The sequence below is a fragment of the Equus caballus genome, chromosome 1 (assembly GCF_041296265.1).
Source record: "Equus caballus isolate H_3958 breed thoroughbred chromosome 1, TB-T2T, whole genome shotgun sequence".
In the NCBI taxonomy this organism is placed as follows: domain Eukaryota; kingdom Metazoa; phylum Chordata; class Mammalia; order Perissodactyla; family Equidae; genus Equus; species Equus caballus.
This window is the reverse complement of record NC_091684.1, coordinates 105,888,916-106,031,469: the sequence shown is the minus strand read 5'-3', so window position 1 is coordinate 106,031,469 and position 142,554 is coordinate 105,888,916. Positions and strand designations below refer to the sequence as shown.

Sequence of the window (142,554 nt, the reverse complement as noted above, 5' to 3'; positions counted from 1 at the left end):
TAGCTGGAATCTAGGTGTGTTGGCAACTCATCTCAGACCAAGGTGAGGAGGACAACAACCTCGAGATGGCATAACGACAAAATGTCAGGCTGGGTCCTGTCACCATAAAGCTTCCAGACCAGCCTGCCTCGCTTATTCCCAGATGGTCATGTTGAGGGAAAACTAAATTCTCATCTTATTTCAGTCACTGCTCCTCGGGAGTTTGTTACTTCTGCCTTACAAATATGAGGACCTAAAAAGAGGCAGGGGCATGGGGCACTGAGGGGAAAAGATGGGTTTGAGCTGAGTTCCAAGGAGATTTGTGAGGACGTGGTCAGCCACTGGTGGGAAGGGAGATTTTAGCACGGCTCTTAGATGTGTCTCTTGGATGCTGGAGTGAAGAGTAAGTAAGATAATTAATCAAATTGGGGACACAGAAAAGACGTAGGTTTGGGAGAAAATATAAATTCAGATTTGGACATATTGGGTTTGAGTTGCCTGTGATACAGCCTGTGGAGATGTGGATACACAGGTGCAGGGCATGGGAAAGGTGGGGACTGGGTCTAAATTGGGATATCTGGATACACAGGCTGGATGTGAAGCCACAAGAATACCTTTAAAAGTCTGTTGACTAAGAAATAGGCCAAGGATGGAAACCTGAGTATATCAGAGTGTATTCAGCTGCAGGCAACAGAAAATCTGACTTTCACTGGCTTAAACAAATAGGCAGTTATTTTTCTTACATAATAAGAAGTTTGGAGGCGTTGGGTGCTGAGGGTTAGTTAAGTGGCTCAGTGACGTCAGGGCCAGCAAGGATCTCTGTAATCCTTTTGGCTTTCCCTTGTGCTTGTTTCTTCATGGTCACAAGGTAGCTGCTGTAGCTCCAGATATCATAACCATGTTCAAGGTAAGAAGAAGGAAGGAAAGGGTGACGCCTGGAAAACAGAAGACTTCCCAGGATCCTCCAGCCGATTTCTGCATATGTCTCATTGGCCAGAAGTGTGTCACATGGTCACCTTTAATTGCCTCTGCAGTGGAAGCAGCTTGAAAGAAGTGATTGGGGACGTCTGTTGGATTAGCCGGTGAACAGCGTCTGGGGAACACATTTAGGGGATATTGGAGGTGGAGATGCTGCCAAAGGCTCTGTTCGGGCCTCGTTCTTGCCATGCTTCCTCCCACCTCGGGGCCTTTTTGCTCTGCTTGTGAGTTCTTCTCTCTCCTCCTCATGCAGTTAACCCCTACTCATCCATGCTCCAGCCTCCAGCAAACCTTCAGGAGAACAGGCCTTGACCCTCTCCCTGGCCGGGTCAGACCCCATAACATGGGCTCTCGGGGCGCTGGGTACTCCACTCAGTAGCACGTGTTATAGTTGCAGTTTCACTGTTTCTTTTAACGATCCATTTGACTCACAACTGTCTTCCCCATTAAACTGTAAACCCTATGAGGACCAGGGCTAGATCTGTGTTTGACCACCCTTGTCCCCAGTCTTGGGCATGTCAGTAAATATCTGTTGGATGGATGGATGGATGGAATTTTTCAATTAAGACATTTGTGCCAATTTTGATAAATTTCTAAAAAAATAATTTGAAAGAAAGTTCTTTCTCAGTGAACATGAATATATTTTTCATGGAACATCAATTTGCTGAAAGCTAAGCGTCCTGGGGTGATTCAAGCTTCTTATGAATATATTCTTTTACTTATAATCATGAAGAGTGTATTATTGAAGATACTTATTAATACATTCATAAGAACTATATATTCCTCGAAAACATTGAAGAAATTTTTCTTTTAAGCGGGCAAATCAGAATATTCGGTACATTTAGCAAATTGGCTTTAGGTGACTTTTTTCTGCTTCCAGCATCAAGAGCGCTTTGAAGAATTTTGATGTGAAGGGATGGAGAGACGGGGTGGGCGCCTGAGGAAGAAGCAGGGCTGAGGGAAACTGGGGGTAGCTGGGACATGAGTGGTTTGTTGGCTACAAGGCGTGATTCAGTGACAAGGGAGTGATGGCTGAGGGGAGAGAGGCCACTGGGTGAGCAAGGTTTCGGAGGAGGCTGGAAGGGAGGGTGTCAAGAACATATACGGTGAACGGTAGGAAAAATAAATAGGGTTGATTGTCACTTGGTGGCTCCCACTGAATCACGCCTCCAGTATTCATGCCTGTGTGTATTTCCCCGACACTGACTCTGGGCTTGGCCGGGTGACACGCTTTGGCCAATGGGGCATTAGCAAGAAGATGCCAGCAGAGGCTTGAAAAGCACTTGCACACTGGGCCTGTCCTCGCAGAACCCAGCTGTCATGCTGCAGAAGTCCAACTTAGCTCCATGAGGAGGCCACAAGGAGGAGGCCCCCTGGCTCACAGCCCCCACTGAGCCCCCAGACAAGAGCCAGCATCAATTTCCAGCCAAGTGAGTATGCCATCCTAGAATTACATCCTCCAGCCTCAGTTGAGGGGCCCCAGATGGTGTGATGGAGACAGAGATGAGCGGTCCCTGCCAACCCCTGCCCACAATGCAGAATCATGAACGAATGTGGTTTTATGCTTTTTTTTTTGCAGAGAAAGATTTGCCCTGAGCTAATATCTGTTGCCCATCTTCCTGTTTGTTTTTTTCCTCTCCAAAGCCCCAGGGCATGGTTGTATATCCTAGTATCCTAGTCGTAAGTTCTAATCCTTCTAGATGAGCCGCCCCCACAGCATGGCTACTGACAGATGGGTGGTGTGGTTCTGAGCCTGGGAAGTAAACCCAGGCTGCTGAACTGGTGAGTGCCAAACTTTAACCACTAGGCCATCTGGGCTGGCTCTGAGTTTTGTGGCTTTAAGCCACTAAGTTTTGGGGTGGTTTGCAATGGAATAGAAAAGATTGCTTTTCTTCTGAGTTTCGGCTTGACTTCTGTTTATCATAATTTATTTGTTATATACTTATGATAATTCTGTCTTGGCCCATTAGCATTTACACACCTAAGGCCGCTGAGACATCAAGACTCCTGGAAACTTCCTTGATGGGTGCATCTACTGAAGTGACTTTTAGAGCACCAGTTACAAGCCAGACGGCCTGAGTCTGACCCTGGCCTTGGCCGTCCGCTGGCTGTGAGAACTGGCTCAAGCCTGCACCTCTCTGAACTGGCTCAAGCCTGCGCCTCTCTGTCAAGGCTTCTGGGTGGACGTTTTGGGAAGTCACCAAGGAGAGAGTCGAAGCAAGTGAGGGGCAGAGTTGGGGCAAGGCCCAGTGCCCTGTTAGGGGAGCAGCTGTGTCCTTGACCTCCTCTGCTGACCAAGCATGACCCTCTGCCTTCATCAGCAGGCCCGCCTCTCCCAGGGCCCACCCCTGAGGGGCCGAGAGGCATCAATGAGGGGTGGCAGCAGTAAGATGGCCACGGAATTAGGAGCCTTAGACTTGGAAGGGCACAAGCGTCTTCCCCTCCCTGGAATCAGAAGCAGAGCTGGGGTCTAACAGCGGAGCAGGGGGCCCTGGAGAGGGTGGAGGCCACAGGTCCCCTGGGGTGTTTGGGGCTAGGGGTGCTCCTCATCATCTTTGTCATCACCATCATCCACATCACTGGCATCCACTGAGCCATCACTATGTGCTGGTGCTGGTCCAAGCCCTTGACATGTGTGAACTCATTTGCACAGCCACTTTAGGAGGATTATTATCATCTCCACGTTGCAGGTGTGGAATCCGTGGGACAGAGGGTTTTGTAATTTGCTGAAGGACGTGCAGCTGGTAAGTCGCACAGCTGGGATTTGAACCCTGGCAGTCTGGCTCCCAGACCTGCTCAGCACCACAAGGCGGTGCCCTCCAAGACTTGGACCACCTTCTCCATAACCCTATGGTCTTGCTTGTACTCTGCTCCCCACACATCTTTTCACCAGGTCAGCGCTTTAGCTTAAAAATTGAAAAGCTGCTGCTTTGGAAGCAAATGCAGATAAACTCAGGATGCAATGCCCCCCTCCTTCCCCGGCATCCCAACCTGGCCACTCCTGCATCGCTGCCTCCTATCACATCTAAATCCTTACACCGAATGCCACCTCCTCCATGAAGACTTCCCAGTTACTCCCCTCCTGGAAATATATTCCTTCTTTCTTAATTTTCCCAGAGTCATTGGTTTCCCCCACTCTTATTCCAGGGCTTGCCATGATCTGCTTTTATGCCTGTGCTGACCAGTGGGACGAGGCCCCAGGCTCTTCCCAGCACTATCAGGGTGGCCAGGAAAGGGTGAGTGATACGGCCGTCGAGAGGACAGACAGCAGTAGGACATGGAGTCCCCAGAAGATGACAGTGCAGCCCACCCTGCCCCAGCTCTTCCTGGCCCCCTAAACCAGGTGTGTTCCTACTGGCAGAAGAGCTGGGGTCACAGGCAATCTACAAGGTTGGAATAAATATTTTGGTGTATTCATCTATGAGTTTTTCCCCTCCTCCTTTTCCATCCCTCCAAATGTACACGTAGTGGTTCCTTGTCTCCGGGCAGGGCTGTGGCAGGGCAGAAAACAAAAGTCGCCCACTAAATACCAGCTTCCTTCCTGGACTGTCTCCATTGGTCTGGTCTTAGGTCCTGAGGTAGACAGGATTTCCTGGAGAAGACAAAATGTCTAGGAGAAAGGTGAAGGGAGCTGGACATCCCCTCTTCTCAGACGCTGGGCCTGGGAGGAGGGAGAGGTCATGGGTCCCAGGAGTAGCACAGACCTGGCCTGGCTCCCTGACAAACCCCAGAAGCCACACGCTCAACCCCAGGCAAGGACGGCGGGAGAGTATGTCTAGGTGGGGGGCTAGTTTAGACGAAATTTGCAGAGTTTTGGGGGCAGGGGGCAGGGATTATGGACATCGCAGCAGTAACCAAGTGGACACTTGTCCAACAAGATGGCATGGCGCAGCCTAAGATTCGGGGACTGGAGCACCACCATGGGGTGGAGTGGGGCAGTAGGGAGCTCATCTGTAAGAAGAAAGTGGGGTTAAGTTCCCCCCAGTTTAGCAGAGTAGTTGATTTACGAGAACCAAAGTCAAATCTCACATGCACCTGAGTTTGTGGCCTGAGATTTCTCCCCAGCGCACCTGTTCTCACGCTGTGAGTCCCGGGGAGCTGATCTGTTCCCGTTCCCAGTAAGCTCACCAGGTTCCATCTGCTGGGGTAGGAGGTGGGGAGGAGGGGGCTGGTTTCCACTCAGACAGCAGATGACAGTTCCCCGGGGAGCTAACGCTGCCACCTGCCCGGTCCCCTCATCCCTGAGGGAGGGCGGCGAGGGCGGCAAGTAACCCCCATGAGTCAGAGAGCCCGGGAAGAGTGTGCTCCAGGGCCTGGAGAAGACTGAGAGCAAGGAGGCTGGGGGAAGGCTGTCACAGCAGGGCCTTCAGTCCCCTTCAGAATTACCTACTGAGCATCTACTGGGCGTCAGGCTGTGGGCTGGGCGCTGGGCGATAAGTCAAAGAAAGAAAGCACTGGCGCATAGTAGGTGCTTCACAAATGCTATATGCCTCATACTCTTCCTGGAAGGATACAGAGATAAAGGAAGCACAGTTTCTCCCTGAAGGATCTTAAGATCCTGCACAAGGTCAGGACCCCCGTGCACGGTTCTCTGTAACCCAGGCAAGGGAGGTGAGCGCTGGCCCAAAGATTCGGGCTTCAAGAGAGGGAGAGAGAAGATCTCTTTGCGGCTTCACAGAAGAGGTACCATGGGAGGGCTGAGTGTGTGTGTAAGGGAGGTGGGGGTGAGGAGGGGGACAGGGGCCAGGACTCAGGGGAAGCTGTGGGAAGACGGAGCTACAAGGCACGCACTCTGGCAGTCCCCAAGCTGCCAGGGAAGTTCCTGTGCGGCTCAGTGGTCTGGAATTTGGAATGCATCTTTCGCTGGGAGCAATACCGTACATGGAGGCCGGGTTCTTAGGCCCCAGGACGGAAGCTGGTTTTCCCGACAGTGTTATTTAAGCAGATGACTCATAGCTGTTTCCTAGATCAAGGTTCAGAAGGGCAGTGGCCCTGGGGCACAACTCCCTTCCGGGGGCTGGGCCTGCCACAGGCCACGGTCTTCTTGCCTGGGGCTTGGTATGACTTAGGAAGGGATCCAACTTCAGAAGTCCTAAGGCTCGTTTTAGTTGTTTCCCATAACAAAGCCATCAGCTGACATACATTTATAATTCAGTAGTAAAGGGACAGTCAGTTTGCAGAAGGTGGAGGTGAAGTAAGTTCTAAATTACTATCAAGTCAGTAGCCAGACTAGGCTCAGAATTTCATACTGGCCAAAGCAGTTCTGTTGGGTGTAAATGCCTCCTAACCTTAATTCTGTATGACCAGTGTCCTCATAAAAAGGAGGAATTCGGACACAGACACACACACAAAGAGAACGCAATGTGAAGATGACACCAACAATCATGGTGATGTTTCTATAACCCAAGGAACGCTAAAGATTGCCAACTAACCACCAAGATGGGAAAGGCACGGACGAGATTCTCCCTCACGGCCCTCCGAAGGAACCAATCCTGCCAACACGTCGGTCTCAGACTTCTAGCCCCCAGACCTGTAAAGCAATACATTTCTGTTAAGTTTGTGGTGCTCTGTCACGGCAGCCAAGAAAATTAATACAGCCATGATAGTAGTAATAGATAATGACATAACACATAACCCCGCCACCTTGGTTACAGCTGACTGGCCAGGGGTCTCTCACAAAGGCAGCCACCTGCAGGCTGACCCGCGCCCTCTGACATGGCCTGGCGCTAAAGCTATCGCCTTGGAGCAAGAGCACCCCCACTGCCTTTGGAGAGTGAGAAGATGCTCACCCCACTGCTCCGAGGGGGCCGCCACTGCTACCATTCTCCCGGAGAATGTGCCAGGCTCCCAGGTGGCTGACGTCCTCACCGCCCCCGTGGAGCCTTTAAAATAACCTCACCCCTGCCAGGTGAGACCCCTGAGCTGGTCTCTACCCCCACCCCTGCAACCTGAGAGAGCCTAACACACTACGACACAAGCAGCACAGGATCCCTGTAGGACATTTAGGAGATATAGACAAAGCGCAAGAAGAAAATAAAGGTCACCGATAACCCCACCACTCAGAAATAACCACTGTTAATATTTCAGGGTTACCATTTCTCTAAGTCTGCTATTCTATGCACATACAAAATAGGGTGATAGACTGCTTTATAACATGGTTTTTCTCTAAATAGCTTCTAATAAACATCTTTCAGACCAATCTAAATTTGTCATTATTTGTAGGGACTGTTCCATTGTGTGGGATGTGCACGAATCAATCTCCCATTGTTGGAAATTTAGTTTGTTCCCAGTTTTCCTGTGCCCACTCTTTGATCTAACAATTCGACTTTTCAGGAATATAACCCACAAAGGTAAAGCACTGGTTTCTAAAAATATGTTTACAGAGATGTTCACAGCATTGTTATTGATAATAGCAAAAATCACTGGAACAACCTGAATGGCCATCAATAGGGGCGTGGTTGAATAATTTATGGCACGTTTGTACTATGAAATTTCGGACTGCTATTAGGAGTGAGATGGATCAATATTATTTGTAAAACGATCATGATATATTAAGTGAAAAAGGAGGTCACAAACTAATTGTATAATGCGATTCTTCATTTGATGAAAATTTGGTACCTGGAGGTGGGGAATCCTTATATGTCATTTTACAAATTTGCGTCTGTTTGTACCTCCATAGGGAATGTAATAGAAAAAAACTCACAAAACTGTTAATATTGCTCACCTCAGGAGGTAGTGTTGCAGATACGTGGCTAGTCACAAGAAATACATATTGATTTTGCAACTTGAATAGTTCAGTAGAAGACATTTTAAGAAGTAACAGAAAAAAGAACACCCTGCCTAGTGCAGGGATTAGAATGTTTGACCCCTTCAGAGACGCTTGCACGACAGTGCAATGAAAAAAATCAGATCCAGCAACGCTACTCATTAATGCGTGACCTTGAGCAAATCATTAACCTCCCTGTGACTCAGTTTCCTTGTCTGTAAAATGGGGATGGTAACAATCTCTACCTGTCAAGGTCGAGGCAAGGGCAGCGCCAGGAAAGATCGTGAGTAGGCATTAACGTTTTTCCACACCGTTAATCCAGCTTAATCTATAATTGGTACGATTTCAAATAATGTTCAGTGAAAAGGGACCTGTTCAACCCCCTCGGGAAGCCTGTGAGCTTGGTTGGAGAGGCCGCCCCCAGGTTAGCGCCTCTAAGCTTCTCAAAATAATCCCCCTCCTTGGTCTCTAAGTTCCTTTGGTGCTTGGCGGGGTGGTAGGGTGTCTGGGGACGGGAGAAGGGGAGGTTACATGGGGACCACTGGGAAGCTGGGGGCTTCATTCCTTGGGAGCTCCAAGGATAGATTTTTTTCCATTAGCAAACAGTTGAGAGTTCCCTGGGGAGCTTCTGTGAGGAAAATGCCATTTTTGGTAAGAAAATAAACAGAATCTCTGATGTAGCTGTGGCCAAGGGATCAGGGAGGGGCTGTCTGATGCGTCAGCCTCCTCAGAGGTTGGCCCCTGGGCGGTGCTCAGTGATCCCTGCTGCCATGCCCACCCCGGCCTCAGGGTGGCACTGCTCCCTCTTCAACGGCGGCCATTGATTGCCCCTGTGCCGCTAAGCTGTTACAGCAGCCAGAACCTTCCAACAGTTCTGTCCTAAAAGCTGAGGAATAACAAAAAGAAGATAGACTTGGAGGGCACCATAAAGTAAAACTCCCTCTGAAACCTGTCTGGGAGACTCCTTCCTTGCCTCTGCCTGGTTTCTGGTGATTTGCCGGCCATCACCGGTATTCCTTGCCTTGTAGCGGCAGCACGTCAGCCTCTGTTTCTGTCTTTCCATGGCATTCTCCCCTCGCGTGTCTGTGTCTCATGTTAACTAATTACATCTACAACAACCCTATTTCCAAATGAAGTCGCATTCTGAAGTACTGCGGGTTAGGATGTCAGCATATCTTTTGGAGGGGACACAATTCAACCCACAACGGGGTGGGTGTATGCGCTCTTTCCCCTGTGGGTAGGCACACAGCTTGAGGAAGGGCAGAGCAGGGCCTTCTCCTGTTCTTAGCCAGGGTGGTCCTGGGAAAGGGGGCAGGACAGATGACATCCTTAACCCCCCCACCACACAGGCGTGCCCCTAGACATCTGGACTTCTGGAAATCTGGATTGTGAGAGTCCCAGTCCCCTCTTGGCTCCTCTTGTCTGCCGTGGAGCCCCCTTGTGTCCAATAGTTGGTAGCAGGAAAGATTCACCCTGCAGGCAAGATCACAGTAGCTGTCCCCAAAGCCTTCCTCTCTGAGTCATCAATGATATCTCAATAAAAACAGCAGCGCAACGTTCCTGTGTACGTTATAACGAGGCCCGCAGTAATGAGGGACGGCATAGGCTGAACCTTCAAGAGCACAGAGTGCCCTTCCTCTCTTGAAAGACAGCTAATTCCTGCCTCGATGCAACACTTCGTCTGCCCAGTCTCCAGCTGCCGGGAAAGCAGGCTCCAAAGCAGCCCCAGGGAGAGATAAGGGCTCTTTGCCTGAAATGAAAAATTCATGAAGAAAGACTAGGGATCTGGCGCTTGAATAGCCTCCAAGTTGCTGTGCTCTGGGGACATGCAAGGAGCTGGCAAAGCCAAATGGAAATTTTCTGTTTCCTCCAGGGCCTCCCATCATGCTCCCATTCCTTGTTCCAGGGGGCTCCCTTCTCTGCTTTACTTGGTCACACCTCTTCAGGCTCATTGGAGCCCCTGGACCAGAACCACCAATGCCCACATTCAGGAAGAAGGTTATCTCTCCTTACCCAGACCGGGCACCCACAAGCAACCTCACCAAGACATGCGTTGTTGCTAGAGCAAGTTGGCATCATCCTGACCACCTGCCACCCCCAATCCTGGAGGAACTGCAAACTGGCTGGTATTTGTCCCCAGGAGGACTCCCTACAGATTACTTCCTGTTCCGGTTCCCTGACCCTCAAAACTCATATGGTTGGTCAGATGCTCATAACTCACAACTTAGGGAGGGAGCCTTGGATCTATTGTCACCATGCCAGGCAGACAGTGGTTTGGACACAGCTAAAGGGCAAAAACCCTCGAACCGTATGAGTTGGAGAATTTGACTCTAATGTAGGGATGGGCTTGAGAAGTGTGGTTGGCTAGCCTGTGATATGCAAGATGGCACAATAGTCACAGATGCCAGTCAGAGACAGTGAGCACTGGGGCAGTGGCTGATCCTCAGAAATCAGGTAGGAGGGCAGGCTGCCATCGCAGAGGAACCTGCCGCAAAGGAAGTCCACAGATTCCTCTCTCACTGAGAAATGAGGAACCTGAGGGTCCCACTGCAGGGCTGTGGCACCTCCTCCCGGCCACAGGTGCCGCTGGTCTGGGGCTGTAGGAAAAGCTCACCTCACTGTCCCCTGCCCAGGCCACCAGGGGCCCTCGATCTTCTTCCATGAGCTTGGGGCCCCTCTCAGGCTCCCAGCACCTTGGCTCTTGGTTCCCAGTTCTCTAGGCTAAGTTCACTCAGCTTTTCCATTCAAACAGGTGCCTGGGCTGAAGCAGCTACCTTTCACTGAAAATGTTAACTTGAAAAGCCTCAAAACGAGTTTATTGGAGAATAGCCAAAAGAATTGCAATTCAGGATGTGCGTGCTTTGGCAAACCACAGACAAATCCAACAAACAAAGATGGGGAGCTGTCTTTATGGAGAAAAAGGGGGACTATGGGGAGGTTGTTCTAAAGGAAAGTCCATTGGGGGAAAGTAAGAGTTCAAGGCAGCAATGGCTTCTCATTGGTTGAGCTGTTGCTGGGCAGCAAGAGAAATCTGCCTCTAGTAGCAAATAGTTTTACTTCCTGTGGAAGATGCAAGCCTGTGTCACTTCCGGTTTGATGTAATTGACCATGTGTGATGGACATGAGAGCATCCCCCACCACAGGCCTTCCAAACTCCAATTTAGTTAAGGTTCTTTTTATTAATTTCCACAAAAACAACCCTTGTCCCTCCTCTTTCCTGTCATTGAGAACCACCCCAAGGCCTGTTTTTCAACACCAGCTCCCCCAAAACAGGGTTTTTTTCAGCCGTTTCCTCCATATTCGAGCTCCATTGAGAAAAGCGGAGATCTCAAAAACCTATAAGTTATCTGCCTGCCATGCCACCCCACCCAACCCCAACACGGACAGGAACCTCTCACGCAACATCAGCAGAAGACAAAACAGAAATGAAGTTCTCAATGGCCTACGTGGAAGCCTGGCAGTTCAGACTAGAACACCAAGTCCAGGTGTAATTTAATTATTTCTTCTTCTACATGGGAGAAGTCTTCTGGAGTTTCCCCCTCCAGATAATAAAAGTGATTTGTATTCACATGGAACCTTGGAAAAATGTAAGTATAAAGACAAACAGGGAAAAAAGCTATCTACAATCTCACTATCCAGAGGCAAATTATTAATATTTTGACATATTTCTTTCCTATTTTCATTCTATGCCTTTTTTTATTTCACTTCAAATCGTACCAAACACATAATTTTGATCAAGAGTATTTTTCTATGGCGTTATTAATACTTCACAAACATAAACATGGCTGCATAACAGCCCATAATATGTGTGTTCCGTAATATGCTCTTGGACATCTAGATTGCTTCTGTTGTCTGGCTAATTTAAATTATTATGTGATTCATATTTCTGCATAAGTCCTTGTCCATCAGTTTAGAGTAGTATTTCCTTAGGATAGAGTCCTAGAAATGGAATGATAAGGTCAGAGTCTCAAAGGCTATGAGCATTTTCAGGCCCTTCTTTCATATTGCCAAGTGGCTTTTCTGGAAGGTTGTACACACCAGCAGTGTATGAAAGGGCCATCTCTGCAAGACTTAATCCTAAAACCCACTGGGTCATCAGGCCAAAGCTACGCCAGTAAGGAGTGCCGGGGACACAACCTAGCTTGGGGGGAGGGCCCAGCAGGCCCAGCATAAGGAACTGAAGCAGGCAGAGCTAGCAAAGTCGAGGCTCACAGAGACCACCAAGGCCTGAGGACACTGAAGCCCTGAATTCTGGAGGATACAGCCACACGTGGAAAGAGAGAAGGCTGTTGGATCCCAGGGCTGAAAGGAAAGATGTCTGTATCCTTCTTGGGCAAGGCAGGAATGCTACCCTCTGCTCAGACAAATAAACACGGGGTGCCAGAGGCTTTCCTGGGCCAAATCCACAACAGGAGAGCTGGATACAAACACGCACTGAGCAAGATACCTTTTCAGTGAACGGGACCCCTTGGTTGCAGGACAAGAGAGCCGGCAGGACAGCACAAGTCGAGCAGACCTGGCGAAGCGTCTCCCTGCGGTGTCCACAGCTGACCTCCTGAGCAAACAGCAACACCGCCCAGGTGCATTAGTCATCCTTCTGCCGGATCCTGTGCCCTTTGGAAACTGGCTGTATGCTTGTGAGGCCACCTGGCTTAGGGAGTTTGCGCTCTGGATAAAGAAAGAGGCAAAACGTCTTGATTCGGGCCTCTTCCCACTCCGGTTTCTGTAGGGTCAAGAAAGGAGGTTTGAACTGACTGAAGGGCCACAGATGCTTTTCTAGACACCTGGCTGGATTTCCTCAGCCCCCTGTGCCTCCTCTCCTCTCTACCTGTCCATCTTCCCTCGCTTGGCTCTGAGGGAGGGACGGACCGTGAGTTACGAGGCTGTACACTCACAGCCGGGAGCTCAGGAGGTGATCAGCGATGGGCTGATGAATGGAGTAATTGGTAAATGAGTGAACGAGTGAGTAAAAGAGTGACAGATCAGCGGAACTCTCTGGACACAAATCCTGAATACTCTCTCTCTTCCTGTACCATGGAATAAGGGGGAATTTCTTTCTCAAAGACCCTGGCCCTAGATTTCACGGTCTTTTTCTGTTTTCTTCCCCTGCAGGCCCCCTGCAGGGCATTCTGTGGGCAGCCTACCCTCTAACAGACACACGCTCGCTTTAAAAGAGCCCAGGGGAGAGACTTTTATACAGTAGATAACTGAAATAGCTTTTAAAATGTGGAGGTTTTTTTTTTAACTGTTTCAGTTATTTGCTGCTACATAACAAACTGCCCCAAAACTTAATGGCATACGTAAAAAAAGACACAACCGTCCCATTCGCAGCCACATGGATGGACCTTGAGGGCATCGTGTTAAGCAAAATAAGCCAGAAGACAGAGAAAGACAAACACCGTATGATTTCACTCATATGTGGAATATAAACAAACTTACGGACAAAGAGAACAATTTAGCAGTTACCAGGGGGAAGAGGGGGACAGAGTGGGCACAAGGGGTGCAGGGGCACATTTATATGGTGTTTGACAAATATTGATGTACAACTGAAATTCGACAATGTTATAAACTAGACCACAATTAAGAAATTTTTTCAAAAACCAACTTAATGGCATAAAACAACTATTTTACCATATTTACAGACTCTGTGGGTAAGGAACTGAGACGAGGCCTAGTGGGGTGGCTTGTCTCTGCTCCTTGATGTCTGGGGTCTCAGCTGGAAAGACTCGAAGGCCGAGGGTGTCTTGGTGGTTGGGGGCTGGAGTCATTGGAGGTGTCTTCACTCACATGTCTGGCCATTTGATGCCGGCTGCTGGCTGGAACCTCAGCTGGCTGTCAGCCTGAACACCTCCACATGGCTTCTCCATGTGGTCTCTCCACAGGGCCTGGTTTGGGCTTCCTCAAACTAGCTAGTGGCTGGGATGCAAGAGAAGGTGTCCAAGAATCCAAAGCACAAGTGTATGGCATTTTTATGATCCAGCCTGGGCAAGCACAGAGCATCCCTTCTGTCATACTATATTGATGGAGGCAGTCACACCGCTGCCCAGGTTCAAGGCGTGGGGGAGCGGCAAGTTTCTAGAAGAACGTGTAGACAGGAGTTATGATGTCCATCTTTGGAAAACACAATCTGCCATGCTGTTTCTTTCTTTTCCTTTAAATTGTATAATCCACACACCAAAGAGTAAATATAACATACCAAGAGTTTAGAACTCTCTACTCATGTCTGTTTCCCTTACTCTCAATCAAAGGTAACCACTTTCCTTTTTTTTGTGTCAAGCATGCTCTAGTTTTCCTTATAATTTTGCCACCCCAGGTTTATTCCTAAATAATATACTATTTAGCTTTGCCTGTTTGCAAATTTTACAAAAATAGAATCATACAGAGGTATTCTTATGTGATCTTATTCGTTTACTCTTGTATCTTGGCTTGGTTATGCTGTGGTAACCAAAATCTCAGTGGCTTATAATATAAGCATTTATTTCTCACTCATACTACGTATATGCTGCAGGTTGGGTGCAACTCTGCTCTGGGATCCAGGCTGAAGGAGTAACCTTTATCTGGACTATTGCTAGCCTCACAGCAGAAGGAAAAGAGAAGATGGTGGGCCATGTGCTCACTCTTCAAACTCTTGCTCAGAAGTGACCTGTGTCAGTTCTACTCACATTCTATTGGCCAAAGCCAGTCATATGGCTCAGCCTAGGGTCAATGGGATTGCAAATGTAACCCTCAAGTAGATAGGGACCCCAAAGGGAGTACCCTATAGGAGCAACAAATATTTTGGATAATAACACAATCTACCCCAATATTTCCCCTTGGTCATAAAAAACTGTTTCCCTCTTTCCTGAAAACTAAACTCACCCCTCTCACAGGAAACAACCCGAATTCCCATCCAACCATGGCACCAGACTTTAACATCAGGATTTTGTGATAGTTCCTACATCAGATCTGGATGTGATTCCTCTTGATCTTGAGATCTAGAACTAAAAAGACAAGTTATCAGCTCTCTCCCTACCCAATGGCCGAATGAAGAACGGGGATGGGGCAATCCTGATAAACACTCCATTTAGAAGGGAAAGAACGGGAGACATGGTAGCCACTGGTCTACAGAAATCTTGGAATTCCACAGGGCTGACACTGACCCTGGGGAATGCTTCTTGATTAGGTCTTAGTCCTGCTCCCGGGGAGCGAGGGGATTCCTCAGGCCATCGTCCTTCACGGTTCTTGGCTCTGCCATCTTGAAGGTCCTGCCCGTTCTATTTTGTTCCTAGAGAGGGCATAAGCCCTCCTGGGGGCTGTGAGGTTTTTCTATTTGCTTTCCGTGGTAGATTGTATTAGTATGCAGAATATTAATTGCCCCTCTCTATGGATGCCTCACTACTGAAGACTGATAGGTGCTCACTCCATTGATGACAATCTTGGTCATGTGACTTTGGGCCAGTGGAATGCAAGACAAGTGACATGTGCCACTTCCAAGGAGAAGCTTTATTAGGGTGACTAACTATCTTGATTTGTCTAGGACCATTCTGGTTTTAGCACTAAAGTCTTATGTCTCAGGAAATCCCCAGTCCTGGGCAAAATGGAACATTTTGCCACCCTAGTTTTAAGAATCAGTATGTAATCAATCACGCTCTTTTTGTCCTTGTCCATGAGACCAGGAATGTCCTAGTTAGAAGCCTCCCATAAGCTTTGGTCAGAGAATAAAGAGGAGATGCAGATGCAGCTGACCTCCATGGACACATGATGCAAAGAGGAAATAAACCTTTCTGGTTGTGAGCCACTGAGATGTGCGAGTTGCTTCTTACGGCAGCCATAGGCATAACTTAGCCTGAAAACGGTGCTTTTGACGTTCAGCCATTCATTCATCCACTCCTTGTTGACGTCCTGGCAAGCTCGCTTTTTCCTTCCCTCCCTAAGTTTATGCCAAATTTCCTTTTGAAACTCTGGTACTGGTGTGAGTAGGGTTGCCAGATAAAATACAGAATGCCCAGTTCAATTTGAATTTCAGGTAAACCATGAGTAATTTTTTTGCAATTTTTCCTAAATTTAAATTGATCAAATTTACTAAATTTAAATTTTTTACTAGTAAATGTATTAAATTAACTATTTAAAATAATTTTAATAAGTATATCCCATGCAATATTTGGGACATACTTATACTAAAAATTTATTTACTGTTTATCTGAAATTCAAATTGAACTGGGAATTCGATATTTTCTTTAACTAAATCTGTTGCAACCCTATTCGTGAGGAAAACACCTTCTGAGGTGCCAAGGAGTATACTGAAGGACAAGGAGTATACTCAGAAAATTCCTCTTCTACAGAGAGGCAGGATTGTGGAGTAGTCTCTATGTTTAAGTAATCATCAGATTTATAGGGAGCTTTGAAAAAGGGACCGAGGTGTGACCTCAGACCTAATGAGTTAGATACTTGGGTGGTACTTAGGGAATTCGTACTTAAAAAAGAAAAAAATTTTAATTAAAAATTTAAAAAATTCAAATTGAACTTTAATGCACGTGCAAAGCACCTCGGGATCTTGCCTAACACAGATTCTGATTCAAGGGGTCTGAGGTGAAGCGTAGGGGCCTGCATTTCCAACATGTTCCACATCTGTGGATCACACCTTGAGTAGCCAGGCTTCAGGGCAGTGGTTCTCAAACCTCAGTGTGCGTCAGAGCTACTGGGGGGCTTGTTAAACCAGATTGCTGGGCCCACCTCAGTGTTTCTGATTTAGTGGGTTAACAAGTAAGTGGGGCCTCCACTTGCTACAAGAGTTGCAGGGACCATACCATGAGAACGATCGCTCTAGAGGAATCTTGGAATCAAGCTGACCGGAGTTAAATTCCATCCCAGTAAGTGGGCCACCTGTGACCAATTCCTTACTTTGGTGCCACGCTGACTGCACATCAGAATCACCTGAAGAACTTAAAAAATTCCAGTGCCAGCGTCCTATCCCAGAGCAAATTAAGCCAGAAAAGCTGGGAGTCCTAGAACCATGTTTCTCAAAAGTTCCTCAAGGGGTTCGAACGTGGAGCCAGAGTGGAGAGTCACTGAAAGGTCTGAGGCCATCTCGTCATCTGAAAATGAAGATTGTGCGAGGATGAAGTCGGTTACGGATGTCCAGGACCTGAGAGGAGGCCGGCACTCCATGTGGCTGCTATTACCACTCCCTTTCCATCGCTGCTTCCTTCCTTCCCGTCTACCTTAGAAGGAAAGTTGGCTCCAGGCGAGTCCAAGGCCCATCTGGTCCTCCTCCCCCGCTCCCTCCCCAAAACCCCAGTCATCTTTGTCATTTTGCTTCTGGATCTTGTCTCCTCTCACCAGTAGCTTAAGTCTATTTTCCACTGGCTCCTCCCTACACCTTTTAAAATACTCCAAACACCCTCCTCCCTCAGTCTTGCTGCCACCCTGTTTCCTGCCTCTTCTCATAGATCCATTTCTCACCACTGGGCCAAGTCCTAGGTTCTCCTCAGCCCCCAGAGGAAGAGGGCTTGTTCTCTCCATCCTTGACCCTAAACTTTACCACATGGCCACCCAAAGATTATCAAGAGCGTCTGAGTCATCAAATCCAAAGGCTTTTTCTCAGTAATTATTCTCCTTCAATTCAATTGCACAAACATATTTTAGTGTCCGATATCACTGGGGTACGAGGATGAATAAACCGCCACCTTTGGCTTCAAAGGTGGGGCGTGGGAGCAGCTATTGTGTGAATAAGTCAAACTATTGAGATAAGAGCTATGATGGAAAGTTTGAACTATATGGGGTTTTGACCTCAGTACCCAGCCTTAGCACAGGGCCTTCACATAAATATTTTTTGAATGAGTTAATGAGTGATTGAATGGATAAATGAATTCCACAGGAAGATGAAGAAGGCTTCTCAGAGGAAGTGACCATGCAGCAGTGTCCTGAAGGATGAGTAGGGTTTTCCAGGTGGGGAAGTGTGTAGGTAGGTATTCCAGATGGGGTCAAAGGTATGGGAGCAAGATACAGCTTGGCACATTCCAGAAATGCTGATGATGTAACTGGCTGACGTGGAAGGTATAAAGGGGAATGCGAGGAGGGAAGGGTGGAGATGGAAGGTGGAAAGGAGGTAGAGGTGTAAAAAAGATGCTGAAGGACCGACTGTGCCTCCAATAAGAGCTTGAACGTTATCACAATCACAGCTTGAACGAAGCCATTCCTGCGTTTCAACAAGGGAATCAGTTGATCAGAATTGCGCTCAGAATGACAGCCTGGCAGCAAAATAAACCACTAGGAGAGCCACTTGGGAAGAGCATATGGGGAGAAAAGCAGAGGGCTGAGGACAGAACCCACAGCTGATGAGGGAGACACAGGAGGAAGAGTCTACAGCGTAGACCAACAGATGGAGGCAGGGCAATGCGGGTGCTGACGAGCAGCATCTCAGGCTACCAAGGAGTCAAGTGAGGGGTTTGAAAGCCCGCTGCTAGGTGTGGCACTGAGTGGGGTCTTGGTGACCTTTGCCAGAACCGTTCCAGAGGAGCAGTGGGGGCAGAGAGAGAGCTACAGCAACGGGCACTGCAGGGCCCTTCCCTCCTCCCTTGCTCCCTGTGACCATGTGCTTGCTCTCTCCTCCATCTCTCCCAAAGGAAAGGCAAACTTAAAAGTATGAAGCCATGGGAATCAGTTCCTTTCCCAGCACACTGAATGTTAGCTTTCTTCTTCTTTTGAACAAACTTATTTAAAAAAATGTTGCAACCTATACGCAAGTAGAGAGACTAATACAATGAAATCCAGGTGGCCCTTCCACCTTCAACAACGGTCAACTCATGGCCAATCTTGCTTCATCTCTACACTCACACCTATGTTATTTTGAAACAAATCCCAAACATCACACCATTTCGTTGATAAACATGTCAGTGTATATCTCTGAAATATACAGACCTTGAAAAAATAATCACAGTACAATTAATCCACCTAAAATGAAGAATTCTTTAATATCACCCAAAATGCAATGTGTTCAAAGTCCCCGATTCTTTCATTATTTTTATTTTTTTACACTTCGCTTGTTTGAACAAGGATGCTAATAAGACCTATACATTGCATTTAGTCAGTCTCTTAAATTTCTTTTAAACATAATTTTATAGGATCCTCTCCATATTTTTCTTTGCATTTTATTTCTTGAGGAAGAGAGAGGACGTTTGCTATCTTGACAGCTCAGTGGTGAAAAGGAGGTGTCCTCAAATCGTGTGGCCTAGTTCTATTTCGCTTTATTTTCTTTTAGTGAACCTTCTGTTGAAATATTGCCTATATGCAGAAAAGCACACGAATCATAAGTGTGCAGCTTGATGACTCTTCGTAAATGAACACACTCATGTAATGACCACCCAGTCAGGAAACAGAACCTTGTCGAGCCCTCCTCCTGCCCTCTCCTGGTCTCTACTGCCCCACAGACGTGACCTGACTTATTCATACCACAGATTCATTTGCCTCTTTTTGAAGTTTATGTAGATAGAGCCACACAACATTCTCTTTTGTGATTGGTGGTCTTTTGCTCAATATTATGTCCATGTTGTTGCTTATGGCAATGGTTTGTTCCTTCTCAATGCTCTATAATATTCCACTGAATATGAATATACCACAATTTGTTTATCCATTCTAGTGCTGATGGAACATTTGGGCTGTTTACAGTCTTGGGCTGTTACAAATAATGCTACCGCAAACGTTGTAGTGTGTGTGTTTCTTTGGGTACACACTTGGGAATGAATGTTACAACTGCTCGTGACCGTCTAGGTTTTTACTGTGGTTCTGCCTAACACGTGTGTGACCTTGAGCACATTATTTCCCCTCTCCGGCCTCAATTTCTTGATCTGTAAAATGGGAATAATAATACCCCACCATGGAGTTACTGTGAGGATTAAATACAAGAAAGCATGTAAAGGTCTTAAAACAGTGCTCGGCTCTTACTGACAGTTTGATAACTGTTAGCTCTCATTATTCCTACTTTTCTTGCGGTAACTTCTGAATCTCTTTCACTGTTTTCTTCCTCCCGCCTCCTGAATCTTCCATTCTCCCAAGCTCAAGGTGACCTGGTTTGCTTTTCTCTCTCTCTGAAACGTGTCTATGCCCTGACTCCCTCTGTCTTGTGTGTGGCAACCTTGCAGTGTTACGTAAAAGGCATGATTCCAAAAAGCCTTGTCTAGAAAACTCAGCCTCTCCCCTCCTCTCCAGTCCTGCCTCTGCAGTCACAACGTGTTTGCTCTTTCCCTTTGATATATCTGTTACCACAGTCTCCGCAGATCTGAGTCGGACTCACCCTTCCTCTTCCATGAAAGAACCACCTTGGGATCCTCTCCGATTCCTCCCTCTCCCTTGGACCCCAAATTCAACCTGCAGGGAAGTCCTGCTGAATCTCTCTGTGTTCGCACAACTCTTTCCTTTCTTTCCCTTTTTATTCCCTCTTCAAGCTCAGACCTTTATCACTTTACACCTAAACGAATGCCTGCTCTTTTCTACCTGGCTCCAGTCTCTCCTGCTTCTAAGTTATCCTGACTGCAACCTCCAGACTGACTTGACTCAAACTCTGCATCACAATGGAGCATGTGACTTCTGGAATGGTGGCCCGAGGAGTTCTTCTGAACTCTCTTCCCAGTGCAACAACCAGAACTGGTGAAAATTATTTGAAACATCAAAACCTAAAAACACGACAATTTACAATCTCTGAAAATTGTCCTCAGAGCACACAGCAAAGTAAGAAATTTTTATTCAAGAAAATCTAAATCTCCATAAGAGCAGTGAGAGTCAGCGACATTGGAGCGTCAGACCTCTCCCTCCCCCTCCTCCCAGCCCAGCCTGATGGAAGCTCCCCTCCAGGCAGGTGAAGCCAAGAACACGTGGATCCCTCTTCCCTCAGCTGCCGGTAGCATTTCCGAGGGTGGGGTAGGGGGGTGGACCTCCAGCATTTCTCATCCCCTCCAGCTTCACATTGTAAAAGCTCTATTCCAAGCAAGGTGGGCTGAGAGGTCTGGGCTCACTTCCTACACCCAGCTCCACTCACAGGGCATGAGTTCCACCCCAGGCATGGCAGGCTGAGAATACTGGGGCCCCATTCACCCTCGCTCCACCTTGCTCACAGGGCAGAGATTCTATGCTGGGAGAGGTAAGCGAGGAGACCAGAGGCTACTGCCCTTGTCTAGCACCTTGGTCATAAAGCCTTGTTGTCACTCTAAGATAAGAAGGCCATTCTAGAGCAGTAGCATGGAGGTTTTTTCAAGGAGGAGAAGCAGGCCATGAGAACAGAGAGCTCCAAAGCTCTCCCCAAGAGAACTGACTTTATCTGGAATACAGTGTGGGGAAGGTCTGGTGTAAATGTGCTTATGAGAGCAAGAAGGTAAACTGTAGACCAGCTAGAAGTGTACCAGAGAGAACCAGGGAAAGAGACAGCTAAGAAGAGCCCTCTTGGTTGGAATAAGCCTCAAAGAATACTCCTGCAAAGAGGCTCAAATTTAAGTGGACGAGATTGTGGAGGGATTTATGCCCCAAGCATTGTCAAACAGAGCAACCGGCCAGCTGGTGGAGGCAGGCAGCTGGGGAGGATACCACAGCGGGCAGTCAGGGTAATAGAGAAATCAGGTAACGAGACAGAGCGAGCCCTGTGAAGACCAACGTCATCCCAGGGTGACCGTGCACATACCCAAGGCTGCACCCTCTGAGGAATGACATCAGAGCCTGCACGCTGTGGCAGGAACTGACTTCGCTAGAATAGCCCAGCCAAGTCACTAAACAATAAACAAGCAAACAATGATAACAACAAACCCCAGAGGAGAGAGCAATCTATATCCAAAGTTACTCCAATAGTTTGCCTGACATATCTAGTTTTCAACAAAAACTTATAATACGTGCAAAGAAACAGGAATGTATGACCTATACACAAGAAAAAAAATCAGGCATCGGACTGCCTTTGAGAGGGCCCAGATGTCAGACTTAGCAGACAAAGACTTCAGAGCAATTGTCATAAATATGGTCAAAGAACTCAAGGAAACCAAGCTTAGAGAAGTAAAGGAAGGTCTGAGGGCAATGTCTCGGTACATAGACAATCTCAGTAAAGAGACAGAAATCATAAAAAAGAACAATGGGAATTCTGGAGTCAAAAAGTTCAACAACTGAAATGAAAAATTCATTAGAGGACCCAGAATAGCCAAAACAACCTTGAAAAAGGCAAACAGAGTTGAAGGACTCGCAATCACCAATTTCAAAACTTATTACAAAATTACGGTAATCAAGACAGGGTAATAACAGCATGAGGATAGACACACAGATCAATGGTATAGAATTGAGAGTCCAGAAAAAAACCCATACAGCTCTGTTCAGCTGATTTTTGACAAAGGTGACATTCAACGGAAAAAGAATAGTTTTTACAACAAATGGTGCTAAGACAACTGGATATTCACATGCAAAAGAATGAAGTTGGGCATCTTCCTCACATCAAACACAAAAATTAACTCAAAATAGATCATAGACCTAAATGTAAGAGCTAAAACCATAAAACTCTTAGAAGTAAATCTTCATGGATCTTGGGTGAGGCAAAGCCTTCTTAAATATGATACCAAAAGAACAAGCAAAAATACATAAATTGGACCTTATCCAAATTAAAAACTTATGTGCGTCAAAGGACACTATCAAGAATATGAAAAGACAACTAACAAAATGGGAGAAAATATTTGCAAATCATATTTCTGATAAGGGACTTGTATCTAGAATATACAAAGAACTCTTACAACTCAATAATAAAAAGGAAGTACTGACATGCTACCATACGGATGAACATTGAAAACGTTATGTTAAGTGAAAGAAGACAGTCACGGAAGACCACATATTGTGTGATTCCATTTATACAACGTGTCCAGAATAGGCAAATCTATAGAGACAGAAAGCAGATTAGTGGTTGCATAGAGCCGGTGGGGGGAGTATCTGGGGAAAATGGGGAGTAACTCCTAATGGGTTCCTTTTTGGGGTGATAAAAATGTAAAATTGACTGCGGCCATGGTTGTGTATATATGTGAATACACTAAAAGCCATTGAATTATACACGTTAAATGGGTGAATTGTATGATATGTGAATTATATCTCAATAAAGCTGTTAAAAAAATAATCATAGTAATAACAATTGCTGTCTCTTATAGAACACTTACTATATGTTGGGAACAGTATTTATTTCACACACTCATTTTTCAACATTATGAGATGGGTATTATTTTCTCTATATTATAGAGGAATAAACCAACACTCATAAAGTTTTAGTTCACTTGCCCAAGAAAACACAATAAATAAATGCCACAGCCTAGATTTGAATTCAGATCTTTCTGCTTCCAAGGCACATGCTCCTGGGTTGCTTCTTATGGCTTAGAAGATGATAAATCTAATTCCTTTCAATTTTATTCAACAAACATTACTGACCACCTACTCTCAGCTGGGCCTCCTGTTTTCCACAGCCGATTGAGATGTACCACAGGTGATCCGGAGAAAAAATTTAACTTTTTTTCATTGTGGTAAAATACACGTAACATAAAGTTTACCCTCTCGACCATTTTTAAATGTGCAGTTCAGTGGTTTCACATTGTAGCACCACCACCACCCCCATCCAACTCCAGAACTTTTTATCTTGCAAGACAGAAACTCTGTACCCTTTATCTATAACTGTCCATTCCTCCTCCCTCCAGCCCCTGGCAACCACTGTTCTGCTTTCCGTCCATGAATTTGACTACTGTAGGTTCCTCATATAAACAAAATCATACAACATTTGTCCTTTAGTGACGGGCTTATTCACTTAGCATAATGTCTTCAAGCTTCATCCTTATTGTAGCCTGTGTCAGAATTTCTTTCCTTTTTAAGGTTGAATAATATTCCATAGCATGTATATACCACATTTTGTTTATCCATTCATTCAGTGGTGGATATTTGGGTTGTTTCCACCTTTTGGCCATTGTGAATAATGCTGCTATGAACATGGATGAATAAATATCTGTTTGAATCAGGCAGCACATGGAAGAACCATTAAAGACTTAATAGTTACAAAATGATTTTAATGTAGAGTAGAATAAATATAACCAGCACATCAAGCCTGTAATATCATAGATATTATTGCTTAGGTCCACAGCGTTTCTCAGCTTCAAGACTACTGATGTTCTGGGCCAAATAATTCTTTGTTGTGGGGTGCTTTTCTGTTTAGCAGCATCGCTGGCCTCCACCCACTAGATGCTACCAGCACTGTCTTCAGTTATGACAACCAAAACCCATCTCCAAACATTGCCAAATGTCCCCAAAATTACCCCCCATTGAGAGCCACTGATTTATGAGGCTGAAGAAGGTATTTAATTTTAAAGAAACTATTAAGTATATAATAAGCAGGTAGTAAAGAGATAAGGCCAAAGTTCTGAAGATGATATGCAGATAGCTGAAGTCCTGGATGCCTGGAGCATGCCATCCACTGCGCTAGGATACCCAAATATGCAGGCAGCCAAGATGAAGCCATTGACTCAGATGAAGGCATTAACTGGCTTCTTCCACTGGCCCTATCTACCTCTTCATCTTCTCTCCTGGTGATTCTCCACTTGGAGTCCGCTCTAGACAACACAGTTTGTATCCTTCCACTTAGAGGCCTCTATTCCTTTTGTCTTCACTCACCTGGAATGCCACGTCACCATCACCTCCACCTCAACTTCAGCCCCATGGACCTTCAAGGACCGCTTCAAATTTCCAAGACTCTAAATCAGAAGAAATTGTTCCCTCCTCTCAATAATTGTCCATGATACTGATTACACTCTATTGCTTACTGCTCAGTCCTTTTAGTAATCTCTTCAAGTACTTCTCTGTGCTGTATATAGGGAGACGACTTTGCTTTATGGTCCTATCTCTCTGACATTATATGTCTTGCTCGATAAAAATATCTGTATCTTATTAATCAATTCAAATATATGGTAAAACAATATAAGGTTCTCTGGTAGGATGTAAACAGCTTTCAAATAGCTCAACAACACGAAATTATGCAGGAAAGGGTGTTTGATGCACTTTTTTAATGTGCAAGTTTTATTGACTCCTTTTGAGTTAATAGCACGAAGAACTCAATTTTTATTACTGTAATTAAGGATGACGTCAAGAAAAGGAATGCATGGTGACTAAGAAATCATCTTTAGCCAACCACCTGACACTCTGTATCTGAGTATAAGGCTGGAACAGCTTTTCTCTTGTGTGTGTGTGTGTGTGTGTGTGTGTTTCATGAGCATTTTCAGTGCTGGGTCCTGTGTATGTAAATATAAGTATTACCGTATAATTTATTAACCACACCGAAAACATTTGAGAATGAAAGGGGGGCACTATTAAAAATTCACCAGGACAACAGGCATAAACCAAGACTGTCCTTGGCATAAAACCACCCTATGATTTTATTATAGACAATTTCACATGTGGGCTTAAGCAAGCAGCCCGAATCACAGACAAGGTTATTGTTCATCACTGTTTTGAATGGCCACCAGCAAGCTTTTTCCAATAACAAAAGAGCCAACCCCTTGCATTTCATCATAGTTTATCCTGATGGAACTAGTACACGCTGAGACTTAGAACTTCCACGCAAACTTCATCTCCATTATCACTAAGAAGCTGGCCCAGAGGCCCGGCCATGGGGGTCCTGAATTCTGCCTAGACTTTACACACAGGCAGCACTGGCAGTGACAAGCAAGTGACAATTTTGGATTTCTCAGAGCCTGTGCCTTCTCGGGCCTTCAGGGGAATTTCACAAACACCCAGGCTGCAGCTTCTAGTACTATTCTCTCAGCCACATCCTTTCCCACTGTCCTCACAGTGCGTGTGCTGACGAGGTCTAGTCTCAAAAACCTTAAGTTGTCCTCTGGACCCTCTTTTGGCAAGGATATACCAAAGGAAAAATTTCATCCACCAGGTGGAAGATACTGCCAGTAAAAAAATCCTGCATGTGTTGGGGGATGGGTAAATAGGAACTTTCTGTACTCTCTGCCCAATTTTGCTGTGAATCTAAAACTATTTTAAAATGTGAAGTTTATATAGAAACAAATCCTGAATCCTGTGATCACTACTTCTAAGAGACACAACTTAAGAAAATGAGTTAGCACCTCAAAGAAATGTTCTTAAATGGTCCTATAATAACTATGGCCAACACTTATTAAGAGCTGATGTGTGCCAGGCACTGTTGGATACATTTTACATCCATTAACTCACTTGCTCCTCACAGCACCCCACGAGGGAAGCACATTTACTGTCACCTGAATTTTACAGAAGAAAGTCGGGCACAGAGAGGTGAGGTACTCCCCAAGGTCTCAAGGCTAGGAAGGGCTGAGCCAGGAATCAAGGCCCAGCAGCAGAGGCTCCAAAGCCGCTTGCTCTCAACCATCCCGTAAAGGCTCAGAGTAATAAAAATGACAAACTAAGTGAGTCACCCGCTTTGCAAGAAGAGAACAAAGAGAGCACACAATCTGCTTGGATCACTGCCGCCTGCTGTCTTCCAGAGGTCCCCCGAGGACTTTTGCAGAATTAGGACACCCAGCTGAGAGGCCCCAGGTGAGTTTAGAACCAGTCCTGCTTTGGCAAAGTCCTGGAGCTTTGGCCATTCCACAACGTGAGTGGGGTGCACGCCCTCTCCCTCGTTCTGTTTATGACAAGGCACTGTCCTGCTTTCAGAAATGTACTTCATAGCCACATCCTAACCACCGGACATCCCAGGCCAAGCCTCACCAAATCCTCAGTCCCGGCAGGCTAGTACGCTTGAAGGCAAAAACGAGTCCATCCTGTCTCCTAAACGGCCTCGCACAGAAACGCTTTACAGAATAAAATAATACGATTCCACAGAAGATGGCAAGAGCCAAAGCAGACAGAAGGAAGGAAACAGAAACCAGAGACGACTAAGGAAACAGCTCTCTGTGCTGCAAATGGTGATGGATCATTATTCAGCCAGCCAGCCCCGCAAAGGAGAAGATGCCCTGGGCCTTTCCCTCTTCCTCCTCTGCCTGGGAGCTTTCTGGGCTTCATTTTGAGCCTCTGTGACACAGTTGTGTTTTCAAATTCCGGAGTGGGATGGACATCCCATTCTGGAACTCTTGGCTGAAGCTATGATCCTGACATGGGGGGAAAATCCTTTTGCCCAATAGTAAGTCCATCTGCAATCTACTCGTCACAGCTGCTTTTTGTGGCTCTGAATCAAGCTGGAGAAATCTCCCCAGATCTCAGGAGCCACTTGGCGCCTTTCAGGGCCTCATGAGACACCTCAGTCTCCTGGAGCAAACACAGGCAGGAGCAAACCTGTGTTGGGCCAGTCCTGTTTCCCAAGCACACGTGCAGATGTGTAAGTCCACCAAGCAGGGCTGTTTAAAGACACAAGAACTGGAAAACTGTGGAGCAGAACCAAGGGTGTGAGTGTGTGTGCACACGTGTGTGCAGACACACACAGACACACACACACACCCAACTGATGCGGGGACGGCGAGCCGAAGAGTCGAAAGAAAGATTTCTTGGACTCTCAAGATCTGGCAAGTAGTGCTCTTTTATTTAGAGAATTGTATGGAATAGCATGGGGACAGGACCCATGGGCAGTAAAGAGCTGCTGCTGCTGCTGCTGCGTGGGGACAGAACCCACGGGCAGTCAGCTGCTGCTGCAACGTGTTGAGGGTTAGGGCTAAATTTATAAGGCATGGGTATGTGACTTATTTTCACTGGAAAAAGAAAAGATGATGGAAAAAGTCATTAAATGGTTTCAGTGCAGATGGGGTCTGGTTATTGTGTGGTCGTATAACTTTAGATATGAATCTGGTCACATAGATAAGCGTGTAGGCGAGGATGCCCTGGGCTTCTCTCCCTGGGGCAGCCTTAACCCACACCATAAAATCCATCGGGTCATATAGATTGGCATGTAGGCCAGGTCACCTTGGGCTTCTGTACCTGGGGCAGCCTTGATCCACATGAACAACCGGCAACAGATCTAAAGCTCTTTTCTGAAAGCTCAAACTGTCTTAACACGAAGAGTCAGAACGAAGCGGGTCCCTCACTAAAATCCTCTCCTACACAGTCTGGGTTTTTCTTTCCCGAGATGGAAGAGGATATAGGGGAATAAATAAATGCTGAGGTAATCCTTTTTTTTAGGTAACACAACAACTGAATGAAAAATTCGACAACGGCAAAGGATTCTTCTTCACCCTGAAACACCACGTGGGTCCTCTCAAAGGCAGACCCAACAGGTCTGGGGCTAAATTCAGGCCTGTGAGGCTATCTCTGTTCACACTCCAGGACTTGCACATCTTCAGAGTGGGGAAGGGCTGTGGGGGGGGGGGGGGTCCCTTGACGGTGGTTTCTGGTCCAGCGCTGACCAGCCTTCAAAGCATTATCTGGTCATGCTCCATGACACGTGAGCCATCAGCCCCTTGAATGGGTGAACAGGATAAAGCAAGCTCCATTTTTCCCCGTCCTAATCCTGAAACGTGTTAGAAGAAATTTAACTTTGCAACAAATACCACTTCCCCTTCTCTGGCTAACTTGCTCCTCCCATCTCGTCTCCTGCTTTCTCTCTTCCATCCCTTCTGGGTCCTGGTAGGGTGGCCCTGCCTTCCTTAAAGGGGGTGCTAAAGGGGGTGCATTTCAAGTCAGTCTAGTGTTCTATTCTTGATAAAGCACATGGCACTGCAAAGGAGTTTCAGGCTCATAGAATTTTAGAACTGGGCCTAGTTCCATGGACGGATGGGCGTGAGTGGGTGGGGAACCGGTGGCAATTGAATGCCTACTGAATGCTAGGCACTGTGAGTGTTTACCAGTAATTTAATCTTCTCATCAACTACTATTGTTACTTCCAGTTGCCAAATCAAGTCAGAGTGCATACAGAAAGGTTGAGGGACTTGCTCTAGGCCACGGGCAACCTGTACGTGCCAAGACGAGGCCCAATTCTAGGTCTAACTCCAAAGGCTACATTCTTCCAGGTTGCGTTCAACTGGACAAGGGTCATCTTAAGGGCTGAAAGGACAGTGGGACAATAATTGAGGTCCATACTGCCCGGCACGTCCTCATCACCCTTCCCTAGCTGGCAGTGGCCGGAGGCTGCTGCCTCCACATTCTTTCCTGTCCTTGCGGCTTGGTGACTCACTACCCTCCCTCCTCTCTCCTGGGGCACGACCCCAAATTTCACCCCTTGCGTCCTGGGCTACAGGTGCGTCACTCGGTTGGCTTGGAGCCATCAGACCCCGTAGCTGAGCTACCAGCCATCCTCCTTCCTCCCAACCCCAGACGACACGTGACCTAACTCAGCCCCCAAAACCAGCTTGCGGCCACAATTGTCACTCTCTCTGCACCCCGCCCCCATCAACATCAAACACGACCCATCTTTTAGCCCTCCTCCCTTTTTCCCGCCCCCTCCGGGCTGGCCTTATCCAATCGCGTCTTGGCCCACGGGCTAAAGACGTCAAAAGTAACCAATTGTTACTAAGCGCTCTCCGCCCCCAGGGCTCCGCCTCCGCTCTGAGGAGCAGCCCCGCTGACCAATGGGCTACCCTCCGGGTGCAATCAGAGCGCGGGGCTGGTAGAGCAGCGGCCGGGCCGCCCAATGACCGGGCGGGTTTCCGTGGTTAGGGGCGTGGCAGGAGCGGTCGTCAGGGGCGTGGCGGCTGTTGCTTGGGCGGGGCCGGTAGCGGCGGGAGCTGCCCTGGCCAGGGGTTCCGGCTGTATTTCTATGAGCGCCGCCGGCAGCCGCGCAGCTGTGGGAGCCCGACCAGGGGCGAGCCGGGCCGCTGTCGTCAACCACGCGCAGGTAAAGCCTCGCTCGAGCGAGCTCCGCTAAGCCGAGATCGCGCCCCGCATCCTTGGGGTCAAACCTCTGAGCCCTGCCGTCCCCGTCGTGGTTCGGCCCATCGCGCCGCAGTCTGCGCGCTCCGGATCCTCGGGGGCCTGTCACCCGGCGCCGCGGGGATCCCGAGAGCCGGCTTGCCCACTGGAGGGGAGGGGGGCCGCCTGGACCACAGCGAGTGGGATACGCCTTCCTGAAAGCCCTTTGTCCCCTCCTGCCCCAGGTTCCGAGGTTGGGGACAGCCCCGACCGCGGTCTCCCTGCCGGCCATCTCTACGTCGGTGCGCAGTCTTGGGACATCTGGGGTCTGGGGAGTGGGTATGCTGGCCCAGGCGTGGTGATGGAGGCCCAGAATATGCGCCTGGAAGGAGAGGGCCAAGGGGCCCGACTACAGACCCGGATATCCGAGAGGTTTTTGCTTTTCTGGGCTCCAGGGACACACCCGGGACCACTGGGTTCAAATTGTAGGGAGGCAGCTTTTGACCCATTTGGAGGCGCACTTACTGAATTTGGCTCCGCGCGGGGCACTGTTCTAGGCGCTTCGTGGGCTTTCTTCGCAGTGAGAGCTGTCCAGCAGCGCAGGTGGCTCCCTGCCAGGCGAGGCAACCAGCGCCTTGACCTTGGAAGTGTCCAGGCAGAGGCCAGATGACAGCCACCTGTCAGGGATGCTTAGAAAGGCCTTCCAGTCAAGGACTGCATGAGCCACCTGTAAGGCCCATCTCCACTCACAAGAGGCATCCTGGGCGACCTTTAATACCTAGCTTGGGAGGGATACTTCTGGAGGCCCCTTAAGTTGGGAGTGGGTGTTGAGTTCACCCATCATGAATTTTGTCGGCTCAGTCCTCAAGAATGGGTGTTAACAAAGAGGATGGACCCTACCAAGAAGATAAGGTTTGTTCCACTGTGTGTTTCCCCTGCATTCCAGTAACTGGATCCAAAGGCAGGTTCCAAGAACAGGCTCATGAGAGGGTCCTAGGAAGACTGTAGATTGGGCAGAGTTCATGTGATCTGTGCCCAGAGCTTTTCAAGGGCCATTTCATTACAACTGCATTCAGTAGAGCCCCAAAGAGAAACCCTGTAGTACCCTTTTCGCTACCCTCTGTCATTTGCCTGAGTAGAGAGGACATGATAATCTTCTGAAGGTCAGGAGGCAGAGAAAAGCCTTAACACAACTTGCTGCATGTTTTAGGATGAATTAAAAAGCAGTCAGAAAGCAGATCAGTCAGCATGGACTTGTGGCATATTAAAGCTGAATACACCTTAGATAGAGTTCATCTAAACCACCTTCTCGGTACACAGGTGAAGAAACTGAGGCCTGGGGAGGTCACAGGGCTGACTGGTCATCACAAAGCCATGACTGAGGGATGATCTGTTGACCCTGGATCCAGTCAGTGCCTGGCTTGCATTTCACTCCCAGCCTAGTTATCTCAATTGTTTAAATTCTAGGGGAGTCCAGAGAGGTTGGGAGCACTCATTTGGGTGCCAGAGTGCCTGGATTTGAATCCGAGGCCTGCTTCTTGCTAGCTGTAACCTTGATAAAGCTGTTTAACCTCTCTGTGCTTCTGTTTGCTCATCTATCAAACAGGAATGATAATGGTACTTAGATTAGAAGGTTGTTTGAGGATGACGTGAGTTCCTGTATCCGAAGCGTTTACAACAGTGCCCGGCACATAGGAACCGCTATAGATTTGCTAAATAAGATGTTCTGTTGCCTTTTTTACAGTTTTTCTTCATATCTATCCCCCAATATTTCCTATCAGGGGCTGATTTTTTCCCCCTGCCTCCTCCCCATCCAATTCATTAAGCATATTCCAGATTTTGTGGAGTCTGTGGGATTTTCCAAATCACATGGTGTTTTATTTCTTATTTTTTCAGTCTTTGATTGAATCAGGTAATTCATTTTCTCTGTTAAGCCTTTCCTGGTACTTACATTGTTTTTAGACTCCAAATCTCTTATTCTCTTTAGAAAGGGGGAGAACAGTCCCTCAAAGTGATAAACAGCCCCTGATGATACCATTCTCCCCGGCATCCTTCCAAATACCTCTTTGCCTCCGTTCAGCCCTCCTGGCCAGTTGTCAATGTGGTGCGGCTTGATTATAAATGGAGGAACATTTTTAGATTAAGATTTCATGAGCCACGGTATTAAGTGCTTTTCAGAGTTCAGGGATCGTGTGTCAAATGCATTTAAGCGAGTTACTTAGTCATTCGAGTAGGGGGAGCACCCGCAGCGCCTGCCGGCCTGGCAGAAACACAAGTGTGTGACTGATTCTTGCTGGTAATCTAGCCTGTTCACTGGTTTTTCTGCGTTTTTCCTGTTCTTTTCTCGAGCTTGAAATAAACCAGATGGCAAGTGCAACAGCACGATCTTTCTTCTCCTTTCAGCTGGGGAAGTTCTCTTTCTTTCCTTTTTGCTTTCACCTTCATTTCCTTTATCACTTTCGCAGTTTTGGTAAACGTCGACTCTCAGTTTGCCAGCCAACTTGCTTTTAATTGGAAGTCCCGGTCACCTTTATTTCTTGCTGGAACCCAGTCAACTTTGGCTTGCTTTCTCTGTTTTTACCTGTTTTTTAGAATGAACCAAAGATGATCACTATGCATTGATTGGCGTGTTCTGAAGAGTTGATTCTGAGTTTTGGTTTTTTGTTTAGGACGTTTTAGAGCTCAGCCATCTTAGAATCATTGCTTTCGTTTCTTTGTCTGTTAATATGGGCCCCTTTCTCTCTATCTTGCTCTCTTTTCTCATAACGTCTTGGGCAAAGGGCTTCTCATTTGCTATTATTCCTTACTTCTTCCACTTACGCCTTTCTCCCTGTAATCGCTGGCTGAGCCCACAAAGGCTATAGTGGTTCCCCACTGCCCTTGCCCAGAGCTCCTGCCTAGAGGATGAAACTATTTCTTTGGTCCTGTGGAAGACAGAGACAGAGTCTGTCTTACTTTTCACCCCAAACCTGGCTCTAGGAAAGGCCTAGCAGAGAGAGACTGCCAATATAATAGGATTCCCTGTGGCGGAATTTCTGCCTTGACCTACTGCTTACAATATTCCGATTTTTATTCCAGTGTAGATTCTGAGAACTCCTTGATCAATTTAAGCGTGTAGATGACTGGGGCATGAGGTGGTTAAGCCTCCCTGTTCCATCTTGGGCTAAACTATCCCCTGGAACACAGCACTGAAAGTTCAGGCTGCCTCTTGATGTGATCTGGCCGTAGGATTTTATTGCAGCTGTTCATATTCCAACCTTTTTGGCCAGTGCACTGTTCAGGACATTTTTAACCCCTATGCTGCTGTTTCTGTATTGATACCATGCAGGTGCTGACATTATCCTCCTTCAGGATCATTTGCACATCTGCACATTTGTTTTTGTCGTCTTGGTTCCAGGGCATCATATTTTGGGATTAAATGTTTTCTGTTTAGAAAATGGCAGGTGTGGGTGGAGGATCAGACCTCTTGTTACCCGTGAAGCTAATGCACTGCACCCAGCTGGGCGTAGGGCTTGTTATGCTGGACCTGTTTTCTGATCTTTTGCAATGATTAAGCTGCAAACAGGTAAAGAGCTTCTTAGAGAATTGGAACATTGATACCCCTGGGTTTGCCTGGTTTCTGATTTTCTTTTGTTGGCTTTAAGTGGAGGTTCATTAAGTTCAACCAACTGAGCATCTGGTGTGCGCGAGGAACACAGCTGTCCAGATTAACAAGTGCGTGCGGTTTGCTGCATAAAGACTATTTTTGTTTTTATTTTACATTTAAAAATTTTTAATGTTTTTAATTGAAAAAATTGTTTTAAAAATGGGTAATACATTGGGGCCAGCCCCATGGCCGAGTGGTTAAGTTCGCGTGCTCTGCTGCAGGTGGCCCAGTGTTTCGTCGGTTCGAATCCTGGGCGCGGACATGGCACCGCTCATCAAACCACGCTCAGGCGGTGTCCCACATGCCACAACTAGAAGGACCCACAACGAAGAATATACAACTATGTACCGGGGGCTTTGGGGAGAAAAAGGAAAAAAATAAAATCTTAAAAAAAAATGGGTAATACATTTACGTTGTGAAAGAAAATATTCAAAAGGCGAAAAGGTTAGATAGCAAATCCATCTATGTCCACACAAGTCCTGCTACCTAGTTTTGTTGCTTAGAGGCAACCAGTGTCACCAATTTCTTCATCCTCCAGAGGTCTTCACACACGTCCAAGATGTTTTATTCACGTATGAGCAAACTCATTATGAAATTCCCCTCCCTTTTATATGAATGGTAGGGTACTATACATGCTATGTGGAACCTTGCTGTTTTTCACTTAATATTTCTTGGCAGTATGGAAGGAGCTTCAGCATTGTTTTTTTTTATGAAAGCTGTCTATTTTAGATATCTGTTTTCTGTTTCTGAGGATGCTAAGAACCAGTCTTATTTAGGCAGAAGCTTCACATGGAGATCCTACAGCATTTTGTGGCTATTTAGGGGCAAATATTTCTCTTCTCTCTACCCTGCAGCTCTCAGCTTGATAAGAGGCCGGGCGAGGGCTTCTCCTAGAGGTCATCCTGTGCAGGGAGCAGGGAGCGGGGAGCGTTGGAGAATGAGGAACTGCATTGGACGTTTGCCTTGCCCTCTGGGCAGAATGTGCTGGAATTGCCAGGGAAAGCTTGCTGTGTTTTCTCTGGTCTCCAGAGAAAGCTCTTGGCCTTGCTGATAAACATTTCCAGCATCTCCATCACGTCTAATCCTGTCTCCTGCACCCCATCACCGGCTGTGTTTGTCCCCGGCCATTGAGCGTCAGAAAGGAACCCTGGCCTTCATCACAGGCCATCTGTTTGGGTAGCTTTCTTAAGTGCCCCACCCCTTCTTGTGTCTCACCCAGGAGAGGCCAACTCTCACACCTGCTCCTCTGTGAAGCGTCTTTCCCAAACCAACATTTGGGAACAGAATTTTTGTTATTCTACTTTCCCAAGTTGTCTGAATCAGCCTTACTCTTTTCGAGGTCTGAACTTGATGCAGTCCCGCTAAGCCTTAGCTGACTCTGAGAGTTTCGAGGTTCTTCATATTTGAATTTCTATGGCTGTGCTTGTGTTTTACGTAACCACGCTGATTTAAACATGGCCTTCTGTGGCTCCCAGATCTTGCCTATTGTTTTTCTTTTTTCTCTTTTCTTCAAATGTGCCTTAATCTTCAACTTGCTTTTGTTTACCTCTGAGTTGAGTTTAGAGTCACCTTGAAACTGAACTGAATCTTCAAGATATTAGTCAGCTGGTCCAATTCAGAGTCTTTACTTTCTGGTCTTCGCTCATTGCTGGGCGTCCACATTATCCATCAGTGGGACCATACATACTATGTTACATAATGAGGAGACGGAGGTGGCAGAGATTAGGGAAAAAGAGAGAATACCTTTGAAAAACTGCCCCCATTTTCTCACAATCACTCTAGCACAGTCATGGGCAGCAATAAGGACATTTTGGTCAATGAGGGACTATATTTACGTATACAATGGAGGTCCCATAAGATTAGTACCATGTTGCCTAGGTGTGGAGTAGGCTAGACCATCTAGGTTTGTGTAAGTACTGTAGAGATGGAAGAAATTTTCCTCTGCCTTTCTAGGTTCTTCTGACTGGTCTTAAGAATCAAATTGACATGAGACAGATTAATGGGAGGAAAACAAACAAAAGTTTCATAATATATATACATGGGAGAAGCCCAGGTACTTGCCAAAATGGCCGAAGCCCTCACCTTAAATACCATCCTCAGCTGGAGACAGAAGAAGGTGTCAGGGGTGGGGAAAGTAAGAGACTTCAAAGGGAAGGAAGGAATTCACCAGTGGGTGAAAAGGAGCAGACTTTAGGAAAATAAGTGTTTGGCCACACAGAAACAGAAGAACACAGAAGGGAGCCCAACAAACAGGCTTTTCTAGGTTCCTCCCTGTGTGCCACCTAGTTCATGTCATGCTAAGGTGACAGCTTGCTTCCTGAGACAGGTTTTTAAATCTGAATTCTTTTAGGCAGTTCATGGGGAGGTAACCAGAAAAACTTTCCAAGTCTTTTGTTTCTTAAAAATAATCAGCCTAAAATAATCCTCATGTTAAAGAGACACGTTTTGGGGTGGCAAGTTTTGTTCCCCTTCAATCCACCCAATGATGTTTGCACAATGACAGAAATCGCCTGACTACATGTTTCTCATAACCTAGCCCCATCATTAAGCAATACATGACGGTTCACTCTATTTGTGTGCCGTTTACTTAGTCATGTCAGTGAGGGTAGTAAAAAACAAGTCAAGATATCCAACATAGGATTGCCAAATTTTAGTGCTTTCAAATAAGGCAATGAAAAAGCCCTGTCATCTCCTATCATTGCCATCATTTAAGAAAAGATATTTTAACACCAAAAATGTGAGGAAGGTCAGTATCCCAGAACAAAGACCAACCTTCTGAACAGAATGTATTTAGATTGATAAAAAGGTTGAATTCATGGATATCGAATCGTGGTGTTTGAGAGGGCCTGAAGCAGAGGATTCTATTAAGCGGGGTTCCCCTTTTTCCATTTTCTTAAACAGTCAGGCCATTCATTTAGCCCGGCTAACCCAGCCATGGCATCTTTTGGTGTGGTTTTGTGCCCAGTTTTTTTAGGTGGTACCGACTACACACTGTTGCAGCATCTTATAGGGATGTGAGCTGATGTTGGAAGTTGTTCCTTGACCCCATGGGGTCTGGATTTGTTCATGTCTTAAAGTGCCGTGTTGTAGTTCTTAAGGATGGGGAGCAGAGGAAGCTGAGGGGGGACCTCAGCAGCTTGTTGGAATTAAGTACAGCCCTTCAATGTGTTTACTCACCAGTCTTTTGAAGCATGTGCTTAAGCTGATTAATTCTTGATTTACTATATCAGGCGGAAGCTCATATTGTTTCTGAGATATAATGTGACTTCTCGTCTGAGCCCCCCTGGCACTTTTTGCTCCACTCCTGTTGCACCATGACATTCCATCTTCTGTTGCGGGTATTTGCCAGTCCAAGGCCAAGGATATATGCTTGAGTTTCCTTGAGTTCTTAAATTAAGAACACTCAGACTTTTTGGTTTCATGTTAACAATAATTGGAAACATTTAAAAAGCCTGTTCTGGGTCACTGGGATAGCCTAATTATGTCAGAGCCCAGCCACACGGCCTCAGTGTCCCCCATTTGTGTGTGAATTTCTGATGAGTTCAAGCCAGGTAAAGCTGCTACCGAGAAAAATACAGAGATGGACTCAGCGTGGAGAACATGAGATAGCAGCAGGGGAAGCCAGTGATGGAACAGAACACTGTGCACATGGAGCCTGCAGCAGTGGTCCCCGCAGGGAAAAGGGGCGTGAGGACCCAGCTGTCGCGCTGCGCTTGGTGCTCATGGGACCTGCCCAGGACGGGTGGGAACACAACTGACGCTGTCGGGGATTCAGGTCTGAAAATGGCATCAGCTTCATTCCATTAATGTAGTCACTCTGAATTTTACTGTTTAGTAATTTTATTTGTATTTATTTGTGCGTTTGTTTTGGTCTCCATAATTGTAAAAGTGCTAAAAGAAGTTTATGTCTAGTTTTATGTTTGTACATTTTAATAAATAGTATAATAAATAAGAGTTGAATAAAAGTAATTCAATTTAAATTTAGGACTTGAATAAAAAGTGCTCAGGGGGTCTGGCAGGGCTACTTTTTCCCCTAGAGGGGGCCGTCTCGCACCTGAGTTTGAAAATCCGCAGTGTCGGGATGTAAGCGCTGTGAGGCAGAGGTTTCCAGTCGTGTCTGTGTCCTGCTTGGCTCCTTCCCGTGTGTGGAGCACTCGAGAAAGACGCACTGGGCTGAAAGGCAGAGTTAGCTTGTGTTGTTGATGTTCTGCCTTGATGAGAGCCTGGGTGTGCAGCCAACATGGAGTGTCCACACTCATGGAAGGGAGCCCTCCAAAAGTAATTTCTTCGGTTCTTTCTGCTTGCTTAATTTTGGAGTTAGTGATGAAGTTTTCTACTGATATTTGCATGCCCTGCACACTTACCAGAAGGGCTGGAGCTGGAGCAGCTGGAAGCTTATTTGCCACAAGCAGCTCATCCCCCCCGGGACGTTGGAGGCTGGACTGTGGCTGAAGGTTGGGTGTGAACTCGAACCTCAGTGACTGCTGAGACTATTGCGCTATTGTAAATAATCATTCGTTCATTTATTAGCATCAGTTATGGGAATTTTAAAGACATACAGAAGCGGGAAGAATCATACAGTGAACCCCTGTGTACCCAACAGCGGCTTCAACAGTGATTACTCATGACCACTCCTGTTTCCTCCGGACTCCTAGGGGCTTCCCCCAGCCCGAAGGAATTCTGAAGGGGATCCCAAACATCAGATAGTGGCACCTATAAATATTTCCATGATCTACCTTAAAGATAGAGTCCTTTATTAAACAGAACTATAATACTATTATTACACTTTAGAAAGTTAACAATTCTTTTCTTTAACAATTCTAAAATAATTCTTTAATATCATCAACTATCTAGTCATTGTTCAAATTTCCAATTGTTTGAAAAGATCAGAAGTACTTTTCTTCTGAAGTTTAGTTTTTTGGAATCAGGATGCAAGTAAGGTTCACACATTGTGATTGGTTGTTCTGCCATTTGTGTCTCTTTGAAGTAAGTCCATTTCCTTTTCCTTTTCCCCCTGCAATTTGTTGGAGAAACTGGGTAATTTGTCCTGTAGAGATCTTTCTTTACTTTTGAACAGGTAATACACTCACGTGGTGTAACATTCAGAAGGCGTGACATGGAACAGTAAAACCTTGCTCCCAGGAGCCATGAATGTTTCTGGCATCTTGCATATTTTTTCAGAGGTATTTTATGCCTATCCCAGCAAGCATGTGTATATCTCCATCCTGTGTCTTTCTTTTTTATATAACTGGCAGCATATTCTGCATGTTGTTGTCTTCCTTGCTTTGTTCTCTTAAAATGGAACGATGCATTTTGGCAAATTTCCACATGTACTGTTTGGTATCCTATTAACTTTTCTCATGTGTCCAATTATGGCATTACTGCCCCCTAAAAATTGAGGGAAACACAATATTCCTGGGATGAGGTGATTGCGCTGGAGTCCTGCATTTGTTCAGCAAACGTTTATCGAGCCCTCTCTCTGTCGGGCCTCTGTTGTCAGGCTCTCCTGGGGTCCGGACACCCTTGGCCTCATCGTTGGCCTGTGCGTGGCCCCGAGGTCACTTTCCGTGAATGCTTGCTGAGCTTCCAGCCCCTCACCACTCCCTGTGTGGCCCGCACTGTGTTCAACCTGTAGACGTCAGCTTCTCAGATTCCAAGTACCCTGGCTGGGGTTCCCTTCCCTATTCTGATCATGTAAATAAAGTGCTCACTCACTCTTCTCAATAACATTGAAAAACATGCCCTTCTAAATGGTAAGATGATAGAAAATGCCAAGTAGATTATAGCCAAGGATATTTTTCCCAATTTAGAAAACACAGTCCCTTTCCCTCGGTCTATCATTAATATCATCTATCCATCTGTCTATTTATTGACTCTACATAGAAAGCTGGTTGTTGCACGAAAATTGAAAGAGAAGTCTTGTCTCTGCCACCAAAGAGCTTACAAGAGGAATGCAGATTGTTTTTAAAGGCTCTCTTTGGATGGGAGAGGCCTTCCAGAGCATCTGTCAATGGGGCTGAAGTGGTTGAGTTCCATCCAGTCTGCGACGGGCCTCTGAGATGGATAGGTGCCTCACCTCTTTATATTCCTAGAGCCTTACCCAGGGCCTGGCACAGGGAGGGTCCCCAGGCCTTAGTGCCTTGCTTGTATTAATAATTCACAGAACTGTTGTGAGCACCAAATGAGGTAATGTCTGAGGACGCACTTTGTGAACAGTAAGTTAGGTAATCGGTCTCCACTCCAAACACCAGTGCACTTTGTGACATGTTTGAGAGGTAACTGAGGTAATGTATTTAAATCACAAGCATTGGATAAACTGTAGAGCTACATGAATAGAAATTTTTGTTATCATCTAGTTCTGCTCCATCAGTTTAAAGATAAGGTGACTTGGTAGCTATGATCAACCAGAGAGCACTACTGGATCCCAGGGTGAGGGTCTTCCACCCCAACCTGTGGTTCACAAACTTAATATTTTCTCTGGGTGGCTGATAGAGAAGCAAATGGTCTGGAATGGGGTTGGGAACATGTTTGTGTGGGATCCACTCGTCGCCTGTAGAAGATGGTTGAATTGTATTGGTCGTGATCGCTCACAGGCAAGTCTGGGAGCTGGACTAACCAGGCTTGAAGACCCAGACGTTTGACTCTGGGCTGAGATCCTGTAGCCTCGTTGGATAAAGCGAGCCCCTCCTTTGCCATCTCTGGTGAGCACACCACTGCCATTTTGGTGTTGCGTTTGCGTTTTTAACTTTTCTTGTAATCAGACACTCTTCGTAGCCCCATTTAATGGGTCAGGAAACTGAGGCGCGAAGAGGTTAAGAAACTTGCCCAGAGTTGCACAACCTGTAGGTGGTAGAGTCGTGATTCCGGCCAGAACTGTCTGTCCCCAGAGAATTTGTCCACCCTATTGTGGGCAATATCCACAGAAAGCATCTCAATGAAGCAGAAATCTTTGCAACAAAAAGGTGGTGACCTATTTACGCAAACCTGCTGCAGACGCCACAGATATTTGACCAGGGATTTCTCCATTTTCCTTAGATGCTAAAAAGGATCCCTATTTTGTAATTCTGCCAACATCTCGATCTGGGTTAACCTAGGATTCATTGCATTCAAATTTATGTTTTTGGGTCACATAACCTCATGTTGGTTGGAAAATACCACAGGCCGCTTTGTCGCCTTGGGGCTTTTGGAGTGTGTGGCGCAGAAGTCGGGCGTCTTCTCGTGGTCTCCCAGCGTTCACCCGAAGGCTAACGATCGGTGCATGTGTGTCTGCCTTCTCTTTGGGGGCCTTGCCTCCCTTCTGCTCCCTGGAACAGCAGTTTCTCTTTCTTTATTTGTGAGCAGTTTCTGAAGTAGATGTATAAACTCTTTGAACCTAGTAAGATGTTCTTGAGACGAAGGTAAAAGAAGAGGAGGGTAAAAGAAATGCGACGTTGGACAATAGCTTTTGCAAGTGACGGAGAGGGGAAGACTTTCATTTAGATGGATAATTATCGCCTGAACTTCAAGATGGTCTTAAAATATCCAAAAGCTGCTAACAGCCCAGGTCACCTTGAGCTTTTTCTCTTGATCTGTGGTGGCGTGGCAGTTAGTCATAAAGGCCGAGTACCGCTCTGCCTAATGTAATAATCTCCTCATAGGAAAATTCTGCGCGAGAGGTCAGAATGGTGACGCTTCAGGCCTTTCTCACAGACTCGGTCAATCGACAGATGTTTATGGAATGCCCACTGTGTGCTCAACACTGTACATCTAACCTCGTGTAGAATTCACACGTGAGGGTTGAGTTAGAAGGGCATAGACCAGAATTGCCAACAGAGATGAAAGGGATATGAATCATCACTTTTACGTAGAGGGGAGACTTGCAAATTTTCTAGTTATGAAAGGGTATTTACAAAATGCGGAGGGGGGAAACGGTATGATTTTTAGGGTCTGGCGGGGATGGGCCCCCAAACGAAGATTCCATTCCAAGCAGGTTGGACAAAACTGCCACCGAACTGTCAGATGCCACTGAAGGCTCGCGGTGATGTTCAAGTGGTGAATGACAGTACCTGTCCAGCATCCCATGGCTCAGGTTACATGTAGCCAAGTAAATGCTTCTCAGCACCTCCTGTTGCAAGTCACTCCCTCCGTGTCCCGGCCAAGCATGCATGGCTGTAGGGGCGTTTGTGTGGCGCCATCTTCCAGGCTGATGTCTGGAATTCTCCTTGTAAGTGAAGCCCTGAAGCTTTGTTCCACAGTGACTCACTTCCGCTGCTCCCAAACCCGTCCCTCTTGCCCTGTCTGCTAGTCTCTCCTAATTGTCCTGTGTTTTCCGGCCTTGGCTCAGCCGGTGAGCCCAGCCTGCTGTCTGCCCCTGCTCCTCCTCCTCACCGTGCCTTCTGCTCCATCTCTTCCCATGGTTCCCCAGCTATCTGGGTCCACCTCCTCCTTCTTTCTGCCTCTTTTGTTTGAATTCCTCTAGTATTTAGGGTAGATATTTCAAGATTTTGTACTTAATTGTGCATGGATTTGCACTGTTTTCTAGTTTGTCCATGGATGCCATGTATCACACTTCTTTCGTAGCCCCCGCAGAGCTTAGAATGAAGGGATGCCATCGGTCCCCCTGGGGAGCAGGGTGGAATGTCAGCAGTGGGGTTTCGTTTTGAAAACCATCCCCCCAGTGGTATGGACGCTCTTTTTGAGGGAGTTCTGTCCTCCTCATTTACAAACCACTGCTTTATGCAGGAGGGTGCTCCCAACTTTCAATTGTTTGTCAACAGGACCACTTTGTTTCCTAATTATAGAGAAGCCTTTCTCTCCTTTCGGATGGAATAATCTTCCTTGATGGCCAATTCCTCCCTTCCCAGCACACTGGTGATTGGCACCACGTCCGATCAGGAAAGCCAGGCAGAGGGAGAGCTCCTGTAAAGTGAGCTGGTTGCTGAGTCTGCGTTGTGTGAGGCACACCTGCCTCGTGGTGTAGAGGATCGCATGGAGCTCGCCTGCTGCCTTGGGCAGGAGGAGGCTGGGGGTGGACTCGAGCAAATGCCTGCCGGTTTTCCGGAGGAGGAGGGCTCCCGGGGACAAGGGGTGGCAGTTGGGACTTGCCCTCAGGCTTTGCAGAAGGCTGAGAAAGCTTGCTTCGCAAGTGGGAAGGGAGGGGGAGAGTCCTGGAACAGCAGTCGAGATGTTTGTGTTGGCCGCAGGGGAGACAAGAACACTGAGGATGCGAACCTCCTTCCGTCTCTTTACTTGGAGACGCAATCCGTTTAGTAAGACCCCAAAATATATCAACCCAGGGGCCGCCCTTTCCATCTTAGAGCTTGTTTTTATTTTTCTAGATTATCAGCATCCTCAGTAGAAGGATCTGATAAAGCCAAGTTCAGGACTGCCTGGGGACAATTCCCCTGCTCTTCATGGGTTTAAAATTCCCTAGCTATTGCTTCAAAGTTAATATTTTTCTAATCTTGAAATATTTAATAAGGCAGCTTTCCTCTAAAAAGCTCAAAGCATTTTACAAACTTTATCTTGAGTATATCAGTGAGTATTTTATAAAGGTTTTTTTTTTACTTGCATAATTTCGTCAACTTCTTTCCCTCAATAACCTGTAATGTAACCTACCCTCTCCCATTTTATAAAAGAAAAAGCAAACTTTCATAAAATTTAGGTATTCACCCAAGTCTCTTGGCAGAAGCTGAACTCGAACCCAGGCCCCGATTCTAAGATCTGTGTTGTTCAGTTATATACCACATGGGTTCTTTAAGGGTAGGCTTCACAATTCCCAGAGAGGGCAAGTGACCTGCCCAGAGCTGCACAGCACAGCATATTCAGAGGGGAGAATAGCTCCAGATACCATTGGAAGCAAGTTATGTGGAGACACAAATGGGGTCCCCTCCCTCTTCCAGAATCCTGCATCTTGGAGTCCCTCCACTTGGGCTGTGACCTAGAAGTTGGGGGCGAGGCTCTGTTTTGCGCTCAGAATCAGCAGGTCGCATGGTAGAGGCTGGGCAGGGGCTCCCTGGAGGCCCCCTGTTGGGGCTGGCTTGTCAGCACCTGATGGGTGACTGCCCCACCATACCCTTTCCTTCATTCTTAGCCCCAGGGCCTGAGAGAGAGTCAGTCCTCCATATTTATCTGCATTTAGCTGGTGGAGTTTGTCTTCTAAGACTTGGGCACTTGTCACAATTATACCCATGTCACCTCTAGGCCTGCTGCTCCAAGCTGGCCGGAGATCCTGTTTCCGCTCACAGCATCTGAGGTATTTATAAACAGGAATAAGCAAAGGGTGCCTTGAAGTGCCACGCAGACTGTATGCTCTTGCCCCCAGAACCTTCTCTTGGTCTCGGAAGGAAAGGAGACCAGAACCTTTCCTAGTTTCTAGGCCGAGCCTGAGGGGAGCTGTGGCTCCTCCCATGACCAGCAGAATTCATCGCCAGAGAGCCGCAGGGCTGGAAGAGGCCAGAGGGCCTGGAGTCAGCCCTGCCCAGCGTCTCTCCCCTGCAGGGGCTCCAGAGGCTGCCTGTGGGTTGGGTCTCCTCACACATCTGCTTCCTGATGCCTGCCGTGGTGAGGAGCAGGTGTCAGAGTTACAGTGGGCCGCACGTGTTAACCTTCTCCTTCCAGGCCCCAAAGGGTGTTCGTCAGCCGAGTACCGTGTGCAGATCTGGCACTGGGGGCCTTGGGAGACCAGAGTGCTCAGGAATGGGGACTCACCATCAATTTTCTTTTCTCTTCAACTGAGGGTAGCTGTAAGTCCTTTTCTGTTGCATCTCAAGGTGAAACTTTCTCCTTTGCTTGTGAGTTCCATGGGGTCAGCAGTTCTTCAGTGAAGCGCTGTGCCAGGTCCTGCCCTCCCACCCCATTCCCAGTACCCGCCTTCTGGAAGCTTGTTTGCAGATGTAGAAGACTGGGTGGGATGCGTACCGTTCCCAGGAAGGCAGTGAATCTGGAGATGCTCTTCCCCCCGGTTGTACTCGTGTCTTAAAACTTCCAGTAAACTGGGCACTGGGGTTTGTTGGGTTCTAGTAAACTGTGATTTTGCTTTTGATATTACAGAATTCAATCACAGTACAAGTTTTTTAACCCGATGTTAGCACTTTCAAATTTCTCCATTAAAGTGTCTGTCCCCTGAGAAAATTCGAGGGTCTCCATAGAGGAAGGAAGCACCTGGCTTATGATCTTTGGTTTGTTCTCGGGTATGGATCGAATGGTTTCTTGATGGCAGAGGAAACAATTCTGCTACGTGCTGTGCCCATTTTCCTCTGGTAGAAAGTACGGTTGGCCCTCAGTATCCACGGTTCCCCATCTGCGGATTCAGAGCCAACCTCGGATTGAAAGGCCTACGATGGCTGTGCCTGTACTGAACATGTACAGACTTTTTTCTTGTCATTATTCCCTAAACGATACAGTATAACAACTATTTACACAGCATTTACATCGTATTAGGTGTTACAGGTAATCTAGAGATGATTTAAAGTATGGGAGAGGATGTGCGTGGTTTACATGCAAATACTGCACCATTTGTATAAGAGACTTGAGCAGCCATGGATTTTGGTCTCCGTGGGCGTCCTGGACCCATTCCCCCCTGGTACCGAGGGTCCACCGTACTGCTCTTTCAGCAGGGCTGTTTGCCCACCGGAAAGACCCCCTTCTCCCAGGATCTTAGTGAGGGCATGTCGAAGTGCTCAATTAAATGCGCATGCTTCACTGGTGACTCAGTCTTCAGCTATTTTTAGTTTAGTGACTTCCTTTTGTGGAAGCACGTGGGTTAGTCGCCATTCCTGACATTTAAATGTGAAGTTCACGTTTTCTTGCTTAGGGTGACTCTCCTCTTACTAGGAACCTATAGGATATTTCCTGAAATTTCAGCAGGTTGAGTGTGTGACCTTATGACTTTGTGGAAAATTATGGTCAAATAAAACTGTTTTCACGTGAGTGAGTTTGCACAGAAAGGCAATTTCAGGGTCTTAATTTTGGCCACCACTGAGAACATTAACATAAATGTATTTAATTATCTGTAAATTCCTTCCCTTCTCTTTTCCCAAATCTGTGTGACTTCAGACAGTCCCTTCACCTCGTGGGACCTGATTTGGAAGAGGTGAGCCCAGATTGCCATGGGGCTTTCTCCTTCCTCCGTCTCCCTGCCACCAGCCGCTTCCTGGCACCGTCACCTGGTCCCCATCTCCCAGCGCCGCTCCCTCATTTGATCTGGGGCAGGAAAAGGTCTTGGTGCTCAGTGCTTAATGTTCCAAGATAAATAAATGAACAAATGTCTCTTGGCATCTCTGGAAAACAGGGTTGGCCCTATTATTGCCGCTTTCCATCACTTTGGGCTTGAGGTAGCGGTGGTGGTGAGAGGGGGAACTTCAAAGCCCGCTTACCCTGAAGACTCATCTGACAGGACTCTCCTTGGGAGGAAGACGCACGGGCCCAGCACAGCCTGGATGCGCTGAGAGGCGGTTCTGTGAGCTGCTGGCAGAGGTGCTCACCCCCGGAGTTTAAACCTCCACGTGAGGTGAGAATGGGGCCCAAGTCGGCTCCCGTTGTCCGGGGGTGCACAGTTCTCAACAGAGTGGGACATACCCTGGAACCTTCTGGCAGTGCCTCTGACACAGCCCTAGCCCCATGGCAGTGAGTGACTTAGAGAACTCAGAGGAACATCTCAGAGGGGGATGGCTGGGCCTTCTCCCTGTGGTCTGCTGTGGGCTTAGTGACTTTTTTTTTTTTATGAACAGCTCGACTCCTTTAGTTAAATGGCAGGTAAAGGCGGGAGACACTGGCCCTTTTCCCCCCTGCTTTCTCCCCAAGATGTCACATTGCCCACATTTAGGGTTGACTGCTTTTATCTAAGATGCCACCAAAAGGCTGACAGATTGGGGTGGTGTGAGGTTTTTGTCGTTGGTGTGCTGCGGCCTCCGCTGTCCTTCTGACACTTCTCACAGGGCCGTTTGAGGCTTACTGTGCTGGCCTGGGGTTTTATTCCAGGGCATCAAGGAGGTTTGCTGGGAGAGCCGGGCCAGGCAAGAGAGGATTTACCTGCAGGAGGGAGGTGTGCCTGAGGAGGCAGCCTTTCAGGGGGAAGGAGGGACCCCTTGGCAGGAGGGGGAGGGTGTCAAGAGGAGGGGTCTGCACCGTGCACTGCCGGAACCCCTTTTAGCACAGAAACAAGAACACGTCTTGCAACTGTTAATGGAACTTGATGCTAAACACATTATCCAGTGATTTATTAAGTCTAACATGGTTCTGTGTTAGAAGAATCGAGAATGTGTTCTGGGATTAATTTTAAACTTGTTGGAGGAGGCCCAAGCAGTCAGTCCGATAGGTATTTCATTGTTGATGAGGCCTCCGTGTCAGTATTTTTTTGTGGTAATTTCTATCTGTTGGATCGGGGGATTTACTGAGGCAAAATGGAGGAGAGTTTAGTAGCAGTAACGGTAGGGGTGATGTTTGGTGGCACGTCCTGTACGCCAGGGGTTGTTTAAAAATACTCTCTGTGCATTAACGCATTCGGTTTGCAGACAGGCCCAGAGGGGTTAAGAAACTTGTCCAGGGACGCACAGCCTACCTGGTGGGGCAGGATCTGATGCTGGGCTTTCTCACCCCTGGGCCTGGACCTGGACAAAATCCCCGTCTTCAACCAGATCGGAATTAGAAGAGAGAAATTCTTTAGGAGTTTGGTTTGTTTTTCCCTGAGAGGCATTTTCCGTGGGACTCCCGTCAGTACTGAAGCTTGTTTGTCAAGTCCTGTTTGCTTGGGTTGCAAGGAAGGGAGACCCCTGTCCCCGTAGCGTCCATGTCTCTGGGCTCCCACACTTTACTGGTAACCAGCCGGAGAGGAAAGGATGCTCTGACGGCTGAATCAGGGAGGCAGAGAAGCCAAGCCAGCAGGTATTTGTACACAGAATACAGTTTGTATTGTGTTAACTAGTCACCTGTGGGTGTTCATGCCGGTTAGCTGACTATGGTGTGAGTTGGTTGGAGCTTGTCTGGGTAACCAGGGATCTTTCAAAGAATGAGGCAAAAGTCTCTTCAGCTGCTAAAGGACAGGGGACTGGAACCACTGAGTCACCTGAGGAAATTTGGGCGTATTCTCTGACCACTCTGGAGGCATGAAGTCTGACATGAAGGTGTCGGAAGGTTGGTTCCTTCTGGACGGCTCTCAGGGGAGGTCTGTTCTTTGCTTCCTCCGGCTTCTCGTGGTTGCTGGCAATCCTTGGCCTTCCTTGGCTTGGGGATGCGTCCTTCCGTTCTCTACGTCCGTTTTCATCTGGCCGCCTGCTCTGCGTGTGTGTCTCTCTGTGTTCAAATTTCCCTCTTCCTACAAGGACACCAGTCATGGGGTTAGGGCCCACTCTCACCAGTAGGGCCCCATCTTAACTTGATTACGTCTGCGAAGACCCTATTTCCAATAAGGTCACGTTCACAAGTTCCAGGTGGACATGAATTTTCGGGGGACGCTATTGACCCCACTACCCCAGGTAATGAGTTTTCTGTGTTTGGGGCCTCCCCTCGGTTTTTTCTTTCTTTCTTCACTGTAAGTTTTGTATTGTCAGTGAACATTAACATTCCATGGCTGAAATCGCCGCTCGCCCATGCAGGTGGATTGAATATGACAAATATGACGGAATTCTTGGCACCAATGGCACAGCTGAAAATATCTAACTGTTCAACTTATTTGAAGGAAGAACAAAGGCCCTGAGGGTTGTTCTTGTGAGTTTTCTTGTTTAATGGTCTACCAAGTCGGCTGGAAGCAGGGCTGTGCTCTGTTGCAGAGAACAGAGAGTTCGTTCTGTGCTGCTTAGCCAAGGACCACACTCCTAGCCCTAGAACCTCAGAAATTCTGAGCTGAGGGAAACCTTTGGCCTCATCTACTTCTAATCTAACCCTCTCATTTTACTGATGAGGTCTTTAGGGCCCAGAGAAGTTAAGTGACTTGTTCAAGGTCACCAGCTAAGAAGGGTCAGAGGTGGCACTAGGACCCAAGTGTCAGAACCCCCAGACTGGAGCGTCTCCCAGCACAGGGGCCCTGTCTCTCGGTGCATCTGTGCCTCCATCTTGAAATAATGCTCATGGCCGTGGGAGAGCAGTGAGAAGCCCAGGCCCTCACACTGGGGGAAATGCCGGTCAGACAGTACTGGGGGTTCCTGTGCTGCTGGGCGATCGGCAGCACCTTGGGTTTCTTTGTTAATGTGGGGACTACAGAAGAAATGTTAAGTATGGGTTCAGCACCTAAATCCCGCTCCTAAAATGACTGTGATGGGAGCGGGGAGGAGGGGGCTCACCAGCTGAGGAAGGACTTATGGGGTACACAGTAAACCCAGCCTGGCTGGGGATGGAGGTGCGGGGGGAGACGATGCTTCCTTTCCATCTTCCACACACCCAGCCCTCCAGCCGTTCTGTGCGACTTCTTTTCCGCCTCTTGGCTGCCTGACGTTCATTTTAACTGGATTTCACCTGCCTAGAAAAGGGAGAGAGGACACATAAAATGGTACAAGGAAAGCTAAGTTTGTTATGTCTGGAACAAGTTCAGAATATTGACATTTAGGGGCAGGTCAAACTTGGAAAGAAAGAAAGAACACCATAAAATAAAATGCAGTAAGACAAGTTAAAATGAATCTCAAGAGTTTCCTTCTAAAATTTCCAGTTAATTCCTGGTTTAATACATATATATTTATATATACACATTAAATATGTATTTATATATATGTATAGTTAATACATATGTACTGTACACACACACTCCCACTTACAAACACTTCTTCTAAATCCTGTGCTTCCCTAAGGCCCGAATCTAGCTGCTCCATAAGTCTTTCCTCAGTTAATTTTTTCCTAGACTAATTATTCTTGTCTCCAAGTTTCTAAAGTATAGATAGCTTTAGCATAAACTCCTTTTCTCCCCAAAGTGAGAATTCTACTTCATTTCAGTCCTACACGATGCTTAGCATAGCGCCAGGCACACAGTAAGTCGTCATGACGGTCCTTAAGCCACTGAAGATCAAGGGAGGTGGTCCCACGGACATGCACTAGGGTCGAATTGGATCAAGGCTGCATATTTGGACCATAATAATTACAAACCTCTCACTGGAGCACCTTCACCTAATTGAATTCGATTTTAAACCCTTGGCATTTTTTCAAGGGTTGAGGAAATTAATTCTCTACTGCATTTGCTATTAAAAAAGTTGTAGGAGGACATTGCCTATCACATCACTCAAGGTCCCTTATGTAAAGTCCCCTAGAGGTCTTTTTTTTTTTTTGTAATTCTGTGCTAGAAAAGCTCTGCTTCCCCTGAGTCTCAGTCATGCTTTCTGGGATACGAGCAGAATACACGTGAGCTCTTTCCATTTTGGAAAACCAGGGGTCTGACTGGGTCTCCCGTTTTCCCCTGGCAGACGGAAAGCTGGGGTGCATTCTAGGCTTAATCACATACATAATTGTTGTGTATATTGACATAGGTATTTTCCTTGTCTAGAGTTTCTTAATTTCTTCTTAGAGTTTGTTAGTTGCTATTTTATTTTATTTTAATTTATTATTATTATTTTTGGCGAGGAAGATTGTCACTGAGCTAACATCTGTGCCAATCTTCCTCTTTTTTTGCTCGGGGAAGAGTGGCCCTGTGCTAACATGTGTGCCCGTCTTCCTCTGTTTTGTATGTGGGTCACCACCACAGCATGGCTTGATGAGTGGTGTAGGTCCTCGCCGTGGATCCAAACCCTCAAACCCCCGGCTGCCAAAGCGGAGCACACTAAACTTAACCACTACTTTCAGTTCTCGTGTTTCTGGAACCATGTTTTTGAGCCCATCTGTGCCCTTATACTTTTCTCAGCTCATATTGTTTCTGTCATTGCTCTGTGTTTGGAAGAGAAGCAATGAGTCAACTGACTACTGTCTTGACCTAAAGCCTTGCTAAGCTCTTTCCTTGGTCACGCAGAGATGATACCGGTGTTTCTAAAGATGACATTATGAGGTAAAGGGGGAAAGCAGGGCGAGTTTGTGTAGCCAGAGTTCTGATGCAGCAGATAACTGGTCCTGCAAACCAGAGGGGGCCTGTCAGTCTATGGATTCACAAGGGCTCCCCCCGGCAGGTTTGCTCCGACAGCCAAGAGTGTGGCATACATGTTAATTAAATAAATTGCCTTTTTCCCTAAAGACCTGATGCAGAGAAACTTAGGCTGTGCTTGTATTTCAATTAAATTGCTTCTTTCTCATCCTTTAAAACATAACCATACCATCTTTTCAGCTTTTAGGTTAATTTGAGTAAGAGCTCTGCCCTGACCGGCCCAGCCATACTACTCTCCAAGGACACTTCATATTCACACTAGAGGGGACAAGGGACAGAGGTATGTACCGCCCGACTCTTATTTCCGCTCTTGCTCCCCACCTCCTCTTGTGTTAGTGAGTCGTGAGTGGAAGTGGGGAGGGAAGGACTTATTTTGCTTTTTGTGATTCAATGAGTCTGCTCTAGACAAACAAGGAAACTGGTCAGGCCACCTGCTTCGTTCCTCTGTTCTCTTTCCAACAAAGGGGACCAGAAAGAGCATCTGTTTCCGTTCCATGTCACCAGCGTCGTGTCGGAGAAACTTTGGAATTCCAGCTGGATCAGGTTTTGGCCCTTCACTCGCTAGACATAAAAATCCATATTCGCAAGCCACATCATCTTGGATGTCTGTTTCTCATGGGTTTGACGGGCACAGCGGGCAGGGCTCTGGTGAGATAAGGGACCGGAGCGCAGGTTACACCATGGAGCATCTTTGAGTGTGGTGCTGTGTAGTTTTTTGGGCCACAGATCCCTTAGAGAATCTGATTAAATCTGTAGACCCCTCCCTAGAAAACTGTGCATACACACAACCTTGCACATGTATTTCGGGGGGTTCTTGGACCCTAGAATCCCATAGGGGGCCCACAGACCTCAAGTTAAGAATCTTGTTTTAGGGGTTTATAAATAGCCAGCCTTTAGGGGAGAGGAGGTGACATATGCCCGGAAGTTAAGTTTGAAGGAACTGTCAGCTTGTAAAAGTTCAAAGGTTGCTGCAGCTGGTGGTATATTCTGAGGTCTAGCCTTGATTCCAAATTGTGGCGGATACATTTTTTAAAAGTTATTTTCTTCCCCCAGTTCTGGAAGGCCACTTAAGGAGCTATGATCTTTGAGCACCTTTCCCCACTGTGTTGGGACCTCCTGCCCTAGGTCATCTGCAGCGTATTTAGGCCCTGTATTTGCCAGTCACTTTGACTTTAGAAAAGGGTGTCAGAGTCCCGTCTGGCCTTGCTGTAGGTGCCAGGAGAGTTCATTTGGTTTTGCCCCAAACACAATTTGGGAGGTTGCTTTCTCCTGCCTGTTCTGTCTGCACTACACTGTGGGCCGCCAGAGTTCCCGTGCTGACTGTTTTTAGCAGAGGCCACTTGAAGCCATTCCAGGGGAAGCTGTTGCCATAGCGACCTTGGCTCTGAGAGTTACCGTTTTCTCCTTTTTGTCAGCTTGTGGTTTCCTGATTTCTAAGGTAACAGCTGATGTTCCATTTTTCTGCCGAGCAGCAAGGGAAAGACTGAATTTGAGTTGCTGCTGCTTTTATTTTTGTTGATGTTTGGTTTTAAGTGTTTGGAGGGGTGTGTGTGTGTTCAGTGTATACAAGGTAAAGCCACCTCAAAAGATAAAATGTGGGGCCGGCCCGGTGGCGCAGCGGTTAAGTGCGCATTTTCCGCTTCTCGGTGGCCTGGGGTTCACCAGTTCGGATCCCGGGTGTGGACATGGCACTGCTTGTCAAGCCATGCTGTGGCAGGCGTCCCACATATAAAGTAGAGGAAGATGGGCACGGATGTTAGCTCAGGGCCAGGCTTCCTCAGCAAAAAGAGAAGGATTGACAGCAGATGTTAGCTCAGGGCTAATCTTCCTCAAAAAAAAAAAAAAAGATAAAATGTTAGGAGAGTTTAGGAAAAGCCAGATGTGCATACACTTTCTGTACTCCAGTTTTTGATTTTGGTCTAATGGTTGAATTTGGTCCACTTTTAGCCTAATTTTGGACTAATGGCAATAGGCACCTTCAGTGGGGGAAAAAAATTGGTCAAGCTCCATTTCACGCTGCTTGAAACCCCCAGGAGCAAGGACCACTGTGACCTGAGCTGAGTCTGAACTTGACCCCAACACCAGGGCTGCCTCCGAGGAGCAGATGCCTAGGTCAGGCCCAGCTTGCTTTATCTCATCCTGCTCTGAAAGTGGAGGGGTGGGGCCAGCAGGCAGTGCAGCCACCCCTCAGGCAACAGCAGTCCATCCCGTGTCTCTGTCTGAGTGAGTCTGTCAACATGATACCTCATCCACACCTGGCACACAGGGGCAGATTGAATCTACACAGAGGTGCAAGGCTGCCTGTCCGCAGGAATCAGTGCTTCCTCCAGTCCTGTCCTGCCTCTCTGACTGGACTGCTTCCTCCCACTCTCAGAAGGATGCTATTCTCACTATTTGCCAATTTGCTTGTCTTAGAAGTGTTCGTTTATCAGTGCTCAGGCCTGTGTATTTATGATTTGGGTTGTTGCCAGTCTGTTGGCAGCTGTAAGGCCCTCATGGAAGTCAGCTTGGGTGGGCTCTGGGGACACATGTGGGTCGTGACATGTGGGTGCTGGCCTTGTCTCTTGGGGGGCTGCACCCCTCCTCACTGTGCTCCTAAACCTGGGCCTGTGCTTCTGCTCCCCAGACCAAGATGAATGCCATGCTGGAGACCCCCGAGCTCCCGGCCGTGTTTGACGGCGTGAAGCTGGCTGCCGTGGCTGCCGTGCTGTACGTGATCGTTCGGTGTTTGAATCTGAAGAGCCCCACGGCCCCGCCTGACCTCTACTTCCAGGACTCGGGGCTCTCACGCTTCCTGCTCAAGTCCTGTCCTCTTCTGACCAAAGAGTGAGTAGACCCCTTGCCCGCTGTGCGCCTGCCTGCTAGTCTGTTTGGCTTGTTTGGTGTTCAAAGGAGAAGCGTCTCGCCCTGTGTCCTCAGGGCATCCATGTAAAATCCTGTCGTTGGTGTTAAAATAGCCACCATCTCAATAGAAGCCTGGTGTTGAATCCGGCAGGAAGGAGACAGAATCAGCTCTGTGTTGCCTGGAAACATCCCTCCCTCCACAGTATGGAGTCATCGTCCATGACGAGGACTTTGCAGAAAACAGCAGTCATTTTTAGGTAGATACAGAAAACTTGGACCATATTCCAGCTCTTTGTCAAATGCTTCGTTGCCAGCTCTAGGACAGAAAAACCATGCTTACCCAAAATAATTAGTAAGCAAAAAAGCACAGACTTATTAGCTGGGTATTCTCCGTCTGCCTTATTAAAAAATGTCCTGGACGTTAGCTGGGAGGATCCACTTAGAGAGAATGCTTTTACCGAGGGAACCACGTTGCCCTGCATGCACCCAGGTCTGTGTTTCGAGGTGACAGGTGAGCACCACTCGTGATAGGGGAAGCCGTAGTGGAAAAGGGTGTCTGCCTTCCATGTCACACGGACCGTGTTCAAGAGGTGCACTGTTAACCTTTGCCCTGTTGCTGTCTTCTGAATAACCACGTCTCCCTTCAGGGCCAGGGCTGAGCCTCATGCCTGACACATTGCATGCTCTCCGGGTCTGAGTTCCTTCCTCCTTTCTCATCACCACTGCTTCACTCTGTTTGTGCCTTTTCAAACTTATTCCATTCTGCCAGGTGGGCCTTTTCAGACATCGCTGCTTCAAGAGCTGTCTTATTTGCACTGTCCCCTCGGCACACAACCAGCGCTCACTGGCGTCTCTGATACTCCGTGGATGGTGGTAGAAGCTTTGCCCTCTATCCGGTGTAACCTCTCACCCCCTCTATTGGAGTTGATGACACGAGTGAATGATTTTCTCTGAAGAGCAAATGGGCAACAGAGACAGGGCAGAGTTCGGGTCCTTGCTTTGTCTTGTTTGATTGTCCGGTTAATTTTTACATGCCGGTAGCCGAGGGTGAAGAGCTGTGGGCTGTGGGTGTTTTGTGTGTTCAGGTACAGTTTTTTCGTAACAGTGGTGCCGTGATCCAAAAGGTACTGTCAGGTCGAGAGAGACACGTAACTGGAGCGTGTTGCCTAGTACTTGTGGAGTGCCATGTACAGTGTAAATGTCATGGGATTGAATTTGGGACTTCCCTACTGAGCAGACTTTACATCATGATAGGCTCCACCACCAGGCATTGGACAAGGACGTGGTGTTCCTATTAAACTGTGTTTGCAGTGAAAAGCCTCCTCCCTAAGGAGGGTGCGCAGAATCTGTACACCCTCCAAATTGTCCAGCATTTTTCTTCAAGACAATGTAGATAACTCACTAGTCTGGACTGGCAATTTACCTTTGCACCCACATTCAGTTGGAGTGGGACCCAGCTGGACCCAGGTCCTTGGCCGTCTCATTCTCAGAGAGCTTTTGAAAACCAAGGTGTGAAATACCCTGTAAGTTTACGTGCAGGTGACTGCAGATTTCCATCCGGCATTGGTTCCTGAGTGATTAGAGGAAGCCACGGCAAAGCTACCATCCAGGCTCCAGAGAAAATCACGGAAGGTTTGATTCCATACTGATTGTTCAAAAAAAACCCCCAGCTGATTATGGCAGTTTTTGACCTCTTTTTTTGTTTCCCTTTAAAATATAACCCAGACATTAAGACCACGGGTTCTCTTGGCTTTTTCCCTCTCTGGCACACTTTCTCCTTGAGTCTAAGGCACTGGGTTGGCGCCATGCAACCTCTACTGAGATGGCCCCACCCACCCTCCCGATACGGAAGTGTGTCCCTGGTCACCTCGTGGCTGTGTCCGCTGCCTCCCACCGCACCGCCACCCCATCATTGACCAGTTGCTATGCTCCCTCCTGGTAGAACTCAAATTGGGGAGGGGTGGAGGTCAGCTATGGTTCGAAGGTGGGTGTGAAAGGACAAGTTCCCCAGAAACTGTTTCCTTCCCAGACCTATCCCTTTGATGACAGGACCAGCCCTCTTAGGGTATACTGGAACAGTACTTAAGCGACTAAATTCCCAGCTCCCAAACTCTGTCTTGAACATGACAGATGATTAAAGGGTAAAAGGATTCCCTTTTTCCTTCCATCTTTGAACTAACCTCTTGTTTTTGATTTAGATTCTAATTTTAGGAATCACTGTATCCCGCGTTCATGTAGCATTATCACCAAAATGTTTTCACTTTACCCTCTTTTGTCCACGTTACTTGCTGCGTTTTAAATTTACTCAGTATCTCTCATAGACATTATGCTGTTTAACCTTCTTCACAACTTTGAGGTTGCGTTCATTTTCCCTCTCGTTTTAAGGGTGAGGAAGCGGAGTGGCAGAGAGGAAAACGGAACCCCAGTTTGTGACTCAGTCGGTCCCCTCCTCTCCATGGGGAGGGGGGCAGACACTTCTCAGGGTGTAGGTGGACAGTTAGGCAGAGAGCAGTAAGGGCCGGCCCACGAGGAGAGTCTTTAGCGGGACTGGCTCAGAGTGGCCTTCCAAGTCCCAAGTGACCCTCTTTCTATTTTAATCACTGTCGGAAGCCACTGTCCTTGATGTTCTTTCTCTGTGTGGCATTTCTGTAACGGCCTCCAATATTTTTGAAACTGAGGGCCGGAAACGTCTGTTATGGGTAAAAGTACTTCTCCTGGAACTTTGAAGGTTTTCTTCCTGTCTGTCTGCATCCTTCACAAATAGTTGTCTAGGCTAGAAAGTTCAGGTCACTGATTTACAGCAGGCTGATAGTGTTACTCTGACCCGGGCTGAACACAGCCGGTCATCATGACTTCTGTGCGGAGTCAGGACGTCTCCTCTGGCTGTTCTGGTAGAGAAAAAAATCTTTGAAAGGTGGGCATTGAAAACGTGTTAGGAGTACAGGGATTTTTTTTTCCCCTTTCAGTATTTAAGTCAGTTTTTAAATCTGTTTTAAGAGGATCTATGCAAAGATGCATTAAAAGGAATCTCTTAATGTCTGGAGGAAAAACTTTGCTTAGACTGGATGATATGTTTCGTGTTCGCTTAGCAACAGATCAGTATTTACCTAGTGATTCATTTTTTTTGTTCTCAAGAAGTGTTCGCTTTCGGTGAAACAAGCAGACTGAAAGCTCAGTTCCAAATTATGAGAAAATCTAGATGGTGCTACAAATCTCCATTATTTCTGAATGAAAAACTTGACGCATATTCGTTTTTTTAAAATGGACGATAAAGTGAAGCACACAAAAATCGTCTATTATTCTCCTACTCCAAGGTGCGCACTGTGACCACTTTGGTGATCATCCCTGTGGGGCGTTTTCTTCTGCAGGTGCTTCCCCTCCACAAAATCAGGGGGATACACGGTGTTTGGTGACCTGCTTTAGCACTCAATATGGCAAGGACATTTACCCACGCTGCTACGTATCTCCTAACATTCGATTTTTAACAGCTTCAGGATTCTGTCGGCCGTGCAGATTTCCTAATGGTTGTTAGCAGCAGTGGTAGAGGAAAACCCTTGAATTGAAATTTGGAGCAGGATGCAAACCTGGATCTGCTCCCAAGCCAGCCGCGGAACCCTACGATGTGTCCTTCTGTGTAAAATGAAGCAGGAGGCTCTCCTGCAGTGTCCTCCGGCACTAACATCCTGAGTCTAGCACCGCTGCGTTGTCACCAATGTTGGAAAAGTCCTCTTAGAGGAAGCACCATGGGGGAGGGGGCCCTAGCTACAAGGTGAGGACAGGAACCCAAAAAGAAGGATTTTCTCGTGGAGCTGCCCTCGCCTCACTATTCCCGTGCCCGTGCTCTAGGACACGCTGGCTCTGGTCCCCTTGGGCTTTTGTTTCTTGAAGGACTTTTTGAGTGATCATTTACATAGAGTAAAGGACACAAAGCTTCGGTATGTATACAGCTCAGGACCTTCTCCCTGCATATTCCCCTGTGTAACGACTGCTCCCTCGGGCTTTTGTTACAAGAGTGTCCCAGGTTGCCTCTTTGCCTCTGACCCACCCACGTATCACAACACCACCTGCATTGTCCTCCTTAAGCAGGCCAGCACCCAAGGCGTGCTTCAGCGTGACCCCATCCTGCCTGTCCGGCCTCATTGCTCATGGCATTCTCCCACTGCCCATTAGGGGCCTGCCCCTTGAGGCCTTACCTCCTGGCTGTCCCCGATTCCTTCCTTTCTCTCTCCACCAAAATGCCTCTCATCCTGTAGGAAAAACTTAAATAGTACCTGTTCTGAGAAACTTTCCCTGACTTCCTCCCACTCCTCTTTGGTCAGAATGAGCCCCTCGTCCATCTCCCTACCCATAGGTTTCCCCAGCACGTGGCTGCTATGTCCATTGAGCACGTTGCGCCTCGTTCTATGGGAATTTGCGTCTGTCTCTTTTCTTCATCAGTAGAGCACACATATCCCAATTTGAGAGCCACTCTCTTGACGAGACAGGACACGATCCTTAGTGGGTCCAAATCAGCATAATGCCCTCCTGTCTCTTGTTTTCCTTAGACAGGCATAGGTGAGGGATGTTCCCATTTTGGCAAACGCCACATGTGCTTGGGCAAAAAGCCACACTGTGTCTAGCTTATGCAACCGGTGCCCCTCAGGGACATTCCAGGGAACAAGCTCTTTAGCTTGGACAGAGTTTTGTGTGTTGGGAAGTCACTGCTCTGTCTCTGAAAGAAGATGGATTGTTTTTCTGGTCTTAAATTAGGTCAGGGCAGCCCCAGGAATGTGCATAAAAGAAGTTTGCAGGCTCCACCCTTCCCCTGGGCCCACCTGGTTTCCATCTACCTGGGTAGAAAGTGGAGACAGGCAGCAGGTGCCCTGTCTCTGGAAGCCTGTTATTAAAATTTATATATTTCCTGTGGGAAGCCAGGCTTCTGCTTTGTTACTCATTAGCAGGCCCGTCAGCGTGGGTCGTGGTATAACTACCGATGAAGACTTTTAGGAAGAGCGTGATGGAGTGCTTAGCTAAGAGCAAACCTAAAAACAGATAGCTGGGCTGTTTTTATTGAATGCAGTAGACACCTAGGAGCCCCTGCAGGGTTGGGAGAAAGGAAGCAACGCGATCAAAACCACAGTCACATGTTTGTGGCTCCTTTCTTCCCCAGAGACAAAAATGTAATAGCTTTTTTCTGCAACCAGCTGCCACTTGTATTAGTAAGACCTGGATGTTACTGTTCTCCTTGGGTTTGAGAGATACCCTCAACTTGGGGATGAGGGTCACACCCATTCCAAAACCAAGCCTAAAACAGTAGGTGACACGCCTCAGCCACGGTGCCCTTCCTGAGCGTTTCCTCCTGAGAGGATGGTGGAAACCCCAGGACCTTTCCCCAGATTGTAGTGGGTTCCTCTTCTGGGGTTTTCCCACTTGCTCTCCTCACTCACCGGAGTGCAAACTCCACACAACAATCCTCCTGAAATGTTCTCCTCATAATTAGTCCGCGTCTGTGGCTTCCTGCCCGTGGCCACCCGTTAGTCTTGGCTCCTGGACGTGTGAGGGTCTGCTTCTCTGAGACTCTGTTGTTGGGGGATATTTAAAAAGGACCATTTTTTAAAACTTTTCCGCTGTGGAAATTTACTAGAGACACTTTTTTTTTTATTGGTTTCTGCATGACTCTGCTTCCTAATTATTTCTGAGAAGGCAGAGCAAATCTACTTTTGATTTTTCTCAAACAGGACCAATTTCCTCTCTGTTGCTGTCACACATATGCCCTTCCTAAGAGTAAATATTCATTTTTCTTTTATTTACCCCAAATAAAAGCCCTGTTCTATATATAAAAATACTGTATTTGTCATAGATGTACAAGATATGCTATTTTTGTCCCAGTGTACCAAGGGCGTATTAAATAATTAGAAGTACTCTACAGAAGAGCGCCAATTCAGACCTCTCTGCTGGTGCATTCTGTGGAGCTATTTTCTAGATCTAAAGCGTGTAGGACTCAGTCTGTGCACTCTACTCCCCCTGCCATTTCCTTCCTTGCCTCCTCTTTATAAGGCTGTTTACCTGCAGTGGCGGCGCCAAGGTAAGGGCCTTGGATCTGGACAATTGATGTTTTCTGGGTCTTAAAACACTATGCAAATACAGCTTCACACCGTCCCTTCCGTCAGACCGCCACCCCCAGGCCCCTCGTGGGTGGAAATCCTGGAGCCCGCACAGCTTGTTCAGTGAGTTAAAGTTGAAAAGAATTTCATTAGTTTCGTCTTAAATTCCTCTTAATTCCCCCTTGCTCACAGAGACATTCCAGATCAGATCAGATTTGGATCCTTTCCTCCTTGGCTGAACACGAAAGCTTTGTCCTTTTTATAGGATAAACTCCTAATTGCTAAGAGCCTTCATTCCATTGACCTGATTTTACCCATTTTGAGACCTGAGCAAATATTTCCATAGATCTCGTGGTAAACCGTTAACCGCTGATAAGTGGGTCTGTCACACTCCAGTGCACTCATTATGGAGGCCCCAGACCTTCAGAGTTTATTTACCTGGAAACTTACATCATAAGAGAGTTCTTGAAAGATGAAAGGTTTAAAATCATCTTTGTTGAGACTGAGTATGGATGGTTAGCCTCGATGAGGTCACATTTTCAGGTGACTTCATCTTTAAAATTGCTTGTGTTTCTAATGAAACGCCCCAAACCAAAACTGTCAAGGTGAGAAAGCTGAATTGCTAACCTGGGATGCTGTCCTCGGTTACTTAGGCTGACCAAACATCCCTGTTTTCCCAGGACTGATAGGTTTCTCAGAATATGGGACTTTCAATGCTAAAACTGGGGAAGTTCCAGACAAACACGGATGAATTGGTTACCCTCTCTATTACTCAGCCAGCTTCTGCCATCGGATGGTGAGGTTTCTTATGAGTGGGTGTGCATTTGAGGGTGGGTGTTTAGTTTGCTAGTGGCCAGGCTTAATTTAACTCTTGGCTGTGGCCCACCTGCAGTGTCTCTGCCCTGGCAGGTCATTTATGCGGGAGGCTAGCCAAGCCCGGAAGGAAAGTGTTGCCATCCTTAAGGCCTCTTGTAATGAATTAGGATGACCCAGCTGAGTCTATGGCGAAGTTCGTCCTCTTTCTCTAACCTAGGTACAGACTGTAGCTTCTTGTTAGGAACTGTTCTTTTGCTCAGAAATTGCTGAAAGCCCTAAAAGATTCAGAATCCAAAATATTCAAGACTCCCTTGATTTAGTTCAGATGGAAGGAAGCATGTGCCATGCATGCACTCCTTAAAGCCATCAATTCCAGTTTCCAAAAATTTATGACCAAGACACTTCCCTGTTCATGGTGCCTGAATTGATTCTCTCTGGCTTTAATATGTCTTCAAAAAAGCAAAAGAGGCATGTGCTACAACTCATTTCATCACACCATGTCAAACCCTGGACATATGGATGGGCAAGTGGGCCCACACTAGGCCTGTCCCATTGCTGAGTCACAGTCTCTCTAGTCTTTCCCAGACTGGGCTCCAGGGGCCATCCTGGTCCGCCACTCATCCTCAACTTTACTTAATTATACTTAAACCTAATTTCCTTTATGGGACTTGCCTGGAATCAGATCTACTTTTGTGGCCCTTCTCAGTAGGTAGTTGACTGAAAATTGGTCCAGTATCCAGGAGCAGGAAATGGCCCTCATTTTCTAGAGAGTCATAAATTTCCAGATGTAGCCAGCTTTGATCCACTTCTCATGTTCTATTGATGCTTTAAATTCATTGGTTCCCAATTTTGATCTCAACCTGTCCTTTCTCTCCGTCTGCTCCTCTGCATGTCACTGTGATAGACACTACACCTCATACTACAAAACGCTACGTCTTTATTGATGAAGTGTAACTAAGACAGTGACTTGACTTTTAAAGTATGTCCTAGAGGGTGAGTAAGTATAATTTCTAAACTCTCCTGCCACTGTCGCCGTCCTGCGGTGTGGAAAGTTAGGAGCCGACTGGAGTTCCTACTTCCTCTACGTCTGAGGCAGCAGTGCGAGAAGTGACTGACTTTGGAAGTCCTGTCCTCCTGGCAGCATCGAGAATGCCTTCCGTGCAAATGGAGTGTGTGGTGGGCACTGGGCTTTAGCATCCAAGTCTAGTAGGTTGGATGTTTCCTTGAGGAAAGCGTTTTCCCGGATTTGTAAGGAAATCCGACCCTCCACCAAATTCTCGGGAGCGAAGCTGTTACTCATACAGAAAGGTGCGATCCTTGACGCATTGATTTTTCGCACAATTGGATGAGATGCCATCCCGCTGCCGCCCCGAATGACTGTCTGCTGAGCTGAGCAGTGTACCGAGGGCTGGATGCTCCTCGGAGCTCTTCATCCGCCCCAGGTGGCTGCCTGTGGCGCAGTGTCACCGGGGGACGTGGAAGTGGGTCAGCCATTGTGGCAGCTCGTGAACCACCCTAAATCACCAGCCAGGTCAGTTTCTCATGACAGAGTGAAGGCTTGAGGTCAGCTTGGGCACCTGGCATCGAGCCAGACAGCTTAATTTCGGAGGGAGGGAGCCATTAAAAGAGTCTATAGTCCGGAGCAGTTGGGAAGCCTCTTTGCCTGGAGGTCAGCCATGGAACCAGAACCATCTCTGGCCTCCTAGGAAGGGAGAGGTCCCTGTGAAGCAGCAGGTTCTGTAATTTCCCATCTTTCCACTGGATACTAAGGCCATCTACCACCCACGGGACTTTCCTGTGACGTGTAGCACCAAATTCTCTGCTGGCAAGGGGGGTTTTCAGCCAGATCACAAACGCTTAAGCAGTAATTCCTTATTAATATGAAGACCTATATTCCATATATGTTTTTTAAATTTGAAATCTGCTAAGCCATAACAGTATGGACTTTTCCTTCCTTGGTATTTCACTAAAGGAAGATTCTTCTCAGTGAATAAATAAATATATATGTTTAAGTCAGTCAATTACTATTTAGTAAGCTGCTCTTCCAGTCCATTCACTGTCTGTATACCCCGCTCAACCCGCTCACACACATACACACACAATCATTTTTCCCGTGTTGCCGCCTTCTCTGTTGCTCAGAGCCTCTCCATTCCTCACGGCCTTCCCACATGCTTGCTTCTCCAGCATTCGCTAACTTTTACCCGTCTTCTGTCTGTTCTCCTTCCTAACGACAGGGATGTAAACAGTATCTTTCCATGTGTGCATCTCTCTTCACCCCCCAACTGTATTCTGAGAGGTGAGTTCAGGGGCTGTCTTAGAGTCCTGTGTGTTCTCCCTGGCTGCTACTTTGCACAAAGTCAGTGCACACTAATGTTTGTAGGTAGTTTTGGTAGGAACCCATGTGATTAAATGTCAGAATGAGTAATTCAGATAAGTGATAGAGGAACCTAGAGAAGGAGGGAGAGAGTACTGTGGCGGCGTGGGTGTTGAGGTCTTGCGTGGTCCTGAAAGGTTAGTGGATTTGATAGGGGGACCAGTGTGGGCACAGAGGCTGGTGTGAGCATAAGCCAGCAAAAGCAACCATTTAAGCAAGTGCTTCTGGGAGAAAACTGACTTTGCTCTCCAGGCCAGTACTTTTCAGTCACGCACGTTTGTCACTTTGTCCTGTGGGCCTTCCAGCCAGCCTGCTGGGTAACAAGATGAAGGGGCCCTTGCTGATTTGGCACGTTTCCTCATTGTCCCTGCTTTACCCTGACCCCACAGCCACTCTGCTCCTGTCCCTCCTTTTCCATGGCTCTTCATTCGGCTGGACTTTGAACGTCTCTCTTGCAATACCCAAGAATTTGGTGCTCTTTGTGTGGCCTTTGGGCCTGCCACACGCTCTGCTCTTTGCTCACTGTACCTTTGATTTTGTTTGCTAATGTGCTTCCAGCCCCATCCCTGGCCTGCTCTCCACAGCTGTTTCCTGGCCAGCTCCTTGCCAGTCCCTACGCCACGATATGGTGTGACAAGAGCCGTCTGATCATAGCAGAGAGCCCCAGGTGTTTTGGCGAGATGGAGGAGGTCAGATCACACGGAGTTTCAGATTGCACAAAGGAACAGTCTGGACTTGACCCCTGAACACTAGTGGTGGCAGGAAGGGGAAGGATGGGGCAAACTCCAGAGGCCTTTCCAGGTAGAATCAGCAGATGCTGGAGAATGACGGAATGGCCTTGGGCGTTGTAGGAAAGGGCTGCATCGCGGATAGTGCCGAGGCTGCTGAGCATTGAGAGAAGAATAGAGTCATCGACAGAAATAGAGAAGCCAAATGGGCATGCTGCTTCTCAGGGAAAGTTGTTTAGTTGGGGGCACTCTGTGGGGTGTGCAGGTGGGCAGGTGCAAAGATGCCGATAGAAGCAGGTGTGAGCTGAAGACCAGACGTACAGATTCTGGATCAGCTGCTGGCAGCTGAAGGCAGCGTGGAGAGAGCTGAGCACTGAGGGCTGCAGCAGGTTACAGTGATAGGTTAGAAAGGAGTAAGAAGGGTTAGGAGCAGAACCAGGGGCCTCGGGAGTCGCAGAGCCAGAGAAGGAGGGCACTGAAGAAGGTGTCAGAGACCAGGAAAAGTCAGGAAGAATGAGGCTGCCCAAAGGCCGTCGAGCTTGGCTGGAAAGAATCGGGGTGTTCAAGGATGGGTTTTCTGTAGTAGGAAGAGAAAAGAAGTTCACAGAAGGGGAAGAAATAAATGAGGAATCAGAAGCCGAGAATGAAGGAGGAAACATAGAAAACAGAGGAGAAAGACAAATCGGATGGAGGTTTTCCCCGAGACTTAGATAGGCGCACAGAGGTGCCACGGAGAGGGAGGTGAGCGAGCGTGGCGCACGGGGATGTGGAGCCCAGGCTCTGGGGGAGACCCACTGGGCTCAGGTGCCGGCGCTGCCTCCTACTGGCTGGTCGACTTCACCTTGCTGAGTCTCTATTTCCTCATTTGTAAAATGGGGCTAATAGTACTTATTTTATAGGTTTGGTATGAGGATAAAAGGCGACAGCACGTGAAATGACTGAGAGGATGCTTAACATGTGTGCGACTTCAATAAGCATGGCTGCTATTATTGTAGCTGTTTTTGTATTAATATCGCTAGCCAGATCAGTTGTAAAAATGACGAAGGGCATAATGTACACCAAGTTCATAAACTGTCTTTGAATGTCAGTAAGACCTCAGTGGATAAATGGGTAAAGGATATGACTGGATAATTTCCACAAGAAGAAATGCTAGTAATAAACTCCAAAGAATGTTCAGCCTCGGTAACAATGAAACTTTAAAAAATGAAGTATTATTTGAGACTCAGGAAAATCTGGCAGTGTTATCAGTGTGAAATTCGATCGGCCGCTGTTTTGGTCAGGATAGGCTAGTTCATGCTGCGGTAACTAATTACCACTAAACCTCCGTGTCTTAAAACCACAAGCATTATTTCTCATTTGTGCTGTGTGTCTCATGGGCTGCACGGCTCTGCTGATGGCAGCCCCGCTAGGACTCCGGCCGAGGGAGTGGTGCCTCATTGTGCTTCCGTGGTCACCACCAAGGCAGGGATAGGGATGAAACAGCTCACACACCCTTGGCTTTTAAAGACTGCCATCTGGGAGTGACACTGTGTCGTTGTCGTTCCCATTTCATTGGTTCAGCAAGGCTCACGGCCATGACTGACTGCAGAAGCGCAGACTTAGCCCGTATCCAGGGGGGAGGACGAACGTGACGGGGACGCCCTGACAGCTGGCCCTCCTCGGTGTCTCTCCTCGCCATTCCATGGCCTCTGCCTCAGTTCGGGGCATTGTCAGCCCGTGCTTGGACTGGTGCCATAGCTTCCCCTCTGTTCTCTGCCCCTTCTAATTTATCCTCCAGGCCACCCAGCGATCTTCTAAAGCACAGCCCTGATGGTGTCACGCCCCTGCTCTGAGCCTGCAGGCTGAGGTCCAGCATGAGCCCTGAATCTTTTCTCCCACTCACCTGTGTTCTAGACACATAGATGACCCCATGTTTCATGATACCTCGTGTTCTCCCCGTCTGTCTTACACTCGCCTTGTCTTCCGCCAGAACCCTTTCATACCTGTACACAGCCTCCTCATCTGACAGATCACAGGGTCACCTCCTGCAGGAAGCCTTCCCAGACTTCCTCTTCCACATGCAAAGGGAGCAGTTCTCTGCTTTGTTGCCTTATAGCATCTGTGACTTCCATTATAGGATTTATGTTCATTTGCATTAAAATTATTTATTAGCCTGTATCCCATGATTCATTGTGAAATAACATATTATTAACAAGAACAAAAATAACACTCAGTTTCCTTGTTCATAAGGAGGGGGTCCTAATAAGAAGAGTTGTTGTGAGGGGTAAATTAAATTATGTAACCTGCCAACAGAAGGTGCTAGATAAATGTTTGTTCCCACAGCTATTATTAATAAACAGGATACAATTTTGTGCAGTCATCCGTAACTTAGTATAATAACTATACATAAAAATAGAGAATAGGTGAAAAAAGCAGAAGACAAAATTATATATCTGTATCTATGTACCGTTACTATAACTATGTCAGTGCTCTATATTCAAACAGACACAGATAAAAAGGAAACAAAAAATGAAAATAAGTTTTGTAACAGTTGTGAGGATATGGATGATTCTTAAACTTTTGATTTCTTCTAGCTGTTTCAAGTTGATATGAGATAAAATTGAGGACTCAGAATATACATTTCATCCTTCATGGTTCTGAAAGTCGTACATAGTTCATTGCCAATAATAGTTACAAGGAGTGGCACCAGCCACTGTTTTTTGCATTTGTCCTTCGTATGTGAAGAGAGGTGGACTTTGCTTTGGCAGAACTTTCTAGAACAGGCTTATCTGTATGGTTTTGTGATGCCCTCTTGTTGTGTGGACAAGAAGGAAGGTTCGGTGCCTGAGCTGCCGTGAGTTTTCAGGGTGGAGCTGTTGACTGAGAAAATATTTTTCCGTGTTCTCATTGCCACAGGAGCGGGCTCAGCCGCAGCCCTCCACAGTGGCTTCTTTCAGCCTTTTGGAACTGCGTTCCTCTTATTGAAAGCTCCAGAGCGGTGCATCATTTCCTTCCTCCTACATCTCTGCTCGGGGCTCGCCCTGCTCCAGAAGCAGTGGCTGCACGTCCCAGTCGTTCTCTCATCTTGGGGACCAACAAGGTGGACTCTGTGACCTTTTTCTCTCCTTCAGCGTCGCCCTTCCTGTCAGTAGGCTCCTGTGTTTTTCAGAGTAAATTTATAGTAGTTATGCATACGGTAGGCATCCTGAACTCCTTCATAGCTTCTATTTATTTAAAAAACGCAGGTAATACATTCACATTAAAAGACTCCCTCAGCCATCATCCATCTCCATTCAGCCAGTGTTTCCCATTTCCTATTTTTCCTGACACATTTTATGTAAAAACAACAATTATACATGCACACACAGAACACACACACGTATTTCTTTTCCTTTTATTGTACAATTATTAGTGTCCTATGTACTCTTCTGCACCTTGTCTTTCCTCCTGAAAGATCACTGAGAGATTCTTCCCTCTGAGCATGGGAAGAGCTTCCTCCGCGTGCGTCCCGGCTGCTCCGTGTTCCATAATGGACCATTACTTGTTGAACCAGTCTCCTGGTTTCATTTATTTCTAATCTCTTGCTTTCACAGTGCTGCAACAGATAATTTTGCATTTACATTATGATGCACACATGTCAGTGTAGGATAAACTGGAAGTGGAATTGTCGGCTCGGAAGGGATGTGCATGGAAAATTTTGTTAGCTGATTCCCTCAGGCCTATCCCCACAAGCACCATATGGGTGTGTCTGTCTCCAAGAAACCTTGTCAACATAAGGAGTTCTCTTGCTTTTTGATATTTGCCAGTCTGGTAGGTAAAAAGTATTTTCTCCATGTGGTTTGAATTTGTATTTCTCTTATGAAAGAGGCTGTGTGTCATTTTATACATTTAAGAACTGTTGTTGGGGGCCGGCCCAGTGGCGAAGCGGTTAAGGGCGCACCTTCTGCTTCGGCCACCTGGGGTTCGCCGGTTTGGATCCCGGGTGTGGACATGGCACCGCTTAGAAAAAACCATGCTGTGGCAGGCGTCCCACATATAAAGTAGAGGAAGATGGGCATGGATGTTAGCTCAGGGCCAGTCTTCCTCAGCAAAAAGAGGAGGATTGGCAGCAGTTAGCTCAGGGCTAATCTTCCTCCAAAAAAAAAAAAAAACTGTTGTTATTTCCTCTTCTATTAACTGCCTCTTGGGAGCCCCTACCCATTTTTCCAATGGTCACTGGTCTTTTCCCTCATCATTTGAGAGAGCTCTTTATGTACTAGGGAAATTAGTCCTCCGTGGTATGAATTGCAAATGTTTGTTCTCAGTTTGTCATTTGTTTTTTGACTTTGCCCATGGTGGTATTTGCCATGCAGAATTTTTTAAAAATGTTTGCATAGTCAAATCTTTTGATTGTTTCTTTGGGCTTCTGGGATTTCTGTTTTCCTTAGAAAAGTCGTCTTCACTGTATGAGATTAAAAAAAAAAGATTCCAAACTTTCTTCTAGCGTGTCTGTCGTTTCATTTTCTATTTTGAAATGTTTGATCTCTCTGGAATTTATCGTGGTGTGAAGTGTGGCTCCAGCTTAATTTTTTTTATAGATGGCTACCATTTGCCCAATACTATTTATTGAACAATCCATCTTTCCCCGTTTATTGAAATGCCACCTTTTCCTCCTGCTAAATTTCCTGGATGTGTTTAGACATATTTCCAGTCTGTTCCATTCTGTTGATAATCCTGAATATAGACTATTAGCAGATTGTAGCTTTTTAATATGTTTTGTTGTGGCAGTGGAGGTGGGGCTTGTATCCTGCCCTACTCTTCTTTTTCATAGTTTCCTTGGCAGTTATAGTTGGTTCATTTTTCCATGTGAACTTTAGAATGCTTGCTTAATTCCAAATATAAAAATCCTGTTATTATTTTTATGGTGTATCTAACTTTATAAATAATTTAGGGAGAATTGACATGTTTGCCGTGCTGAGTTTTCCAATGCAAGTTCATTTGTTCCAGTCTCTTGAGTCCGAAAGAGCATTGTAAAATTTTCTTTCTATCTCCTTCTCATGCTTATGAACTCCTGGGGAACAAGAATAGAGTCAAGATTTAAGTGTGGGTTATTAGTAATGATATATACAATTACTGACAAGAGAAGCATTTTTTTTTATTAAATCTCTTAAGAACCCATTTTCTTCCCTAACATCATTCTTGCCGTTTTGTGAATTATTTTCTGCACATCAAAGAGAGGCAATGTATGTGCTGATGTTGAATGTCAACATTTTAATTCTTATAGTAATCTCTTGATTGAAGTGTCCTTAAAAGGGCATTCCATGGAGATAATGCAGGAACTTCACGTGTGGCTATTCCAGTGCCCCCACTAGGAATAGTAGCAAATATGATGTGATTGTTTAGCTCTTATCTTCCCTCCTCGCCAGCCCCGGCATACATTTTGAGGTGGCCTTGGGCCAAGTGGCCAAAAGGCAATACTAGGTTGGGTGAAGAACAGACTGTTGACATCTGTGTGAGTGTCCTCCAGACAGGAGAAGGGTGACCAGGGGGGACAGGGCCCAAACAAGGGTGTTCTGCGCATCACATACCTCCTGTTTGGTCAGCACAGGTGGTTTTTTCAAATCCGTCATTTAGCAACAGGAATGGTGAGGTGGGGGCGGGGGCGGTGTCTTCTGTGTAAAGTCTGGGCAAGCAGAGTGAGTTTGAGACTGTGAATTTAGGACGTTGGTGGCCGGACTCCAAGAGCTGTGATGCCTTCACTTAGATAGGTAACTAGTATTTGACTGGCTTTTTGCAGGACTAGTTCTTTCATGGGTGGTATTTGTCAGGTGGAACCCTGGAGCCTCTTAATAAGCTACAGGGCCACTTAAAGCGTTATGTCAAAACCAGGTCAAGATATACGTGAGGCGAGGGGACTGTGCTCCATCTGCATACGGAGGAGCGTGACCCGTCCGAGATGGGGTCAGACATGTTTAACGTCTGAGTACAATTCCGAGGGGTTTTCACTAAGTTTTCATTGAACTTTAAAATTAAGTTTATTTTTCCTTAGAGCAGAAAAGTGTAGTTTCTTTTTAAGTGGTTTTATTGTAATTCATGTGCTTGTTCTCGCTGACATTCGTGTTTTATAGCTTACACGAGATACATGACGGGGTGTATGTGCGCCAGTGTCCTGTATCTAGAAACGGGTTACAGGAACAGAAGATGATTTCTCCCTTGTTTCCTCAGGCCCCTGTTGGTCATTTCAGGCAGAAACAACACAGTCTGTGCATAGGAATTTTCCTGTGCATGATCCTGCAATTCAGGAATAGGACATCTAGCAACAACAGTGACAATGTGAAGTGTGACAGCTGTGAAGGCATATTTGTCCCCTGTGGGGAAATGCTGTGTTCAAGGCGTGTTTCTGATGAGCCGACCAATGGGTGTTGGGGAGGCTGAATGTCCCACTTGCCATTTTGAGATAAAAGACCCGAGATGTTTGTTCCTGAAGCTGACGAAGAAGCCCTTCCCCAGACTCAGCCTTGCCTCCCCAGCGGGACCAGTGTGCTGTGGTCAGGGTCTGCTCCACATCTGGGCCTCCCGAAAAGGAGGGGCTTCCAGGGGGCTGTGTCCCTGCGGAGAGGGGTGAGGCCCAGTTGGGGGAGCTCGCAAAAGACCTGCTGTCAACCTCCTGGTTTCAGGTCAACCAGGCTGGATTTGGGGACAGGGGCCATAGAGGGCACCATAAGAGTCTGTGGTAGGATCAGCAGGAGTCCTGGTTCCAGGCCCCTGGAGGGGAGGCTCTGGAAGGTCAGGATCCGAGATAAGTGCCTGCAGAGAGTTTCCCTAAACCCTAAAGAGTTCTGCCCCTTCCTTGCTGCCTCCCTTCCCGTGTGCGCACAAGCTTATGGGCACACACACACAGGGGAAGGCCTGGAGCTCAGTTTTCGGACTTCCGGAGCTGCCACAAAGCTTTGCTCCCAGGGCGCGCCCTTCCTACCCGCCGCCCCGCACTGATGCTGGTCCTGAGTAATTTGCTCTCGCTAATTAAAGTAGGATAAAAATGCTCCCCCGAATCAGACACCTCGCATCCTCTTGGTCTATCATCACTCTCTGGGGACCCAGCATCTTTGGGGAGATATTCAGTATGATTTTATTATCATTCTGGACTCACCTTAGAAGTAATCAAATGTGAATGTTCAGATTAATTACCCCCCAGACGAATCTCCTGCAGAAAAAACTTCACTAACATTAGGAAGTTGGTTACAGTTGTGAAAAACATGTAAAACCAAAGAAATGGATTTTTGTTTAATATATGTGAAGAACAGCAAAGAGCAGGTCTAACGAATTCAGTTATCAATTTGGGAGAAACATGATTTAATATAACATTCTAACAGTTGATCAGACAGGAGAAAACAGGCACAAAGATGTTTGTGGTTTTAATGTCTAGTTGAAGCACAGTAAGAAAAGTCTGGACAGGAACCCGAGACCCGTCCTCTGGTCCTGACTTTGTGATACCAGGCAGGTCACGACTATTTTCCTCATCTGTGAAATGGGGGCGATACCGTCGCTCAGAGCTGCTGTGGAGACTAAATGAGAGATGTGAGCGGCCCATCCTTGACTCAGAGATTGGGCGCGCAGAAACGCCCCCGCTCTCTGAGAACCTCAGACCCCTGTCTTAGTCAGCTCGGGCTGCTGGAGCAGAATGCCGTCGACTGGGGGCTTAAACAACAGAGGTTTAGTGTCACTGTTCCAGAATCTGCCGGCAGATTGGGCTCCTGGTGAGAACCTGCTCCCTGGGCTGTGCACAGCCGCCTCCTCGCCCTGGCTTCACATGGTTGGGAGAGCGAGCTCTGGTCTTGTGCCCTCTTCTTAGAAGGACACCAATCCCAGCATGAGGGCTCTACCCTCGTGACCTCATCTAAACCGCATCACCTCCTAAGGGTCCCGCTCCAAATACCTTCATGTTGTAGGGCGAGGCTTCAAAATGCGAATGTTGGGGGACACAAACATTCAGTCCTTAGCACTCACCATCGTGCCCGGAGTTAAACTGGTGCTTCTCAGCCGTGTGACTGAAGGCTCCCCAAATTCTCCCCCAACCTGCCTGTCTGACCCTGTGCCCTCTCCCCATCTCTGTGACAGTGGTTGTCTGGGGAGTCCTCGTGTGCTGCCACTCCCAGGTTGTGGACCCTGCAAGGGCAAGCACTGTGTCCTGCTAATCTCTGAATTTTGTTGACCCAATGTATGAGCCACAAGAAAACATAGGCAGAGGCAGGCTCAGTCCCAAGAATGTCTTTGGTTTGATGGGAGATGCCCGCTGCGTGCTCCCAGAGGCGTTCCCGGTCCATGTTGTCACTCTCAAAACATATCTCTTAGTCTTGGTGAAGGTCCTGTTTCTTCTCAGTGGACAGATATTTTTCCCGAAGTGGGAAGCTTGTTTTTCTTGACCTGAGTGTGTGCTCCGAACAGAGTGGAGGGCTTGTCGAGGTGGGCATTCTCTGTGGAAACTGAGGAACCGTCCCGAGCCCGTGTCTCCTACACAGTCAGCGCCTGCATTAGTCTCTGGCTGGGGTCTTGGCAGGAGTCAGCGAAGGACGTCATCAGCCGCGTGGAAGTGAGGTGCTTGGGAGGGAAACTGGAGCAGCCGTGTGGCGACATGCTATAGCCTGATGAGCAGAGAGCTTTCCTTTTGGGAGGGCGGCCCAGGACCAGGCAGCTCCTCGGCTTTTTGCCCCCGTCACTGAATCATCCCTTCGGGCTTGGGCTTTGAGGAAGGAGAGTGAGACTCGAGGGGCAGAGTGTAAACGACAGGCCCATGTCTGTGGAGTGAGCAGCCTGTGTAGGGAACAGAGTTGGGGCCCGTGGACTTGGGAGAGTCCAGTCAAGTGCTGTGTCCAGACATTCTAAAGTCACCAACCCTGGAGAAGGTGCCCGCTCCTATTGCTGGATGACCTTCTAAACCTCGAGAGTGAGTTCTAGGCAAATACCCGATGTGGCTGCGGCTGCCTGATGGAATCCCGCAGACAGATTGCTCTGTGCTGGGAATTCCTTCTTCTGCCGCTGCCTGTGAATTTAAGCAGGGGGTAAATTAAAAATAAATTCCTTACTACTTTTTTTCCGACGTTACTGTATTGAACTATTACCCTCATATTCTTCCTGGTGTACAGTAGAGTTGCCTCATATGTACATTTAACTTCTGCACATTCAACTCTGTACACCAAGAAAGAGAGAGAAACACACACACACTCTCTCACCCACTGTTCATTCGTGCCGGCCCTTCCGCCAGCCTTTCTGCTCAGACGAGCACAACCCCCCATTGCGTGTGAGCCACGAGCCTCACGTGCCTTCTGGCAGTCCAGGACCTGTGTGCGTTTCCGTGAGAGGGAGCATCTTGCTGCATCCTCACGTTGAAAGACGTATTTTTTTGTTTCACAACACAGCCCTAGCCTCAGGCCACCAGTGCTGTCTGTGCTCAGCGTGGTCCCAGCCCCCTGCCCCGCACTGGAGGAGAACCGCCCGGGCTCCACTTCCAGCGACAGTGTGTTCCTGCCTGAGGGACGACCAGGGGCTGATTTGACGATAATTGATAGTTTGACCTTGTAACTGGAGGACCCAGCGGTGGGTGAGGCGTGACCCCACCACACTGAAACCAGATTGACCTGAGAAGAGAGCAAAAGTTAGAGTGGGAGAGGGGCTCCCTCCTGAATGATCCCCTTTGCTGTGACTTTGGTCGTCTTGTTCAGGCCGGAGCCCCAGGATTTGTCTGCATCCTTGCCCTTTCTCCTCTTCACTGCCGGCCTCTGGCTTGGACGCCCTTGGTCGGGGTTCCTCAACGAGCAGATCTACGTCAGGAATAACTGCTGGGGCTCTCCATCCTGCTGAAAAGCTCCTTGTTGGCCATAGCCTTAAAAATGGCCCATAGCGGAATATGCATACGCTAATTTGATGTATTTCTAAAGCCAGAGGCTGGCTGTTGACTATTTAAGATATATTAAGCCCCGTTTGCATTGGATCTAGATAACTCTAATCTTTTTCAAGGATGACTAATAGAGTCATGGAGTCTGTGGAATGAAAGCATCTGTCCTCATCACGCCTGTTTTATCCTCCGAGATAAGCGCTGGACGCAGTGGTGGAGGCCTCAGTTGAAGTCTCATCTCTGCCCTTGATTAGCGTAATGGTGTGGCCAAGCCGCTACCTCTCTGGGCCTCAGGGTCCCTGTGCCAAAATGCGGTTAACTACATGTGTCCGTTTCACAGACGCGTTATCAAAGGCAAATGAGAGCATGTACCAAAAGGGCCTTGAAAGACTCTGAAACGCTGTATGTGGATAAAGTGGCAGTTTTATTTATCAGGCCCTGGAGTCGAAGCAGGAAGTAAATAACGTTGTGGTGGTGGAGCCCCGATGAATGCCTCGGATGCCCTGGCTTCCTCTGTTAAGGGGCTTGGGGGACGTCCTTAGTGTGCCTAAAGTCAAGGGGGGGGCCTCAGGCTTCACTCCAGGTGACGTTTCTTTGCCATAGGAAGATTCCAATGGGCTTTGCCTTCACGCGTATGTCATTCTTGCAGATAATTAGAGCATGGTAACTCTTCCCTCCCATTCTCTTTTTCTCTGTGCAATCATGAGTGCAATTATCTCTTTGTTAAGGAAAGAAGCAGGACCACTCAGCTGACCTCCACAGAGCTCCTCAGCAAGCGGGCTGCCCAGCCCCCGACTCCACAGCCCCTGAGTGGCCCCGACAAGTGGATATTCTCCCCCACCCAGCTCCTTACTCTTTAGCTCGTAGCATCTCCTCTGTTGGCCCTGCGTCTTTTGTCCCGGTTGGGCTGAGAAGGAGGAACGGGCAGGAATGGAGCTGTAGCTGGGTTCTAACTCTAACCACTTGCTCTCCCTTGGGGAAAAGGCGTAGGAGAGGTGGAACCCGACGATGTTTTAAATACAGATATTTTCATCAGAATTATGCAAACATGAAAGAGTTTTATGAAAAATATTTTCTGGAACAAATCCTACTGAGCCAATTTGAATCTATGGTGACTTTTTAGTACAATACAGTTAAGTTTTATCTTTATCAGGTTTGTTTTCCATTTAAATTTTACTGTAAAGCTTGGAATCAGTGTTTTGTCCATATTGTGTGTTACTGACCATAGCTTCTGCTACAGCATGTTCTCTTGTGGCTGATATTTCCACCAAGTCCAATTCTCCTGGTTAAATTTTGCAAGTATAAATTCTTTTATGAAAACTGGATTCCTTCGTCGATTTTTAGACAATACTGAATTACACCACACACAGTTAACTGTTGCCGCTCTCATTCCGATTCGATTCTTTCTGTCAGTAATAACCATTGTGAAATGAACAAGAGGCTGATAGTATATATTTATTTATCAACTGATTAATTTTTTAAATTGTAATTAATATTAGAGATAGAGATGAAAATAGAGTGGAAAGAAGTGGCCTAGAGTCAAAATAGGAGAGATGTTTAATATCATTAATCATTAGGGAAATACAAATCAAAACCATAATGAGATGCCACTTCATACCCACTAAGATAGCTATAATAATTTTTTTTTTAATGGAAAATAACAAGTGTTGGCAAGGATGTGGAGAAATCAGAACCCTTGTCCCTTGCTGGTAGGAATGTAAAGTGTTGCAGCTGCTATGGAAAACAGTTTGGAGGTTCCTCAAAAAGTTAAGCATAGAATTACTGTCTGATCCGGAAATACCTCTCCTAGGTATATACCCAAAAGAATTGGAAACAAGTATTGGAACAAAAAGTGGGACACCAGTGTTCGTAGCAGCACTGTTCACGATAGCCAAAAGGTGGAAGCAGTCCAAGTGTCACTCAACAGGTGTACGGATAAACAAAATGTGATCCACCCATGCAATGAAACGTTGTTCAGCCTTAACATGGGCTGAAGTACCCACCCATGTGACAACATGAATTAACCTCAAAAACATAATGCTAAGTGAAAAATCTCAAGACAAAAAGCCAAATATTGTGTGATCCCATTTATGTGAAGTGTCTAGAATATGTAAATCCATAGAGACAGGGAGCAGAGTAGTGGCTGCCAGGGGCTGGGGAGGTGGGGAGAATGGGGAGTGATTGCTCAGTGCATATGGGGTTTCCTTTTGGAGTGATGAAATGTTCTGGAACTAGATAGAGGTGATGATTGCACAACATTGTGAATGTACTAAATGCCACCGATTTGTACACTTTAAAATGGTTAATTCCATGTTATGTGAATTTTACCCCAAAAAAGTGGTGGGGCCAAAGTGATGGGTTCCCCAAAATGTGCTACTTGACTCTAAGACCGGTAAACATCATTGACTGGGAGTCATAAAAACTCTACTTTTCTAGATGTCTCCATTAAAGAAAACAACACAAACTTTTTTTTTTTAAATAAAATTTGCTTTTAGAAAGAGGGATGTGTGAGAAAAAAACACTTGAGCAAGTAGGTTGCCTGTTTTTGATCTCCGTGTGTTATAGGTGAAGCAGACACTTCAAGTAAATACATTTGAGAAGTGTGCAAAATGCTAAGTGTTGGGACCAAGGCTGGGGACAGGGACAGAAAGAGGAGATTTGGGAAAAACTATAGATGAGAACGTGATGGTTTGATAGGGGCTCTTGAGTATTGGGGGCACTAAAGAAGACTCTGGAACTGAAGACAAGTCCAGCCCAAAGCCTTGTAGGGGACATTTGTCACTTCCCCGCTGCCCAGCATCCATTCTTCCTCTCCAAGGGCACGCAAGCTTCGTTGGGGGAAGTTCTTCTCTCCCAATGACGTATGTAGTACGTCAAAGCGCCCTGCCCACCCACTCTGAATCTCCCTTCTTCTAGACACTCCACTCCTGGGATACTGACTCTTTCTGGGGGGTGACGCTGCTGACTGTGTAAAGGACACATCCCTGTGGTTTCTCTCCTGGGTGCTGCCCTCCTCAAGCTGGTTCTCCAGCCTCTTGTCCATCTGATGAGCACCTCAGCCTCCCTCTAATATAGTCCCTTTTAAAGTTATTCTGAGTTGGGTTTTGTTGCTTTTTCCAAAGCATCCTGTCTGATACAAACTTAAAATGCCAGGGAGTAGCTGCTACTGACATTGGTTCCCTGGAAAGGACTTGCCGTGAGTCAGGGTGGGGGCTCAATCTCAGACAACATATCCTAAAGACCTACTGTGCACCAAGCCCTGTGCTAATTTGGTAGGGAGGTACTGGAGAGAATCACAGGGAGTAAGAGCTAAGTGTGGGTTCAGTAGCTATAAAGTGGTTTGATCTACAACCTAGGGACCCAGGTCCCATAAGGAAGAATTGGTCACTCACAGATTTAGGGTAAAGATGAGAATTAATCAACTCCTTTTTTTTCAATTCTCTTTTAAACAACCATCTGTTTTTGCTGATGTGAACTCCATCCGCCCCAAGGCAGTGCGTGTATGTGTGTGTAGGGATGTGGGTGGGAGGGAGGTCTGGATTTTCCCTTGTGGTCTTTCCCACTGGGCAGTTGTGTTAGTATAGCCAGATGTTGATTATAAATAGGTTCAGAAGTTAAGGACAGGCTGGCCTCTATGTTTGGTTGTGAACTAGCTGCTTTCTTAGTAACAAGCATTTATGAACCACTGGCCACAGCATAACACTGGACAAAATGCCACAGAGATTGGTAAAGAAGTAGAAGACATCCCCTCTGCTTTCAGAAGGGAGTTAGGAGTAAAACATGTCCAGAGACTCCCAGAATAGCTAAAAAAAAAACCACTTAGAAGTGCATGCAAATTAGTGTAGTAAAAACCGAGTATTGAAACATGAAGCAAGTATAAAGTTTTACTGTAGGATGTAAATAACTGAATAATGGAGAGATATACCATGTTTTTAAATGGGACAAGTCAAAATTGTAAAGATGTCAGTTCTCCCCATGGTAATATATAAGTCTGGAAAAAAATCCCAAAATTTTCCTAGAACAAGCTAATCCTGTGGTTCATCTGGAAAATCAAGCGCCAAATATCTATCAAGAAAATTTTGAAAAAGAAGAATAAAGGAAGTCTGCACTATCAACCCTCAAAATATTTCATAAAGCTATATTAATTAAAGCAGTGTCGTATTAGATAGATCGATGAACCAGAATAGAAAATACAGAAACAAATCTAAATTTGTAGTTGGGAACTTGGTTTATATTAAAAATGACAGTCGAGTGCCAGCCCAGCGGTGTAGCGGTTAAGTTCACGCACTCTGCTTTGGCAGCCCTGGGTTCGCAGGTTCACATCTCTGGTGCAGACCTACACACCACTCATCAGCCATGCTGTGGTGGCATCCCACACACACAGTAGAGGAACGTTGCCACAGATGTTAGCTCAGGGACAGTCCTCCTCACCGAGGGAAAGAAAAATGACCGTTGAAATCAGTAGGGAAAGGATGGGCCAGTTACGGTGTAAGGACAGTTAGCTGTTAGGAAAACATTAGATCTTTACTTTGCGTCATTTACAAAAATAAGTGGATGTAAGAGTAATACATTTCTTTAAACTGTGGGAGTAATAGAAGGAAATATTGGGGAATATATTTATAATTGGGTGTCAGAATCGCTCTTTTTAAAACCAAATGCAAACACAAAGGTTTTAACAGCAAAAACTGAACAAAGTTAACCACAAAATATAAAAGTTCATAAGATAAAAGGTAAAACTAAAACATACAATAGACTGGGAGAAAACCTTTGCAACATATAATGTATAATGACTTAATGTAGGGGTGATGAAAATAATACCTACACATCAAAAGGAAAAAAAAAGATGATCGAAAAATGCACAAAGGATATGAACAGAAAATTCACAGAAAAGAAATACAAATGACCAATAAACATAGGAATCAGGGAAATGCAAATTCAGATAAGACACTTTTCTTTTTTTTACCATAGATCGAATCAACATTAAGAACACAAGTTGAAATGAAATACCTGTCTTCTTGCCTATCAAAGTGGCCAAAATGTGAAAGATTGAGAACAACCAAATTACTGGTGAGGATGAGGAAGACGGGGACTTTCACGCATAATTGTCAGGAGTGCAAACTGATCCATCTTTTGAGGGAGGCCATTGGGTGGCGCTGTAAAGTGTAAAATGCACCTAGCGCTCAGTACCGTTTCTCACCCTCTAGGCCCCTCCATGGTGCTTCTCCTCACTAGGCAGTCGGGCCCCGACCTCTTTTTTTTTAGGTGCTCAACAACACGTATGTTATTCCTTGATACTTTATTTATTTGTTTATTTATTTTAAAAAGTATTTTATTGAGGTCACATTGGCTTATAACGTTGTAAATGTTATAACATGTCTATTTCAGGTGTACATCCTTGTGTATCAGTTTCTGGGTAGACTGCATGGTGCTCACCACCAATAGTCTAGTTTCCATCTGTCACCGTACGCATGCGTCCCCTTACGCCTTTCACCCTCCCCCTACGCCCTTTCCCTCGTAACCAATAATCTGTTCTCCTTATCTATGTGTCTGTTTGTCTTCTACGTATGCTCATACGGTATTTGTCTTTCTCTGCCTGACTTAGTTTGCTTAGCACAGTGCCCTTGAGCCCTGCCCTCCTTGCAGCGTGGTGCCAGGCTTCGAAGGAGGTACAAGCAGAAGCTGCTAGGCCTCTGACAGCAGCATCTCTTAAGTGTTTATGTGTTTATTTAAATTTCAAAATATTCTCTTGTTTTGTTCCGTATTTCCTCCCTGACGTAGACCATGTGACTAGGCACCTATTCTGGGTTTTTGTTTTTTAATTTTTTTCCTGGGACCCGTGGATAAGTCATATAAAGAAACAAAAACACACAGTAAAGTGCCATCGCAGTAAATGCTATCCCAAAATTCAATTCTGTAAACCCTAGTGTGGTGTTATTGTGGAGTTAATTAAAAAGTGTTTTATCAGTAGGTGGTATTGTCATAAAATTAAAGATTATGAAACTTCCAATGTGCACAATGGACCTTACTTTGAGCTGAGAAAGTCCCAAATGATCCTGAGACTGTCGCTTATTCACACACACACACGTAAGCACACATGCACACACAAGCACCCCTTGAGAACTGTGTCCCAGCCTAGTCTGAAAAGGTGCTGGGTAGCTGGATAGAGGACACCAGCCAAACACCAATCATGTTACAGCCGAATTCACATTATTATGGTGCATATGATTTTTTTTTTTTTTTTGCTGAGGAAGATTTTGCCCTCAGCTAACATCTGTTGCCTATCTTCCTCTTTTTGCTTAAGGAAGATTGTCCCCGAGCTAACATCTGTGCCAGTCTTCCTCTATTTTGTATGTTGGTCACTGCTACAGCATAGCCGCCGACAAGCAGTGTAGGTCCGCGCCTGGGAACCAAACCTGGGGCCACGTAGTGGAGTGCACTGAACTTAACCACTAGGCCATGGGGCCGGCCCCTGCATATGATTCTTTACGTATATGTTTGTCTTTTCAGATTTACTAAGTAGGTTTGTATTCTGTTCATCAGCAAGTCCTCCCTACATGCTTAGTGTGTGTTGAGTGCTCTGGGGAGTGACACAAAGGAGAACATGCTGGCTCCTGCAGGTGGTGGGGAGGAGTATGCTTGAAAAGAGCACAGAAATTAGTCAAGCTCGGGGGTGCTAGGACAGAGCTATGTCAAGGGTGCTTGGCCGGGGGGCACAGAGAAGGGGCAGCTCCTCCAGGAACCTGATTGAAAGTGAGTCTTGAAAGACAAGTATTAGCTGGTCAGGAGAAAAACCGGTGTGAAAGGAGAGAAGGAAAGCATTCCAGGCAGAAGAAACAGCTTGAGAACAGCAGCTCAGCACAAGGGGTGCCTGTTTGGGGTGGAGCCAGGCTGGTGGTTCAGGTTTTTTGGAGCTTAAGCAGAAAGAGGGAAGCAGGCACCAGGGCATGGTGGGTTTTCCGGGCCAAGCTAGGACCCATGCTGTGGAGGGCCGTGGTTGGCTCTGTGTATTTACAGTCATGCACATCGTGAGGATGTTTCGGTCAAGGATGGACCTCATGTACGACAATGGTCCCATAGGATTAGTACCATAGAGCCTAGGTGTGTAGTGGGCTATACCATCTCGGGTTGTGTAAGTACACTCTGTGATGTTTGCACAATGGTGAAATCACCTAATGACGCATTTCTCAGAACTTATCCCTGTCATTAAGTGATACATGACGGTACTTATCCCTCCAGTGGCCAGGAGGACACTGGAGTAGGTGACTCAAGGCTGGGAGGCCACTTGGAGGGCTATTGCCAAGATTCAGAGGGCGTGTCGTGACCTTCACTCAGGAGCATGGCCTCAGGACGATCACGTGTGTCATCGTTATATGGGAAATCTGTGCATAGCCAAAAAGAAATTTTATTTCATTTGTCCTATTTTCTAAGATTACATTGTATTCTAAACAAGATCAGAAGATAGGCATATGAAATTTAACCCATTCTTCTGAAATTTTTTTACCTTAGCACATTTCTATTTTTAATTTATATTATAAACAAAACTTTCTTCAAACTTTCCTCCAGGAATGATGAGGAGTTTGGTTTCTTGGGTCACTCCCCTCCCTCTATGCACAATTTATTGTCCAACTTGGTAGTCTGAAACCCTTTATAAATTCTATCTAAATCTTATGTAGTAGTCACTTGTCCAATTGACGTTATTTTTATGTTTGGTTTTTGTTGCTGTCATAATCCACTCTTATAAATATAATCCACCTCTTATAAATCCACCTCTTATAAATGTCGTCGTCTGCTTTCTAAAGGCCAAGGCCTCAGCACTGAGACTGGCGCCTGTGGTGTGATGCTGGCAAGTGGCTTCAGGTCCTTAGGTCTCTGCCCTCTCCTCCCCGCCCCCAAAGGGGAGGCTTGTCTGGAAACTGGCTTGCTTAATGTGATAGCTTCACTTCACGTAAATGTGTGTAGATTCAATGTATTATATATTTAAAAAAGAGTAAATCTGATTTAATTTAAAAAGGGGCTTCTCGGATCAGGTGGTTTGATAGAAATGATAGGCATGAAATGGCAAATAGGTTAAGGGAGACTCTTAATAAAACGCTCACCACTGTGATACAATACAGAGATGAAGGGTTGATGTCATTACCATTTTATATTCTATGACTCTAGTTTATAGAGCACACAGACCCTGGCCAACCGTCGAGCTCGGGCTCAAAGCCGAGGAAGAGAAACCAACGGCAGTTGCAGTCAGTGAGCTCGTCTTGCACTGTGGTTGTGAACTGTTGTCATTTCTTAATTGTCACTTGGAGCACCTCGTTTTCCCGGTAATTCACTGGTCTGTGATTTTTGCGCTTCCTACCAAGGAGCAGAGTCTCTCCTGTTTTCACAAAGGACAGTTGTCAGGGTGGCATCGTGCCTCGCTTGAGCCAACAAGCCTTTATCCCTCATTAATCCAGCAAATATTTCTACCGCCCTGCCCTCCCGGCTCTTTTTCTGGGGCATACCGTGCCCCCCCCCCCACATAGAAACACACACGCACAAGGCGCCTATGGGCTCTTGGAAGAGTTTCCAGGGCTTCCCAGTGTGACAGAGACCAGCAGGTTTGCTGATGGAGTAAGCCCTGCGCGGTGGCCTGCCTTGTTAGCGGAAGGGGCGAAGGGAGCGTTCAGCGAGCGTGGGTGCTGTGCTGGCTGTTTCAGATACATTCGCTCCTCTGGTGATGAGACTGACCCCGTCGAGTAGCATGTGTTCAAGATGTATTACTTGCTTTCTTTTTACTCTGCATTCTGGAAATAACCCTTGTTGAATTACTCAACACCCTAAATTTGAAGTCCTGTCTATATAAGGATGGCCTGATTGATTTCTAAAGCTAATCTGATGCAGGATGTATTAACAAACGGAAGAAGGGAGTAAATCATGGCATGGATGTAAAGTTAAGAAAAAAATTCATATTTATGCTTAGTGTATAGAATTTTCCAGGAAAAAACTTAAATGGTTGAAAGACTTTTGCTCCAAGGTTTTGCAGAGCGTCAGTCAATGAACGTGGAGAAGATTGACGTCTCCTCTCCTTCTTTCTTAGGTACATTCCACCTTTGATCTGGGGGAAGAGTGGACACATCCAAACAGCCTTGTATGGGAAGATGGGAAGGGTAAGGTCGCCACACCCGTACGGACACCGGAAGTTCATCACCATGTCTGACGGGGCCACTTCGACCTTCGACCTCTTCGAGCCCTTGGCTGAGCATTGTGTTGGAGGTGAGCTCGCTGGGGTCGTCTGACCTGGCTGTCACTCGGAGAAGGAGCAGACGTCAGGGAGGGAGCACGGTGTACACGCTCAGGCCACTGCCGCGTGCCATCGCACCCAGGGGTGGGTGAGGAGTCTGCAGAGATACATCATTTAGGAGCAGCCAGCAGGGACTGGCTTCAGATCCGCCTGCCCGTCCCCTCATGGAGCTCCGTGGAAAGCGTTGTTGAGTACGGTTTTTTCAATCCTCTTGTGAATGACAGAAGCTTGGTGTAAGGGGAGGACGGAGAACTCGGAGCCCAGGCCCCCAGGCCCAGCCCTCTGGTTTGGTGACAGCAACAGAAACCAGACTGTTCTAAGTGCTTTGTAGGTACCATTATCTCATTTAATCCTCACAACAACCGTGAGGGGTCCGAGCCTTGTTACCTACTTTGCTGCTGAGGAAGCTGAACCTTCACGATGCAGTGTAAGCCGGCTTTAATGCTGGATGCAGCAGGTAACAGAGGCTCTCAGGTACCCCTGCTTAGGTTCCGTGGACAAGAAGATGCATTAGGGTCAGACTTATGCAGGGGTCCGGGACACCCGCTTCTCAGAAATAACTCCAATTTTCACTGCTGCTGGAACTCGGCCCTGCGCCGTCCAGCCTGCACGGTAAACGCTCATAAAGTGCTTCCTGATGAGGACTTTGAGGAAGCGGGGTTAGATGGCAGCGACCTTTTAAATGCTGTTCCTGCTGGAAGAGAATGTGTCTTTTGAGTTCTGTAGGATGCGAAGGCACCTAGTTTTTTATAGGAAGTCAGTAAATATTTATGGGTAAATTCTAGTAATTATGTTATAACTCTCAATTATTTAAAGTAACTAGAACTGCTGAGTAGGTAGAGAGGAATGTTTAATTTATGTTCCCTGTGTCTGGAATGCTTGTCCCCAGGCCTTCCCATGGCTGCCTCCTTCATGTCATTGAGGTCTCAGCTCAGACGTCACCTCCCCGGGGGGACACGGTCCCTGCCTCCCTAACCAGGGTTTCCTTTCCAGTAAATCCATCATGCCTTCCTGCTTGCGTTCTCACGGTACCTGCCACTCTCTACCCTCCTTTGGGTGGTTGTTTATTATCTGTCTGCTAGAATGTAAGAACCCCCGAGCCCAGACCCATCGGCTCCCAATGAGCAGTCACAGAAGGAATGAAGAAATGAATAGGTTAGGAGCTCACATGGTGTTTACAAGTCTTGTAGCTGATCTTTCAAATATTTATTTCTCTACCATACCCAGTTAAATATTTTTCTCTTGTTTCCAAAGCTTTTCCTTCTTCTACCACGAAAGCACTAAATTCAATTTCATCAGTCTGCTCTTTCTACCAGGACAGAGGTGGGAAGTTGAAAAGGGCAAACCTCTGATTCTTTGTTGTACTCGTTCCTGTCTTTCTGTCGTCCCCGTCGCCAGACAGAACTGACGAAGGTGGTTCTGGAGAAGGCAGTATTTGCATCCAAGAAATGCTCTCAGAAAAGCAGCCCTTTTTTCCCTATTATGATGTTTTTCTGACACAAAAGGAACAAATACTGTTTGTAGAAAATTTAGATAATACAGAAACATTTTAAGATGTTAAACATTTAAAATGTTAACCTTTTATTCCATTTACTTCTAGTTCTATGCATAGTTTTTCCAAAATTTGAATTATTATACATTATATTATAAATATTTTTCCACGTCCTTAAAAGTCTAAAAGTCTTCAAAAACAGAATTTTAATGATTGTTTAATATTCTACAACACGGCCGTACCATAATTTAATCATTCTTCTCTTCTTGGGCATTTACCTTGTTTATAGTTTTGTTACTATAAATAACTAATGAGCATCCTCAGTCATAAAATCTGAGTCAAGATTCTAAGAATTAGAATTGCTAAGTCAATGTTAATAAAATGTTTAAGGTTTTTTATGCATGTTGCATAAGAATTTTTAAATTGCTTTATCTTAACTTTTGGAGGGAAAATTTATGATACGATTTAATAACCTAAACACCACTTTTCTCTTAAAGAAAAATATGTATTCATATTTTCAAGTACGTCATTCACACTCATGATAGAAAATTCAAAAGATACTAAAGGAGATACAATGCAAACAGAAGTGTCTCTCTCACTCTACTCCCCAGTGGTACCCACCCTTAGGTTCTTACATTGATTTCAGAGCTAGGGAATACATGTATAAACGCAAATGTCTTTTTTTCGTCTACACCAATGGCAGCGTATCATAACCCTTTTCTGCAACTTGCTTTTTTCCACTTAATACATATTGTACAGTTTGCCATGTCAGTGTATATAAAGAGGTCTCATTATTTTTAAGGGCTACATAACATTTCATCACTTGGATGTGCAATAGTTTATTTAACTAGACCCCTATTTCTGGACAGGTAGATTATGTTCACTCTTTTGCCGTTATAGTCTATACTGTATATATATAGTTTTGCAAATGAACAAGTATATCTCTAGGATAAATACTGGAAAGTGAAATTACTAGATCAGAGAGATCTATGCAAACAGTACTTTTTATTTTTCCATTCATTCATTCATTCATACAGAATTTCATATAGAAGAGTAATGTTCAGAAACCTGTATAGCAATTCCACAGAGTAATTTTATATCTGTTGAATCTAATAATAAAAAGTGAAATCGATAGTTTTGTTTCATTTTTCTTGTAATTAATTTTTATTGTACTTTTCAAAAGTGTCTGTCCATGATGGATTGAAAATTTTAAAAACCGACTCTTCACTATAAGTAGTTGGAGAAGCACTGATGTAGACAGCTCCAGCTGGAAGAGAAAGATATTCTTCCCCAAAGAATTGAGCGAAAAGATGGATGTTAAATTCCCTCCCACCATTTTCTAAGCCAGCAGAGTATAATTGTGTCCATTTACATGTCACTCTTTATTGGATGTGTCGGTATCTCTTTCTCTACCCTGTAGATGACGTCACCATGGTCATCTGTCCTGGAATTGCCAATCACAGCGAGAAGCAGTACATCCGAACCTTTGTCGACTACGCCCAGAAAAATGGCTACCGGTGCGCCGTGCTGAACCACCTGGGCGCCCTGCCCAACATTGAACTGACCTCTCCACGCATGTTCACCTACGGTAAGTAAGCATGGGACGTGGCCAAGTGGAGTCCCAGCTTTTTCTGTTCTCGCCGCAAGTGCACTGCCCTTTCTGCTTCTGCCTTAGTTTTCTAAGTTTAGAATTTATACCCATCTGCAGGAGATGGTGGGGCACACAGTTAGAACAGGAGCCGACTGTCCTGGGCATTTATGATGGCATGCCTCACATCAGCCTTTCACATGGGCACTGTAACCACCCCATCTTGTTCCATCTCATAGAGGCGGAAACTGTGGCTCACAGGGACAGTCTTACCCACGGTCGCCTGGCTGTTAAGTGTCAGAGCAGGGCTGGGAGCCAGGTAGATTGGGTAGCTGATGCCCTTCACCGCTATGCCATCCTGACACTCATTCCTCAGGACTCTTGTGACTGGCAAGCAAGGGTTGTGACGAGGCGGGGGAATGTCTGTGGGAAGGGAATCTGGCACATGAACCACTCATTGGATTTCAAGTTCCTTGAGAACAGGAAGTGAATCTCAGACAAATGCTTCTTGCCTTTCATGGAAGTCCTGTGTTAGCTAAGGCTCTGTCTTCTGGACCACTCCTTCTCAATTCTTCCTTAACTCCCCTTCAGATTATTCATGCACACTAAATAATAAACACACAAAATATGTGTCTGTATATGTACAAACATTTGGAATGTTTATAACCCAATCAATTATAATGTGTTTTCATGGGAAACAACTGAAAATTAGATCTATAATCTCACCATAACTATAATTTATTTCTATTTCTTCATCCTCCCATTTGATCTTTATCTATGTGCACATAGTTTCTTTTTAGGTGCAGTCGTAGTGTGTTTATCTATGGTGACTTATTTAAATAACTTTATATTCACTAACATAAAGATGCATGGACATTATATTTAATCTTTCTTAGGAGCCACATTGCTATTATTACTATTGCTATTAAACTGTGTTGTAGTTTGTTTAACCATTCCTCTTTGTACGCCATTTAGGTTATTTAAAGTTTCTCAGCATTTTAAATAACAATGCTATAAATAACTCTACATGGAATTTTTTCCTCTCTTTAATGACTTCTTTGGAGTTAATTTCCAGGAGCAGAATTTCGAAGCTGACATTTTTTTATGCGTATTTGTACATAATGTCCGGTTGTCCTCCAGCAAGGTTGTTGCAGTTTCTCCTGTCACTGGAGACGTGTAAGGGTGAGGAGGGAGGGCCGTGGGTGGGAAGCGTGAGCAGGTGTGCCTGCTCTGTGCCAGGCTGCGTGCTCCGCAGCCCGCTCCTCCTCTGCGCTCACTCCCACACCCAAAGACACCCATTTTACAGACTATTCAGTTCAACAGTGTGGTCAGTGGCTTGAAGATACGGGTAAAGGTCCAGATTTACAGATAACACAGGCAGAGATTAGTGAGTGTGTGGAGACAGGTTTGGGTCCAAAAGGCAGAAACAGGAAAAAGCTAACAAAAATGAAAGTAATGGGGAATGATTATAAGGTCTTGTCCGTGGATATAAAAGTCTGTCTGTACAAGAAGAGAATGCTGAGGCCTGGCTTGGCCGCAGGGCCCAGAACAGAGACTTGGGACTACTAACAGCATGGTGTGCCAACAACAAGGCGAGAGATGCTGGTGAGGGCACTCGAAGTGCGCCCTACAGGGCTGGTGTCTCACACAGACATAATGCCTTTAATCTCCACAGCAGCCGCGAGACAGTACAATTCTGATGGGAAAAAACGAGGCACAGAGATGTTGAGTGACCTGGGCAAGACGTAGAGTAGAAGAAGTAAGTAGACGTGGAAGAGCTGAGGAAGTAGAAAAGCTGAGACACGAGCCTGGATGTGGCTCCCCAGCCTCCAGACCCGCAGTAGAAGAGCTGGTTCTGTGTGGTCCCACCCCGACCCCCGGCGCTGTGCTCGGGCTGCCGGGAAAGGAGACGAGATTGGGCGGCCTTCACACACGAGTCGGGGAGTCTAATGGCTGAAGGAGCAGAGAAGAGCAAGCTCAGTGTGGGACGTGGTCACAGAGCATACCGCGGCCCTGCCACTGACGGCTGTGTGGTCTTGAGCAGTTTGCTTAACCTTGGTTCCAGATTCTTCAACTGCAACATAGGGGTTGTAATTTTACAATTAAACGTGGGTTACTAGGGACTTAGCAGACAGTTGAGTGCCTAACATACAGTAACCATTTATTAAATGTTTGGTTTATTCTCGTTCAAATACGTGAAGATCTGTTAATGGTAGTGAGGGATTAGCCAGGCTCTGTGTGGCCCAGATTAGTAAAATGTGTTCTGCAGAGGAAGATGGGAATATCCATAAATAATTACGATACGGTGTGATGAGTGGGGGTCTGGCGAGCGTGCGGCAGCAGCATGGAAAAAGCAGCCTGTCTCCATAGGCAAGGAGTTGTGTTGCAAAAGGAAGGATTCTTCCAGGAAGAGCATTCGTTCTGGGTCCCCCAGGGGAGGATGGGTTGGAGCTCCCAAACAGAGAGGAGTGGGCTGTGGGGAAAAGCATCCTGCACAGCTGCCTTTTAAGTGGGTGTCTGGGCTGGTGAGCAGATTCTGAGTGAGGAAAATCCATGGGGCGAGGCGAATCCATCTAGGGAGAGCCCAGCTCCCAAGTTTTTCAAAGGAATTTAACTGTTCCCTTTTATTTGTGGTTGTTACGGTTTGTTTCCTCAGAATTTTGGAAGTGGATTCCCGTAGTTGTTAGACTTTAGTATTTCTCCAGAAAGACAGGTGACCCGGAAGAGATGGGTGACTTTTCGAGCTGTGGTATTTGGTCTTTTTGTTTATCATTACATCTTTTAACTGTTGAAGCGCATTTTTAAACCGTTGGGTGATAAGGTCAAACAGATGTGAGCTTAAAAAGATCGAAAATCCAGAATTCAGACACTTTGTTGAAATCCGAACTAACACATCTTTGGTATCTTCAAAATAGCTAGACACAGCGTTAGTGTTTCCTTAGATGCTACTGATGTGACTTTAGTTTAAAACAATGTGTTTTTAATAAACGTTTCCCTGGACTGGTGAATAAGGAGCAGTCCTTCAACAAAGATGGCCTAGTACCTTAGGGCACAGCCCATCTTTATTTCTCTTGACTGGTAAACTGAGGCAGCTCGACAGTCAACATGCTAGAATTGAAAACCTTCAGCACAGTTAATCATGTGTTGAATTCTTAAGTGTCTAGCTGTCTGTTTATGGGCTTTCTATACTTAAGTACGAATATATTTGTTGACTTTTGTTTCTATACCTGGTATTATTATTGGTTTATAATGATTGCTGCTTTGTGATATGGCCCAGTGTCTCCTAGAATTAACCCTGGCTCGTTGCTTCTTGAGTGTGCTTTTGTCTCCTTGCCTATGTATTTTTTTCAGTTGAATCTTAGAATTATTTTGTCAAGTTCTGCGCTGAATTTCTCTCAGTCAAGATGGACTAGGTTATGCTGCAGGAACAAACAACCCCATATCTCAGTGGTTTAAAAACAAAGGTCTATTTCTCCCTCACTCTACACATCCATCATGGTTGGCTGGGGGTTCCATGTCCCCACCATCACCGTCCTCACTTAAGGACCCACGCCAATGGAGCAGCCACCAGCTGGAATGTTACCCACGTCACAGAAAGTGGAAAGAATGTGGCTCTTGAACCTTCTGCCTGGAAATGATGGAGGTCACTCCTGGTCGTGATTTACTGCCAAAGCACGTTACACGGCCAAGCCCGGCTTCGGTGGGGTGAAGGAGAAGCGTCCTCCCCAGGGAGGGAAAGTAGATATTGGTGAACGCTAGCACAATGCATCACCATCTTTGAATAGGAGTTTTAATGTAGAAATTAACTTGGAACAGTTTATTTTTATAGTGTTTACTTTTTTCCTGCAGGACATACAGTCTGTTCCTTCAGGTCGTCCTTAGTTTCTCCCATAAAGAACTTCTAGTTCTTTTGTGTAGTTCAATGGTTATCAACATTAGCATTCCCCCTGCTGCTTCTAAAAGATACTGATGCCCAGGGCCCAGCCCCTGGGGAGTCTAAAGCACCCCCAGGGTTGAGAGCCTCAGATGCAGGTCTTACACATTCCTTGTTTCCTCTTCAGTTTCTGAAAAACTTTTTATTATAGAAATGTTCAAAATATATGCAAGTCGAGAGAACAGTAAAACGAACTTAGAATAAACCCTGTGTACCCATCTCTCAACCTCGACAGTTACTCAGCTTGTGGCCAATCTTGTTTCATCTGCAAACCACCCCCTTCCTCTCTCCCCTTTCAAAGATGATTTTGGAGCAAGTCCCAGACAGCCTGTCATTTCGTCTGTGGTATTTTAGTGCGTAAGGCTAAGATACAGGGATTCTCTGTAAACTGTTTTAGTTTGCTAAACAGAATACCGCAGTCTGGGGGGCTTAAACTACAGACATGATTTTCCCACGGTTCTGGAGGGTGGAAGTCCAAGTTCACGGCGTGAGCGGGGTTGGTTTCTTCTGAGGCCTCTCTCTTGGCTTGTGGATGGCCGTCTCCTCCATGTCTTCAAAGAGTGGTCATCTCTCTGTGCGTCCATGTCTGTGTGTCTCTCTCTCTGTGTCCTGATCTCTTCTTCTTGTAAGGACACAAGTCATGTTGGATTAGGGCCCACCCTAATGACCCCATTTTAACTTAATTACCTCTTTAAAGGCCCTTTCTTCAAATTCAGTCACATTCTGAGGTACTGGGTGTTAGGACTTCAATATATGAATTTCAGGAGGACACGATTCAGCCCATAACGTAAACATAAGCACAGTACCATCATCACACCTAAAACACTTAACAGTACTACTTAGTACCATTCAGTTTCCCCAACTGACTTCTTTGTTTTCCTTTTTTTTTTTTTTTTGGTGAGGAAGATTGGCCCTGAGCTAACATCTGTGCCAGTCCTCCTCTGTTTTCTTTGTGGGCCGCTACCACAGCATGGCTTGATGAGTGGTGTGTAGGTCCGTGCCTGGGGCGAACCCTGGGCTGCCAAAGCAGAGTACACTAACTTAGCTACTACAACACCAGGCCAGCCCGTTTTTCCTTTTTAATTACAGTTTGCTCAGTTCAGGATCTAAATCAGGTCCATATATTGCAGTTGGGGGATAGGTTTCTTAAGCCCCCTTTAGATCTTTTCCCTTCACTTTTAATAGGCCCCCAACCAAGTCAGCCTCCTCCGAGGGGTGCCTGGATGTGACATTAAGGGGGCTCTAGATCCCCAGGGCATGCCATAGCACACCTGGGGCGTGTTTGAGCACCAGGCACTGGCCTGAGGGGCCTGCTAATCCTAGGTCTGCCCAGTTTCTGTCTGGAAGGCCTCCTCTGGTCTTCACTTGGTTTCTCCTCATCATTTGGGTCTCGAGCATGACGTCACCTTCTCAGAGAGCCCTTCCTCGACCCCCCATCCCCTAGCCGCTCTCTGTCTAATCCCCCTCTTTATGTTCTTCAAGGTACTTATGATTTGATGAAATGCTGTATGTGTTCGCGTGCTTATTACCTGTCTCTCCATCCCAAAAGCCCACTCCACAAGAGCGAGTGGTCTTTGTGCCGCCTGCTGTAGCTCCCCAGTGCCTGGAATCCTGCTTGGCCCAGAGAAGGTGCTCACCCCATCAGGGTGACTGAATGAGGACCCAGGGGAGGGTGTGAAATGCCAGGCTGTGCATGTAAGGTGACATTTTGCACACCCGCGCGTCTCACACAGGCGTGCCTTACGGCTATGCAAGCCTTGCGTCGTGCACGCCGCGTCGCCCTTGAGCAGATGCCAGGCTTTCCAGTCGCTGTGAGTACCCCCCTGGCCTTTGGAAACTGATCTTGACCAGAGGAAAACTAAAGAGGGTGTTAACACGAAGCCCTACATTCTTCTTTGCCTGTAGGCACCCCCCTCAGATCTCTCTTTCTGAGAAAATTGTAAAAGAAGTTTTCCCACTTCTCAGACTAACTCTGTTTCAACCCACATCAGCACTAATCTGTTGTTATTGGACATCTTTGCTGATGTGATTAGAAATTGTTGAAAACAGATCTCTCTTGAGCAGAAGAATTTCCTGAGTGGATAATTATGCAGTCTTGTGACTTAGAATCCTTTGTGCTTCCTTGGAAAGATAAACTCATTCAGGACGATCCTGCTTGGCCGCAGGTGTCATTTATCTCCCGCAGACGAGGGCCAGGCGCGCCCCACGTGTTCGCGGGCCTGTCTTCACTTGGTCCCCGCCGCTGCGTGGGAGGGGCTGTTAGTGTCCCCCTCACAGGCTTAGGGAGGTTAAGCGCCCTGCCCGGGGTCACGCAACTAGTAAGTGGCAGAAGCAGCATTCAAACTGATTCTTAACCCCAACTCAATACGGCCGCTGTTGTAGTGTTCGTTTCCTGTTGAGGATATTGTGCATCAGGACACAGAAGGGCAGGGAGATATTTGAGCATTTCAGATTTTTCCCCGCTTCGGTGGTAGTGCTCATTACTGCTTTTGTGAGTAGCTATAGCTTAGCTCGCGTTGGTTGTGTGCCAGGCTCTGTTCTAAGTTCTTTGTAGGATTGTTAAGTCAGCCATCCCCTTTGACAGCTGAGGCCCAGCAAGGTTGAATGACTTGCTCCCGGTTCCAAAGCTGATGAGTGGGCGCTCCGGTTTCCTGCCCAGCAGCCTAGTCCTGGAGATCGTGCTCTTGGACACCAGGCTCCATCGCCTTCCCGTCTAGGAGGGCGCGTCCTGCCGATGCTTCTCAGGAGTGAGGAAGTAGTTCCCAGTCAGACACATTTTAGGTTTAAGGCAAAAGAGCAACCAGAAACTCCTCAGAGCCACAGAAATAGGCCTGGCGAGTTTGGGCTCTGGTTTTTGTTCATCCCACATCCTGCAGGCCTTCCTGGGGCCAGGCCCTGTGGTGAGAATGCAGTGGGCATCCTGAAGCTCCAGTCTGGTGAGGAGCAGCCCACCATCCAGGGAGGAGCGGGGGAGCAGTCCCCGTCCGTCCGAACCTGTTGGCTGGGTTTGTCCAAAACGAGTGTTTACCAACAGCAACCTTTCCAAGGACAGGGACCAGGTTTTAGTTTTCAATTTTTACATTATTTTTTGTTAATCTCCTGCGTCTAGTCTATCACTTTGGGATTGAAGCTCATGAAATGCCTGCCTGAGGAAAAGCCTGTGTTTTAGAGTCCAGCAGATGGGACTCTGAAGGCCTGGTTCACAAAGGGTGTTGAGATAGGTAGCGTTGATATAGAAGTGTGTAGCATGGAGTCCCACAAATGCCGGTAAATGGCAGTGATTATTGTCCTCATTAGTCTTTCTGTCTCGCTTTGTGTTTTCTGTGAGCCAACTGAGAAGAGAAAGTGCGAAACTTTACTCGAACAGTCAACTGCTCGAGCCTCCACAGCAACTCCGCCCAGCTGACTGCCTATGAGCTTCTGCAAGGGCCCATTTGAGCAGCTTTGCCTGTTGAGCATAAAATTCTCTTCTTTGAGCTTGGTCTGAGTTGTGACTGTTCAAGGGGACGGTCAGGCCCTGGTGGTTATTCTGAAGGAGGCAGTGCTCGCTTTCCAGCTGCACAGCCTTCACGATTGGCTGCTTGTCAGATCTCGCGGTCCCTGGGGCCAGGTCACACGCCTCCAGCTCAAAGCCACGGGCTTCTAAATTCAGAGTCAACTCTTACAGTCAGTGCTGGCAAGTTGTCTTTATTGTAGTACCTGCTCTATTAGCTATATTTTAAACTTTCTGAAAAGTTTTATTTTTTTAAAAAATTCCTCACTGCCTGCATCATACACTTCATAGATTTTTTTCAAAGTAGCAAATATGAAATCTTTCCCTTTTGATGAATTAAATTAAATAATATTAGCTAATCTGACTAAATGCAAAATGTGAAACTTTCAGGATGACTAGTGGAACCCACAAGGGTGAAATGTATCCATCTTTTAAATAAATTTCTTAGTGAAATAGAGTATTCTACTGTATCCAACCGGGTCCACTGCCCAGTCATGTGAATAAGATCAATGCGTAACACTTGGAAATGAAGGAAGCTGTAGAAGTCTTGAAGATTTTTGGAAGTGTATTTATTATAAAGAGCCTAATCTTTAATGGGAACACTGCGGCAGTAGACATGTTGGCTTGCTCTTTATTGACTTAATTCATTTTCTAACCCAGACATTGTTTGGAATATGAGTATTTTTGTCAATGATGCTGCAGGAGACCAGTAAATTCAAGAAACATTCTGCTCCGTCTTTCTGTCTTTGGCTAAATGCCTTGTCTCCTCAGCCCAGTGTCATGTTCAGAGCAAAGTAGAGCTGGATGGAGTCTGCCAGCCAAGGAAATGCACTGAAGACCAGAATTATCCAGTTGTGGTTATTCTGACCTCCAGTTCTAAGACTGACTCCTGAAGTCTTACATCCAGAAAGTGAAGAGCCAGGTGACAAAGGGTCCATGAGTTTGATCTTGATTCAAAGAGAGAAAAAAATTGGGAGTTTTTAAAAGTTTCTTCTGTGTCAGATGAAAGGAATAAAAATAACAACCCAGGTTTGGCCCCCACGAGGTGACTGAGTCCCTTAGGACTGTGACCCTCCTGGGAACTTACGGCCGAACACCAAGCTAGCGCCTTCTGGCTTTGCAATGGTCTCGAAAGATCTAAAGTACCTTTCCCTGTGAGTTTAAGCAGGGGAGCCGGCCCTTCCCTTGGTTCCAAACACACGACTTCTGGCGCGAGACATCAAGCTGAGAAGAGGTCCCTGACGTCGCAGCATCATCTTCTCTTGCTTGGAGAAGGAGCTCGTTAATGTCCAACGGAGTGTAATACTGGAATTTTTTGCTCTTTAAGCTAACTGTTGGAACCTTGATGTGAGATCTGAAAACCTCGCCTTGCTTAGAGGGCAGCATTTCACTCTTGGGAGGGCAGGAGTCCCTGTGCCTGGCTGACCATATAGTTTAGCGTCCCAACTGAGACGCCTTTGAGAGTGAAAGAGGACCTTACTGATAACATCATCAGCATCAGAATAACAGACAAACTCCAGCACACTTCAGGCAAACCAGGATGCGTGGTCACCCTGCTATAGAGCATGCTGTGGAGGTCACCCGTGATCCGGGACGTCTTGCCATAAGGAGTTGCAGACAGTGATCTTTAAGGAACTTCTCTTTTGTTTTTACTGCTCAATGTATCTGGGGATATTTGATTAGATCCTGAACTAGATGTTTCTGTGAGCTTCTCATATCTGCCATTTTAACTGATGCAGACTCAATTTTGAATCGTGTTCATGATTCCAGATGAAACCATGAATCCTGTTGCCTCTGAGACAGACAGTCGAGTGTTCAAATGGCAAAAAGACACAGTGGGGAGGGGGGAGGAAGAGGAGACGGTGAAGAGAGAGGGAGAGTGGGGGGTGAAGGAGGTGAATTTGCAGAAGCTCCAGCCTCTTCGTAAAACATCTGACAAGAACATCTGCCGAGAGTCACTGAGCGCTGAGGTGGTGCCCAGGGGCCAGTCGAGGGACTGTGATGGGAAGTAATCTCAAGAGCAGGACTGTGGAGAGGCAGACAGGGTCTGCACCCTCAGGGTAAGGGTAAGATCCCAATCCTTAACCTTCAGCCACAGGAGGTTACTTTAGGCATCCTGTACCTGAGGAAACAGCTAAATGCAGTCATTTGTGAAAATCTTTGTTTCAGAGACAAGGACAAGGCCACCTAAAGTCACAGGCAAAGAGGGCTCTTGTTTTGTTTCCGCAGCTGTTCCCTCCCCTGGGTGACTCAGCTGTGCAGTGGCCTCCCCACAGCTCTGAGAAATGACTCACAGGCCTTCCCTCTGAAAACGAGAGGGGCTGCTAGGCCGCCAGCTGCCCACCAGCGAGCCAGGTTGTTGCCTGACCCGATCATTCTCCTGGATTAAATTTAGTGGGAAAGCTGTTTGGGTAATTCTTTCCCAGCCCCTGCACGTTACGCTAGCTGGTACTCTGTGCTTTCATTCCACACGATTCAAACTTCCTTCTCACCCGGCTAACCCTGGTGGCACACCCACCGTGTGCCAGGCGCAGGCCTGGCGTGGAGGAGACAGGTGACTCAAGGGCTCTGTCTCTTGGAACACCAAGTCTCTGGTCCCTGCATCTGAGTCTGCTTAGTCATGTTGGTGCCGTTTGAGGAAATGGCTTATGAAACAGTAGCTTTCAGGCAGCCTCAGCCTTCTCTTTGCCTCCGGGCGAGAGGTTAAGGAGAAAGGCCTTTTCTGGTCTCAGCAGGTTGCCTTTCCAAGATGGCCATGTAGTAGTCATCTCTGGAAGGCCAAGTTAGCGTCTCATATTTCATCTTGTCTTGAAAAGCTGCTGGCAAAATTAGATACCTTAATCTTGTTACTGGTGCTAATCCCATGAGGATTAAATACGTGGAACCTCATTAAAATCCTCCTAGTATTAAAAAACGGATTGCCGTAGCTCTGAGTAAAACAGCCCAGGGAGGGGCCACCATCACCGCCCATGTCGTAACTGCTGTCAGGTGGAGATCCCAGCAGGAAGGCCCATCCCGGGGCTGGGCAGACCCGCATCCTTGCCCCTCTTGCCTGGGAGAGATGGCAGCTCTTCACAAGACACGGCTTGTCCAACGGCTCGTCCAGTGTTAGGCAGGGCTGGCCTTTATCCAAAGCAGACGTGTTCGTATTTAATGAAACTGAGGTTCCCAAGGTACCTGCACAGTTAGCTGTAATTGCTCCTCGGCAGCGCAGCCAATCCAGTTTCATAGCTGCCCGGTGTCATCGGAGCATCTGCTCCAGGTCTCCAATACTTAGGCTCAAACCTGGGTGAAGGTAGATGCGTGTAAAAGGAATCAGAGGGCAAGCAAGTAAGACGTTTAACAATTAAATAGTTAATCCCTGCATTCCTATGCTGTAGATCTGGGAGGCCAGGCAAAGGAGTGGGCCTTGGGGTCAGACACGGCTCCAGAGTCCCGCGCTGCCATTCACTCACCGTGTGACGTTGGGGGAGTCATTTCCTCCCTTTCAACCTGCTTCCTCGCCTGTGTTTAGGTTCCTAGTACAGAGCCTGGGACGTGGTGCATCGAGCTTCCTCCATTCGCTTAGGTCGTACTGACTGTGTGCCCAGTAGGCGTTGGGCCCACGGATACAGTGGTGAATGAGACCAAGAGCATCTTTGCTTTTTGGAGTTTACAATCTAATGAGGCTCATTCAATGTTAGAACAAAACGTAAAGATATAAATAATTAGCCAAGGCATAAACAAAATTAGGCAGAACCTCAGGGAAATGGTGGAGAAGTAAAAATTTTGGTAACAATTGAAAATAAGTCCCTCACTAGCGTTTCTTACTGCAAATAATGCCCCCCGACCCCAGGCTGCAAACCCACTGCTCCAGCGTGAGGGGGATGTCGGGTGTACTGAGCATTGTTGAAACTGATCGAAGGGGATTTAAACATCTTTTTTATTCTGCATTTTCACTAGATTTTTAAACTGGCTGGATTTTTATTGAAGTAGTAACATATATACATAGTAAAAACATTCAAACAGGGCGAAAATCTACATGCAGTGAGTCAAACTACATCTCCCTCCCACCCTAGACCCCCGAATCTCCTCTCCAGAAAATGGCTTGGGCACAGTTCTTCAGCGAATGTTCAGTCAGATATGTGTGCGCATATAATCCCACAAGTGCACCGAGATGGGGCCTCCCCCGCCGCTCCGCCCTCATTCTTGTCCCTGGCTAAGATGGCTCGAAGTCATTGCACATCAGCAGGCCGGCCCCTATGCTGTTCTTTTTCACAGCAATTTAACGAGTCCTCCATTGACGGACATTTAGGTTGTTTCCGATTCTTTGCTGCTACAAACAGCACTGCAGTGAATATTCGTACATATCTTTGCACACACGTGCACACATCTTTGCACACATGTGCAGCATAAAGTCCCCCAAGTGGAATTCCTGGACCAAAGTTTGTCCTTTTAAAAACATTAGCAGATGTTGTAACCCCATTGCCTTCTAGGGGCTATCCCAGTGCACACTCTGTGGATGGGCCAGAGGACCTGTCACCCACACCCTCCCCAGTCTTGGGTATTGGCAAACTTGTTCTTTTTTTTCTAATATGGGCAGTGGAAAATGACTTCTAATTGTCGTTTTAGTTTGCTTTTATTTAACTATGAGTGATAGGAAGCATCTTTTCGAACTGCCCTTTTACAAGACAAAAGAAACAGGAAATTGAGGTTTCATTCCAGCTTTCCTGTCAACTAGGACAGTGGTTCTCAAAGTGCGGTCCCCGGACCAGCAGCGTCAACATCACCTGGGAACTTGTTAGAAACGCAGATTCTCAGCCCACCCGGACCTCTGGATCAGAACTTCTGCAGGCGGGGCCCAGCCGTCTGTGTCGTAACAGGCCCTCTGGTCAGGCCCCACCCCTCGAGTTTCTGATTCAGTAGGTTTGGGAAGAGGCCCGAGAACATGCGTTTGGAACTGGTCCCCGGGCAGTGCTGATGCAGCTCGTCCAGGGTCCATACTTTGAGGACCACGTGGCTGGAGCATCATTCTTGCGGTGATGTATAACCCCAATGCAGAGGCAGGGCAGCGCCCCCATGTGTGAAGGTTGTTTACTGCAAGTGGAAAGGAAAGAAGTCTGCGAAGAGAGCTTCCAGAGACAGCATGGGACAGCGTGCCTCAAAAAATGCTTCCCCGCATCCGTCTGAGCCGGAGAGATCATTGGTCCTTCGACCAGGGGTTCTCAGCCCTGCTTGCACTTTGGACTCACCTGGGAATCTTGCAAAAGAACATCCATGCCTGGGTCCCAGCCCCAGATACTCTGATTTAATTAGTCCATGGGGGGCCCAGGCATCAGTGTTTGTTGTTACTGTTTTACAAGATCCCCAGGTGACTCTAATGTGCGGTCAGATTGAAGAACACTGCTTTGGAGAAAAATCTAGAAATCTAGATGGGCCTTTTTAAGGGTTAAGCTACAATTCTTTGTTTAAATGATTTTTTTCCTAATTGTGGTAAAATACACATAAGATAAAATTTCCTATCTTCACCATTTTTAGGCACACAGTTCAGTAGTGTTAACTGCATTCACGTTGTTGTGCAGCTCATCTCCAGGACTCTTTTCATCTTGCAAAACAAAGCTCTGTACCCATTAAACAACGACTCCCCGTTCCCCTCCCTCCAGCTTCTGCAACCATCTTTCAACTTTCTGTCTCTGAATTTGACTGCTCTAAATACCTCAGACAAGAGGAATCATACAGTATGTGTCTTTTTGTGTCTGGCTTATTTCACTTAACATAATGTCCTTTGGGTTCACCCATGTTGTAGCCTGTGTCAGCGCGTCCTTCCTTTTTAAGGCTGGATAATATTCCGTTGTACGGATGTACCGCATTTTGTTTATCCACTCAACTGTTGATGGGCACTTGGGTTGCTTCCACCTTTAGACTATTGTGAACAAAGCTGCCATGAACATGGTTGTACTTAAATGATATTTTTAAAAGAAAAGGGAATTAACAGTTGTAATAGTAGTTAACATTAAATGCTTATCATGTTCCAGGCCCTGGTTTTAGCCCTTTACCTTTGTCACCTTACTGACTCCTCCAAATAACTCTAGGAGGTATTTGCTATTATTACCTCCATTTTACAGATGGGGAAACAGACCCAAGATGGTTGGGTAACTTGCCCAAGGTCGTAGTACCTCCCAGAGTTCCCTCGTGATAAAGATAAAGTTGTCGAGTATTTGTTAAAAGAACCCGTTCCCAGGCCCCTCCTGTTCCTATGGATGCCGAGCCTCCAGCAGGGCACCTGGAAGCTGTAGATTGTCCTTGTCCCTGGGGGTTGCTGGTCATCAGAGGGAAGTTGGCAGTGTTTGGGGCCAATAACTGGTAGGCCCAGGCGGTCGACCACAGAGCCCTTCACTCAGCCGGGACGCCGTGCTGCCTCATCCAGGCCATGTCTGGAAGGCCCCTTACGGCCTGAGGCAGGTGAACAGATGTCTCTAATGGGATTTCTGAATTTTCATTTGTTGTGTGACCGAGTGCCTGTGATAGCAGCTGAGTGCATTTGAAGACCCCCCTCTCTCACATCACGGCTCCCCATTTTAAAGCCAGCATTCCCTGGAGGTACAATATTCCTTCCATTGCTACCTTTTTAGAAAGAGAAACTTGGGCGAATGGCCTAGGTGGGGACAAAAGGCTGGCATTTCAAATCCCAAAGTCAAGAGTTCAAGGTTCCTTCGGGAGCCTGTCACCAGAACCCGTTCAGAGGCCGTCAGGATCCACTCAAGTCAGTAGCTGTTTATTGGAGGCCTGCAAACTGCCACAAGGCCTGCTGGGCACAGGAGGGAGAAAACAGGAGCTGTCTGATTCTCCCTGGAGAGAAAGACTTCCCGCTCAGAGTGAAGGAAACCTGCGTCTTTCCACGCTGGGAGGGAGCAGCTCTCGGCCTCCAGCTTTGCCTTTAGTCTTAAGTATCTTTTGCCACGTTCTGAGCCTCAGGAGCTCCCAACACTTTGTGACTGTGATCATTAGTCGAAGTCCAGGGGATATTGTGTGAAAAGAGGCGTGAGGGGGCCTCCGGAGTGTCAGGAATACTCCACGTCTTGATCTGGGTAGTGGTTACATGGCTGTAAGCATGTATGAATTCATCAATTGTGCACTTTCCTGAGTGTATGTTATACCTCGTTAAAAAGACAAAACGACAGGGCAGCTTTATGTGTATTGTTACGCAATGGTTTCTAAGAGACACTGTTTAAAAAAAAAAGCTAAGCAAGGTACTAAACAATATGTATGCTACCATTGATATTTTTAAAAAGAGTATAAGAAATTACCTTTTACCACATCTTTTATGCCTGTTAAATTTTGTGCCATGTGCATGAGTTAGCTATTCGAAATTTTTTTTAATGCAGATTCCTGGGCCTGGCCCTCATCTTGCTGAATGAGCTTCTCTGGGGGTGAAGCCCAGGAATGCCCATTTATAACACCCTCTCCAGGGGACTCGATGCGCACTGCAGTTCGAGAACCCCTGCGTGGGGTTGTGCCGGCCTCGCTTAGGCTGCGTCCCAATATAAGAGAAAGAGGATATAATGAGGGCTTGCCCCAGGATCAAAAGGCCGTGCCCCTACGGCTTGCTGGTTCAGAAAGGAGCTCAGCTCCTGTTAGGGATGTCGAGACTTCTGAGCTGGTGCAAGGTCAGCAGTGTGTTTCCACTGTAAGGCCATACTCTACTCATGCTGCTCTGTCTTGGACATGCTTCTTGCCAACATCCCTAACTTTCCCTGTTGGGTTTGATTTTAAATTGGCTCCCTCAAGAGCCAGGGTTGGGTCTTAGAAGGATGTGATAAATCTCTTCACCCACCTACAGCCAATAACCTCCTCCTCTTAGCAAAGCTGCTGAGACATAACCTGGCTTCACCAGCTTCCCTAGGGGACCCCAGCCGAGGTCATCCCTTCTGGGCGAACGAGGCCCCAACGCGCTCTCCGCTGGGAAAGCTCCTCTGCGTGTCTCTGAATGGGTCTGCCTCCCTTGGCACCCTGTCCTTACGTCACCAAGAACATTTTATCCTAGTCTATAGAGCATCCAGCCCGTCCCTCCGGACTGAAGTTTGTCTTTCCTTCCTTCCCCCATGCTGACAAGAAGAGCCTGTAAATAACATCCACTTGGTACTTTTCTTAACACCGTGAATCCTTGTACACGTGGGTATCGCATCCTGTTTTGTAGCCTGAGAAGCTAATCCCAAAGGTGTTGCTCTTGCTTTTGTTAGCATCTGTGTGTGAGCAAATGTGCTCCTGCGAGCCCTGAATACCTGTTTTGATTTCCATGAGCATCTAGACGGGTTTCTCACCAGCCACCTTGAAAGGAGCTGTGCACACCTGTTAAACATGGTACCTCCCCTCATGGGTACTGCCAAGGCCATGTTTCCTCTTATACTGAGGGGCATCTGGAAACTTCTCTCCAGGTATCCCAGGAGAAGTGTCTGTCTGTCTCTCTCCACACACACACGCCATACAGATATGTATTTCTCTCTCTCTCTCTCTGTTAGTATCTTGGCACCCGTTTAGTAACCCTCCAGCCTGCACTTTCTCCGATCTTGTTGCACCTCAAGTGATTGAGCGGCTTGACTCTGTCCACAGGCTGCACCTGGGAGTTCGGAGCCATGGTCAACTACATCAAGAAGACGTACCCCCTGACCCAGCTGGTCGTTGTGGGCTTCAGCCTGGGCGGCAACATCGTGTGTAAATACTTGGGGGAGACTCAGACAAACCAAGACAAGGTGCTGTGCTGCGTCAGCGTGTGTCAGGGCTACAGCGCGCTGAGGTGAGTGACCCCCACACATGCGCCCACTCCTTTCTTTGCTCAGGTCCTTCCCTTAGTGCCTGTTTATTGAGATGCCCCAGTGCACCAGACGCTGGTCCGTGAAGACCAGGGGAAATGCTGTAGCAGACCCAGCAGAAGTTTCTGGGTCTCGGATTCACTTTGTTTTGCTTCCACTTCATACACTGGGGTTGCCCTCTCAGACCCCTTCAGTCTGGGCAATGCGGCCGTGTTATGGGATCAGATCTGTAGCTGAGCACAGTCCCCCCGAATAGCGCTGTCTCCCTGCGGAGGCTCCGTGAGGCGGCTCACTGTGCTGATGCTCTGGGAGTTTTGTCGGACAGTGGGTTTCTGAAGGACACGGGAGACGGGCAAACCAGGACCTGAGAGCTGGGCCTCGTGATCCCAGGTTCCTCCTCCCTACAGAAGAGTGAGTGTCAGATGGCATCTGGAAGGGATCTGTAGAAAGCATTTAATCTGAGTCCTCGCCTTCAAATATTCTTCTCTTAGGCATCCCCAACATCCACTCACAGGAGATGACCAAAGGGTCAGGGTTGATCTTGCCCCTTAGTCTCCTGCCAGCAGGACCCTGCAGGGTGAGTCCTCTGAGGGCATCATCGTCCACTCTGACTCCCCTCAAGATCAGTGTTGTCCCAGAGCTCTCGAGGGTCACCACACTCACACACTTACACACACACTCATTCGCACACATCTCTCCAGACTCTTCAAATGCATTCATGTATTTGCCTGTGCTCATTCTTCATGATAATGTCTTTTGTTACAAATGCAGATGACCCATTATTAAAGATCTCTTGAAGAAATCCAAAATCACACAAGAAAGTAAAAAAGTCTCCCTTATTGATCCAGCCTAATGCCAAACAGTCCTTATAGGTAATAAATGAATCCTTCCTTTTTGCCTCACCCATATCTCTCATGGTGTAGTTTAAACCTATTTCATCATTTTCGGATGGATAGAGGCCATGTTGTTTCTAAAAATATGTTACTAGAGTTTGAAGCCAGCACATCCAAAGGACAAATGCAGGCCTAGAATTCAGCCTCTGCCCACGAGGCTTAACGTGGCCACAAAGGATTTAAATGTACCCAAAAGTAGGCGTGAAAGACATCCCTGATGGAACCTTTCCTGACTTCTAGGACCAAGGCCTGGGTTCCAGTTTTCCTCACCTGCAAAATGGGGATGACAGTAATAATAAATAGTAGCTACCTCATAGCGCCGTTGTGAGGGCGAGAGGAGTGAACGCATATGAAGGCCTTAGCACAGTGCCAGCACGTAGCAAGCTGGTAGTCACTGTCATTATCATTGCTAGTCACTGTAAAATGGGCAGTGGGGTAGGTCAGTGGGTCACAAAGACCGGTCTGGTGAGCTGGTCACTGTCTCACTTCACTGAGACTCACCTGGGCAATCATGTTAGAAATAAATTCAGTTTCTTGGGCCCCACCCGTGGAGATTCTGATTCATGAATCTGGGCCTGAGGCCAGGAATTGGCCTTTGGACACATTTCAGAGGTGGCTCCTGATGTTTAGCCTCGTTTAGCTGTCATTGGGCCGGGCGCCTCAGTGGTCTCTCCGGCTCTGGTCTTACAGGCCCAGGGTGGTCCCCCCGTCTCTCCTTGGGACGGTTGGGAATCCCCCTCCACTCCCCTCGGCACTTGGAGAGCCAGCTGAAAGGACGTGTTCCTTCATCCCTGCTTTACTCGGAAGATTTCACTCCCAGCTCATGGCCAGTATGTAACCAGAGTTCACCAAAGTCCCCTCCTGACCAGTGACTGGGATAATGGAGAGGGGAAACGGGGCCTACCACAGGATTCAAGGGAGCAGGGCCCTGCAGGAGGACCTTGCCTGCCCGCACCTGACGGATGCTCCAGTTTTCGGCAAGCCTTCTATCCTCCGTGCAGTTGGCGTCGCTGGAGTCCCTTCCCAGACCGAGTGCTCTGAAATTACCGTGAGCACTGACTTTGTGTTCAGAGAGCCCCGGATTTGATAACTGGGAGGATGTAGGACAAGTTAGTTTTCTTTTTTTTTTCCCATGTGCAACATCTCAAATGACAACGGCTTCCTTTCATTTTGCTGCCGTGGCGCCACCTGCTGTTGGCAGAAGCACACGATGCTCACGTTCGGGGAACCAAGATGTGTGGACTAAGGCAGGGGTGTCAGAAGCTGGGAAATCACGATCTGTGAGGTGCTATACCTTTTGTAGACATCGTCTACACCAGCCCTCTTTGAGACCCTCAAGATGCTCATACTTGCAATTACCTATCGTCACATCACGCTCCTGCAGCGAGGAAAGAGAGAGGCAGGTTTGTCCTCTGGAGCACAGAAAACTGATGCTAGGGCTAAGACCTGTGGCCCCACAAGGGAGCTGGTGGCAGGTCAGGGAGACACGTCCCCTCTCTCTGCTGCCACTGCCCAGGGCTCAGGTCCCCTCAACATTTTAACGAGATCTGCTCACCAAAGGACAGTGCCTTACTTTAAACCAGTGTCACCTTTCTTTCCTGCCAAGGCTTGAGGGCCATGAGCCTTTTCGGCGCTGGGATGATGGCAGCCGTGCTTCCTTTACGCCGAGGTGGAGCCGCGAGGGCTCGCCGCCCCTTGCAGGGCCACACACACGGGAGTCCGTGCTTCCGGTAAATCCCTCCCGGTTGAGTCTAGAGAGCTGCTTGTCAGTGACTGTCCCCTCCCTCTGGCTTCTCGGCTCCGTAGCGCACCTCCCTCTAGCCAGAGCCAGTTCAGGCGCAGAAGCCAGCGCCCGCTTGCTGTAGTGAACAGAGTCTAGCCGCTGCTGACAAGCTTGCCTTGGAGGATGTGCTGACCGCTGAAGGAGGGGCGCGAGCCCTGGAAGCGCATGGTGTGGGGCCGGCTGGACGTGCTTCCTCAGCAAACCGCGGCCGGCCAGCCCTGGCAATCTGCGTACTCTGGTTTCGTTAATCATCTGCAACTTTATTGTGAAAAGCCTCAATGATGACTTCACCCAGCGAACTGCGACCAGACAGGAGGGTGACAGGGACCAATAGTGGTGCCAGAAGATTACCCGCAGATTCATTCACTCATGGATCCCTTCAGCTAGACTCCCTTCTAGGGAGTGGGGACAAGGCATAAAAGTTCCCCACCCTCGTGGGGCTTAACAAGAAAGGAAAGGGGGGGCCAGCCCAATGGCATAGTGGTTAGGTTCACATGCTCTGCTTCAGCAGCCTGGGGTTCGCCGGTTTGGATCCTGGGTGCGAACCTACATACCGCTCATCAAGCCATACTGCCGTGGTGTCCCACATACAAAAAAATAGAGGAGGATGGGCACAGATGTTAGTTCAGCGACAATCTTCCTCAAGCAAAAAGAGGAAGATTGGCAACAGATGTTAGCCTGAGACCAATCTTCCTCACCAAAAAAGCCGAAAAAAAAACAACCAAGCATTTTATTACAGTTTGGGTATAAGAGATAGTCTGTATCTGAGGGCCTCACAGCACTTAATGACAACAGAATGGTGTTTACAAAGCAGCAAACCAACAAATACATGTCACTAATAGATTGCACACTAGGCATATGGGTGCCAAGGAAGTCCTCAGTCAAGTGGGGAGGGGTTTTGGAAGGAGGTGAGAATCAGGAGGAAGTAGCCCAGTGCCCAGGCCAGTGGCAAGGGCCCCTTACAGGACAACAGAGGGATGACCAGATCTCCCAAAAGGCAGTCCTGCTCCCGGCTGAGTGTGCGTGTGAGCACCGCTGAGTTTAGCACTGTAACGTCCCCATGTTAGCAGGCTTTCCTGCCATGGAGAAGGGCTGGGCACCACTTTCCCTACCAATGGCGCATCTGTTCTCTCCTTTGCTTTTAGTGGGCAAACTCCAGGCTGTGGGTGAGTTTATGAGCAAAGCGAGCATTATTGTTCAAGTCCTTCTATAGAACTGTACCTTCATCAAGCCTGGGTTTACAGTCGAAGAGCTGTCCAGCAGCTTAAGATTCAGTAATTGTGTATCAGAGCTAAGCACAGGGGAAAAATCTGCTGAGTTCAGACAAAACTGTGGGCACAACTCCAACCTAGGAAACGGCTTACCTTTTGCACCACTGGGTTGTGAAGCTGACCACAGGGAATGCCCTCACTGCCTTGGGGATTATTGTTTATTTTTCGTTGTTAATTTTTTTAATCAGAGAAATGAGAGTGTCTGACATGCCCTTTGACTTAGCGATCCCATTCCTGTCAAAGTACATCCTAAGGGAAACGCTCTGATGAGGAAGGAAGGGGGTTTGCCGGTGGTCAGCCCTCCTCCTGGCCGAGCTCCCTGCCCCATGTGGCCACAAAGCCCAGCCGGGCAGGCACGAGGGATTGGGGCCCACTCCCCGGCCAGGCAGAGGGGAGGTTTTCTTTCACTTGCAATCTCAAGCTGAACTAGCTGGAAGTAATGACCTCCCTGGAGGTCGGCCCTGCCCATGAACCACCTGCTAGCTCGGAGCCCTCTGCCTGGGTCCGTCCTCTCAGAGGCCACTCTGTTCAAGGCTGGTCCTGGCTTTGCTCCCACTGCAGTACGACTGTCTTGTAGGGCCAAGTTAGAAGTAACCCACATGTCCAGCATGAGGGAGAGTTGTAAATTATCACTCTCAAATTTAGTGGAAGACAAAGCAGCTTTTATCTTTAAAAATCAAGAAAATGCGTAACATGACAGATTGTGTATATTAAAAGTAGAGAGGGGGCCAGCCCAGTGGTGCAGCAGTTAAGTTCGCACATCCGCTTCGGCGGCCCAGAGTTCACTGGTTCAGATCCTGGGTGTGGACATGGCACCGCTTGGCAAGCCATGCTGTGGTAGGCGTCCCACATATAAAGTAGAGGAAGATGGGCACGAATGTTAGCTCAGGGCCAGTGTTCCTCAGCAAAAAGAGGAGGATTGGCAGCAGATGTTAGCTCAGGGCTAATCTTCCTCAAAAATAAATACATAAAAATAAAATAAAATATGTTAAAAAAAAAAAAAAGTAGAGCGGAAGGCCACTATGTGAAAATATGATTGTAGGGAGGGAGAGATGGGCAGTTGTACTTTAGTGGGTATAGAGTTTCAGATTTGTAAAATGAAAAAGTTCTGGAGATCTCTTACACACAGCAATGTGAATATACTTAACACTACTGAGATGTATACTTAAAAATGGTTGAGATGGTAAATTTTATGGTATGTGTTTTATACCACAATTTAAAAAAAAAAGATAGTACCTGGGCAAGCCTGGAAGGGAACCGCCTCCCTCCACAAGTAAAAGTAGTTTTCTTACATCGGTGTCGTCGCATTCTGGGAAAATTCTTAATGCAGTTTAATTTTAAAGTTTCATTAGCATATTGCTTTCAAGGTATTTTTTCATACTGCCTAGCTCCACATCCCATAAATTCATCACCAGTCTTAATTTGCAGGACCCCTGCCTTCTTTCCCCTTTTGGGATATGAGTCATATGTGCCCATCCCAATCTCACAGAAGCACTCTCTCATTCTCATCCTCCATATTTTCTCAAAGACCACAGGAAAGCTGTTGGGCTCTTCTCACAGTCTCTCAGCACTCTGAGATGTAATTTATTTGAGCCAGGAGAATTTAATTCTTTTGGGCGTTAAATGCATTCTTTCCCCAGTTCATTCTCTCCCAACTTCAATTCCTTTTCATCAATGCTTGGTCCACTCGTTTTGCAAAGTACGAGTTGGAAAGTTGAGCTTTCTCTCATCAGTCGCCCATCAGGGTAAAATGGTTGGCTCAGCTCTTCCTTGCCTAATTGATGGCCCCAAACATAATTGTAGACACCTGTATCTGAACCCTCTTCTAAGTGGTTTAAAAATCCATCTCCTTCCACAACACCTTTTAAAATTCTTTTAACCGTTCAAAGAGAAATCCCTCACCAGCCGATGGCTGGGAAACCAGTATGGATAATGTCTTATTATTTAATGTTACATTGATTAGAAGTAAACGTTTTAAAAGAACTTTATTTGTTTTGACAATAGTTAAGTAGGTAGGTGGATGGATAAAGTTCTTTAAAAGTCCATACAGATGGTTCTGGAATAAGACTCCCAGTGAAGCCAAGCTGGTTTTGGGGGAAGTACCCCGGCTTGGGTGTCCATTTTGTGGTTTGCATCAAGAAGTGTAAAATTCATTTCTTCCATCTGATCTGGCAGATCTTACCCAAACATTCTCCACAGTTTTTCCACCTTGGACTTTGGACTCAATGCAGGTCTGTGTTTTCTTGCCATATAGCACTTTTCTGCTTCTCTTTCTGAAAACTTTTCTTATTTTGAACAGCCACCCAGTATCCATCACAGGGTTCCTTCCACTCCTGCTCCCCTCTCAGCAAATCTCACCGATCCCTCTGAGATCTGTGCACAATCCTGAGTCAAGTTCGCCTTGGGTGTGCTCTGCCCAGTGCCATACTGATACCTGCAGCTGTAAATGTCATCTTTCCCTCCCCTTCTTGCCCATTTGCCCTCGTGACTCTGCTATTCTCATCACCCTGTCATACTTGAAGCCTGTCTGCCATGTTGTCTCCTTTTCATCTGCGTGTTCCCTCCCTACCACTTTCACCTTTCTCTTTAAACCCTCTTGGTTGAGTCATCTAGTTTCCAGGCAGACATTCTCCTCATTCTTATAAGATGCATGCTCCATCTAGCCCAGGAGCCTGCCAGCCTTCAGGGCTCTTCAGCCGAGGCCAGGGTTCAGACCCAGTCTTGACACCACTAGTTGGCCAGCTCTCTGCTTACCACCCCTGTCTACCAAATTCCATCTACCATTAGCAGAAGCAATGAAAACACCACCAAGGTTCCCCAGGGTGGCCTCTGTCACCTCTGTGATAGAACTGTCTAGATGCTTGAGCCATGGAGCAATCTGGGTGTGCAAATGGATTCTCTAGTTCAATGCTCTAATTTGACAGATGAGGAAACCGAGGCTTGGAGAGGTGAAGTGGCTTGTGCAGAGTTTGGCAAACTACCTGGTGGCGTCAGATGGGCCATAGTTCAAATCCTTGCTCTAACTCTTGCCAGCCCGGTGGCCTGGACATCTTGTTAGACCCTCATCCCATCGCCAGCCCCAAGGCTCGTTTGCCACACTAGCCTGGTCCTGTCTCCTCCCTCCCACTGCAAGAAGAGGGCAGATAAATTGGAGTTTGGCTTGATGGGAGCTGCATGAGTGAGGGTCCTGATGAGGCTATGTGTAGAGAGGTCCCGATAACCTGCTGGTCTCTTTACCATCCCTGAGGATGGTGGTTGAGGCTTGAAATCAACCAGTTAATACTGATTTTGACTCTTGTCTCTATCTCTTTGGGGTTTTTTTTGTTTTTTTTTTTTTTTGGAGGAAGATTAGCTCTCAGCTAACTACTGCCAGTCCTCCTCTTTTTGCTGAGGAAGCCTGGCTCTGAGCTAACATCCGTGCCCATCTTCCTCTAGTTTATACGTGGGACACCTACCACAGCATGGCTGCCAAGCAGTGCCATGTCTGCACCCGGGATCCGAACCAGCGAACCCCGGGCCGCCGAGAAGCGGAACGTGCAAACTTAACCGCTGCGCCACCGGGCCGGCCCCTTGTCTGTATCTCTTTGATCTTTGATTCTGCCCAGCAGGGCAAATGATTTTCAGTAGCTCATGATCCGTAATGATTTTCTATCTTCTTTCTTTCTCTTCCTCCTTCTTCATTATTATGGAAAATTTTAGACATATATAAAATAGAAAGAGTAGGATGTTGAACCCCCCATGCACCCACCACCAGCTTCAACAATTCTTAACTAACTCTAAGCCACTCTTGTTCCTTTACACCACATCCACTCACCCCTCTCCCGTAAACTGGATTATTTTAAAGCAAATCGCAGACATCGTATCGTCTGTAAATATTTCACTCGGTAGCACTAAAAGACTCTAAGGACTTTTTCTTAAACATAACCACAATACCATTATCACACCCGAAAAATTAACAATAATTCCCGAATACCCCATTTCCAGTCTAGTGTTCAGATCTCTTTGATTGTCTCAGAAGTGTTTTCACAGCTGGCTTATTTGAATCAGGATCCACATAATGTCCACACTGCTTTTACTGATTTGTCTCCTAAGTTTCCTTTAGTCTATAGGTTCCCCTCTCTTTGATTTCTTTTCAGGTTATTGTTGGAATTGAAGAAATCAGGGCTTTTTAAAATAAATGGAAGGAATGTTTTTATCACACGTTGATGTTGATTAAGTCTTATTAAATCAATATAAAGTTACCAAAGATACTGGGAATCAGTGTTAGCCAGTACTGACTGGGTGAAACATTGGCCCCAGCATCCTTGTCCCTGCCCTTCTTCGAGCCCTGGGCTCTGTGGATCCCTGGAGCCTTTCAGCAAGTGGCACCTGTGGAGTTATTCAGTTGAGAATCTTCTGCAGTGCTGGAGCATCCTCTCATATCTTAAGTTTGTGGTCAGCACCTCCTCCCTTCCCCACCTCTGCACTCCCTCTAATATGAAGGGGACGCTAACAAAAACAGTCGGGAGGTCAGCAAAGGGAGAAATGGATGAGGGCGAGAGACAGCTGGGATCCCAAGACCGTTGGCCCCCTGGGGAAGGGGCAGCCTGGGGATCACGGGTCAGAGGACGGGCGCCGCCCGAGGCAGCAGGTGTGGTTCACTGACTGGCCAGCCCCCTCCTGCCTCCCTCAGACTGAGAGGCAAGTGTCCACAGGGCCCCCTTAGCTGGGGTCCCACCCACGGTGCTCTGGCCTGTCCTCTTCCTGCCGCTTTGGGGAGGCCCCCTGTGCGTTTATAGCATGGCCTTTTGACCTTTGAAGGGGATGTTAGTGTACACTCTGAGCTTCAGCCCGTGTCTCATGAGCATGGCACAGCCCATGAAATCCACACACCCTTTGTCTTTTAACTCCCCACCGGCTCTTGTTTTTTAACCATAATATTATGGGAAACAGTTGCCATTCCAAATTTGAAGTGTGGCAGCTTTGGGGAAATTGCTTTCAGAAACTAGTTTTAAGAGCTGCCTGTGAACCACCCAGTCTCCTCTCCTGCCAACTAGAGTGTGAAATCGATGGATTCTGTGCGGGACTGGTGACACCAGACCCATTCCCAGCATGCATCAGGCCTCGAGACCCAGAAACCGGCAGGAGGGTTAGCGTGGGCGGAGTGGTGGGAATTAGCCGTTGGTGTTTGTTCCTTTGACATGAGGATGGGGCAGGCTGCTGCAGAGGCCGTCGAGAAGGCTGGCCATGCCGTCTCCTCCCGCTGTGCTGGGTGGCGGCCAAACACGGGCTCTGGAGCCGAGCAGGCCTGGCCCAGACTTCAGCCATACTCACTGTTCTGTGTGACCCAGGGCCGGTCCCTTGACCTCTCTGAGTCCTTGGTCTCCTGATCTGGAAACGGGGATGTTATTACCTGCCTAGTGCCACTGCTGGGGGGTTCATGGTGACCTCAAGTCAGGCAGGCCTAGCTCGTGCCCGCCACACGCCCTGGCTGTGGAGGCAGAAGGACTCAAGACCAGCCCCTCCACTGTGCCCAGACGGGCGTGTCTCCTCCCTAGCTCTCCCTCCATTCCTCCCCCTTACACGTTCCTGGCTAATCAAAGGAAGCTCCAATTGTGTGATTTCCCTTTCCCTCTCAAACAGCAAGAAAAGAATTTTTTTTAGATTTTTCCTGCACTGTAGCTTGGCCCACCCACCCTTCCCCTACCCTCTCCTGTTATTAACCCAGGAAACCTTGCTTTCAGGGTGGGAGGTGTTCGAATGACAGTTGAAGCCGGCTTTGGTTCTGGCAGGTTCTAGCAGGGTCTGTGACTGAGAGAAGTGGGGAACGGGGTGTCAGGAGTGTCACCCACGAAGCCTCGGGCCCTACAGAGGTTTCTCCGTGGGGTCTCGCGGTCAGCAGGGCTGTGGTGACCAGCGGTTTCTCTGCAGATCGTTTGAGTCCCGCGTCCAAGGCCCTGTGCCCACGGAGGGAGCTGGTGCTCTCCGGGCAGGCACCTTCCCCAGGGGCGAGGGCCTCGGCTCCCAGCCTGCGCCCGCCGCGTCCCCTCCCGGCCGCGGTCCCCTCACTTGGGCTGTGCTTCCCCCAGGGCCCAGAAGACCTTCATGCAGTGGGATCAGTGCCGGCGTTTCTACAACTTCCTCATGGCGGACAACATGAAGAAGATCATCCTCTCGCACAGGTACGCCCCTTCCCTCTCCCGGCAGACAGCTCCTCTCTGCTTATTCCAGAATCCTGTTTCTCCAGGGCAAAAAAAAAAGGACAGGGGTGGTGCCGATTCCATGGTGGCCACCTTGTCCCGAGCCACCAAGTTCACCGCATCGCTTTCTGCTGTCATAATTCCCCATGAATCTGAGACAAGAAGCCCGCTCTACACCGTTCCTCCCCGAGTTAGAGCAGCCCTGAGGGCAGCTGGTCGCTGCTTAGGAGCCTTTCTCCTTCGGCCGCGTTTGTGCTCACGGATCAGGATTCGTGCTCTGCTGGCTCCTAGGGCTCTGACCACGCAGCAGTTTGACACAGTCCAGCCGCCGGAACTAAGCGCTGCGTCCGCAAAGTCCCCCTTGCTCGTCCTGCCTCTCCCTCAGGATCCCCGAGTGGGCTGGCCCCTGACAGAGCGTGCCTGACGTGCTGTAGGACCCGGTAAACGTCACTGAGGATTTCTTCCCCTTGGTTATCATTGACAATGACAACCACGTCATCGTCATCTCTCCCTCCTCCCCTGCTCCTCCCCTCCCGCTGGACAGGGTCACTCAGAGCCCCCCGGCCTCTCCCACGCTGTGCCCTTGTAAGAATGCCCTTCCCATCATCTCTGCTTGTCCAAACCCACCCCATCCTTTCAGGCCCATCTCAGTCCTCCCCCATGAAGCCGACTCTTCCACCCGCCAGTTGTTTTCCCGTTGCTGCCGCTGTGTGAATCCTGCGTCTTGAACTAAACTGTCAAGCGCTGGAGGGCTGGGGCTTCTTTGATTTCCCCCAGAGCCTGGCACATAACGGGCCCTCAAAAAATACAGCTTTAGGGTTTTTTTTACGCCATCCTAGGAAAAGCAATCTGACTGAATGATCAGTTTCTTACTCTCTTTTTCTCCTTGGTTAAAAGAAAATGTGGTACTTCCCGGCCCGACCACGCACCCCAGATTGGGCTTCCTGTGGGCGGGGTTCACGTGGTGCCCAGGGAGGGCTGGTGCCGCCAGGCCACCCAGCACGTCCTCAGGTCCTCATGTTGGCTGGGTGGAGGACAGAGACAGACCGTGTCCCCCATGCTGGCTGGACGTAAACTGTTTCCTTTCAGCTTGTGGTGTTTGAGCATCAGTTGTCTGCTGGGCCCTGAGTCGGGAGTGACTCTGACGCCAAGGCCCAGCCCTCTGTCCGCCTCTCCGCACCTCTGGAAGGGAAGGTGGCTCCTCCCAGGGGACGTTTGTTCTGCTACAGGGCCCACTCTTGCCACTAATTAATTAGTCTGGAAGGTCCATCATGTAATTCATAAAAATTGGGAGAGTCTTCTGAATGTGCTTTAAGTATATTTACATTCTTTAAATTTACCACAGAAAGCCAAACATCTAGAAAATTTAGGGACACTATTTTGTTTTTCATCAGCACTGTCCACTTTTTTTTTTCCACTTCTATTGAGATATAACTGACATGCGGCACTGCATAATACAGACACTTTAAATTGTAAGTTCTCTCCCGAAGGGATAGGATCTTCCTAATAATCTTTTGAAAAAAAATAAATTATTAAAGAAATCTGTTCCTCTTTTTCGGGAGAGGTTGTGAACGGATCCCAGAAGACTCAGGTTCCATAGTGACTTTTTCCCCCGCTTTGGGCCAAACCTTAAGGTGGACTCAGTCCTCCTCCAGCCGTGTGGCTGAGCTCTGGCGGAGAATGGGAGCCTAAGCGCGCTCATTTTGACATCCCCCCCCATTGTCACCCTCTCCAGATGGACCTTCTTCTTGACAGAAATGATAATTCTCCTGAGTGTGCGTTAGCTTTTTAGCCAACATGTTGGAGAGCCCTCGATTTGCTCAAATGCTCAATGGGTTAAGTGACAGAAACGGCTCATAGGGGAAAGAGGTTCTGCCGAAGGGGGCAGTGTCAACACCCGTGCAAAGATGAGGCCCCACAGCTTTGGAGGGAGGCCCCTCACTGTTGGGCCGACGGCCCGCCACTCCCCACAGAGCCCTCCTGCGGTGAAAGTTCTGTAATCTTCTCCTCGGCTCAAACCCAGTCTTTAGTTTGTGTGGCTGCCCATGAAGATAAGGAACATAAGGTCTGGACGTTCATCTTTCTTCAGTCCTTCCAAAGTCAACAGTGCAGCTCGTCCCCAGGGCATTCTGAAGGCCGAGGGGTCCGTTTCTAACTTACCCGCAGATGCCTCGTCAGACGCTCTCTCCCGGCTGCCTCTGGGCGAGGAAGCTGGCTCAGCTGTGGTTCATTGTCTGCTTTTTAAATTAAAAAAAAATCTTTCGGCTTTGTTGAGGCATAACTGACAGAAGTGTAAGATACTTCAGGTGTACGACGTGGTGATTTGCTTTGCCGTCTGCTTTATTCTCGGTTTGCCTGCATGTCTCGTTCTAGGCAAGCTCTTTTTGGAGACCACGTGAAGAAGCCCCAGAGCCTGGAGGACACGGACCTGAGCCGCCTCTACACGGCGACCTCCCTGATGCAGATCGATGACAACGTGATGAGGTGTGCCCGTGCCCGGGCAGGGGCCAGGCAGGGGGCCGAGGGCTGGCACTGCCCAGCATGAGGGTGTTCCTCCATGCACTTCAGTGTTAAGGACTTTTTTTTCTTTGAATAAGTGTCCAGTGTTCAAAAACTTGAAGATTTCAGAGAAAAATCCAAATTTCTAGTTTCTCTTAGAAAATAGGAAGAGGATCAGACCACTTGTTCTGCATCCCTGTGTGACATAACGAGCTTGAACTGGGGCCCTGGGGGGTGCACGCCCGAGCTGTCCACAGCCCTCCCTACCTGTTGTGGCTTGACGTCGGGGCAGAGGGCAAGGGCCACGTAATCTGCATTTGCAGTGGAGTAAAGGAAAAGGAAGTATTTCTTGTACCTGCCTGTATCTCTATCAAAAGTAAAAAACAGGGGCTGGCCCAGTAGCATAGTGGTTGGGTCCACACGCTCCACTTCGGTGGCCCAGGGTTTGTAGGTTCGGATCCCAGGCGTGGACCTACACATGGCTCATCAAGCCATGCTGTGGCGGCATCCCACGTGCAAAATAGAGGAATATTGGCACAGATGTTAGCTCAGGGACAATCTTCCTCACCAAAAAATAAAAAAAGGTAAAACAGAAAATAGACCAACAGGGCTGTGTGTGGCAGGAAAAATGGCCAGAGTCTCTTTCTTTGGGGGTGTGAAGACTCCCCTCTGAGTGTAATACCCAAACCCCGCCCACTTCACTCGTTTACCCTGTCCATGCCTGGCCCCTCCAGGCCCAGGTCAAGACCCTGACAGTGTCCTCTTTCCTGATACCAATAGTTTCTGATTGAGGTTACCCTTATTTGGAAAAGGTAAAGTTGATCTCTGAACTCATCTTCCTCTTTAAAAACATCATCCTTTTTATTTAACGATCATTTGACACCGTTAGGCATGGTCTAAAGCAAGCTAGTGTCCATCCAGTAGGTAGGCAGATATTGACTGAGGCTGCGGATCTATACTTACCTTCCTATGTGATTTTAGTAGCTTTCTTACACCAAGTAACTGAAATATGCCTGCTAGCAGTTACTCAAAGGAAAAGGAAACTAGGAAATTGCTGGTATGCTCAGAAGGGGAGAATGAATGTTACCCATCCTCACTTAAGCTGGGGCATGTGACTTTATTGTGGTGTCTAATGAGGAAAAAAAACAGCCATTTAAATTTCCCATTCATCTTCTGAATCTTTGTAAGCCCAGAAGAGAACGTTCTTCAGTGCTCCCTAAAGCTCTTCCGTTTTCAGTGCCCGCGGGTAGCAGTGTTCGTGGTCATCGCATTTGGGCAGCCTGCTCACAAAGCCGTCCCCGGTCATACTGGAGGGTCACAGTGCTTTCCTGGCGGCCGAGGCCACAAAGGGGCTGATCTCGTGAAGACAAATGTCCTAGAGATGGTCTCTGCCCTCGGCCTCCTCCCTATCGAGTGGCCCTCATAGTCCAGCCTGAGCTTTCTGGGTCCTTCCCAGACAGCGATGCCCACGGGGCCTGGTAGTGGGGGAGATCCACAGCTTCGGGGTAGGCAGGACATGTTAAAGACCCCAGGCAGAATAGAAAAACCCACCGTTCAGAAACCAGAGCCTCTAGTCTGTGAAACGAGGCTTTGAGAGCTCCTCCGGCCTGGGGTGGACTGCTGGTGTCGGAGCCCCGGATGGAAGGGCACAGGCCTCTGAGCGCAGGGCAGAGCAAGGCTGCCGGACTTAGACACGGGGCACTGGAGCTTGTGTGAAATGTCAGCTTATCTCTGACGACTGCTCCGGGGGTGGACAGAATGGGTAACTTTGAATCCCTGTCTCATTTCTGTTGTTTGATGCATATTTCATTCCAGTTCACGGTGGTCCGGGTTACTCTGCCAGGAAGAATTCTGTTGAAAGTTCTAGAAACGCCTTTGAATTTCCATTTCACAGTGTCTGCAGTGACATGTGGTTTTATACTACCTCAAAAGACCTCACGTCTGCTAGTAATTACTGTAAATAACACATTGAGTAGTTACTCTGGGTCAGTCACCATGCTTGTACGCACTTTAATGTCATAAATCTCACAGTGCTGTTAAGGAAGTTTCTGTCCTTAGTTCAGTTTTACAGAGGAGAAGGTCAGAGAGGTTAAACGCTTTGCCTAAGGTCACACAGCCAATAAGTCGCAGAGCCAGGATTTGAACCAAGATGCCAAAGCCAGTGCTCATAAGCCCTAACTCTGGTGCCTGTGTACACTCTACTGATCTGAGAGTTAGTGTGGGAACTGGAGCAGTAATAAAACCAACTCTGCATTCCAATCTTACCACAAGCATTGCTTTGTCCTTTTCCGTGCGTCTCCCAGGAAGTTCCATGGCTATAACTCCCTGAAGGAATACTACGAGGAGGAGAGCTGCATGAGGTACCTGCACAGGGTGAGTGGCAGCACCGACTGAGAGGTGGCAGCATCTCGGAGTTAGTGTCCCTCCCCACCCAGCTTCGCACACGGCATCACAGGCATCCCTCCGGAACTCCCCTGCTGGAAGTTCAGCCAGAGTCTGGCTCAAACCACTCTAGTCGTTGACTTGGGTTGATTACTGAACCAAGCTCTGTCCCTCTGTGAGCTCCGTGGATTAATCCCCAGCTGCCCCTGAGCGCAGTGCAGGACCAGGCTGCTCCTGTGTCTGTTTACGGCAAAGTCCTTAAAGTTGCTGCAACACCCGTTCTTTTCAGTCTTCCTTTGATGGTGGAGTCCTGCCTCGTTCCCACCGTGGTTCCTCAGAGATCCGTGTAGGTTTCTTACAAGCCTGGACCCCTTTTTTGGCCATTGTGTCTTTTGTTAGTGTGGTGCCTAGGACTGAACTCAAATTCCTGCCATGATCTGGCGAGAACAGAGTATGATGGATGCGTTTCTGTATCAACATGATGAGAAACATGTCAGTTGACAAAGTAGTCTGGTTTACATGGATGGAGTTTTCAGCAGTTGCAATAAACTGTGTGTATATTAAGTTTGCGGCCAACCATAACGCCCATGTGTTTTTTACCTGAACCACCACCAAACCAATCTCCCTCATTCTGTCTTTGCACAATTGCTCTTTTTACTCCAACACAGGACTTCCCACTTATCCCTGTCAATGTCCACCTGTGGGTTTGGCCCACAATCCCCCAGCTAAAGCAGATAATTGTGAATTGCGGTCTGCCATCTGTCATATCGGCCACCCCTCCTGGTTTAGCATCATCACCCAGCTTTTGGTGTCTTCCTCTAAGCCATTACAGAATCCTTGAGCTGTCTAGAGCTAATGTCAGAGACGTCCTGGTCAGCACAACCAGTCATTACACTACCTGGGCACGGCTGTTCGTTTATATCCAAGTTCTCCATCAGCACCGTCTCCACTACAATGAAAAAGGAGACTAGTGGCTCTTGTGCTGAGATGGATGTTGACTGCAACCCTGCTAAGCACTCCCCCATATCCACCAGGCTACTCCTCTTTCCGACCTTCAGACTCCTCTAGAAAGCCGCCTTTCTCTGGAGTGGAGCACACTCCATCTTTTCTCCCCACAATATAAACTGAACGAATACATACACAACTCTTTGTAAAGTCATTTTTCTGAAAGGTGTGGCTAACCTGAAACACGGTGAGGATCATCAGAATTTTGCCGGTGAGCCCTGTTGAGTACTTACGGTCGCTCCATCAGAGCACGTGGGTCACTGAGGACCCGGAGCTTTGCTCCTGCACACGCCTGCCAGGGCTGTCCCATAGCTGCAGTGCGATCTCCTGCCACTGTCAGGGAAAACAAGGGGCCTGAACCCAGCTCTTCAGCAAACCGAGCAGTGACCGTCTTCCCTTTGCTTCAAAGACATGTCCGGTAGGGAATTTGAGCTGTGACTCTGTGGGCTCGCATAAAGGGAATCGATACTTCAATTCTGCTTTATTTCCTTATTGCAGATTTCTGTGCCTCTCATGCTGGTTAATGCAGCTGATGACCCCTTGGTGCATGAAAGTCTGCTGACCATTCCAAAATCTCTTTCGGGTAAGTGTTTCTTCCCGCTGCTCCCTCACTGATCAGCATATCACCATTGTCACTTGTGTCCCCTTCGCCCTGCTGTCATCTCCTAGAGACCAGCTTCTATGGGGAAGGACGTCTTGTGGCAATGTTCTTATTCAGCCTAGCCTGATAATCGTGGGGTCTGGGCCTGGGCAGAGCCTTCTCGTGTTCCACCCTTGTGCAGGAGACAGGAACATCATTTATATTCATAGACAAGAGGGGTGTGGGGAGTCCCCTCGTGTCCTGTGAAACTATTGTCTCAGGCTTATGATTCCATTAAGTCTTGAGAGTGTGACTTAAAGAGATATATTTAGACTTAAAACCTAACCTGAAAAGCAAACCCTGGGAATCCCCGACTTACCCTGCATTGTAATTCAACCCCTGGGACCAGTCTCCCGCCCTCCATAGTCCTCTATGGGAGGAGGGGTACTTCTGGCTCTCTCATAACCCCAGGGTAGAAGAGTAGATAATACAGTGGACAGAGGAGCCCTACACAACAGCGGCCGCTCAGCCCTGCACGGAGCAGTGAGGGAAGGCGGCGGCACTTGTGTCCTTCTGTACCTCCAGAGGAGCTTCCGCAGCTCGAATGCTTTCACACAGAAATTAGGAAATGGTGACTGAATAGGATGAATCAACAGGGTCAGAAAAGAAAAAAGGCCAGTAGAGGCAGAAGTGTGCATGCCAGGAAGCACCTCAGAGGCCTGGAGCAGCCAGCAAGGGACCCCTGTCAGTTATTCCCCTGGCTGCCCATTTCGCACACATCTTTAGTAACGGCCTATACTAGCCCATGTGGGACTAAGCTAGATGTGGACTCATCAAGTCAGGCTCCACGTTAGTAATCTCAGGGTGGCCATTTAGCATTCGCCACTGAGCATCTTTTAACACAACTTGCAGCTTTGTGTTTTAGTCTTAAAAGATAAATGTCTGCAATGAAATAGCATTGACTGTATTGAATTCACCTTGTTCTCTAGTAAAAAACCATAGAAACGCTATGCATCCTTCCCCAAAGCCTGGCCCCCGCCAATAGCCTCAGCATCACCTGGGAGCTTGTTAGAAATGCAGACTCTCAGCTCCTCCCCCAGCCTGTTAAAATCAAATCTGCATTTTAAGGCAAATCTCAGTGATTTGGATGCACAAATTTGGGAAGCGTTTGGCTGTACAGTCAAATCGCCCAGGGAGCTTTAGCAATACGAGTGCCTGGCTTCTCCCCGCAAAACCCACACAGCCCGTTTTGCCCCAAAGCAAAGCTGCTATTCCAAACCTGCTAGAGCCCACTGTCCTGCCTGGCCCACCGGATACCCCCACTTTGGTGAACAAGGCAGAGCAAATGGAGGTCGGATGCCCACTTACTCGACCTTCCCCAGTGGGAAAAGCCTGCAGCAGCGTGGCCAGCTCACTTGGCACCTCCTGCCCTGTGCTAACCCAAGGACAGTGACTCACGCAGCTGCCTTTCACCTGCAGAGAAACGGGAGAACGTCATGTTTGTGCTGCCGCTGCACGGGGGCCACCTGGGCTTCTTTGAGGGTTCCGTGCTGTTCCCCGAGCCCCTGACGTGGATGGATAAGCTGGTGGTGGAGTACGCCGACGCCATCTGCCAGTGGGAACGTAACAAGTCTCAGTGCTCCGACACCGAGCAGGTGGAGGCCGACCTGGAGTGAGGCCTCCCGAACTCTGCCGCACTCCAGCTGCCCTCCCCTGGAACCGACCTCCTTCATCTGCTGTTTCAGGTCCCCCCTCTCCCCCAGTGACCTGGATCTGACCTCACACCATCAACGGGGACCACCCACCAGGCACACCTGTGCTGGAGTAGGCGGCTGTCCCTGAGAGCTCCAGGCTATTTTGTGCTTACTTACTGGTTTTCTCCATTGCGTTGTTAGCCATGGTGACAGGCGACAGGGTTCCCACCCTCCTGTCCAGTTTCACCACCTGGTTGCTTTTAAGCCAATTACATCTAGTTTCCCTATTAAAAATGTGTCTGAACAGCAGTTTCGCTTTGCCAATCAAAAGGCTTTTCCCCAAGAACAGTGAAGGATGTACATCATTCCCTGGTGGCTGTGTGTGTCCCTACTGAGACCCTGAAAAGAGCTCACCGGTCTAGGCCACTGCTGAAGATGCAGTTCAGCTGGGAGCCTGAGGGCCTGGGCCTCCCAGGCTGGAGTGCGGCCTTCTACATGGCAAAGCAAATTCCCTCAGTCACAAGCCAAGTGTCTCCCTCACTGTCTTCTAAGACGCTTTTCCCACTTTGCTGGTGATGGGAGTTACCTAGGGCACTTGTTAAAGATTTAGCCTCCGAGACCCCTCCCCTTGGAAAAGCTGCTTCAGTGGGTCTGGGGAGGGGTCTGGGGATTTTATGTTTGACAAGTGCCCCAGGTGATTCCCATCACCGGGAAAATGTGGGAAACACTGTTCTTCGGGGCCTTTAAATTAGAAACTTCTCAGTAGCTCATTTTATTGAAATTCCTAGGTAGAGGTGTCTCTGAGCTCCCAGGGACCCCCGAAGCAACAAGAGCTGTCCTGAGCAGCTGCCCTTGTGTGATCCCAGTGTGACGTCTCGGAAGGGGCCTGGGCCATGCCTGACTCTGCTTCTCACTGGCCATGTGACCCTGGAAAAGACCCTTGAACTTTAGTTTCTTCACCTGTAAAATGGGGCACTTGGACCAGGTAGATTGCCAAAATACCACCAGATCCCAAGTTCAATGACAAACTCAGTTTACTGCGGTTTGAGAGAACATCCCTCTAGGGGAGCCTGGGAGCTCTTCTCCTAGTCTAAGCATGTACATGTCATCATTTGCCTTTTTTTCTGTCCCTCATTTCAGAAAAAGGGGCGTTTTGTTTCGTTTTGTTTTGTTGAAGCACTCAATTGCAATTTTATTTTTTTAACCCAGGTCTCTCTAACGTTGGCTTTTGATACCGAACAATTCAAAAGCGGGATCTGAGTTTGGAGAAAGATCTCTCCAACCTAAGAGCATGTGATTTTGAAACCAGATTTTTAATTTAGTAGCCAGTGTTCGTAGTCTGTTGGATAGATCTTTCTGAAGTGTGTCTTCTCAAGTGAAAATGTCACTCTCGGTTCCTAGTACTCCGGTTCTCCGTTCTTGGGGTACTTGAATATGTAAAAACCCTGCACTTTGAAAAATCAGCAGTTGCTATCTAGAACTAAACAGAACTACGAGTGAAATTGCCTGGATACTTTTTAAAAAATGTCCCTGCTTCATCTCCTTTGCTCCAGGACAGACGGGAATATAAGTAGTGGGTCCAGGTGGATGTTTAAGGGGTTCCAGGGAGCCAGTTGAGGGCCCGGATGCAAACCCTCATGCCCACAGGGGTACGTAGCTGGGGCATTGGTCCAAATGACTGTGACAGTAATGTCTGTGACCTGAAGAAGTTGTTTTCTGACAATCACCAGATCTTCCTAATAACATCGAAAACAGCCATTATCTCAAAAGATTGAGATTTTTATGGTCTCCTCTTTGCTTTGTTCTAATTTCTCACACACCCCAAATTCATCATTGTGACTTTTCTCCCAAGTTGTTATTTTTCTACTGCATTTCCTCTTCATGTTCTTTTAGCACAAGTTGGCACTTTATCATCCACCCCTCAGTTTGGAAGCGAGTCCCTCTCCTCTGTTGCTTTTCCCTCCGCCCAACGACCACAGCTGTAATCTGGGAGATTCGTAGTCATATTTCCTACTACACCCTCATTCCTCAAGGCTTTCTGTGAAATTAGGGAAATGAGGCAATAACATCATGGGGTTGGATCACCATCCCAGGAAGCGAGAGGCTCCTTTCGTTGGCCTCAGGCTGCATCTCTTGACCTGTCCTGACAAAGCAGTGGCCAGGTACCGGCTCCATTCAGGAGGAGAAAAGACAGCCCTGTGGTCACACACTGGCGGGGAGCCTGGGGACCCAGAAGCCCTTGGAGCCTGGTCGCAGGGCAGTTCTGGTGGCCCCCTGGAGGAGAGGCACGGCTTGGGGTGTAGCCTTTGTTGCCGTCCAACCAGAATGTCCCCCACAGGACTGGGGGGGCCGGGTCCCAGCTGAAATCTTTTCAGTGTGTGCCTCTGAATGGCACTGACATTCCATTTTGGCTCACATGAAATCGACTGAAGCCCTTTGTTCGAGCATCGGGCTCACGAGCATGGAAATGAGAATGTGACTGTGGCTGTCTTACAGGAAAATTCTTGTCTGTCCCTGAATGAGAGCACAGAGGCATTGAGTTCACAGAGATGCAAACTTGCCTAGTAAACAAGGGGACAGCACTTTACATGTGGTCAGCTTTTTCCTTCCTCCAGCTTCACTTGCTTCTCTTCCTAAAATCCTTCATTTCTGATGATAACGTGAGCGCTCTTCTTGCTATTAAGGTTCTGTTTGGGTTAAAACAAGGCTGAATTTTCAAAGAGCATTTGAATATTATATTTTTAAATCAGGTTAAGGATATAAGACGTAGACAGTTCTATTGCAGGGATAACAGGCTAAAAACCAAGGAGGGAAAGCACCCCCATTTCTCCTGGTTGTACCCCCCGAGTCCTAAAGGCTTGAAAGATGCTGATGAGTAACTGATCCCAGTCAAATTAGGATTATCTGGAAAATGGTGTCAGGTCTCCTTGATTCATCTGTGTTAGAACGGAGTTGAAAAGACTTGAAGAAAACCTCTTGTCTCCTGCTGTGAGTTTGTACCAGTGATTCCAGAGCAGCATAAAAGCAGAAAGCTGTTTGTTGTCACGATATTCTTTTAGCCTCTGAGCAGCATCTTACACTTACAGGGAATGCTCTGACAAAGTGTAGGAGTGGAAATATGCCTGAAAGAGGAGCATTCCTTTCTTGACATGGTGTTACGGAACCAGAGTCCAGGAGGCCTGGGTTCTCGTCCTGTCTCCACTCCACCTCTCCAAGTCCCAGTTACCTCACCTTAGACCATCTCTAAAACCGCTCCATCTAGTTACCCGTCACCTGCCTGAACATCCCCACTTGCCTCCTACAGCCCTTGCAAGTGGAAACGGATACTGGGAAGGGACTCGGAGAGAGGGAGCTTCTGCAGGAAGCCTTTGCTGGGGAAGACCCTTGATCTTGCCCCAAGCCCTGTGTCTTCGGCCTCTCTTCAGAGTCTCCACTGTCATCTCAATATCCTTGCTGTTCCGAGGTGGGGGTCTTGTGACTGGGACAGGTGCTGACCATTGGAAGAAGGCGAATGTCGCCATCCCGCTGTGTCCTCAGGCAGAGCACTGAGCATGCCCAGGGCAGAAACCCTTCCCGCTCAGGCTTTCATTGGGAAGCTCCAGTCCTCATTAAAGCTGAACTTTCTGGGTAGCTGAGCTGATATGCCTGGCATCCGAATGAGAGCTCTCTTTGTAACTTGTGGTCCATTCTGCCAGCTCCTGGGAAACAATACGTGTGTTCTTGTTTATGTTTGCCAGACAAGCAGATGTCCGAGATGTGAGAGGTTTTTCTTTCCCTGTGGCATTGATTCTGAACTAGAGCTGAAGTAAAGATCACTGAACTCATCTTTGTCCTTCAGGCAGCACAGGAGAGTGGTTAAGAAGCATTTCTCTGCAGCATCTCCCAGTATCCTCTGCAATCCTTTTCTTTGCCCAGAAAGCCTTAACTTGCCTCCAGAATATGCCCTGGTATTATAACAATATTGTGGCATTAGATTTCCAGTTCTTCTGCTCTGGAAGTTTGAAGCGAAGCCAGAGCAAAACCAGAGAATTTCTGCACGTGGCCTGTACGCTCCTTGTTACGTTAGGCCCCCCACCCCTGGACAATATGAGTGATCCAGAACTGGCCAAATGCCTCATCCCCGAATGCCCGCCTGCCTTCTTGGCCTCACTCTGTTGTCCAAAGCCATTTAGATTGGATGCCTCAAAAAGCCCTGAAAAGGGGACTTGCGTGGCCTTTAGAGGGCAAGCAATTGAGGGAAGGGTCTCTCCTCCCTCTGTTATCTAAGCAGAGGGAAGTGCCCCCTCTTCGTAAACGAGGATTGCTTCTGCCAAGTTGTATTTGAAGCGGAGGGAAGGGGGACTGGCCGCTGCTGGCAGTGAGCACTGGATTGCTAACCAAAACCAGAGCTGCGTCCTCTGCCTGTGTCGCTGCCACCACAGCCTCCAGATGCGGGGGCCCAGGCACCCTCCCGAAGGGGCCCTTGGAAGTAGAGTCCGGCTCGGCAGCCATTCTCAGACTCCCAGACAGTAGACAGCTGCCCCTTTTGGAAGAGTCAGTCCCCCCGTTTCCTGAACTGTTTTTCCTAGCATGGGTAAGCTTTCATGTATCTCTAATGAATAAGCTGAAGTGAATTTCTAATCAGTGGATTAAGTCCTTTTAACTCAACTCCTGTCAATTAGTAATCAAATCTATAACCTACCTTCTGTTCCTTCTAGTCCGCATTAGCAAAGAAATCTACTATTGCCGTAAGTTGGGGACAGTCCACTTATAGCACCTGCAGAAACACCCTTCATCTCGCTGGGCATGCTCCTTCCAGACCACCCACGTTGAGCAGCCAACAGTCACCGAGAATAATTGCTGGCCCCCTTGGTCCTGGCGTCAGCCACTCCCCTCTCAGGCTGTTCATGTGGGTGCACCAAGTCCCTGGGTGTAGGAGTTAGGTTTTATTTGGTTTTTGTTTTGCCTCTTCAGTTTTCCTAAAAGACAAGTCCATGTGGAACCTTCTCGCCGCTCCACACCAGTTCCAGGTGACCTGGGTCTCCCACTCATGGCCTCAGGAAGGCCTTCACTGTACCTGAGCTTCTGACTCCCACCACTGCAGCTGCCTTAGCGACACCAGGGCCGGGGCCGGGGTGGGAGCCAGTTTGCATTTCCCTTTCCCCGGTTAGGCTCCGGCCCACCACATCCTCCCGTTGGCAGATCTGCTTCCAGATTGGTTTTTGAGAACCATCACTTTTACATTCCTCATTTTCGTTTGTTTTGTTTTATTTGGATTTTCTGAAACTTAAAATGCTGCCCTGAAAATAATGTATTTTTGAGTTTGTGTTCTGAAACCCTCCGTGCTGCTGGGCTTTGGGGGGAAATACAGAACCCTTCAGCACCGGGGCGTTTAAATTCGCAACTAGCAATGCAATTTTTTCTAAATACGAGGATATTTACCTTTATTAAGAAATTATACTAAACAGTGGTGTCCTAGATCATTTTATGTTCTCATATTACTTTTGGTTCTGTTTTGATTGTGTGTGGTGGTAAACAAAGATCATTACAAAAAAACCTGTAATTTTGTTATCTTTGATTCAGTGGAATTTCTTTACTTAAAAAAAATAAAAGACTAAAAATGTTGGCTGGCTGTGTGTCCTTTGTATGGTGGAGATTTTCCATCTAAAAGAATTCTTCCTGTATGTTCACCAAAGCATGAGCTTGAAGGAAAATCGATAAAACACCAAGTTCTCATCACGATTGATTTTTAACCCAGCCTTGCAAACAAATACCAAAGAAATGAACAGCCCATGGTCTCCAGGCAAGAAAGCCAAGGCCTGAGATAAGTGAGATATCAGCATTTTAATCACTTGCTCTGTAAAGTGAACCATGGAGAGACAATGTAAGGTGAGAGGTAAGTGGTGGTTCCCATGCATGATTTCTGTGCTTTTCTAACAGTGCTTTGAAAAGACTGGGTGGACATCACCTAAACTAAGATTATATTGGGTTGACTGAGTGGTGGAGGTGTTTTCTTCTCCTTTGTATCTGTCTGAATCCCAGCTAAGGGTCTCCCAGGGCCAAGCACTGGTCCAGCCAGGAGAGTTGTACCAGTCCATGCTCCCCTGCCCGAAGAGTCTTGCACTCAAGAGTTGTCTTCCCTCCTTGGCTGTGCAAAACCTTTGACAAGCTAGGTGGGGTGGGGAGTGTTGGTTTTGGAGGATGTGCATTTACATGACCTCAGAATGCCCAATATCAAATTTCAAAGTGCATCCCTCTGCTAAGCAAGCTTCCCCCCACTTCCTATGCCCCACAAAATAGCCAGGCTATTTTGATCCATGAAAACCAACTTGTAAAAAATACTACCTATGAAAAGTACCAGATGGAAGAGATTCCAGGCCCAGGGTGTTAGGTAGGTCAATGCCAGCAGCTTGCCAATATGGCGGTTTAAGACCACCAGCTGTGCCTCTCCTAAGGCAACTCTAGAGATCTGTGCTGGGTCACATTTACCTATAATCACTGGCTGTGCAGATGGTGCCAATATATTTTGTATTATACCTTTCATCAACAGCCCCCTTGGCTCTAGCCCGATAGGGAGTACTTTCCCATGGCGCGCACCAAACCCCAAAGTGGATGGCCCTCCATATGTACGACAGCCTCCCTCCTCGTTTCTTTCTTGGGATGCCCCCTTAGGAGAGGTTAGGTGAATGTGCCAGCCGTGGACCTGGGTGGTTAGGAAGACGTTATGGGTAGTTTGGCTTTGAATGGCTGAACCCCTCCCCAAAGAGGGGATAAGTTAAACCCCTCTCTCCTGTGGCTGTGTGCCACCCAGAACTTCATTTTGATTCATGCTGTCTACCCCATTTGGAATTACACCACCATCTCTACTGAAGACTGTTTGGTTTCCTCCTAGTTGTTTCCTCCTTTATCTGATGATGGTTAGTGAAACTGACCTGGAATAAATGAAGTTCTGATTTCATTGTTTTTTTGCCCCTCCTATCTACACCTCCCCGAATAAACTTTTGATGCAAAGTACAAGTTGTAACAGAACTAAAGGGATTTGGAGCCAGAGTTGCTGGGTTAGAGTCCCATCCTAGCCACTTCCTAGCTCTGACCCTGAGCAGGAGTTAACCTCAGGTTTTTGTTTGTTTTTGTTTTTCTCCTGTATGATGGGAATAATTCTAAGAATGCCTATGTCTGGATATTGAGAGGATCAAATAAAATAATATTTTTCAACGTGCTAGTGTTATTTTGGGCAGCGGTTTGGGCATTGTCTGTTTGGTTCCCGCTCATAAATCACCTTCTGGGACAGTGTAGAAACCAGAAGAAAAGAGTGTGTGGTGGTGCAGCTCCAGCCGGGGATGTCTAACTGCCGGGCCCACGGGGAAAGCAGAGATGGGCCTGGGTATAGTTTTCAGAAACATCCCTGGGCTTGGAAGTGCTGACCAGCCACACGTGTGCATCATCAAACTCTGATCCTGATCTCTTCCTTCCGTAATATAGCCACCTTGAGAAATCAAGGGATGAGACCTATACATTTCCGCCTGATGGCAGGGCTACTGCTGGGCACAGCCCCCAGGGAGGAAATTGCTGTAATTCTGGACCAGATAGCCAGGCACCTGCTGCCTTCCCAAATGGGCTTTTGCAGTCCTGCTTCTCTGTCCTCTCTGCTCAGGAAGAGCCAAGTGCAGAGTCTGCCTTTAAATCCTTGGATTATTAAAACTTGCTAAAGTGGGTTCCTCCATATCCTCGCCTCCACATGTCAACACACAAGATTTAGGGCAGTGCACCTTTGAGCCACCTGGAGACCTTGGAAAGATCCTGATGCCCAAACCACACACAGCCCAAGGACATCAGACTGTCTGGGGTTGGGGTCAAGGCCTCAGTAGTTTTAAAGCTCCCCAGGGAGCAGGGAGGTTGCAAATCACTGCTTTACTGTGCAGTCTCCAGGGAATCCTATTAAAATGCTTCGCTGGCAAGCTCCCTGGACCACAGTGAGTACTGAGGCTCCTGGGGATCCTGTGAGCATCCAGACCCAGCACTGCCGAGTTTCCTCAACACCAGAGCCGCGCCTGCCACAGAAAATGAGATAAAACATGGTCCAATTTGCCCCTTAAGCGACTCTTCAGCTCTTTTCCTGGCTGGCTTAAGACCAGCGCATCCCTCTTCCATGTAGACTTTGCCAGGCAACCAGGCAGCATTGGCAAATCCGGCTCCTCCACATCCCTTGGGTGAATTCGAGGCTCTGAGCAGTGGCCAGAGGCTCTGAGCAGTGGCCAATCTTGCTCAGAGGCTCCGTGAAGCTAGTGGCCCATTTCCCCACCGAGACGCCCATCCACACCTTAACAAATTTCCTCCATCTGCTAACAGACAGCATTGCCCGCAGGTCCACATGAGGATGGCAGAAACGTATCATGCTCTGTTCAAATTACTTTTATGGAGCAGAATCCCTGCCTCATCCCAGATGTTTCCAGAAAGGAAGCTGTTCGGGACAGCAAACAGTTGTCATAAAATTCATGTTTTGTTGTCCCCTTTCCCACATTCGGTGGCTTTCAAAAGAGTATTTTATTGGCCCTCTTCCTCTCTCTCATTAATGTGGGGGTGGTGGCCCCTTTAGGAATCCAGCACGTAGGCAGCTGGCATTTTGTGAGGCTGAGCACATCAGACTATAACATTGATGGTCCTCAGACATGTTCTCCCAAAGGCGGCACCAGGGGGCCTGGGCAAGTTCTGGCTCAGGGGTCTCTGTGCATGGAGGGGCAGCACCAGGGCAAGGCCAGCAGGGGGCGCTGCTAGCCCATAGTCAGAGCCCACTCAGGGGTCCCAACCCTGCAGCTTCCTCCTCAGAAAGCCCCTGGGCTTTTGTGTCAAACCCAGACCCTAAGCCAAGGCCGTAGCCCTGCTGACTTTAGGGGGGACCCCAGCATCCCATTTGGATTTGACTAAGAGCCAAGCTGCCTGAAGAGCCCCTGGTCAGCATCGGCCTGCAGTTTTCTCCACATCCTGATCTCACTGATAAATGAGAGCCCCCACAAATCAGAGGGTGGGCCCAGGCTGGTCCAGGAGGGGTCCCGGCAATCTGGGGCCAGGGGAAGATGGGAGTCAACCAAGAGGGATCAGCCACTGTTTCCCTCAGATTTGGGGCACGATTCGTTTGAAAACCAACTAAAAGTATACCTTGAAAGCTTAAAAAAATGCTTATTCCTTTCATTTCTTTAACTCAGCCACGTCCTTGTCCCCACTCTACCAACACCTGTACTCTGGGGTCACCAGGGCCCCTCATTTGGCAAATGCAAATCTCCATTCTCTTATCACTTGACCTCTCAGCACCATTGGACAGATGTGCTCACGCCCTTGTACTGGAAATACCTTCTCAGCTGTAGATCTTCCGAGAGATGCCTCGGGGTGAGGCTGCTGAGCCCCCTTCAACCAGAGCAGCTTCACTCTTTTCAGGCTTAAACACTAGAGTTCCATGTGAGATTTGATTTGGAAAAGGGGAGCTCAACTTTGAAAGGGTTTGAAGAAGCGTTTGGGGAAAATTCTCGCTGGTCAGCCTCCCACCCTTCCGCCCACAATAATGTGCTGTGATTCCTCCTCCAGCTCAGAGGTCCTATGTCAATGTCATTTATGACCATGGATTGTTGACTGAACATGATAAACAGGGTATTTGCTTGGGTGACGAGCATACATTGCAAACCCTAGCAATGAAAGAAAGGATGTAAGAAATAAATGCATATACATATGTACATTCACGTAGACATGTACATGTACATAGCCACGCTGGAAAACAAGCAAGAGGGCTCTCTGTGGATCAAGAAGTTCCTGAAGGAGTGAAGGCAGATGGGACTGGATTGAACCCACAGCCCAGGAAGCAGCTGACGGTCCTGCCCCACAAGGTGGGTGCAGCACCAAGGGTGCTCCATGGCCACAAGGAAGGGGCTGACCCCCAGGCAAGGGTAGAGAAGTCTTGGGATGATTACTGGAGTACCTCAGTGGGAGCAGCCAGGCCAGTCGACCCTCACCCACCACCCCTAGCCAGACAACAGGAAGAAGCATCTGCCTCTAGGTGGGAAAGTCAGGGTGGGGTCTTGGGAGAAGTATCTGTCAATGCCTGGGAGCCCCACGCCCAGAAGAAGCCAGCCCTTCCCCAAGAGGGAGCAGCACGCCCAGCAAACCAAAGCCTCTAACAAAAATGAGCACATGTTCAAAAATCACCAAACACCCGAGGAAAGCATTTGCATTCATCAAAATATGCAGAGCTGGAAAGTAGAAGTTCATGACTGTAAAGTTCCTGAGACGGAAGACAAAGAAAGCTTGCAGTGCATAATTGAGGACTGAGAGTGCTCAGAGAAGACAGCATCTGTATATCTAAGGAAAATGGTCGTTGAGGCCAGGGGTCTGGAGGAGAGACCCTACAGACAGACAGAGGGGGACACAACTGCCACCTGGAAGGAGGTCTAAGCTCCTGACCATCACTACACATGCACACATCAGATTGCACCCGACTCGGGGACCAGGCCACCGCAAAATGGAGCCTCTTCAAGGCTGCTTCCACTCTGGACTTCATGGAACACCCCTCCCCTGCCTACCATCCGCCAAGATTACTGGGCTTGCCAGATCATTTGCCCTTATCCCGCCCCCCACCCCTTTTATCCTTTTATTGTATTTTTTTGGCCAGGGAGGAGACTTTTAAACCAGCCTCCCTATCCGTTTTCACAGACCCTAAGTAGCAAAACTGTTACAAAGGAAAGAAATCATTGAGAAGCTTAATTAGAGTCTTGGAAACTCAAGCCCACACAAGACACAGTCCTAAAGCTTCAGAAGCAGTAGGAATATAACTGCCCCCAATTCTTCTCATTCAAGGGAATTCCCCCTGTTTTATTGCACCCCAACTTGGGTGGAGGGTGACACCTGAGCTCACCCAAGCTTAGGGAGGTTCAGGAGCATCAGTCACTCCAGGCAGCCCTTTGCCCAGCCTTCTGGGTCCAGGACAGCTAAGGAGAGGCCCAGGGATCCTAACTACAGGGCTGACAGCAGGAGACGTCCTCAGAAGGCTGTATTCTCGGCTTGGGCCCGGGGGCCAAAGAGCTGTTCGGCGACGATCTTGCCATCGTACTTAGGCAGGGTGCCTCCAAAGTCGGCTGGCAGGATGTCCTCGTCGATCTCCTGGAAGAAGCCGGAGAGGTCATCTCCGTGGACGTAGACCTGCAAGGAAGCAGAGGAGACAGAGCTGAGCAGGGGGTGCCCTAGGATATGGGTTGGAGGGGAGGAAGGGGAGGGGAGGACAAAGGCACAGTATGTTGTCTCTGCCCAGTCACGTCCTTCTCCATAGTCCTCCATGTTGTGCTGTCTGCGGAATCCACTCAAATCAGGACCATGGAACAGAGTCTGGGGAGGGCTCAGGTGGGGTCCCCTTCTCCCCACACTACCCCGTCTTGTCTCATGAACCCTTCCCGCTACAGCCCCCACTCACTCGCTCACTCACCCACTCACCTCGCTCACTGAGCACCTTCCCTGCGCGGCCCCGCACTCACCCTCTGGAGCAGCTTGCTCTTCAAGAAGGGCTTGACCATGTTGTAGGTCGTGGTGAAGTACCATGGCTGGTGGATGAAGTGGATGGCTTTGAACCGGGCCGGGAAGGAATCCTGCAGTGACAGAGAGCACCCCGCCACACAGCCCCCATGGCCTCAGAGGCTGCCACTCACGCTCCCACTGCCTCTCCCCATGCCGCAAGGACAGACTTGTCTCATCACACGGCTGCCCCAGAGGACAGCCCACTGAAGGTTCCATCCCTGGGCCAGCACCTGGGGCACCCTGGCTGCACTGAGGCTCCAAACTGCTGGAGGGAGGCCCAGAAGCCACACGGCCCAACCTTCTCCCTGCAGATGCATAAAACCTGGCAATTAGGTAGGTAAAGAAATGGAAGGGTCACCTCGCTTGCTGCTTAGGTGACTGAGTTCTTTCAAACCCACTTGCCTGCTGAGTAGACTGCAAACTATTATAGACCACAGGGACCCACTGTCATGCCTCATGGTCCTCCAAACCCTCCCACGACCCCCACTTCCTTTCCCAGACGCACATAAGTAGATTTAAAGTTAGCTCTAAGAACGGACTAACGACACATCAGTATATCCAGGAGGGAGTGGTCAGGGGCGTTAGTGACATCCGTTTCTCAGGATAAATTCACATTCAAAGAGAGGCAGTGTGTCATAGGCCGACAGAGAATGTGATTCCAGATCAGAGAGCGTAGGTTCAAGTCTGGCCTGTGCCATTTTAGAGTTTCATGAACTTGAGAAGTCAGTCGAATCTCAGCCTGGCTTTCCAGGTTTGTAAAATGAAGCAGGGAAGCAGCGAGAGAACGCTCTCACGGGGGAAATGAATTCATGGATGTGAACACTTGACACACCATTGATCACCCTGCAAGTGTCTGTGGTTGTCATCGCTCTTTATGGTTATTTCTGTGGGATAGATGTCTAGGTGGTCATCTTCTCAGGTCCCTGCCAGCACCATAAAACCAGGAAACCGGGCCCAGCTGCCCAACATGTGAGAGGCTCCTGCAAGACAGCTTCCGAGGCCTCACCTGGAGCATGTCCACCATCTTCCTGAGATCGGAAGCCCGGAGGCCGGCGGCCTGCTGCATGGTAAAGCCCTTGAAGTTCTCGATGATGCAGAAGCCGTTAATCTGAGTCTCCTCATTCTCCAGTAGCTTCTCCAGGATGAAACAATATGCCTGCAAGATCTTGGGCACAAGGTGAACAGGCTGTAAGATCTGTCCCACAAAGACAGTAAGGCTCAAGGTCCCGAGAGGAGAGCAACCTGCTACATCCTTTACTGGAGGTGGCTTGTCACAGGCTTCGAGGTGGGATATTCCACTTCCATGAGTGTATCCCAAGAAAATAACCTTGAATATCATATCTATGGTTAGATGCCAGAAGGTTTGTCCCTGTGCCCTTATAATAGTAAACACATTGCAAACAACCTAAATGCCCAACAATAAGTGGCCAGTGAAATTATGATACATTCATGCCATGGAATATTCTGGAGCAGTTAAAAATAATACATAAGACTAATGATACAGGAAAATGTTCATTCATGATATATTATTGTAGAGTATGATCCATTTTTATATGAGAAAAATATGCGTAAGTGTGCATGTGTGTGTTTCTAGAAAAAATCAATTGGAAGGATGTCAATGGTAGAAATCTCTAGATGGAAGAACGGTGGATGACTTTACGTTTGTGATTTTTTGCATTTTCTAAAGAGCAGATATCACTTATGTCATAAGAAAAATATTTTTGTCTCTTCCTGAATGTGTCTATACATTCACACACACACATATATGCTTCAGTCCTAAAGCCAGTATCTTATTTAGTGGAAAACACTCTAGGCATCCCTGATAAGAGCAGGAACAAGATAAGGATGTTGACTGTCTCCACCACCATTTAACTCTGTGTTGGAAGTATTAGCCAATGCAATCAAGTTAAAAAAAATCAGTGGCATAAGCAATAGAAAAGGAAAAGAAAAACAATTTCCTCTATTTACAATATTAGGATAGTATTCTTGGAAAATCCAAGAGAATCAATTATATAAATAAGAAAAGAACTCAGTAAAGTACCAGGATATAAAATTAACATACAAAAACAATAATCTTCATATACACAAACAATAACCAATTAGAAGATATAATGGCAGAGAAAGCCTCATTTATAGCAACTACAGTAAAATAAATACTTAAGACAAACAATGAGAAATGTTCATAAGGTTTATGTGGAGAACTTTAAAACGCTCCTGAAAACTCAGACGTAGGCTTGTGAAAGAGAAGGCGTCCCTTGTGGACAGTACAACTGGCCAAAGATGCTGCATTCATGAAGATGCTAATTCTCCTTGAGGATGTTATTTATATTTAATGTTATCCCAACAAAAACACACCTAAGCTTTCTCCTGGGGCTAGACAAGTTAATTCTAAGTTCATAGGGGAAAATAAACATATAAGAATAGCTAGGAAAGTCCTGAAAAAGAGGAGGAATAAGGACAGAACCAACCCTAACAGGTATCAAACATTCTATACAATCTCTATAATTAAAACAGTGTGGTACTGCAGCATGCATAGACGGAGACCCCTGGCACAGAACAGAAAGTCCAGAAATAGACCCAAGCACACATGAAAATACAGAATGTGATAAAGACAGAATCTCAAGTCATTGGGAAGAAAGACTTTTTAACAAATGGTGTCGGGACAACTAGATAGCATTTTCTAAAATGAGTTTGCACTATTTTCCTTGAAGGCTTCGTGGCACACGCCAAAGTTCTCCCAACACAAACCCTGACTGCCCCGCTTAGGGCAGCTCTCTCAAGGGCTTGACAAGCGAAATCGCATACTTATAAATGCAGAGACCTCAGGCTGCTAATCAGGTTGGAACCTGTGCTTTCTCGAGTCTCTCCTACCCACAGGCCACTAACCCCTGTTCTCTGTGTGCTCTCAGCTTTCAGCAGTGGGAAGGGCTGACCCTAGCTCACGGCCTACAGCTGTCACTCCCACTTGGCAGGGACACCAGGGGGCAGCCATGTACTGGCCAGTGAGCTCTGCCTGCAAAGCTGCTGGGTTTCCAGCTGCCCTGGCACATCCTAGGAATTCCACACGCCCCCCAAAAAGGGCTTGGTGGCACTGGCTGCCTGCCTCTCCCCTCCTCCACGGACTTCACCTCCTGGGGAGCCAGGAATGAGGGTCCAAGAGAGGCCAAGATTGTGGGAGGGAATCCAGCCCAGAGGGTGGGAGGGAGCCAGGCGAGCCCCCACTGACCTCATCGAAGGTGATTTCTTCACAGTCCCAGTTCTCAATGTTGAAGAGCATGACCACTCGGCCATACCTGTCCCGACTGGACAGGACACCAGGGTAGCCAGCCTCGATGGTGCAGCGGACAGCCTCCAAGGACAGGCTGTTGAAGAGCTCAGGGTACTGAAGCCGGAAATTCACGTAACCTGGGGGAGGGAGAGCAGAGGAGCCCCCTCAGGAAGCCCGCCCATCCTGGAGTGGCACACGGTGGGAGTCCAGAGACCTGGTTCCTCCACATGCGTCCTGTGTGTGACCAAGCAGGATACTCAACCTTTCTGAGCCCCATGTTTCCTCTCCAAAAAATGGGAGGATAATATTGGCTTATCTTACCAAATTTTTGCAGGAATTAACAAGATGCTAGGTATGAACGTCATTTGTAAACCGTACAAACATGAGGCGTAATCCTAAATCCGAGGACAATTATTACCGATTTTCTCCTTCCCATGGGCAGAGGCACAGGTTTTTCAGTTGGGCACAGGGTTAGCTGAGTGAAGGGGGGAGAAAACTCCAAAATAAAACCCAAACCCCAGGCAGGCCACAGACACCCCTCCAAGTTCCAGCCGCACTCCACTTCACTGGTCCTGATTAGGGTCCCCCTCCCTGTGGTGGTCTCCACCACCAAGCCGGAGGGGCCAGGCCCAGAGGAGGTGTTCCAGGAGCATCAGGAATGCCACCGACCCCCTCTCGCTGCTCTGCGACACCCCAGCACACTCCCAGCCCAGCCTTCGTCCTTCTGCTCCCTCTGCCGACTGCTCTTCCCCAGAAACCTCATTTCTTTTGGGTTTTTCTTCAAAAGCTCCCTTTGCAATGGGGCCACCCCGGCCACTTTTACCTAATACTTCAACCCCTCAATCCTTTACATCTGCCTGCTTTATTTTTCTCATTCTCCCTTCTTACTATCGAACAGTCTGTACATATTTATTTTATTTATGTGGTTTATTACTTCCACCGTTAGAATGTAAGGTCCACAAGAACAGGTGGTTTTGTCTGCTTTGTTCCCTGCTGCACCCTTTGGCCTAAAGCGGTGGTTGGCACAGCCCGGCAGTGAACTGACATTTGGGGAAGGAAAGATGAAGGAAGAAGAGGACAACCATCAGCCTGCAGAGGGTCGGCGCAGACACCCCTCCCTGCACCAGCACCACGCTCGGGATTTCCTTAGGAAACTCGTCTTCCCTCAGCCAGCAGGGCCAGGGCAGTTCCGTCCCCGGGGCTCCTTCCCAGGGCTGGCGCCATCTTCAATTCCACTTTGCAGAGGTTTAGGTCCCTGCAAGGAGTCAGGCTCATACCCACCTTCCCTGCAGCACTGCAGAGCCAGAGCCGGGTCTCTGGGGGTGGGGGACGGGGATCCTCCTCTCCTCGGGCACCCAGTTTGGGTGACTCAGCTCTACTCATTACATCGCAAGACTGAGAGAGAGGAGAGAGGAGCCGGATCTCTAGGAACCTGATCCTGCCAGGCTCCTTCATTCACTGTCAGAACTGACAGGGATGATGTTGGAGGCTCTTTAGCTCACACAGCGCTGTACAGATAAGGGTAAGGAGGCTCAGCTCAGTGAGAGGCACTGCGCAGGGCAGGCAGGGGAGGGAAGTGGAGGGGTGGGTCTCCTCACTGCTTGGATGAAGGTCAAGGCCATCCGCATGACCCCCCCCGCCCCAGCCTTCCTAGGGCCGGCCCCCCAGCGCAGGCCTCACCCTTGAGCAGCTCGTAGGCGCGCCCCACGTGGAACTTCCGCGCGCGGATGAAGCGCAGGAAGAAGGCGCTGTCCCATCCCTGCACCCTCTCGGCCACCGCGCGGGCCAGCTCCTGCCCAGAGGCCGCCTGCGCCTGCACCAGCTCCTGCAGCTCTCGCACCACCTCCTCCCGGGTCTCCTCCGTCTCATTCAGCTCGTCCTTGGCCTGAAACAAGGGGGTAGTGGAGGCGCGAAGTCACGAGCTGGCGCGGAGCAAGACGCACCGGTGAGTCTCCCACCAAGGCCAGGCCGGCTGCAGGGCGGGCGAGGGGCCTGCCGCAGGGCCAGCACCCCTCTGACCGCCCACAAGGGCAGCATCTGGAGGGGCGGCGCCTCCAACTGCCAACTACTGCCTCTGAAGAGAATCAGGTCAAACCGCTCATCCTGGGTTTGTTTGCAGGAGACAGGCAGAGGTCTAAATGTTTCTAATCGTGACAGCCTACACCCGCCGGAGCCCTTCCTTAGCACCCTGCTAAGTCCTTTAAGGGAATTATGTTTTCACATCTTTGCCACAACCCGTCACAGCAAGGTTGGTATTCTTGTCCCCATTTCTCAGGATGAGCACACCGAAGCTCAGAGAGGGGAAGATATTCTTGTCCGAGGTCACCCAGACAGAAAGAGGTGGAGCTACGACTCCTGCTCAGGCTGGACTCTTAATCGTTTTCCTCTGCTGCCTCCTAGGCTTAATTCCAGTCTTTTCAAAAACAAAGATAGCCAGCAGATGGCAGCCTACCCTTGCCCCAGAGCCGCACCTCCTCCCCTTGGCCGGCCTGGGGAAGCCCCAGGATGTCTCAGGTAGCCCTCTCTTTGGACAGCATGATGGGGGAAGGCATGGGCTGGGGAGTCAGGTCTGAGGAAGCTCAGAGCATCTTTCCACTGAGACGCCCAGGGAAGCAAAGACAGAAGCCAGGAGCTCAGGCTCAGCTCAGTCCTAAGACAGCTCTGCCAACCTCTGCAGAGCACAGTCTGATAATCTCTGAGCTGGTCCAACAACCTTCTTTCATAGGTACAAAATGCAACACCCAGAGAGGGAAAGCAGTTTGCTCAAGGTCACACAGCAAATTGGAAGTAGGTCTGATTCTAGAACTCAGGCCTCTTGCCTATCTAGTGGGGGCAGCAGTTGGAGCCCCGTTCTCCAGGGCTACTTGCAAACCACTGTTCCTCACATGTGAGTCTAGGATGATCCCTGGTCCCCTGGTCCAGAGGCCCTGGGTCTTGGCACTGGTTTCACGGAACCATGTTGGTGCTGTAGTTTTGGATTAGGCTGGTTTGGATGTCTGGTCAGCCCAGCTGCTACCATGGCCCTGACCTCTAGGATGGCTCCTAGAACCGGCCAATCCATTAGGTCCAGGATGACCTGGAGAGCTGGGGCGGGACTCTGTGTACAGGAGGGAGGATGCTATTGACATTCCCCCCTGTTGCCTCCCTGGCCTGCCCCTCCCGGCACCCTGGGGCTCCTCACCTTCTGCAAGGTATGGCGGGGTAGCTGGCTGCACCGGCCAAAGACAGGCCCGTGGTCCTTGGTTGTTAGCCGCTCCAGCTGGGCACGGAGCTCCTGTTCCTCTTCGGGGACCATGCGGAATGTGCCCGCCTAGGCAGAGAGGAGTCAGGGAAAAGCAGGACGAGGCCCCCTTCAGCCCAAGCGAGCCACTGGAAAGGGGCTGCTCAGACCCTAGATTAGTGCTTCTGCCCAAGCTCCTGGTAAGCCTCCTCCCTCTGGGTGTGTCAGGAGCCACAGAGAGACTGTAGGAGTGAGAACCCATCTCCCTGGGCAGCCCAGATGATGGAGAAACAGGGAGGGAGAGAGGGTAGGAGGGAAGGCGGATGGAGGGGAGCCCAGGGGAAGGGGTACTCACCCCCTCTGACATGCTGCCTCTGGACGACTCGGAGTCCTCTGAGAAAGAAGGGCCTGCTTCCTGCGTCCTGGTCCCTCCAGGCCCCTCCTCCCTAGGAGAAGAAGTCGGGGCTGCAGTGGTATGGAGGGACTGTTCTGATACTGTCTCAGAACCACGGATCTCAGACCGTCCTGTGCAGCAGAATCACCGAGGGCGTTTGTTAGAAATGCAGGTGCCTGGCCCTGCAGCCTGTGATCCTGATTCAGGAGGTCTGATGGGGGCTCAGGAATCTGCACTTTAAAGCAGCACCCCAGGTGGCTCTGAAGATGCCTCTTGGGCGACGCTTTGGCAAACCCTCCGCGAGAAGGAATACACGCAACAAGACCTCAAACCGCAATTCTTAAGACGAGTTGGTCCAGCCAGGAAAAAACTCATGTTGGCCTCCAATCTGTTACATGGTCACTGCAGGATAAGGCAGTGCCTCCTCCCGTTTGTGGCCCCCCTTCTCCAGCCCAAAGGGGGACCTCAGAAACTTCCCAGCCTATTGGATGGGCCCTTCCCAGTCCATTTGTTCCCAGGAGGGGTGATCACTAGTTACATAAGCATCATACGGGGTGTGTGTGCTGTGCTTTGTGACGCACTAAGTATTTTCAAATCGACATCTCAGAGCCGGGGCTGGCATTATTATTCCCATTTTACATAGGAGAAAACAGGCCCGGGAGAATAAATGACTCGTCCAAGGTCACACAGCCAGAAATAGCCAGGGATCAGGACTCAAGCCCAAGCTGTGACTTTCAGCACCAAGAGGCAGCCTGTTGTGGCAAAAGTCAGACCTGGGTTCTGAGATGTGATTGTCCCCTGTGAAAGGGAGATGGGAGGGTTATGAAGATTTAATTAAATAACGTACACAGAAGCAGTGCTTGGCCATGCTTGGCCACCAGAATGAATCTCATCCATTGCCCACATGACAACCTGCTCACCACTGAGTATTCTGGGAGACAGCTGTCCTGTTTCCAGGTTTTCTCCTCTCCTACCTAAACATCCCCAGTGCCTTCAAGGACCCATCCCCACCCTGTGCCTGCCGCTGACCAGGTTCCCAGTGGTCAGTTCTGTCACTATTCACTGTTGGTAAGTGGCAGGGGTAGGGTTTGAAGCCAAGTCTGCTTTGACACCAAGAGCCAGGACTTCTCCAGGCAAACTCCCTAGGATAGCTGGTGTCCCGGAAAAGCCTTTAGCATCAGAGAGACCTGGGTTTGCATTTACCACCTCTGTGACCTTAGGCATGTTATTTAACCTTTCTGAGCCTCTGTTTCCTCATCTGCAAATTGAGGATAATAATCGTGCCTGCCGACTAGAGTTGTAATGAAGATCGTATGATTTCTGTAAGGTACATAGCACAGTGTTTTGCTCCAAAACATAGTTTCCTTTCTCTTTCTTAGCATTCTACTGATCACTACCCCAACTTGCACAGAGGGACTTGGAGGATCCTGGAGAATATCTGAGGATCTCCCATTTCCTGCCTCTCCCACTCCACCACCCCAGCCAGGGCAGGGAAGGTCTGGAGGCTGTAACCCAGCAACAGGAACCAAATCTGAGCCATCTCTCTGACTGGTAGACTTCCCAATATGCAGACGTAGAGATGGACAGACTGAAATGCTGCTGTGCTCTCCTTCGGGTTTTGCTGGGACAGGAATGGAGAAGCTGCTAGACCTGCCCGGAGGAGCTCGGACAGGAGAGGCAGTGGCTGGACACCCCCTAGCCAGTGAAGCAAATCATGAGGACAAGATCCTAGATCTTAGACGTGGAAGGTTAAAGTCACTACAGCAACTCCTTTTTAAATACGCCCAATCTGTTAACTTTGGTTTTTTAAAATACTGATTTATGACCTGTATACAATGAAAGAACACCCATTCCCACTCCACATTGAGTGTTTTCTAGGACTGCCAGATAAAATACAGAATGCCCAATTACATGTGAATTTCAGATGAACAACAAATACTTTTTTTTTTAAAGATTGGCACCCGAGCTAATCTTTTTTTTTTTTTTCCCCTCTTCTTCTCCCCAAAGCCCCCTAATACATAGTTGTAGATTCTAGTTGTGAGAACCTCTGGTTGTGCTACGTGGGACGCTGCCTCAGCGTGGCCTGATAAGCGGTGCCATGTCCGTGCCCAGGATCCGAACCGGTGAAACCCTGGGCCGCTGAAGCGGAGCGCGAGAACTTAACCACTCGGCCACGGGGCCAGCCCCAACAAATACTTTTGAAGTATGTTCCTTCCAATATCTGGGATATCTTTATACTAAAAAAGTATTTGCTGTTCATCTGAAATTCCCATTTAACTGGGTGTCCTGTATTTTTATTTGCTAAATCTGCCATCAGGTTGGTCTGGCTCAGCCCGGAGAATGGCCAGGTAAGATTTGTTTCACAGGCAGCCTGGGATGTGGTCTCTACCCCCACCCGCCCCGGTCCTCACCCCAGTCCTGGGCTCCCTGGCCCAGTCAGGCCCCTGCTACTGACTTACCTGCTAGGTCGGCAGCTCCTCCTTGGGGCCACCTGGTGCCTGCGTCCTTGGGGAGCCAGAGCGGGGAGGTTGCCTCCACTGGGGGTGTGGTCCAGTCAGCAGCCTGGGATTAGTGTGTCACAAGGAACTTCTCACGGCCCACAGTTTCCTGTTAAATCGGGCTCACAGGGAGGCCCAGATTGGGGCTAGCGAAGCAGCAGGGGGGAGAGGGGACTGGCCTGGGCTTGGCTGGAGCCACCTCAAAGCCCTCCTTTGTGTGCGTCCGCTCCCGGGTTCCTGCTCAGCCATGTGGAAGCCGGGCTGTGGGCGTGGGATCTGGGCCAGCCCTATCCCCTCTGCCCTGCCCTCTCCCTCATCGCAGGGGGTCTGAGAAAGCACACCTTATACTTGCAAGGGAGACACACAAGAGAGGGAGGGACATTTTCAATGTGTTTGGGGAGGCAATGGCAACTGTGGCGGATCCAGGGCTTTCAACCTCTCCTCCAACCCAGCGGGGCCTGGCGTGGTAGTTGTCAGCTCCACAGTGAGTGGGGCCAGGTGGGAAATGTCACTGGTTAAGGCTGAGTGGGAAGAGGACAAGACAGGCTAACCTGCCCTCTAAGCAGAATGGAGCAGTGATAGGCGCCTGCTTGGGAACCAGACACCCACTGTGAAATCCTAGCTCCAGCACCTTCTAGCTGTGAGAAGTGACTTCACTCCTCCGTGATTCAGTTTCCTCCTCTGAGAAGTGGGGATAACAGAGGACAGGCTCATGGCTTCAGTGAGGATGAGGTGCTCAGCTCATTGCCCAACTCTCAGTAAATGTAAATGCACAGTAAATGTTGGCAGTTACTCCAAATACAGAATCAGGAGGATCTGGGTGGAGCGGACTCGTATTATCTAACTCTCTGTACAGCAAGAAATCCCTCTGCAGCCCGTCGACTTGTAGCTTCAGTCTCTGCTTTGGTATTCCACAGCGGTGGGGGGAGGCGGGAAGAGGGATGGTGAGGTGTGTGTGATTATTTAGAATATTTTCTCTCCAGGATTCCAGGGGCAGGGAGCTCCCTGTTCCCACTACTGGAAAATCCCCCTAGTTTTAAAACTCATCCTTGGTCTGAGCCCCAAGCAGCCTTCCATAATGTCACCCTCGGTCCTAGTTTTGCCTCCTGGAGGCGCCCGGGCCAGGGTCAAGCTCCTGTGTGCAGGACATTCTCCAGAATCCACCCCCAGAAATGCTTTTTGGTTTTCCCCAGAAGTAGTTCTTGTTTTTCAACCCATTCCTACCTGGGGATAGGTTTGGGGTCTCTTCACCCTCCTGTGCCCTCTCCAGAGACCCTGGGGCTTGTGAGAGTGTCACTGAAGGGCAGTGCCCTGGGGCCAGCACCTGACCCTGCCTCTCGGGACCCCTTCCTCTAGAGCAGGCTACGACACCTGAGGCTTGGATGTTGGGGTGCAGCAGAGTAGCCTCAAGCCCTTTGCTCCCAACAGCCCCTTCTCTGAGCTCCTGCTCTGGCTGCTGTTTGGCTCTTGGGCTGTTTCACTCCCAAGTTCTCTCTGGAGCCGGCGAAGCCCTCATTTCTGTCATTCTGTTCCCTGGCAGTCTAGTCCTGCGCTGTCCAATACAGAAGCCACGAGCCATATGTAGCTTTTCAGCGCTTGAAATGGGGTCATATAACCAAAGAACTGAATTGTTAATTTTATTTAATTTGAATTAACTTAAATTCAAATTTAAAAACTGATGCTGGATTCAGTTATTAGAAAACTTTTAAGTAGGTTGGGAACAACTTAGGTGTGTGATTTTACTTTTTCAACTGTAAATTTTGTGATCAAATATTTCTGATAAAAATTTCAAGTCCAACGTGAGATGTGCTGTCTATATATAATACCTACTGGATTTTGAAGACTTAGTACAAAAAAAAGAGTTTAAGATTTCTCATTAACGATTTTTATATGGCTTCGTGCACTGA

The 142,554-nt window shown here is 47.8% G+C and overlaps 2 protein-coding genes across 4 annotated transcripts; one reads left to right on the top strand and one right to left on the bottom strand.

Annotated features, from left to right (window-relative positions):
• The first annotated feature begins 29,024 nt into the window (after positions 1–29,024).
• On the top strand, positions 29,025–125,339 carry ABHD2 (abhydrolase domain containing 2, acylglycerol lipase). 2 transcript variants are annotated; one of them, XR_011438573.1, is made up of 12 exons: positions 29,025–29,492; positions 50,365–50,464; positions 52,811–53,010; positions 81,950–82,125; positions 85,066–85,233; positions 101,250–101,433; positions 111,465–111,557; positions 113,949–114,059; positions 116,378–116,447; positions 117,960–118,044; positions 119,521–120,307; positions 120,430–125,339. XR_011438573.1 is itself a non-coding variant. In XM_001503110.6 (11 exons), the coding sequence occupies exons 3-11, from the start codon at positions 52,817–52,819 to the stop codon at positions 119,715–119,717; spliced, it is 1,278 nt and encodes a 425-aa protein (XP_001503160.1). In that variant the 5' UTR covers positions 29,025–29,492; positions 50,365–50,464; positions 52,811–52,816; the 3' UTR covers positions 119,718–125,339. The 2 variants fall into 2 exon arrangements, 1 of the variants encoding a protein (XP_001503160.1); XM_001503110.6 differs by having other exon boundaries at positions 119,521–125,339.
• A 5,115-nt stretch (positions 125,340–130,454) lies between these two features.
• RLBP1 (retinaldehyde binding protein 1) lies at positions 130,455–140,743 on the bottom strand. Of its 2 annotated transcripts, XM_023650202.2 has the most exons (8): positions 140,609–140,743; positions 138,111–138,201; positions 137,717–137,845; positions 136,216–136,420; positions 134,494–134,672; positions 132,274–132,432; positions 131,228–131,338; positions 130,455–130,898 (listed from the first exon to the last, which is right to left on the bottom strand). In XM_023650202.2, the coding sequence occupies exons 2-8, from the start codon at positions 138,120–138,122 to the stop codon at positions 130,740–130,742; spliced, it is 954 nt and encodes a 317-aa protein (XP_023505970.1). In that variant the 5' UTR covers positions 138,123–138,201; positions 140,609–140,743; the 3' UTR covers positions 130,455–130,739. The 2 variants fall into 2 exon arrangements, with proteins under 2 accessions (XP_023505970.1, XP_023505980.1); XM_023650212.2 differs by lacking the exon at positions 140,609–140,743 and having other exon boundaries at positions 138,111–138,678.
• Positions 140,744–142,554: the final 1,811 nt, after the last annotated feature.

Coding starts and splice junctions, on each gene's coding strand:
- ABHD2 (XM_001503110.6), top strand. CDS start 52,817: ATGAATGCCATGCTGGAGACCCCCGAGCTCCCGGCCGTGTTTGACGGC. Junction 53,011..81,949: donor TGTCCTCTTCTGACCAAAGA/GTGAGTAGACCC, acceptor CTTCTTTCTTAG/GTACATTCCACCTTTGATCT. Junction 101,434..111,464: donor CAGGGCTACAGCGCGCTGAG/GTGAGTGACCCC, acceptor TGCTTCCCCCAG/GGCCCAGAAGACCTTCATGC.
- RLBP1 (XM_023650202.2), bottom strand. Junction 136,421..137,716: donor CCCGCCATACCTTGCAGAAG/GTGAGGAGCCCC, acceptor CCCTTGTTTCAG/GCCAAGGACGAGCTGAATGA. Junction 130,899..131,227: donor AGAGCAAGCTGCTCCAGAGG/GTGAGTGCGGGG, acceptor GCTTCCTTGCAG/GTCTACGTCCACGGAGATGA.